This window comes from Sceloporus occidentalis, unplaced genomic scaffold, assembly GCF_023333645.1.
Source record: "Sceloporus occidentalis isolate IW3139 unplaced genomic scaffold, rSceOcc1.0.p SCAF_3, whole genome shotgun sequence".
Taxonomy (NCBI): Eukaryota; Metazoa; Chordata; class Lepidosauria; order Squamata; family Phrynosomatidae; genus Sceloporus; species Sceloporus occidentalis.
The window spans coordinates 104,377,047-104,519,683 of NW_028316983.1; the positions used below are offsets into that span (position 1 = coordinate 104,377,047).

At 42.4% G+C, this 142,637-nt stretch overlaps 5 protein-coding genes across 10 annotated transcripts; 1 reads left to right on the forward strand and 4 right to left on the reverse strand.

Annotated features, from left to right (window-relative positions):
• Positions 1-1,896: 1,896 nt before the first annotated feature.
• On the reverse strand, positions 1,897-13,240 carry LOC149316516 (protein Dr1-like). The gene is made up of 3 exons (XM_089515714.1): positions 12,551-13,240; positions 7,657-7,820; positions 1,897-3,944 (listed from the first exon to the last, which is right to left on the reverse strand). Exons 1-3 carry the CDS (start codon positions 12,768-12,770, stop codon positions 3,798-3,800), a joined length of 531 nt encoding a protein of 176 aa, XP_089371840.1. The 5' UTR covers positions 12,771-13,240; the 3' UTR covers positions 1,897-3,797.
• Positions 13,241-16,175: 2,935 nt separating this feature from the next.
• Positions 16,176-30,700, reverse strand: LOC149316517 (retinol dehydrogenase 8-like). Of its 2 annotated transcripts, none has more exons than XM_089515729.1 (7): positions 30,633-30,700; positions 24,181-24,334; positions 23,300-23,461; positions 21,339-21,518; positions 19,077-19,170; positions 17,941-18,124; positions 16,176-17,161 (listed from the first exon to the last, which is right to left on the reverse strand). In XM_089515729.1, the coding sequence occupies exons 1-7, from the start codon at positions 30,645-30,647 to the stop codon at positions 16,925-16,927; spliced, it is 1,026 nt and encodes a 341-aa protein (XP_089371855.1). In that variant the 5' UTR covers positions 30,648-30,700; the 3' UTR covers positions 16,176-16,924. The 2 variants fall into 2 exon arrangements, with proteins under 2 accessions (XP_089371855.1, XP_089371856.1); XM_089515730.1 differs by lacking the exon at positions 30,633-30,700 and adding an exon at positions 29,186-29,294.
• CCDC18 (coiled-coil domain containing 18) lies at positions 30,658-74,171 on the reverse strand. The gene is given in 28 exon segments (XM_089515716.1): positions 30,658-31,092; positions 33,111-33,299; positions 33,930-34,067; positions 35,973-36,176; positions 38,446-38,589; positions 39,340-39,456; positions 40,973-41,072; positions 42,790-43,003; positions 43,793-43,956; positions 44,570-44,712; positions 47,909-48,076; positions 51,690-51,806; positions 52,195-52,272; positions 53,966-54,100; positions 56,248-56,379; positions 59,445-59,555; positions 60,296-60,513; positions 61,963-62,114; positions 62,212-62,294; positions 66,516-66,825; positions 68,921-69,042; positions 70,368-70,464; positions 71,523-71,651; positions 72,667-72,776; positions 73,475-73,639; positions 73,753-73,909; positions 74,045-74,153; positions 74,156-74,171. Coding segments are annotated over 28 exon segments (4,257 nt in total).
• A 2,845-nt stretch (positions 74,172-77,016) lies between these two features.
• On the forward strand, positions 77,017-87,720 carry TMED5 (transmembrane p24 trafficking protein 5). The gene is made up of 4 exons (XM_089515731.1): positions 77,017-77,419; positions 82,451-82,548; positions 82,896-83,073; positions 83,735-87,720. Exons 1-4 carry the CDS (start codon positions 77,255-77,257, stop codon positions 83,951-83,953), a joined length of 660 nt encoding a protein of 219 aa, XP_089371857.1. The 5' UTR covers positions 77,017-77,254; the 3' UTR covers positions 83,954-87,720.
• Positions 87,721-87,997: 277 nt separating this feature from the next.
• Positions 87,998-113,405, reverse strand: MTF2 (metal response element binding transcription factor 2). 5 transcript variants are annotated; one of them, XM_089515734.1, is made up of 15 exons: positions 113,157-113,405; positions 104,547-104,745; positions 104,381-104,462; positions 103,287-103,382; positions 102,823-102,923; positions 102,573-102,721; positions 100,582-100,677; positions 99,951-100,019; positions 99,427-99,550; positions 97,226-97,293; positions 96,842-97,012; positions 95,823-95,931; positions 94,253-94,311; positions 94,034-94,135; positions 87,998-91,297 (listed from the first exon to the last, which is right to left on the reverse strand). In XM_089515734.1, exons 1-15 carry the CDS (start codon positions 113,159-113,161, stop codon positions 90,943-90,945), a joined length of 1,785 nt encoding a protein of 594 aa, XP_089371860.1. In that variant the 5' UTR covers positions 113,162-113,405; the 3' UTR covers positions 87,998-90,942. The 5 variants fall into 5 exon arrangements, with proteins under 5 accessions (XP_089371860.1, XP_089371861.1, XP_089371858.1 ...); XM_089515735.1 differs by lacking the exon at positions 99,427-99,550 and adding an exon at positions 97,452-97,524 and having other exon boundaries at positions 94,034-94,160; positions 94,257-94,311; positions 113,157-113,404; XM_089515732.1 differs by having other exon boundaries at positions 94,034-94,160; positions 94,257-94,311; positions 113,157-113,404.
• Between the last annotated feature and the right edge of the window lie 29,232 nt (positions 113,406-142,637).

Here is a 142,637-nt window from a genome sequence, read left to right on the forward strand (position 1 = left end):
CATGCTTGGGAACATTTAATTGCTGCTGCCACCACCTCAGGAAAGATATCATGCAGAACCAATAGGTGCTTGTTGACTTTAGACATTTAACTTTCAGCCCAAGATTTACATGCAATTCACACTCAGCAATACTAAAAATGATGTTACAAATGTCACCTCCAGTTAAAACTAGGGAACAAACTAGACTGGATATTTATATTTTGAAGCATTCCTTCAGGTGGTGAAATATGTCTCTCTGCCATAACATGTGATTTCCCATATCTACATATATTGCATTTAGTGTGTTTTACTTTATTAGTCATTGGAAGGAAAAGATAAACAATAAGGCAGAACAGTCTGCCCCTGACAAAGCCGGACTGGGGCTGTGGCAACCTCACCCTGAAGCTCTTTTTTGTGCCGGCACACTATAGGTGGAAGCTGGATATAAGGTGCTCCAGCTGCGTCTAAATGCCACGCCACTGGAGTGCCCCGAAGCCGGCCCACGTTGGGGCAGCCAGGCAGTGTGAAGCTGGCTTCCAGGCATCTGGGGCATGTGTCATGTGTATGCCACACCCCCAAACCAGCTAGAAGCTGACTTTTTATGCTGGTCTGTAACAGCCCATAGACTTAATTTTACAATCTGATTCTGACTGTTGATGTATTTTTCTGGAAATCCCACTGTGGGAGGGAAAACAATTAAGGGTTAATTATAGGGAACATGCATTAGTCTTAATTTCTAGACTGGCCCTATAAGTTGCCTTAAACTGGATCAAATCACAACTGAAGACTAACCCAGTTGATTACATCTCATAGAGTGGTTGGCCACTGTGGAGTTGAAGATATGAGACAAGAAAGAAGAAAATAAACTCATTCAAAATGTGGTGGTGGAGAAGAGTGCCAAGGACACCATGGGCAGCCAAAAAAACAAACAAATGAGTCCTTGAACAGATTAAGCATGAAATCTCCCTGGAAGCCAAGATGATCAAACTGAGGGCTGTTGTACTCTGACATTTACTTTGGCATGACTCATTAGAAAAGACAATAATGCTAAGAAAGTGGCGGGTAGTAGAAAGAAAGGAAGACCATATGCCAGATGGATGGACTCAATCAGGGAGGTCACTGGCCTGAATCTACAGGACCCAAGCAGAGAAGTGGAGGACAAGGGGTCTTGAAGATATCTCATCCACAAGGTTGTCAAGAATCAGGGTCGACTTGAGGGCAGTTAACAACAAAAAACCCAGCTGATGTTCCTTGTTTCCTGTACCTATCCCAGCTAATATATTTAATCAAAAGCTGCTTGAAATTAAGACATGCTTATATACATATATTTCTACTTCCAGACTGTTACCTAAATACTAAGTTTTATTTTAAAAATATATTCCATTGTGTAACATGAAACAAATATACTGAATTTGGCTAGTCTAGCTGAGAAAGAAAGGATGAACATCCTGAGGAGTAAATTTAACATATAACTAGTTCTCCGTAACAGGAGTTCCTTTTATTATACAAAAGAAGAGGTAGTTCTTGCACATGGAAACCACCATACTTTTAACTGGATTTATTGCATCATGCCCAGTAACGCCTAAACAGGGCTCAATCCTTATTTTGAAATGCTTGGTATAAAGTTTTCTCAATTACAAAATTAAAGCAAGAAATTAGCTCACACAACTTAGAAGTACTCACTTTGGCAGAGAAGTTAAACATCTTGACATGAAATTGGTGACTTAACACTTATGTACAAAAAGGCCAATGTTACATTCAGGCAAAACATAGTTGCAGAAAAAAATCTATGTAAACAGGCCCACATTGGCTAGGTCATCCTGACTGAAAGATGTTTGCATAGCTGGTCCAAAACAGAATAAAAGCAAGCCTCCTTGTGACATCTTAAACAATGAAGAAAAAGTTAAATTTTCGACGTTAAATATAAAAACACATTTGAATTTTATTGCTCAAGGAATACAGCATATGAAAAAGCACAAGGATGTCCAAAAAAATCACAGGGATTCAAACAAATTATGATACATACCAGATGCAGTAAAATATTAACCTGAACTCTGCATCAGAAGAAATAAAGTGTGAAAGTGTGTATTTTCTGCTTGCTTTAAAAGGAAAAAAATCATTTAAAACGGGAAGAATAAGGGTGTTACAGTACGAATTAGAAAAGCCAACACTGCTAACACGGTTTCACTAGGCTAGTGTTTCTACCTTTGGTACTTCAACCTTCATAATGACTAGATCTTTAATCAGATCTTGTCCCAATACTTTTCCTGCTGAACCCACCAAAGGGTTTCAGCTCAATATTCAAACGAACATATCTCTCAGACATCAGTGTATAGATTAGGATATAGGCTATTTCAGGTGGACTCCCATTAATGAAAATCAACTGGAATTCAAGATCTTAATTTGACTCCCAGTTGGGTTCTTTGCTCCAGGCAAAATTTTCACAAATCTCAGTTTTTGTACAATTTTCAATAATGACCAAGACCACTGGCCATTTAAAATCAATGGAGTCTGATAATGCTTCCTAATGTATTAATATGCCAGGTATGAGATTCCATCTCCTTTCCTCCCGCAAAAGTACCAGAAAATATGCTGATGAATCTTCAAGTATATTTTCATATTCAAAATGTTATTGATTTCAACACAAATAGCACAGCTATGGGGGGAAAATCCACTTCCATCACACCACAAAATAATTGTTCTTCATTCAGGTCCTGTTGTTTAGTCTAGGGCTCAGTCAACTGGAATTACATCAATTGCCCTACCTGAATGTAGAAACAGCCAGTTTTACAAGACAAAGCTTATCTACTGGTACACTACTCTAAAACTATTAGCATCGTGCTGACCAGAAGTAACTGGATATAACATTTCCTCTCACTGTAAGCATGCTCATTAGTTCCAATGTTTGGTCTCACAGGCCTGATGATTCAAGCTTTTCAAGTCAAAACGGAATTAAAATTAATCTCTCCCACCAAACCCCACCTTTCCATTTGAACACTATAACTATGAGCATGCTTAGACAATGCATGTAATTTCCATGTAGAATTAAAATGGAACTGCTGTGAAACAAGAATAGTTTGCATTCTCTAAGGCGGGTAACATATGAAATGAAACATTCATTTTGAACAGGACACTGAATTGATACTATAATAAAGCCTTGGGTTTTATTTTATTGTTTTATCCCTATACAAAACAAAACAAAAACAAACAAAAAACCACCCTTAAATCTGTACAATTCCTATTAAACATACATTTTCCTAGTTTGGCAAAAATGTATAATTTCTCAGATTGATGGTATTTGAGCAAATAGTATTTATTGCCATTCGTCTCTCTCCTAATTTTAAAAGACAAAGAATTCAGACCAAATGATCTTGAACCCCTTGTTTTTTCCACTTGGAGAAGGTTAAACACTTGTCCCATTCAAAAACAAAAACAAAAAAATTAAAACTTTTTACATTGGATTCTATGGTTAAAAGAGAAGAGAAATGCAAATGTGAATTTAGAGCCTCCATATAAATTCAGCAGTATTTTATAAACTTTACTGTAACACTGTTTGCTGATCAAATAATTGACACACGCCTATCTAAAATTTCCATAAACACCATTAAAAATCCAAAGTTGATATGATACTGAACCTTAAATTTTCAAGAGTTCAAAGAGACAGTTTTTACATGTACAGCACACAACAGCAGATATCCCTAAAATACCAACAGCCGGTCCAAGATGCAGACAATGTTACGGGCAAGCATTCATTTCACTGGTTTGGTTGTGCAGGACAACTATTTCCTTGCAGGGATCAGAAATCAGTTGGGGAGATTTCAGATGTCATCTTCATCATCTTCATCCTGAGAAGATCCTGCCTGGTTGGACGCACTGGCTGAGGCAGCAGCAAGCTGTGCTTGCTGGGCTGCTTGCTGCACTTGTAGCCATTCCTGGTGGGCCAACTCTGCCTGCTGCTGTTTAGCCTGGAAACACAAGACCAACAGCTCAGAGTCTACAGCTTCAACTGATGTATTATGGCAGTGATGGGAACCAGGCAGCCCTCTAGATGAAGTTGAACTGCAACTCCCAGCAGGCACAGTCACCACAGCCAATGGTGACAAATCCTGGGTGTTGCAGTTCAACTTCATCTAGAGGGCTGCATGATTCCCACTGCTCTATTTCAGGAATATCATGGGAATAGCTTGTGTCAAGAAAGCATCTCATTTTGCGAGTTAGATGTAAGTACAAAAGGTTTTAACTGTTTTTTAACTGAAAAATGATGGATTCGTTAAAAAAAAATTTTTAAGAACATTCCATCTTTCTTCTCTGAACATGCCTTATTATATACTGGTTTTGGAACTCTATGGTTCACTTGCTAGCACAAGAGCAGGGGCCTGTTAAAGAGACACACAGGTAAAGGCATGTCATATTCCAGTCTTTAAAGGCAGATGCAAGAACTAAAATACAGTGGTACCCCGGGTTACGAAATTAATTCGTTCCGCCGCCGCTTTCGTAACCCGGAAAACTTTCGCTAGCCGAAAAGCCCATAGGCTTTAATAGCGAAAGCCGCGATTTCGTGTGAAATCGCGCCGAAAAGCACCAAAATTTTTTTCGTAACCCGGAATAACCTTCGTAACCCGGAAACAATTAATTAACTGGATTTTTTTCGTAACCCGGAAATTTCGTAAGGCGGCGCATTCGTATCCCGGGGTACCACTGTATAGATTAATGATAGCTCCTAAGAGACTGCCATTCAGGAACAGGCGACTATGATGGAGGAAGGTGATGCCCATTTTTACAGATATATCCCTAGTAAAAAAATCGACATCACTGTAGTTTTGGTCAAAAACATGACCAGGAATTTAGTGCAAGACCCTTCTGGTTTTCACTTCTTCCATGTCCAGCTTTTTCCAGGAGTTGGTGGGCTGCATGCTTCATCCCTACTGTAAATAGATTTTCTAGGGACAGCAACACAGTCCTGGAGCATCAGCATAAACTTGTGTATTCAAGAGCGAGGAAAATGTTTGTGCTCTTTACATATTCATCAAATGCATAAAAGATTATTGTGAACTGGCAGGCGTAGGGGATGGGTGCAGGGAGGGTGTGAACGGAGAAATGTATGTAAGGTTTAATCAGTAAGGACAAATTTAATATCTAAGGCAAAAACTTAGCACACATTTATTTTTTTGGCTGGTGTGGCACTGCAACGGGAAATGACCCAGGTACTGTATATACTCGTATACAAGCCCAGAAATGTTATTTAAAAAAATCAAACCTCCCTGCCCAAAATCTGAGTCATGTTATCCATGGATCAGTGTAGGAATTGTACCTTTAACTTTTATGAAAAAAGGAACCATCCCATTCTGAAAGTAGAGTGGTGAAAGGCGAAAGCTTAGTCTACCCTGGGAGAACCTAAAAGAAGCAAGAACCCCCTCTACTCTCTAGGCACACCTCTGAGGGGAAGCTCCAAATAGCCTGCCCAGGCATTCAAAAAGGACAGAAGCGATGATGCAGTGGAAAGAGTAGAGGGGGCCAGTACTTCTTTTAGGTTCTCTCTGTACAGCCTAATCTCTTGCTTTTGCCACTCTACTCAAAGAAGGGGATGGTTATTTTTTTGATAAGAGTTAATACTGTACTTTAACCTTTATCAAAAAAAAAGGAATCATTCCCTTCACTGAGTAGAGTGGCAAAAGAACTTTTTTAATGCCTGGGTGGAAAAATGGCGGAGGTCTCTAAATTCTACCTTCAACTTATCCACAGGTCATATAAAAATCCATAATTTGCTTTCAAAACCTGTCCTTGACTTATACATGAGATCAAGTTATACAAGTTATATTCAGCAGCTATTTCAGCTATAAACAATTAGGTATTTGAAATATTTCTTATCTAAACATATTTTAGATTTGAAAATCACAGTACTTACCGTATTTTCTGGCGTATAAGGCGACTTTCTAACCCTGCAAAATCTTCTCAAATGTTGGGGGGGTCTTATACGCCAGGTGCAGAAACTTCCGAGCTAGACTGGTCACCACATATGGTGGAGGGAGCTGAAAAACGGCCGCGGAGCTCTGCTCTGGGCCCCACAACCAACTCCAATTCCCAGAATTCCATAGCAAAGAGCCAGACCTAGAGTTAACGCACTGCCAAACCTCGTTATTTCTCCTGTGTGGATGCAGCCACATTTCTCCTCCTCCTCCTCCTCCTCTTTCTCCCCCTGGATCCCATCCTCCATTTCATGCTCCTATGCTCCTCGGGTTCACAGCAGCAGCAGAGGAATGCAAAGCTTGCAGCTGCACCATTTTGCAAGCAAAGCAATGCAAGGCAATGGGGAAAGCGGAGCCAAAGCCTCTCCAAATGGGGCTGGGGCCGGAGGGGAGCCTCCTTTTTTCCCCTGCCAGGTCCTGAAAGGTGGGTAAAAACAAAGAGGCCTGGCTTTCTTTCTTTTTTTAAAGTATCCTCCTGTGGCCCTTCTCTCACTCACTCATATAGAAGGAAAGCCAAGAGATAGGGAAAGAGGGGAAAGGAGGGGGAAAGGGTGGATCTTTTATTTTTAAACCCAAGAGTGGGTTTTGTGGTTCTGCAAGGACCCTCCTCAATGGCGCGAAATGAGGATTTTGCACTAGAAAGGGAGGAAAGGGAGGCCGCATCCACACTGGAGAAACAACCCAGTTTGGTACTGCTTTAACCGCCCTGGCTCAAGGCTATGGAATTCTGGGAGTTGGAGTTTGTTGTGGGGACCACTCTGGGCCCACAACGAACTCCAACTCCCAGAATTCCATAGCCTTGAGCCAGAAAAGAGTTAAAGTGGTGCCAAACCAGGTTATTTCTCCAGTGTGGATGCAGCCCAAGTGTGCTGAGGGGAAAAAGACACCCCTCTCTGAGGCATCTCTTAGTTGGAATGCACACAAGCATGTGTTGGAAGAGGGGTAGTCTTATATGCCAAATATATGCCAAACTCTAATTGTTAAATGGAAAAGTTGGGGGTCGTCTTATACACCCAGTCGTCTTATACACCGGAAAATACAGTATCTTAAAAGGTAAGAATCACAGACAATCACAGTTGTGCCATTACACATTTTTCATTACGGTAACACAAGGCTGGGATCCTACATTATGGCTGCACAGTGAAATCTACATTCACATAACTGCACAACAGCTACGCTATACCATTGTGCTTCTGCCAATGTGTCTGCTTATTGTCCCATTGTGCAATAGGGAATGTAAGGTGACTGTTTCTGCAATCTCAGTGTATAAAGGCACTGATGAACTACACACCATTCAAGAATGCACATCTGTATGGCTGGAATCCAATTGTTCTTAACTGCACCATTAATCAGTGTTTGAATAATGAATCAACATGTAGGTAAATCCAAATGATTCTATAGTTCTATTCTAACTGGAACTAACAAAAGAAGTTAGGCCAATATGAACTGGTTACACCTGTGACGCTATTCCATTCATGCAGCCATGAACCGAATATGTTTATTGCATAACTGACCTAAATATTCTAACCAACACTTACACATGGATACAACAGCATCAGGATTCTAGCTAGTGTTTTTGATGCAACAAGCTAAAATAGCCATTCCTCTGATGTGCAGGATGTTTTAGCTCAACTATCTTCAATTATTGTTTTACACATTTAATTATGGATAACAGTACATACATAGTGTCTATGATGATTTCTGTACTTACTTGTGCAAATAACAGTTGTTGCTGCCTCAGCAGTTCTTCCTCAGGAATGCCAAGATTTTCCAAACGAGAATTAGCTTTTCTTCTTTTCAGTGCTACTGTTTTGCATTCTTGTAAGACTTCTTTTACTTCACTGATATATGAGCCAAACCCCAAACTTTCTAGTGCTGGAGATAAAAATGGGGGGAAAAATTCCAATCAGCTAAAATTAACTATCTTGGGCAACAAAGCCAATTCAACTAAGTTATCTATACATAAACTAATAGCGTGCACTGGCCTTTTCAGTCATAAAGTAGGCTAGAGAAATCCATACACAAGCCTTCTGCAACCTAGAGCTTTCTATTAATGGATAACACCTGGATATATCTAGCTTCATCAGACATTTTTGCCTATATTCATTAATATTCTGATGAGTTTGGCTCAAACTGCTGAATTAGCCATTATTATAACAACATTCAAATTATATTAAATATTTAGGATACATAATTCTGATGAAATTAAATTAGAAACAGCAGAAGTTCAATCTTGCTTTATCAGTTTTAGGTTTACCAGAGAACTAAGCATTACTGATGAAAAACAGTTAATTTTCCTAGATATAGACATGTTTTGCCAAAACTACCAACCAATTCTACAGCAGTAATCAGCATCTGAATGCGAAAAATGACAGGGGGCACCACTCCTGCAAAAATACGTGCTTCAGCCCTGCCTTGACACATTAAACTAGTTTGTTGTTGTTAGCTGCCATCAACCCTGAGTTATGGCGATCCTATAAATGAGACCTCCAAGTCATCTTATCATTAACTGTCTTGCTCAGGTCTTGCAGACTCAGGGCCATGGCTTCATTGATTGAGCCTATCCATCTATAACACACACTTGCTCTTTTCCTACTGCCTTCTACCTTCTCAAACATTATTGTCTTTTCTAGGGACTCATATATTCTCATGACACGGCAAAAGTGCGACAGTTTCATCATCTTGGCTTCTAAGGAGAGTTAAGGTTTGATTTTCTCTAGGACCCACTTATTTGTCTTTTTGGCAGCTCAGTACCCACAGAACCCTCCTCCAGCACCAGATTTCAAATGAGTTGATTCTCTTTGTATCAGCTTTTTTCACTGTCCAGCTTTCATAGCCATAGAAAGTGGAAATATAAAGGCATGGACAATGTTAACTTTATTATTCATTTTGTTGAATTCAATTATAGTGGACCCTCCACATTCTCTGGGCTTATGATCACAGGACCCCCATGAAAGTGGAAAAACCACAAATAAAAAAATACTATTATTTTTATCCAGGAGAGCATCTTTCTAGGAATCTCTAGATCCTCCAGGACAATTTTGTGGTCAAGATCTGCCAGAGGTTGACCGTGAAATTGCACTAGAGGACTGACAAATGCCAAGAGAAGTGCTCTCTGTAGGAATCTCTAGATCCTCCACCATGACTTTTGGCAGAGGCTAACAATAGAGTCACTTTGGAGGACTTGGAGATTCCTAGAGAGAACAGTATTAATCATCAAACGTGGAGGGCCAACTGCATGTATTATATAGGTATATCTTTACAGGATCTTGTCTTGTTCCTTCATAGCTGCCCCTCCAAGTCCTAGTTTTCTTCTGATTTCTTGACTGCAGACTCTATTCTGATTAAAGATTGAGCCATGCTGTGGAAATCTTTCACTATCTCAATATCTTCTTTGTCTGCTTTAAAGTTATGTAAATCAATTGTGGTCATTATTTTTGTTTTCTTAATGTTCAGCTGTAAACCTGCCTTTGCTCTTTCTTTATTTTCTTCAATAGTCATTCCAAAGCTTTGCTATCTTCTGCTAGCAGTATGGTATCATCTGCTTATCTTAAATTGTTGATGTTCCTTCCTCCAATTATTACATTTCCTGCACAGTCTAATCAAACTTTGCACATGATAATTTTATCATACAAGTTAAAGAGATAGGCTCATAAAATGCAGCCTTGCTCGACTCCATTGCCAGTTGGAAACCATTCTGTTTCTCCCTATCCTCTCCAAACAGTGGCCTCTTCTCCTGAGAACAAGTTATGCATTAGGATAATAAAATGTTGACCATTCAGATTTTGGTACTACTGTGGATATCAAAATCTGCAGATGCTCAAGTCCCACTGTTCCTAACAGCAACTGAATACTTCCTCCCATTCTCTCTCTCCTTCCTCCCATTTTCTCTCTCTCTCCTTTCTTCCATTCGCTCCCAACCCCTTCCTTCCTTCTTCTCTCTCTCCACTCTGAGGCTTCTGCCCCAGACTTGGCTTCAGGGGCAGTTCAGAGGCAGAGGCTGGAGCCCCATTGGCCAAAGAGAGCCAGAGCCCAAATGCTTCTTCCTTGAATGAATCTGTCATCCTATCATCTCTTCTATATAGTCTTCAGTGTATTGCTTCCATTGTCTTTTTATTTCTGCTTAGCCATGCAGTGTGTTCTCCTGCTGTTTACAGAACATTCCCATCTCGGTTTAAATTTCCCTTTGACACCAGTTAATGCATTAATAATTGAAAACTGAAAGTATAGAGTTATTTCCAAAATTAGCTAATGTCTAACAGCTTGTGGTTCACTAGGGACTATAACAGGAAAGTGTCAGCTAAATGTTTTGGTACACTAATGTAGAGAAAGCTGTGCAAAATTCTCTATCCATTCATGAACTATAAGTTCCAAGAAACTGCAAAACATGTCTAGCCATTTAACCAACTGGATTATATATAGGCAGGAGAGAAGCTGATATAGTACACACTAATCAGATCAGCAAGAAACAGCCATAGTCCACCTGCTCCATTTCCTTGCTGCCTCTATTTCCCTCCATCCTTCCGCTTCCTATCATTTTCCTTAAAGTAAGGAGGCGGACAGCCACCATCCTACTGTCTCAGACTATGTCCTGTTCTGGGCTCATCTTATCACAGCAGCAAGCCACTTTATCTCTGGAGTCACACAGTAAATGCCTCAATACTATTGCCCCATTACTAATACTAATACTCCAGCCTTTGGCTACAAGGCAAGAGATTCAAAGCTAAAACCAATTCATCAGTAACCTATACTAAAACATGAGGCCTAAGTTACATCCCACTTGGTACACTGACTATAGTTTCTAAGCTGCTCTGAGAGCCTTTGATGCAGAAAAACAGGGTATAAATACAATGAATGAACGAACACTTTGTGCTGGACTGGGCAGCAGGGAATATAATTTATTACCTTCTCAGCTCAGATCTGCACAATCACACAACACCTTACATTGATCTACTAAGCTAGCACAAGTTGTCCATTCATTTGTTGTATTTATACCCTGCTTTTCTGCCACAAAGCCCCTCAGAGCAGCTTAAAATTTTTCATTACATAGCTCCCTGCCTGCAGGCTTACAATCTAAAAAGGACATGATACAAAAGGAGAAAGGAAAGGCAATGGGGATAGGGATTAAGTCCAGTAGATGCTGCCAGTTCTCCTCTCCCTCCAAGGCCAGCACTGTGGCAGCTGGAAAGGAGGGAGAACCTTCCATCTGTCCCAGGGCTAGGCCTGGTGGAGCTGTGCCTGCCCCTTCTCTGCCTTTACATTAGCTGGTTCAACCTGAGAAATTCAAGTGTGGAATTATTACCAAAACAGTTGTAATTTTCTGCAAGTGTATGAACTTTGAAACCGTTTGCCGAAAGACAGAGCCTGTTACATGCCTGAAGACTGCCAGGATGTGGCCTATTACAGTATCCTCTGAAAACAGGAGGAAAGATGCAGCGTTTTATGAGGGGGACATTAACATCCTGACATTTTAAGCTGTCATTTCTCAGTGTGTGACTTTAAAGGTCCATTCTGTTCACAAAGATTGATAGTGGACATGTTCATATTACCACCCTGAACAGCGTTTAAAAAGCTGTTAAGACAGATCTCTTCCGGCAGGCCTTTCCTGAAGAGATACCCAGCCACCAGATAAAAACCCCAAGTTGTGACCCAACCTCACTTTAGCCACTTATTGCCTACCTTTTTAAGTATGTTTCAATTTAACTTGTTTGATTGCATTTTAAGGGGATTGAGGGTTTGGGAATGTATATTTTAACTTTGTAAACCACCCTGACTGCATTTCATAGAGAGGAGGGATAGAAATAACTATTATTATTATTATTATTATTATTATTGGCCCATGCTCTCTCTCAAGCCAGGAGACTAAGCAGCTTTTCTTGTGGTTGGTGCCCTGTTGTTCTTTTTGTTTCTTTCCATAAAAGCTCTAACTGAAGTTAATCATGCAAAAGGGTCTGTTTAAACAACGTCATTGAAGTGTCACAGACATGGCGTTTCTTGCCCCGAATGTACCATTGGTAAGCCACAGGCACACGAAACCGAATCTGGTGACTTTCCCTGTTTTGCTCTAAACGCTGACCGCAATAAAGGAACCGACACAAGCACTCAGCTGCGTCAGGCATATTGAGAGCAGCATGGCTTTAGAAAACGAAAGTGATAAGCTGATCAAATCTGCTTTGTCTCTGCAGGAAAGGAAAAATAAACAGAGACCTCTTGTTTTATAAAAAGGCAAGCATTTAAATAAAGAACTAGAAGAGGAAGAGGAAGCGGAAGAAGTAGAGGGTTGTTTCCAGCAAGTTGCAAGAGGCACTCAGTCAGGAACATTATGATTAACTCTCCTCCCATGAAGCCCATTAACTCTGAAAGAGTGCTCTGTCTGTTTCAACTCATCTGGTGCTTCTGGGCAATGTCAAGGGATGCTGATCCCTCTGTGTCAATACAAGTGAGACAGGGGTATTTGTATCACGGATGGCATTTCACTGCATGTTTCCTAACACATCATGAGAGATCCGCTCTGGATTCCATCCCCCAGAATCCCCCGGCATCCTTGAGCCAGGCCAGGAGTGAGAGAGAGTGGCGTTGTGTGTGTTGTGTATGGGCCTGCTTGCCTTGGATGACGTGTTCGGGGGAGATGGTCTTCTTCTCGGACTTGTTGCAGATCTCGTTGGCCTCGGAGGAGACCAGGTGGATGAACTCGGTGCAGCAGTTGACCACCAGCTCCCGGGCGTCGTTGGCCACGCGCACGTTGGGCAGCGTCTCCTTGATCATCTTGTTGATGGCCGCACGCGGGATGGTCAGGTCGTCGTCGTTCCCGGACGAGGAGGCCATGCTGGGCGGCAGCGGCGGCAAGGGAGCAGGGCCCACCAAGGGCCCAAAGCAGCCCAGGAGGAGGAGGAGGAGGAGGAGGAGAGGCGGAGGCGCCCCCGCGGCCGCCGGGATCCCCCCCGCGCCCTCCTGCCTCTCCTCGCCCTCGCCTTCGCGGCTTCTTCCACCGGCGCCACCTCAGCAGCGCCTCCCACGTCGAAGCCGAACGCCCAGGAACGCAGCTCTCCCCCGCTCTCTCTCTCTCTCTCTCTCTTTCCGCCGGGAACAAGGCAGAAGACACACGGCCCTCGCTGCCGCTTCTGTTGCTCTTGAAGCCGGCACTTCCGGCGGAAGCGTTCCCTCTCACGCCTTACACACTTTTCACATCCGGTTGGGACCGGAAGTGGATCCTCCTGCTGCTCCTCCTTGGAATGATACAAGGCCGAATCCCACGGTCCTCGCTGCTGCTGCTTCTGTTGCGGCTCAGGCCGGCACTTCCGGCGGAAGCATTCCCTCCTCAGGCCTTACACCGTTTCCGCTTCCGGTTTGGACCGGAAGTGGATCCTCCTTGGAATGATACAGGGCGCCGCCGGCGGGGATTCTTTGGCAGCGGGAACGCATCTATTATTATTATTATTATTATTATTATTATTATTATTATTATTATTAAGAAAATACCGCTGTTGTTCATTTATTAGCGCGCGCGTTTGATTTTGAAAAGGTCGCGCGCGGGGAGTAACGGTGAAGCGGCTTGCGTGGTTGCGTCACTTCCTGTCGCTTCCCTTCTTCCGGTTAGCTACCCGGAAAAACGTTGACCCTTCTGTCCCCCTCTCGTCTCTATGGTATTGGGTTCTGTTTACAAAGGGCTGCTGTCAAAAGGGAAGCCTATAAAGGTAGAGCGCTGTCGGGAAGGAGGGAATAATGGCTTTTGCTCCTGGCCAGGGGGACCAGAATGGCGGGGACGGAGAGCCAAGGGTCCCCAAATTGTGGCTTCCAAGATGCTTTGGACTTCAGCTCCCAGAAGCCCCAGCCACCTTGGCCAACAGTCAGGAATCCTGGGAGCTGGAGTCCAAAAGCCCAGAGGGCCAATGTTTGGGAGCCACTGGTAGACCATCCCAGCACCAATGCCTCCATCTCCCTCTGCCGCAACGTCACTTCTGGCCTTTCATAGACTCATAGAGTTGGAGGAGACCCCAAGAAGGGCCATCCAGTCCAACACCCTTCTGCCATGCAGGAACTCTCAGTCAAAGCATCCCCTGTGACAGATGGCCATCCAGCCTCTGTTTAAAGACCTCCAAGGAAGGAGACTCCATTATACTCCAAGGGAGTGTGTTCCACTGTCGAACAGCCCTTACTGTCAGGAAGTTCCTCCTAATGTTGAGCTGGAATCTCTTTTCCTGGAGCTTGCATCCTTTGCTCCATTGTCTTATTCTCTGGAGCAGCAGAAAACAAGCTTGCTTCCTTCTCAATATGACATCCCTTCAAGTATTTAAACAGGGCTATCGTATCACCTCTTAAACTTCTCTTCTTCAGGCTAAACATCCCCAGGTCCCTAACTCTTTCCTCATAGGGCATGGTTTCCAGACCCTTCACCATTTTAGTTGCCCTCCTTTCCCTCAAAGGAGAGGTCTGTCCTCCTTTCCTACATGGCAGATTGGGGCTGGACTGGTGGCCCTTCTTGAGGTCCTTTCCAACTCTGTGATTCTAGAGTAACAGTAAGTACATTTCTGCTTATCAGTGCACTTAAGCACTCCCTAAGTGGTTTTCCATATGTAAGCCAATTGACCCCAACAGTCTGGGTACTCATTTTAACCACCTCAGGAAGATGCCAGGCTGAGTTCCCACAGAGCCCCTGGCTGGGAATGAACTCACAACCTTGCGATTTGTGAGTGAATGGCTGCAATACAGGCATTTAACCGCTGCGCCACAAGGCAGGTTGTTGCTTCTTTTAGGTTCTTCTGAGGTAGACGTACCATATATACTCAACTATAAGTCGACCTCATGTATAAGTTGAGGACACTTTGGAGCTAAAATGATGGATTTTGATATGACTCATGGATAAGTCAAAGATAAAACTTAGGGGCATATAATAAAGGATGTAAAGGATGATATTTACAGTCTTCATACAGAAATGTCTTATTCAGATCCTTCTAAATTCAATTCCTCTTGGCACGCCACTGCCATTTTCCCACCCAAGCATTCAGAAAGGCCTTAGAAGCAGCATCATGGTGGAAAGAGCGGAGAGGCTGGTGCTTCTCTTGAGTGCTCCCAGGATGAACTAAGCCACTCAGAGAAGGAGAAGAGTTAAAATGCACTACTTACATTGACCCATGGATAAGCCAACCCAGTTTTTGGGGATCAATTTAGATCCTTTAAAGTTATACCTGCCAGAATTTTGTGAGTGTTTCAAGACTGTTTTCCTTTGCTTCCTCCTTTACATCCTTTGTTAGTTTACACCGTTTACATCCTTTGTATAGCTTTAAAGTATTTTTGATATTTTTATCTTTTTAACTGTATTCTTTTAACATGTGATCTGTTTTAATATTTTAATAATGTAATTGTATTTTAATGTATCATTTTTTGTATGCCTTTTACTGTACTCTTCTTTCAAGGTTGTGAGCTGCCCTGAGTCCCAGTTTTGGGGAAACAGTGGGATATAAATAACTTATTATTATTATTATTATTATGACAATTACTGTTATTATTATTAGTAGTACAGTAGTATGGATTTTGATATGACCCTGTGATATGTCGAGGGTAAAGCATGATGGGGTGAGTTCCCATCACCAGTCCCAGCTTCTGCCTACCTAGCAGTTTGAAAGCATGCAAATGCAAGTAGATAGATAGGTACCACTTTTCAGCTTATAAATTAGTATATATGGTATGTCAACAAGCTGGAGGTTTTCCAGAGGAGAGCAATAAAGATGGCAGAGTCTCTCAGAACCAAGCCCTGTGAGGAACCATTTTGGGAAGTGGGTATGCTTGGCCTTGAGAAGAGAAGACTATGAGGTGGTATGATAGACATCTTCAGGTATCTGAAAGGCTTTGACTCTTTCAGATGGAAAAAGAAGCAAGCTTTTCCCTACTTCTCTAGGGGTTAGGAATCAAAACAGTGGGTTCAAATGACAAGAAATGAGATAGTGGCTAACCATCAACAATTTCCTGGTGTATAAGAGCTGTTTTACAGTGAAAGAGATTATCTCAGACAAATCACTTTCATTTGATGGGCACCTGATAGGTATTTTAACTGCAGATTCCTGTAGATGGCCTTTGAAATACTTTCCAACACTTTGGTTCTGTAACCATCTGTGAGTCAAATGTCATTTTGCAGTCCACTCTACCTTACTGTATTGTTGCTAGAATTAAATGGATAAACGGGATGATGGAAACATGACACAACCCTGAGGTATAACACAGTGTTATGTCTTATGCTGGCATTGTGTGATTTATTATATTCCTTACTAACATGCACAAAACTTTAAAACATTTTTAAGATAGGCTCACAGCAGATAAAGTATACAAATGTTTTACAGAAGCAATGTTCATAAATATAACTATTAAAAATAGTGATGTTACTGGACAAATCCCCCCCCCCCCATAACTTAACAATGCAAATAGTTACCTGTCTTAAATTATGGGAAGATAGTTTATTCAGGCTCCACAAATAACAAGGAGGAGCCAATTTCTAGCAGCAAAAGAGGAAATGATAATACAGTTGGCCCTTCTTATACACTGATTTTTTATACATGGATTCAAGCATCCATGGCTTGAAAATATTCAAAAAAAGTATCAATTTTAAATATCAAACCTTGATTTTCCATTTTTTATAAGGGACACCATTTTGCTAGCTAGCGTGTACAAGCCTTCCTAGTTAAAAAATAACCTCCTAGTTTTGTCTCTTGTGTTTGTTTTTAAAGGGTGGACAAGTCAGAAACTCATATTTTTTGGTGGTGATGTGGAATTACTTTAACAGGAGTAGGCTATGCTGCTAGGACTGATGGGTGTTGCAATTAGTTTCATCTGGAGGGCTATATCTTTCCTACCTCTGTCATTTAAATACTGCATTTTGAAGAAAAGATTCATTCTGGGTGACTTTAAATGCTTTGGGGAGGGGGGCAATTTACATAGAGAATTTCTGTATAGGAAACCTACAGCATGTGAAATAATGCAGCGTTTCTTCACTCTGAAGCTCTTTCTCCTAAGTCAAAGCTTTTCCTGCTTTTCCATCTCAGCAATTTAATGAAGTTAAGACTTGCACTGAAAATCTTATCATGCTGAAAAACCATTTTGTAGAAGGTATCAATCGGCAGGTCTCCATTGGGGTCAGCATATTTCAGTGTTGTAATTGGAGTGTATAAGGTGTTGGTCTGGTGACGAAAAGGTGGATTTTCTGCCAGAATTATCTTTATTGTATGCTGTTAGAATGAGAAACATGAGAAATAGGCATGATAAATTGTATTGCTAATACAGATGAGCATTCTCAAATTTTTCCAAATAGAAATAAAATTATATAAATGTGAAGGTGGGGATAGGAGAGCATGAAAAGGGCAAATGTAACCATCACTTTGCCCAGTTATTGCTTTTATCATTGCTTAAGTTACATCAGCAAGAATATCTTCCACTTTGAATTTATTACAGAAGCAGGAATAGGAAACTTGCAGCAACTCAATTTTTAACTGCTGAAAAAAGGATGTGAAAAGGATGCTATCAAACTATTCATTAACTTTTGAGATGTTAGAGAAGGTTACAGTTCTAAATGTACTACAGTGAACTATGAGGAGGCAGCTGTTAGACTTAAGTCCAAAGTTTTGCTTTTTCACTTATGTTATTGTGACAGGATTTTGTTCACCTCACTCCCCCCCCCCCCCCCGCAGCCTTCTACACCCCCTTGAAACCTGCTTCAGGGGGTTTGCTAGCCCTCCAGAGCAGGTTTTGACAATGCCAAAGGATCCCCTGGTGAAAGAGGAAACCACTGGATGCACTTCTACCAAGAGAAACAACCTTGGTGGGATTTCACCCATATTCATAGTCCACTGGGCAGACACTGTACTCACCCACATTGATGGAAACACCCAGCTGTACAACAGTCAGAGACTCCACAGCTCCAGTGGCTCTGTATTGTTCCTGTTTAGCAGTAAGAATGCTGTGGCACCTCTTTGCCCTTAAATTCCACAACATAGTTTTTACACATTACCTCTGCTATGTCCTCAGCTGTTTGTCCCAGAGTCTGAAAAATTTGCTTGTAATTTTTCAGGTAAATATTCACAAACATATCAGCTGTTTCCTTATCTGCGGCCGAAAGATCCATTTTCATTCCGTCTTCAAAAACCTTCCTTTCAAACTCTGTAACCACTGGGCCTGGTTCTACTAAAGTAAGACTTTGGGGGGGGGGGGAGGGAAAGAAACCCACCATTAATATTATTTAGGTTGTCTGTTATATGCGAAGGAAATCAATGCATGAGCAATCTTGTATGCCATCTCTCAATCCTGAGTAACTGGTATATAAAGAAAGCCCTACCACATAATGCTTGATTGGATCATTAAATCCATATGGAGAGGTAACAGTTTGGAACAAAAAGTGGGTAAGGATGGCTGGTTGTAGTTTGGAAGAGCACTTGCCAATTTACATTTAACGTGGCCATTAACAGATGTTTGTTGTTGTTTTTATTACAGATTTTCAAACAATGCAAAACAATAAAACATGGGTGTGATTTTTGTTATGAAAACAGTACACATGTTGATGAATAAACGAGATGACTAAAATTATTGTGCCATTGTCATTATTGGGAAATCTGTCAAGACATCTTTCCAGACTAACATGTTTGTTATGCTAAACTTTTGTCCTGGACATGATGACCATATTTACATTGAGCTGAAGTAAGCAGAATTTCCTTCCATCCACTGTTGATAAATCCTGTTTTCTCGTCACATCCATCACAGCTCATTCTATTCAGCTATACTCCCTCATCCTCTGTACCATCTTCATGATAATGGAAATGCTGCTGAGGGAAAGTGAGGGTAGAGAAGTCTCCTGTCAACCCACTTTCACAGGACTACATTTGGAGATGATCCCCTTTATCTTATCACCTTCTTCAAATCCAGTGTAACAACCTGCTTTAGGGTTAGAATGGAGTGCTCCTTTGGCCATGTGGGCTAGTTTTCAATCCAATGTCAAAAATGAGATTTGCCAACTGAATGAATTACTGATGTGTGTAGCTTGTATCAGATAACATTTAACAATGCATTCTGTATTAGAGATCCAATGGCTGGTATCAAATCTATACAATGTTTTAAAAATGAATATTCTGAACAAACCAAGCTGAAACTTACTGAAGTTTAAACTTGAGTGCTTGTATGGCTAAACTTTCACAGAACCCTTCCACTGCAAATTTAGATGCAGCGTAAACATCGTTGAACAAAATGCCTGTAAGATTGAAAAGAAAAAAGGAAACATTAACATTCTGCTGTTTTTTTATATAGATGTCCTGAAATTTTTTGACCAGGCAGTAAAAAACCAATTTCTAGAAACAATCAGAGTAAAGTATCTAGCTATCTATCTTTGATCATGTCAACATTATTTCAAGTTGCCCTTATTACAAATTATTATTTCATATATACTTAATTACTGGATAACTGGCATGGCCAAGACGAAGAAACCTTGACAAATACATTCATTGGACTTAGTAGTTTTGCATTAAGTGAACGAGCTCACAATTCTCCCAGGTTTGTGCAATTGCTCCCTTCTGCTTCCACATCTCCTTAAGGACACAAGACATCTTAACAGGGACTCAGAGGATGATGTAATGAGAGTAAAGGAGAGATTCAATAAAAACACTGTCTTGAAGAAGATGGAGAGAAGGGGACTAAATTCTAAGGAGTACTGAGGAAATTTGTTGGAGGAGAGCAAGTCTATGAGGAAAGATGGCTAAGACTTAGATCTTTAGTACTGCATTGAGGAAAAGGAAGACTGTAGTTGTAAATGTTAATGGGCTGGGTCAAAATTAGTAAGGCATGAATACATATGTAACACTGCAAGCTGATATTCAGTAAAATTAGATTTGTTATTTATTATGTCCAAAGTTGCTGCTTTCTCACTATTTCCAGTGTTAGTAATGAACTAGAACCTAAATCCCAGAAGAACAGTCTTAGACACAGACAATAGTCGGAGTGGATCTAGTAAAAATTCTCATGCCAACATTACATTGAAAAGCATGTGGGAAAGTCTTTGTGTTTATTGTGTTGGCCAAGGGAACTTTAAAGTTTAGGGAGGTGATTTAAGAAGAGATTGTCAGAACTTCCCATCTCCATTTTACATACAGATGACTGAAGCAGAAGGTGATGAGATGGCATCTTTCACAATATCCCGAGGCTATTACCTAGTTACTCTTGACCCTTATTTTAGTGATCCTTGCCTAAAACAATCATGAAATTTTGAAAGATGCCCGAGAAAGACGTACTAGTCCAAGTCAAATCTGAAAGCCAAAACAGCCATTCCAAAAGGGCACAACAAGAGCAGTCATAGAAAAGCCAAGGTCTAAACCATAATCAAGAGCAACAAATTAGTGGAAAGGGCGAGAGAAGAGCTAAAGAACAAGCCGAAAGTGATACGATACCAACAAAGGTTCCTTGATACTGCTAGAATGATGGATGAAAAGAACCTGCGGTAAATGAGCAGAAACCCTCGATATATATATATAGAGAGAGAGAGAGAGTGGAGCTACTACCAAAAATCTTGCCTAGCTATTCTAGAAGGTTCTGAACTTGCTCTGCACAGGTGCAGTAAAACCCAACTGTGTGGTTTACAGAGACCATGAAGAAGAAATACAGGAACAAACCACAATAACTTAATCAAGAGCACAGGGAATTAGTGCTATATATTCCAGTCAGAGCTTGGAAAGTTATTTTTTAAAAGCAACTTTTGCTCATTACTAACATAGTAATTTTGTAACTGTATTTAGTATTCTATTGATATGGTCAGCTGACTAATCAATAAGCTCGTTGTTGTACTAAAATATTTGAGAAATAATCTGTCACCATTACATGTTGTGATGTTGAAAAAATAGCTTGTTACGTCGTGTCTTGTACTTTTTTGTTTTTCTATTACTTTCTCTTCTTTTTTGAAGAGAAACAAGTTTGATAAGAGAATGGCATAAACTATCAAAATGCCCTTTCAAAGAAATGAGAAACTATTAACTAGTTACACCATTTAAAAAAACATCACTCTTACTGTATTAATTTTCAAATTTAAGCTTTCCACATCAATAATAAATTGCACTCAACTATGAGACTTCTTACATATAACTTACAGGCTCTGGTTTCAGTGTTAGCACAGCTTCTTTATTAAGCTTTTAAAATCATTTATTGTTTACATTGATTTAACTTGCTCAAGTTTGTGCTGTGCTGAAATCTTCAGATAGAAGACCCTGTTTATGAAGTTTTTTTAATTAATAAGTAAACAAATAACACTTCAGTGGAAGCAGAATAACCTCTGGGAAATTTGAAAAAGTGCAGCTCCATAAGTACACCATTGATAATAAGGCAATGTCTCAAAAAAGCCCTTTGAATAAGCAACTGTAAGTAACATAATTTTACCTTGTATTCCCATGACACTGCTAATAATAACGATATGACCACTCTTTCTTTTCTTCATGTCAGGTAAAACTTCCTTTAGCAGCCGGACCAAACCAAAGAAGTTTGTATCCATCACATTTTGCATCTCATTGATGGTTTGGCACTCAATTGGCCCAATGAGCCCCACACCAGCATTGTTAACTGTATAAATGGAAGAAACGTCAGGATTTCCATTCAAGATTTATATTATACTCAAACCAATAAATAAATAAATAAATAAATAAATAAAGTTCTTCTGTACATTTATTATTCAGTTACCATTTGAGGATGTGGTGAGGAGATTTTAATACTTAGCTCTGCTTGTGCCAAGCAAGTAAGAACATACCATGGGCAGAGATCCTAAGTGCGGAGAAGTAGCATAAAGCTTCACCCCACTGAAATTAGGACCATCCTGCGGTGCCCTTTCATGGCCATTGCATGGCCTGTACAGAACAGGAATATTATCATGTAGGAATTAAAAGGGCATTTTCCCGGGAAAGTTGTGCAATGGCGGCAAAGATTTTCAGACGACGTTGCAATCTAAAAGGACTTATTCCGGGAAGAACCAGGGATGTTCCAGCAACAAACCATTCACGGGATTTCCCTGTGAATGGTTTGCTGCTGGAGCATTCCTGGTTCTTCCTGGGATGAGTCCTCTCAGATCGCGAGGTGTGTGAAAATCTTCGCCACGATTGCGTGACTTTTCTAGGAAAATGCCTTTTTAATCCCCTGATTTTCCTTCCTGGGATAGTCAACCAGGTTAGGGGTGGGATGGAGAAGCATCCAGCTATATGCATATGGCTGGATGCATAACAACATCATCATACACCCTTCAGTAATCCTGATTTGGCAAGGACAGTCCTGATTAATCCTTGGTTGTTTCATTTTTTTGACCTACTTTTAAAATTTCCCTGTTACTCTCTCCATCTCTCACATTCCCCATTTGCTCTCAGTTTACGTCAATTGCTGCAACTGACTTAGAAGTGTAAAAGTAGTTTTCACTCAACTAACTGAGGGGAAGAAGAGGAGAGGACAATATCTCACTCTTTCCTATGGATTTGGGCAACAGCTTCCCTAATTTATGTGCTCTTCCTCACTGATAATATTTGCCATCTTGACCACACACAATCTAATGTTGCTTAGTCGCACGTCCTGATTTTCAACTGTGAAATATTGGAGGGTATGATATCATCTTTTCAGGCCTCTGGGGGACCCCCAGGAGGTTGCCTCGGTCATTGTGAGTCCAGCTATAGGCAGATGAAGAATCTCCGCTCTCACTGAAGCAAAAAAAAATTTTTTGGGGGGAGGAGATAAAGTCTTTTTTGCTCAGATATCATCCATTTTGAACAATAGCTATAGGAATTAACCTGTACAGGAATTAACCCACACAAGGGGAGGGGGCATGCTGACAGTCATAAGGACATACAGCATGAACGGGGTACATGCCTGGCAAAACTTTCTTGAGATAAAGGGTACCTTCAAATTAGGCTTTTATAATACCACCACCCAACCTCAGTTATGAAATAGTGGCAGGAGGGTGCTTTTAACGTCACTTTCCACTTGTTTTTCTACCAGTTCTTCCATCTTTTTTTCTTTCCACACAAAGTCTAGTAAAGAGAAAAAGGTAGCTTTGCAATGTGTTTTGACTGGTAGAACCAGGAACTTTCTATTTAGAAGAACTCAGTATAACTAGGCTATGGTGTGTATAAATCCTTAGTGCAAATGAAGACATTTGTTTCAACAGCCTGAAATGAATTATATAATTTGCAAGCACGCACACAAAGCCAATGCTGTTGAATAAAACAAATAGATTTGCAAATGCGGCTCTGAGTTTTAGAGAATGTAGTTTTCTGGGATATCTCCTGGATACCACTAATTAAATGTAATATTTTCCTTTAAAACAAATGCATAGAGTTTTTCTTCCTCGTGTATTAATTACTTGCCTAGGATATCAATCCTCCTATCCGGGATGCTACTGATACACATTTTAATGGATTCTTCATTGCAAACATCCAGTTGTTTAATTTCCAAGGTGTTCCCAATAGTTCTGCCTGCAGCTTCTACAAGGTTGTCCTTTTTGTCCAAATTCCGCATTGTAGCATAGACTGGAAAAAGAAAACAAGGGTTTCACTGAGAATTAGATTTTAAAAATTAGAATGTACCAGTTACTATCTAAGCAGAGCAGTGGAAAATAGAGTGTCTTGGAGATGTCTCATCCACAGGGCCGCCATGAATTTGGATCAACCCGAAGGCGGTTAACAACAACAACCAGTTACTACATCTTGTAAGTCCCACCCCATAAGATTCTAGAAATCCAAACATATTTCCAATTTGAAAGAGACGTTTTTAAAATGGGAAAGAAAACCAACATAGCCATAGTCCAATGAAACCCTCTGAAAGTGTCTGATTGCCTCAGAATGAAGTAGCATGAAACAAAACCGCTACTGTAGGTCAGAGGATGTGCAGCAGGTTGTTGCTGGACAACAATTACCATGAACCCTTGCTAAAAATGGTGACTAGCAAGGGACATTTCATCATCATCTGAAGGGAAATGCTAGTTGACTGTAGGTAAGTAGTTGACTGTAACTGTAGGTAAGATTCAGCAACAGAAGAAACAATTTTATTGACCTGAGAGCAAAATTAGCAGATGATGGTGATGATGATATTTATTTCTTACCTGCCTCTTCCCAAGGCTCAAGGCAGGATACGACATAAATTAAAACACATAAAATCATTTAAACACTGTAAATACACTGTTGAAATACATAAAATGTAAGACATATTAAAATCATCCAACATAATAATACTTTTTTGCAGGTGTTACCTTTGAATCTTTTTTGTTCATCTGTGGCCATTTTTACAGCCAAAGCCATCCCGATTCCTGAGGAACAACCTGTGATGAGCACCGTTTTTTGAGCCATTGTGGGAATTGGGAGCAGAGACACTTCTTTTGGATAGTCTGTGGACAGCCTTGTAGCCTACAGAATAAGAGCTTGATCATACCATCACTGAAATGCTTTTATCCATGGGTTTGTTCAGAGTCAGCACATCTAAAGATACATACCTGTGCATTATAGAGCTAAGAGGATAACCTCCATATGAACAATGACAACCAAAAGCAGGGGCTTATGAATGATTACATGTTAAGGTTATATAACCATATATATTGTAAGCAGTTTTGACTCTAAAATTTTTATCAAAGTTTTAAAACAACAAAATAAAGTGGAGGAAATGTTCTGTTACAAATAAAGGATGTTTGCTGGAAGGAAAAGGAACTACATATAATATTGCCCTTGTGTGTACGTTTTAGATAATGTAGTTTGGACATATTTACTCAGGGTTTATCTTTAGTAGTGGTGTCACTAGGGCTGGTATCACCCGTTGCAGTAACTAATGATGTTACTCCCCGTCCATTAACATCTTCCCATTCCACACCACAGAGAACTCTTAGTAATGTTTTTTTTAAACAAATGCTACTAATAAATCCTAATTCCTGTATATCACTGAATGTAATGGTAAGTGATGTGACATAAACAACTGCAAAAATTAAAATTATACCTTTAAATTACAATATCACACACACAGCCTAAACATGCATACTGTCATGTGGTTAAAGTTAAAATTTGGTACGATGTGATATTTTAAAAAGAAAATTTTAAAACAACAGTAATTGTTCTTTTTGTAAAAAGAAAAAACTTGGACCTCTCCTTTCTTTTCCCACTGAGCCTCACCCCACTCAACACAATCTCTTCAACGCTTTAAAGGGCTGCAGGCAAACATCGTAGCCCAGTTTGGTCAAAAGACAGCTGTTTGGGGAGCAGTGGTGTAATCCAGCTCTGGCTGTCACCTAATACATCCTGCACTCCCGTAGTGATGCCCCTGAACCTTAGAGATGACTTTTTCAAAGGTTGCTAAAAGGACAGACATTATAGATACGTATATAACTAATAATATAGAATCATTGGCTGAAGATACGTTTTCACCATTCTCATAATTTCCAGTCACTCAATAAAACAGGGTTGGCTCAAGGTATTTCACTGCATGAGGGGGGCAAGATAATGCCCCCTCTCCTGTTCTATGTTGCCTGGACCGTAGCTGAATACATGAAACTGAATATCATTTTCCACTGTTCCCAAGAAAAAATTAGTAGGTGCAGGACAGTTTCTGTAGTATCTATAGTTCAGAGGAGAATGGTCAGGAGGCTCAGAAGGAATAGGCCCCATATTGCATCCAGCATCTGCTTCTTTGGACTGTTGCCTCCCACTCCCACTGGTGGGCCAGCACTACAGTAAGAAAGTACTTCTTCATGGATCCCACTTCTAGAATGCGGTACTAGAAGATGTGAAAGTTCTTCTTGTTCTATATAATTCTTTTCATTTAAGTAGATACATTTTGAGGAAGGATATGTTAATAGCCTAAATCAAATTGCTAATTCCCCATCTAGAACAGATCCACTGAATGGATGGAATTACATAAGTGTTGATTTAGCAAGTTCCAGTAGATTCATTTGGTGTATTTTAGTAGATAGTAATTGGATTGTCCATATCAGGTACTAACAGGTGGTCATAATTATTTTATTTAATTAATTCATTTGTTTATATTAAATACTGTATATAAATTGCTGCTCAGTTTTTGGGCTATCTGGATCGTCACTATTAGAAACCAAAATAATGGACTGTTAATGACTCCCAGCCTAGAATCTCCAGTCTTCACATCCAGCTTCACTACAGCTTCTGTCATTCCCAGCCAGAATGTCCAATGGTCAGTGATAATGGGCTTTGTTGTTCAGCAATGTCTGGGGACCCACTTTTGGGAACCTCTGGATTAGATGAACCTCCAGTTTAACCCAGGAAGGCAATTATTACAGTTGTATTTTAGGTTAGAGTTTGTCTAGGAATGCATTTAATAGAAAAAGAATAGAATATAGTAAACCTTCTGCAGAATATGTTTCACTCATTTAAGCCATCATAAATGAGGGATTCTAATTTTCTACTATCAGTCTGACCACAGAAATGTCACTGACTGTGGTATAAGATACCATAAAGGATATATGTGCTAAGGAAACAATCATGATCAGAAATGACAAACCTTAAAACAGACCTTTCTAAAAGCAGAAGAAAGTGACATCAAAAGAATAGGGAGTATAGAAATGTAAGGAATATATTCCAAGGCAAAAGAAGTGTAGAGTCCTGGAAACAGGTGCTATTTACAAGTCTGTTTAAATCAATCATATTATGAGTTTGGCAACTGAAATTCAGCCTTATTAGCACTGTCCTCTCTCTTTCTTATAAGACAGGGAATAAGATGGGTGTGTACACACACAAACAACTCTGCAAAGACTGTGGATGACTCTGGCCACACAGCATGAGCACTGAGTCAACCTTGCATAAGTGACCCTGATCCTCATGCCTGGGTTATCTGATGCCCACGTGGTAAAATTGCTTACAAGCAAAGTCCCCAGTGTTGAAGGAAGAAGTAATTTACACCCTAATCTTCCCACCACAGCCTGAATCTCTCAATGTTTTTGTTGTCATCAACATTTTGCACATTACCTGAGCAACTGAGGAAACATCATAGGAGCAGGCCCACAGTCTCATCAAAGTGAGTTCACACAGGCAGATTTTTATACAGCTGTACTTTCCATTGTATTACTTGTTAATTAATTGCTTTAATTTCTTTGTTACAGCTCTTAGAATAACTCATACTTGGTCTGGAGAGTACTTTTGGAAATTGATAAATAAATTAATAATAGGGATGTGATGGCTCAGGTGGTTAAGACTATGACTGTTGATTGCAAGACCAACAGGTTAGCAGTGTGAGGCTCAGATGCCGCATAATGGGGTGAGCTCCTGTCACTAGTCCCAGCTTCTGCCAACCTAGCAGTTAGAAAGCATGTAAATGTAAGTAGATAAATAGGTACCACTTTGTTGGGAAGGTAAACAGGGTTCTGTGAAATCATACTGGCCACATGAACACAGAATAGTCTCTGACAACGCTGGCTCTTGGACACGACTTGACAACCTTGTAACTGGGAATACCTTTATCTTTACCTAAATTAATAATAAACCACATTAATTCAGCCTAGCTGTTCCTTTGATCCTGGAATTCTGTTTAGCAAGTGTCACCTTCAGATGTGCCAGATAGCTGGGAGGGAGGGCAAGAGCCACTACAACGTCCAACCCATGAGGAGCCAGGAGAGGCACACCCCCCACAAGCAACCAACCCACGATGGGCCAAAGGAACAGCATTGAGGGAGGGCACCACATCACCTCCCCCCACCTGAGATAGGGAGAAGATGACAAGACAACTGAGAACTAAGGGAGGGAGGACATAAGGGCAGATGGACAAAGAGGCAGGCATGATGGGAAAGGAAGGGAAGCAGACAATCAAACAGCAGTGGGAGGGATGACAAACAACACCTGGGCAGCAGCAATAGTGTTGGGTGACACGGATACTGAATAACAGCAGTGACACCATAGCTAATATACATTAGCACAGCACACAGGGAGGCAGAGGTGACCCTCTCACCAAGATAACCCTAAGATGGGACAATCCAAATGAATCACTGACATGACCCAAGATACAGATAAACCCCAAACATGGGAAGATAAGTAGCAGAAGCCTCTGTGGGGGTGGTTGGTGTGCAAGTGGCAAGCAAAGGCATGAGTACATCTCTCCCAGCCCACTTTTATAGCTGTCTTGGTGTTCTGTTTCAGTACCTACTTAAGACTAATGGCTATGGATGGTGAGGGAGCTGCCCTGGTTAAAGTGAAAATATGGTAAGATGTGATGTTTTAAAGAACATTTAAAAATAATATTTAAAAAAATAAAAAAAAATAAAAAAATTAAATTGACAACTATACTTTTGGGTCATAATCACAGGGATGAATGTTGTGTGGAAGTCAATTGTGTTTCTTATCTCCAATAAGTCATTAGGTCCCCTGCATCTACATTTTTGTATTTTCCAGGAAGATAACATTGCAAAAATATGTCTAAATGACATTCCCCCAAGACGCCAGGAAGCCACCACAAAGGGGCAATCTGCTTCACCCCATGTTTAATAATTTCTTAACTTTTTAAAATTAATGGTTTTACTTCTGTCTTTTTAAATTATGCTGTCTTTTAAATTATTGTAACAAGCCTTGAATCCATTGTGGAAGAAAGGCAGGAGGATATAAATCCTTGAAATAAAACAAACAAACAAACAAACAAACAGGCATGAGTGCCCTTTGCCTCTTCAGCCTCACTCCCCACTTTCTTGGAGACTTGGCAAAAGATCTTTAGTACAGGTGGGGAGCTCTTGCTGTAGTCCATCCCAGGAGAACAGTGCGGGGGGGGGGGGGGGGGGGAAGCACCAAGTGATTGTTTCCAGTGTCTTTTGCAATGTCTGAGGGGAACAATGACAGCAACAGTGGGTCTTCGGTATTCCCCTGCGGCAGCACAGACGCACCCTCTGTTTGTTGTGGTGGGCAAATGCCAAAGAGCTGCCGTCAAACTGAGGAGGCCCATGCTGAGCACCAAAGTTGTGAACTTCACTTATCCATGGATCATATCAAAATCTGTATTTCTGACCCCAAAACCTGCCTTCCACTTATACATGAGGTCAACTTTAACACAAGCATACACAGCAAGACTAAAACCATAAAAGCATTCCTTTCCCTTCCCCAATGTACAGATGAACAGCTGCTATTCAACTTCTCTTGTGGGAAAGGTCTAATTCCACTAGTTTGTGATGTGCATTTTTTTATAACCAAGTCATGAAAAACATCATTTGCTTAAAATGTTTAAAACTTAGATTACTTTTTCATAGGTAATATAACAACCCCTACCTCTGTATTTCTGTACAACTGCCCTGCACTGATCACATGAGACAATGTGCATGCGTCCTCCTGTACACACACAGTCTGTTTAATCCATCCTTTAGAATCCTTGCTATATGGAAGCCTCTTTCCTCATTTAACTAAATTTAAACACACACATACACAGAAACAAACTACTTTGTGGTGTGCACTTTGTTATAACAAAGCCATCAACAACATAATTTGCACTGTTTGTTTATTAAGTCATTATTAAAAAATTTAGGTGAAGTAACAAAATATTAGGAAAAATAAATTAAAAAAACTAAAGATTTCTTTTTAAGAGGTAATGAACAACTCCTCCCCCAATATTCCTGTACAATTTACCTGAAGGCAGTCATTAAAAAAAATACAATTGGAAAAAATGTGAATGGGATTAGGGGTCAATATACTATTTACATAGTTTCTACAAAATATATTCTTGAACACCATGCCAACGCATCTATTTGCATATGACTTTTTGCTAGCATGCTGGCTTTTCATAATCTTCATTCCTGAAAGACATATATTTGAAATTAATGAAAATTAATAACAAGAATTACTCAGATCCTATATTGTAGTTCAAATGCATGATTCCTGAACATGCTATAATCTAATCCCTGTAGAGTTACTCAATAGCTTAGCATAGTAATTCGTACAGTAAATTATTTGTACCCCCACATCAGTAGGAAACATTATCTGAATCAAGGCTGTTATACTGGTTAATGTTTTAGATTTCATAAATAGACCAGGAACAATCCCTTTTCAGTAACGACTCTGCTTTTAGAGAATGCTCTTCTCCAGGAATGCTGGTTTCTAAGGTTTTCATTTCAGTCTGCTTTACATTCTTTGCTATTTCTGATGGATGAAATGTTAGTACTTATTTTTTGATTACATAAAATGATTTCTGACTCCTGTGGGACCACTAAAGCCTCTAAATGTGGTGGAAATGCCTTCTACACACCCAGAGGGCATTATGGAGCATTTCAGCTCTCTCCAAATTGTACTGAGTCCTGGGTGGCCCTGGGCCACATATTCCCCACCCTGCTTTAAATCAAGGATGTTCCCCCATACATTGTTGGATTAAACATCCCATTATTTCTCATCATTAGCCAAGCTGGCTGGGGCAAGTAAAAGATGGAATCCCAGAACATCTAGAGAACTCGAAGCTATTCTTAACTAAAAGAAGATAAAATTAGAATTAGACAAATTATTTAAGCAGTTATGTAGTAGAATGAGAAGCAAAGTTTGAAACATTAAAATGTGAATCCTTTTAGAAAGTTGCAAGTCTATGCAAACTTTACTGGAAGTAATCGCCAATGAATGCAGTGGCATCTATGTTTGAACGACCATATAAAATGTCGTTACTTTTATTTCTTTTTTAAAAAATCACTCTAAATACTTTTGAAATCTGTTCCAGGAATACTGAAGTAGTACATACTTGGTTTTTCCACATCAGTTGAAAATTAGAGGGATGAACTTCCAGAAGTCTTCATCTCTTTGTTGATATACTTTAGCATCCCACTAAGAGTTTGGAAGTCATTACTGTCACAAGACACATCTTCATTTACTATATGAGTCAAAGGGTCAAAAGAAGATTCATTCAGACCATTTGGTGAAGCATGAGCTATGTCATCTGGCTTCCCAGAAGTCACTACAGAGTCTAAGGTCAGTATCTGTTTCAAATTTTCACAGTTTCTGAAGCTTAGATTACTGGTTCTGGTAGAGTGATGCAAATTTCTATGAGTAGAGAAGGGAACCTGAGAATGCTTGGCAAAGTCCAGTTCTGGATCATCAAACCATTGATGAGTAGATACATTTTGTGGGACTGACACTTGCTTTATGGCTTCTCTTCTGCCAAGACCTGCAATTCTAGTCTTTAGCCTTGTTACTTCAGATTCCTATAGAGCAATCAGGAAAAAATGCTTTAAAAGAAATTATAGGGTTATACTCTGTTGGCAACATCCACTAAGTGAAGGAAGAAAGAAGAGAAAATCCTTAATTTATTCACACACACACACACACACACACACACACACACACACACACACACACGGGTTCAGTTTTACCCAGATGGGAAAAATGCAGATGGTCATGCCACATATTATTCAATGTGCTGTGATGTGTGCACTCCCACATCAGCACGTCTGCACCCTGCCAGTGAATTATATGGGTGTGGGGAGTCAAAAATGTTTCAATCGGCAGATTGCTAGCCCACTGATGCAGCAGGCACAGTGTGTGTATGTGATGAACAAAATGAAAACATGTCAAATGAAATGGGGAAGCATTGTCTTAGAAGAAATATTTTTCAAAGGCTCTGATGGGAACAAATGACATGGCTTTGAAATTAGGTGAACTAGAACATGTAAATGGAGCTTGTGGGACTCCATCGCCTACCAGCTCCAGACAGCATGGCAAAAGCTGAGGAACAATGGGAGCAGTAATCCAGGGTAATTTTTCTTTGATGTGTGAGGAGATACTACTCCCTGCAATTCTTGGGGTTGGGGGTGAAACTGATAAACTGAAAGAGACAAGTCACAGGGCACTTGCTTCACTTCACTATTACAGTCAGCTTTCATTTTCAAGGTGCTTTCCACTGTCAAAGGTTCTCTGGCACTATGAGGGCAATGTAAATGCAGTGCTGTCAGTACCTGTTGGCTTGGGAATGAACACAGGAATAATATCAACTTCAAGCATTTTTCTGCAGAAGTAGAGACTTACTCCTGCCTTGCCCTCTGCCCAGTTATAGGTCCCAAGATGTGCATATAACACACATTCACTTTTTAAAAAGAGAGCGAGTTTAAAGAAAATGAGACTCAATGCTCTCTTCCTCAGATTATTAGTCTGTCACACAAGCTTTCTAATTAATTATGTCATTTGATAATTTAACTGTGAAACAAAGTGTGTGGTTAGCCGCTAATCATTGTGGTCTGAATAGCTTTTGCCCAGCTATTGTGTTTCTTACAACAAAATCACACCAGCACCCAAACAACAATATCAATTTTATGCTTGGTACCATACAATTTACTTCAAGACTTGAAATTCTGAGAGCTTCATGATTACTCAATCTTTGTAGTATTGCTGAAACCACCATTAGTAAAACTAAAAAAGACCTGCAATAGCAAGGCCACCTTTTGCCCTCGTTCTCCCACAGCTCTACCATTATGTACATTTATTCTGAGTTTTCTCTTTTCCTAGCCTCCAGACATTTCTTCTACTATAGTTGTGAGCGAGTGCTATTTCAAGAGTAATGACCAGGAATCATAAATATACATACAGTAGCTCATTAAAAAAATGCACATAACCTACATATTTATTATGGCCAAGATATAAAATACAGTACTAATTAACTAGGGCAGTGACTTCTGCTTTTGAACAGTGGATCCCTGTGTCCATCACTATCAGGATCTTCCAAAATTCTATTTAGGATCCCTGTGGCCTGCACTAGAATCTATGGTTTGTTTCATGTTACCTAAATTCCCAGCAGAGCCTTTCCTCAAGGCACAATCTAGCTCCAGCACTTTCTCATCTGAAAACTTCATGTACCATATGATTACAGAGAACAGATACTGCAAACTAAGAAAATTTTGCATTATCAACAAAATGTTACTAAAGGGTAGTTAATCCTATTAAACTTAGTAATATGACTTACATAGCACATGACAGTGTTTTTAGCATTTCTTTGCCCTGTGTTACAAGGTGAAGCTGAGACAAAGAAACACTTAACACAATCAAGCTGCAAATTTCTTATTCTAGAATCTAGACATTACTTGGTAAATACAGCAGGAAAATAGATATCCAATAGCCATCCTTCAGCATCTAAATATAGCCTAACTTCCTTTGTTAATCAACAAAAATAAAGATGAATAATTTAGTAATGTCTCCTTTTAGAAGGGATTAAACACTTATGTTAACTAACTTTGAGAAGCAAAGCTTCATTTGCTGCTTGAATCATTTCATTTCTAGACTGAAGCTGTTGTTGTAGATTACAGACAGTCCCTTGAGCTTCATCCAGATCTATTTTCAGCTGCTGCAGTTGTCCATTGACATGATGAGATTTAGATATGGAGTGATTCAATTTTGTTTGCTGGGCTTCATTGGAGAGTTTCTGAAAGTAAAGAATATAATGAATCTAATTTATACATCTTAACTGATGTCAAACGTAATATAGACAGCACTGTAGTAACTTGGTCACCAATGTCCATATGTTTGCTAATGTCTCAGTTACTGAGACCCAAGTTATAACCAAGATATCCAATGCCGAGTCTTTAGCTGTCTCCCAATATTAATTTAGTAATTTCTTAAAACTAATCTATTATTCAGTTTAATTTAATAGTGAAATGTTAATGTCAGTGTTACAGTAACAACTTCTTTCACATGTTTTAAGAACTACAGTATAAGATAGGACTACCTTATACTAAAACCTTGGTTTACTAGGAAAATGATTTTCACAGTGCTGATATCTAGGGAACTGGCCCTTTCAGGAAATATACCAACAAGAATGAGAAATGGCATTTTCTTCAGAAGAGATTAGGCAGCTGTACTGAATGTTGAGAAGGGAGAATGAATGGTTTTAAAGCATCTATCCTATATTTGTGATGCTAAAGGCACATATTCTATTTTACATAAGCTATTGAGTAAAACTTATGAGTTAAACTAAATCACAGAAATACACAAATTTGCAACTTCTTATGCAGTAAACAGTGCAATATAAATGGATAAAGACATTTGCTTTCACCTCTGATGCATAAGACTGCTTTAGTGACTGTATTTCTGTAGAGAGCTTCTTAATTTCTGCTTTCATTCTTGCTTCTAACTGTGTTTCTCGTGCCTGAGCTGCCCCCAGTTGTTCTGCCAAACGATTTGCACGACTTTCCTGGAAGAAAATTATGCAACAAAGAATATCAGCATTTATCTTTTTGTGTAGATAGCATTTTTGTCAAGCTATCTTATCAAAAACAAAAGAAAGGGCATTTTGTAACAAACATTTATCCAATGGGTTAAAAAAAACAGAAAACCACCAATAATTTTCTATGATAAATCCAAGGGAAGTAAATATGTCTGAAAATTTCAAGACTTTCCAGACAAATGTTAAGGCGGTGGAAAAGAATGGCCCAACTGATTAAGGGGAAAACTTGAAGAGACTAAAGATAGTGGGCAGACAGGTCTTACACAGACAGACTTTCCAGCAGACCCTGTTCCAAGAAACCTAAAGGCAATGGGTCAAGAGTGGCCATCAAGACTTTGTTTTTTGGGTGGACTATGGCCACTATGTCTACCCCTGTTGTGGCATAAAACCAAGGCTTTGTTTTTGCCACTTTTGTAGCCCTTGGAGGAATACAGAGGCAGAAAATTGGACCCCAGTCCACCAAAGTTGTCCAGCTGTGCTTTAATGGGCACTGGCCTGGTGTTCTCAAAGCTCCTGGGCTATTCAGAGCCCCTGGCTTGCCTAAGGAGACACATGTAATTAATACTGTAGGGTGCCCAAAACTGAAAGCAACAGTTGGTTTATTGATTCATCATCAAAAGAAGAACACTTGTAAAAGGCAAAGTAGAATCATAGAGTTGGAAGAGACCGCAAGGGCCATCCACTCCAACCCCCTGGCATGCAGGAAATCTCAAAGCATCCCTGACAGATGACCATCCAGCCTCTGTTTAAAGACCTCTAAGGAAGGAGACTCCACTACACTCCAAGGGAGTTTGTTCCACTTTTGGACAGCCCTTACTGTCAGGAAGTTCCTCCCAATGTTGAGGTGGAATCTCTATTCCTGTAGCTTGCATCCATTGCTCCGGGTCCTAGTCTCTGGAGCAGCAGAAAACAAGCTAGCTCCCTCCTCAATGTGACATCCCTTCAAGTATTTAAACAGGGCTATCATATCACCCCTTAACCTTCTCTTCTCCAGGCTAAACATCCCCAGCTCCCGAAGTCGTTTCTCATAGGGCATGGTTTCCAGACCCTTCACCATTTTAGTCATCCTCCTTTGGACATGCTCCAGTTTCTCAACACCCTTTTGAAATTGTGGTGCCCAGAACTGGACACAGTATTCCAGGTGGGGCCTGACCAGAGCAGAATACAGTGGCACTATTAATTCCCTTGATCTAGACACTATACTTCTATTGATGCAGCCTAAAATTGCATTGGCCTTGTTAGCTGCTGCATCACACTGTTGCTAGGAGGAAAACAAAAATAAAAATCCAAAGTGTTCTTTGGAAGCGGGTTGTGATTGCTGCGGTCCCAGCACGATTGTGGCAAGAGCGGCTTCCAACTGCTCCTGACAGGCCGTCTGCTTCACCCTTTGAAGCACACTCATGGAAGGGAAAGTTTAAATGAGAACTCAAGGGTGTTAAAACCTCAGCTTCTTTTATATTCCTAGAGAGGACTGAAGAGAAGCAGTTTGCCCCTGGTTGGTCTAGGGAAACTGTCATCCTCAAGCTCAGTTAAAGTTGTGTGATAATGAGGAAAGGGCAGACCAATGGCATAAAATGCTCCACAGGCTGAAACACCAACCAGACTCAGGCGCTAAGAATATACTAAACTGATCCTGCAAATGGACCAATTTGAAGTCGAAGGCTTTCATGGCTGGCATCCATAGTTTTTTGTGGGTTTTTCAGGCTATGTGGCCATGTTCTAGAAGAGTTTCTTCCTGGCGTTTCACCAGCATCTGTGGATGGCATCTGAAGAAGAAACTCTTTTAGAACATGGCCACATAGCCCGAATAACCCACAAAAAACAATGGACCAATTATTTTCATGTGGAACTACTCTTTTAAAATGTGTTTACTTTTTCAAGACAGAGTTGGTTCACTTCTTCCAGTTCAACAGAGATCCTGTCCAAATCTCTCTGAGCTTGAACCTGCCGACGGCGACTCTCCAGTAGCTCCGCATGAGTGTGTTTCATTTGTTCACGTTCGAGCCTCAACTGCTGGCCCAAATCAAGTATTTCTTTGTACTGCTCAGCAATGTACTTGTCTTGCTCTTTCATCTTCTAAAAAGACCAAACATTCATATTAACAAAACTGAGAAGTGATTTCCTTTCCTTTCCTCTTTACTAATACTCATTTCCATTGTCATATAACACCAAATCTATTATTTGTAGAACAGGCTTATGGTACTTTAAATGGCATAAACTTTCATGAATCAGACTCCACTTCAGATGCTGCGTGTCCCAAACACAGTCCAGATAACTAGTCAGAGGGAGATTGCTACACAGCTGATAGCAGAAACCAGTGGGATCAGCTAATGAACAAGCAAAGTAACAAAGAAAAGCCTTTGGGCCAAACCAGAGTTGATTCTCAAGCTTCAACTGGCAAGAGAGGCGCGTTACAGAGTGCCCAAGAAGGGCGCTCTGCCGGCGCTGCCGTTTGCTACATCCGGGAACCGCAGCAGCCAAACTGCGTGGTTCCTGGGTGCAGCAAGAAAGAAGTGCTGAAATGGCACTTCTTTCTGCAACCCGGAAGTGGCGCCGCGAGGAGCTAGATGGCACTCGCGGCGTCACTTCCACCGTGCAGCGTCCAGATGCTATGCGTCCACGACGTCAAAATGGTGGCCCCGTGTGGACGAGTGCAGCCATTTTGTACGAACTCGGTCTGTATTAGGGTTGGGGGCGTCCATAAGGGACGCCCCTTCTCAACCCTAACATGCCCCTTCCTAACCCTAGCACACCCCTTTGGCGCGTCTGTAACGCACCAGAGTTAAGGAAAATAGTGCAGACTGAGCTACGTTGCATTTATACTGCAGAAATAATTCAGTTTGAAACCACCTTAACTGCCATGGCTCAGTGCTTTGGAATCCTGAAAACTGTAGTGAGTTGTGGCACCAAAGCTCTCTGACAGAGCAGGCTAAATGTCTTACAAAACTACGATTCCTAGAATTCCATAGCGCTGAGCCATGGGAGTCAAAGTGGTGTCAAACTGGATTATATGGGCAGTGCTGAAGCAGCCTTAGTTTTTGGAACAAAGTCCAAATTGAACAACATAATGTTTAGTGTTTCCAAAACATTGTTGATATTTAAAACAAAATTCCTGGCACTGATATTGTAATTAAAAAGTCATTATCTCTATTCAAGTCACAGGTAACAGAACTAAATTTCCAAACCATAAATTTAATTTGCATATCCATACATGCGCCTCAACAGATAGCATCCCTGTTTCTAGACGGAGAATGGGATTCGAAACACAATTTGGGACACCTAAAATGGTTCTTAAAAATTTTGTTTGAACTACTTCGAAGGTTGTAAAGCTATTGAAAGTACAAATCTCAGAACCGTATAATAATTGTGCTAAGATCTTAGTAACAAAGACTTGGAGAGCTGCTGGAATGTATTGGCCTCCCTTATTATAATAGAAAGAACATAAAGCTTTAATACTTCTTTGTGTATTCATTACAGCATTTTTCTGGTGTAGTTTGGTAGATCCCTTGTCATGAAATGTGATCCCCAGATATTTATAAGTGGACACCTGTTCTATGGAGTGATCATCTAGGATCCACTTGTATTGGAGGCGGCTCCTCGAGAAGACCATTACTTTGGTCTTATTATAATTAATTTTTAGAGCATCATTTCCAAACTGTAATTAAGCAGTTTTGAAGAGAAAATCTATCTCTGACATTTAATTCAATTACCAAGTGTCCCAGGCTGCTAAATTTTGATAATTACTTTTACATATGATCTTTAATATAATAATTACAGTGTGTGCTTCTTTTTCCCAGAGCTCCAGTTTAAAAGCAAGATCATTTTAAAATTTCAAAGATACAAGGCAAAATGAAAAGGGTCATGAGAGGACTTTCTCAGCTGCATTTTTGGTAATGAATATACCAATGCAGGGGAACATTTTGTATGCTAGAATAAATGCATTATGGTTCACAAAACTGAATAATACTAAAAAAAAATTTAGTGTTGAGTGTGCCATAGGACTTTGGGTGCAACAACTGAACTCTGTATTTTCTTTTTAAATCTGTGTGTCTTTCTAGTATCTGATGAATAACTAGTGTAATTATAATATGACAATGAAATGACTTGCATTGGGGAATGAAAACACACAGTTAGACTACAATTCTATGCACATGTACCTGGGTGGGAGCCCCGGTGAACTTAATTGCATTTATTTTTGTGTAGACACGCATAGGATTATGCTATTAAACACTTCATATGCAAAGGCAACATATGCCTTCTTTTGCTTATTGCTCAGTGATTAGAATGGAAAAAAAAATCTAGTGTAGCCATGAAGAATCAGATAAGAATACTTATAGAGACTTACTTTTTCAATATCTTTCATTCTTTCCTGCTTTCTTTCAGTTTCTTTTTTAAGACGGCTTATCTCTTGATCTTGCTGGAGTATGTTAAACTCTTTCTCATGAACTTCATCTTTTGAATGCTGTAGCTTGCCTTCTAAACTTTCAATCTGATTACAGTACATGATACAAACAACAAGGTAATTTATTAAGGAAATATATGTTTTTGGAGTTCAAACGACCTCTCTACAGTATTGTTTATATCATATGTCAAAATGTGCAGCTGGTAAACTACACTGGCTCACTGTTAGATCTACCGTATATACTCGTGTATAAGTTGATCTCATGTAAAAGTCAAGGGAAGGTTTTGGTAGCAAAATTTTGGATTTTGATATGACCCGTGGATAAACTGAGGGTACAATTTAGGGCATGTAACAAAGGCTGTAAAGAACAAAGCAAACGTAACAGTGAAGCACCAGTCACCACACACTCCCTCTTTGCAAATGCAGTGGGTCTTTTGAATCTCCCTGGCAAACCAGGGAGAAATATGCACACATAAAGAAAAATACAGCCTCTATCTTTGCAATGCAATCGGTTTTTTGAATCTCCCTAGCAAGCCAGGGAAAAGCACACATACACATACAAAAACACATCCTCTTTCCTTGTAAATGCAGCGGGTCTTCTGAATCTCCCTAGCAAACCAAACACGCACACAATCTGTCTTCTTATCTGGGCAGCAATTGCCGAAGTAGGGAAAATGGGGTGTTGCGTGGCACTTCTTTTAGGACCTTTCTGAGCAGTATTACCATATTTACCCGTATATAAGTCAACCCAGGATTTTGGGGTCAATATTTTGGCACAATTTTTTCACCTTATAGATGAGTATATATGGTATTTGTACAAATATTTTGAATAAATACCTGCTTATTGCATTCCTTGATCTGCAACTCTGTTTTTTCCAAAGCTCCTTCCAGTTTAATAATTTTCTGTTCCAGTTCTTCCCTGTGCCCCCGAATTGACATATCTAAATGTGTGACCTTAAAAAATTAATGAAAGAAAGAAAAGCCAAAACACAAAACAAAAACAAATATGAGAACGAGGTGGCATCAGTTATGGAAGTATGCACCAGTTATGTGTTTACTACTTGTACTTTAATAATACAGGTATAGTTCAGTTAACAAAATCAGTGTGTTCCTGGGAATGACTTACCAGAAAACTTGGTAACAAAGGCAGAAATAAACTTGGAAATAATAGGGATAGATTAAAAAAGAAAAGCAGTTCAATATGTTTCAGCAGTATATAATCAAAACTAATGATATCTGCATGTGAAATGAAACAACCAGGTCAGGTAAGCTTTGTATAAGTAAATCAAAACATTTTCAACTTTCTGGAGACCACTTGAAGGCTTCTTCCAAAATGCATCCAGGGATAATTTATTGGCACGATACAGACCGCCCTTTTGTGCTGTGGTGGTGCTGATGTTAGAGTTAGGGACTGTGCGGCAATCACGCGGTCCCTAACTCTAGCACGGTGGTGTAACAATGGTGGCATCCCATGTACACGGGCACCGCCATTGTGATGTAACACTGTGCGGCATCTGCACGGCGCCATGCGTCACTTATGTCACAAGTGCACCATTGGCGCACTCGTGATGTCCACCCTGCGGCGCTAAAAGAGCCTGTTTTTTCCAGGTTCTTTTTCCTCCGATGGGAAGCCACACAGTTTGGCGATTGCAGCCTCCCTCTGGAAGGAATTAGGCCACTGGCAGGCCGCCCTTTTTGGGCGGTCTGTTCCGCGCCATTCTTTCATTTTCTTTTCATTGACAATTTGGTGGACAAACCTACAGATCTGAGCTTTTCTAACATGCTGATGGGAACTGGTGAGGCAGGCTTATCTGCTCTTGTCTTTTCTCCTTATTTTGTTTGCTGTTCATGCAGCTCAGTAAGGGATTCTGGAGTCAGCTGCTCTTTACCTTACCAGGTTTAGTCAGGCATACCCAACTACAGTAGGGCTGGCTAGAGAAAAATCCTGTTCTTTTCCGGCTGAAGCTTTATCCTATTGTTTAGTACAAACATGCTCCTGGAACCTGATGCTGCAATTCTGTTTTCCCAGTCATCCTCTACCATCCTACCAGTGCTGATGTTGCAAAAAAATTTTTTTTCTATACAGACAAGATGAGAAAGAAAAGGGGAGGCTGGGCTGGAATGAAAAGTTTTGTAAAAAAGAGCTTCTTTGTCAGAGGCTTTGGCCCCATACAGACAGGCCGAAATAAAGCTGCTTCGGGTCATTTTGGAGGTATGCTGTTTAAATTATGCATGCGTCCTAAGAGTCCGGAAGCCGTGCCAAAGCCACGCTCCAGTCCTACTGGAGCGTGGCTTTGGTGTGGCTTCTGGACACTTAGGACGCATGCATCATTTAAATAGCACAGCTCCAAAGTGACCTGAAGCAGATTTATTTGGGTCTGTCTGTATGGGCCCTTTGTTAAATGATATATGCCTATATACATAAAATTCATTATATTTACTAAACAGAATATTCTGATAACATTCTAACCTGAGCTGCTCTTTGTTTCAAATCCCAGTTTCTTTCTTGCAGTATCTTGTCCATGTCAAGAAGCTCTTGTTTTTTATTCTCAAGTTCATCCTTGCATTCTCTGGAATTTTAAATTAAAAATAACGTTTTCCCCCTTTGTCAGTTCAAGGAGGGTTATTTTAAAGAAAATTAGGACACTTATTTCTAGAGAAACTCTCATTAAACCAAGTTGGACACTGCTCAGTAAACATGCTTGTTAATCAGGCTGTTGGTGCCTTACACTCAGGGGCGAAACAAATGGGCAAGAAGGAACAGACAGAAGCCGTTCCCAGGCCGATTGCCCCCAGGACCATGGTGAACACATGTCACAGCCCTGAGAGCACCTCCTGCCACGGTCCCAAGTGGACTGTGGAAAGTCCACTTGGGAAAAAGCTTCTTTTGAGCTGCTTTAGGCAGCCCTGGAGTGGCTTCCAGTTGCTCCTGGGGTGCACAGGATTTGAAAGGAAAGGAGGTGCATTTTCGTATGTGTGCATGTGTTCCTCGTTTGCTAGAAAGATTTCAAAGAGCCACTGCATTTGCAAGAAGAGAGTGTGTGTGTGGTGTCTGGTGTTTCGCTGATGCCCTTGCTTTATCATTTACATCCTTTGTTACATGCTCCTAAATTGTATCCTCAACTTTTCCATGGGTCATAACAAAATCCATAATTTTGGCCCCAAAACCTGTCCTCGACATACGTGAGGTCGACATATACACAAGTACATAAGGTACTAGGGTAAAGGGCAGTACAGGTCTTCTTCCTACCCAGCATTCTTTTTTAGCTCTCTTCTACTCTTACACAGAGAAAGGAGAAAAGGGAAAATAGTTCAGCAATGTTCATGTTAGGGCTCTGTCAAAATAAGGGCTCAGCATTCTCCACCACCTCTCTCTTCTTGAAAAGGGAAACAAGCTGGAGAACAGGATGAACTTCAAAATTTTGCAATGCAGTGTTTTGTGGGCAGAACAGCAGAGCAATGTAACAGGAAGTTGTAAACACTAACAATTTTTACGATTAGAAAAAAAAGGGAAAAGCTCAGTACCGTATATACTCGTGTACAGATCGACCTCGTGTATAAGTCAAGGGAAGGTTTCAGGGTCAAAATCCTGGATTTTGATATGACCCGTGGATAAGTCAAGGGAAAAACCTAGGGAGCTATAAGGAAGGATGGAAAGGGGGAAATACCACTTCTTCTCTCCTTCTTCTCTGGACCTCTCCCAACCGATTCCCAGGTGCTGGAGGAGAGGTTTTAACATCGGACTGAGAAAGGAAGAAAGTGGATTTAAATAGAGAGTTGTTTCCATAGGAAGCCAGGTCTTGCAAAACAGACCAGAGAGAGAAGTAAGTGCATTTAATGGAGAGGTTTTTTTCCATAGGAAGCCAGGGGTTACAAAACAGACTAGAGAAAGAAGCAAGTGGATTTAAAGGAGAGGTTTTTCCTAGAGGAAGCAAAGGCTTGCAAAACAGACCAAAGAGAGAAGTGAGTGGATTTAAATGGATAGGTTTTCCGATAGGAAGCAAAGGCTTGTAAAATGGACCGGAGGGGGAAGGAATTGATGTTCAGTGGAGATTGGGGCATCAGGCTTGCTTGCTTTAGGACCTTTCTAAGCACTACTGATGTATTGACCCTTAGGGTCAATTTTGGGGCATAAATTTCTTGACTTATAGTTGAATATCTACAGTATTTAAACTTCTGTTTAGATAGCTACTAAGCACAAAGCTTGAAAATAAAAATCTTTGGGAGAATTTCCAATGAATTAATTTGTAATGCTGATTTAGATTAATAACAGTAATCTTTACTTACCTCAGTTCCTCTGTTAAATCCTGGTTAGCTGCATATTTCTCCTCCAAAGACATCTGTGCATTGTGTAACATATCTCTAAGTTCTTGTAGTTGTCTCAAAGTAGTTTTTAATTCCCCAGTGGCATTTTCCATGTCATTCTCTAAAGTTTCTATTTTCTCAGCAGTTTCTTTTTGCTGTGTCTCACTTGTGAGTAGTTTGTCTTCTAATTCTCTCACTTTTGTGCATACAGAAAACAGAAAGCAAAAAACAAAAACACCCCCAAATGAAGATGTTTAACTTTTTAAAAATCTATGTTCTTATGCATGGTGTACTTTTAAACTTCTCTTGTTAGCTGCCTTAGAAATTGGTATTCAAAGACTGGATGAAATGCCTAAGCCATAAACTGAAAATTCACATAAAAACTATAAAATATTCAACACATACACACACAATCCTGTTGACACATAGCAACATGTTTCACACAACATGACTAGATTTCCATTTTGTTGTTTATGTTTTGTTTTTGGTAATGGTACTGTCAATTAAGTTGGAAGGTTTTGCCTCTCAATTCAAATAAATGATGAGAAAAATATCATTTGGCAGATGAAATTTTAAAAACTTGTTGCTACCAAGAATTATAGCCTTTAAGGAGTCACTTGTACCATTTGATTCATTTGAGCGTTAAGTGATTTTGACAACTGTAATTTACAAAAAGAGGTACATTTCATCTCGAACCAGTAAGTACAAAAAGATGAATTCATGATTTCAACAGAGTTGACAAGTACACATGCTCACTGAAGCAAGGCAATTTAGAAAAATTAATTTTTAATAGGAAAAATATAAAATACACTTTTTGAGTAGATATCAGGCAGGTACATCCTGTTTCTTATGTGACATGTTTTATTTCATTATATTGTTTCAAGTGGAAATGGCACAATCTATTAGAAATATCCTCCATACATTTCCACATTGTCAGTCAGGCTGTTCAAAATAGCATTACTAAGAAGCAACATAAAAGGCCTACCTTCTTGTTTCTTTTTATTTAGTTCGGAGACTTTCTGCTCCAAAGTCATTTCCAAATGGCCCAGCTGCATTGCTTTAGTCTGACCATCTCGTCTTAAGTGCACTAATTCTTTCTCCATGTCAATTAACTCATCTTTACACTGATCCATCTCAACTTTTATCTGTCTAAACAAACAGAAAAACTAAATCTCAAAAAAGTAGCTAAAAGGAGAATACAGTGGGCCCTTGCCTTACATGGAGGATCTGTTCTGGACACCACCACCCCCCGCGCGTAAGGCAAAAAGCAGCATCTGCTTGAGCCCCATTGCATATAATGGGGCTCGTGCTTGCGCCACGGGTGCATACACCATTCTTCCATTTGCCACGCAGCTTCAGCCCACATATGGCGCGGGCTCACTGTATTCTGAATATGAATTTGAGCATTTAACAGAGTATCCTACTGTAAATGTATGAGGCTAATTTCTAACAATGCAGTTCTAAGATTGCACTGTATATGTTCCACTCTAAAATCTCTTTCTACAAGTTACACTATATTCAAGAATCATCATAATAATAAATAATAAAATTTATTTATATTCCGCCTCTCTATAAAATGCAATCGAGGTGGCTTACAAGATTAAAAATATACAATCCGAACCCTCAACCCACCCATGATTTTTTTTAAATTACTTTGCTTGGATCACAATTTTTTTAATTTGAGGTATGGACCATATGAAACCTGCAGGCCTTGCACATGCACCATTAATAAAAATTTCTACAGAAAATGTTCTGAACATACCTGATTGTGCCACTAAGTTCTGTTACTTTTTGTCTTTTCATATCTGTTTCTTCATAGGCTAAATTTAATTTTTCATTTGCTTTTCTTAGCTCTTCTTCAAAATTTTCCTTCTGCTTTTGATATTCTTGTTCTAGTTTTGACAACTAAATTAAAAATGAAAAGATACAACCATGTTAGTAACATCTTTCTTTCAGTTAATCTTAAAGGTGCTAGAAGATCTCTATATATATTAAATTAAAAGTTAACAGTTTTAATATTTCAGTGCTGCCCAATTCTAGAGACTCTGGCGTAAGTATACTCAGTTGTGTAAAGTTGCAAAATATTTTACTGAAGCACAAAAGTCAAGTTTTAAAAAAAGATATTTGTTATCTGTATAAGCATTCACTTCCCAGGGTCAATATGTAATAGAAACACCTTTGGCTTCAATTACTCCTGCAAGTCTTCTTGGGTAAGTCATTATCAGCTGTATGCATCTGGGTCCCACAATTTTTTGCTAGTTTTTGGCAAAATTGCTGTAGCTGTGTCACATTGGATAGGGACCACTAGTGAACATCAACTATGAAGTCTTGCCACAGATTTTCTATTTGGGCTTTAACTTGGCCAACCAAAGATCTGCATTTTGTCTACTTATGTGTCTAGAAATCATATTTGACTTATGGCAACCCTAAGGTGAATCTATGAAAGTTTTCTCAGCAAGACTGGTTCATGGGTATTGCCACTGCCTTCCTCCGAGACCAAGACTGGAACTTGCCATTGGTCACCATGAGCAAGCAGGGATTCGAACCCTGGTATACCAGTGTTCTAGTTCAACACTCAAACTGCTACACTATGCTGGCTCTTGTGTGCATCCTAGGTCTTTCTTTTTAAATCACTTCAGTATTACTTTCACTGTGTGTTTAGTGCCATTGTCCCACTGAAGGGCAAACATCTAGTCCTAGGCTCTTTGCAAAGTGAAACATGGTTTTCCTCTAGAATTATTCTACATTTGTTTCCATCCATCTTGCCCTCTGTCCTGGCCATTTCCCCAGTCCATGATTCACTGTGGAGATGGTGTTGTCAAGACATTAAGCACTGTTAGCTTGCATCACACATAACATTTTGCACCAAGGCCAAAAGGTTTCATTTGGTCTCATTAGAACAGAGAACCTTTTCCCAAATTTGCTGTCTTCCTTTTTGCAAACCTGAAATAAGTTCTGATATGAGGTTGATTTAACAATGAGTTTTTCTTGCCACTCTTTCATAACGCCACATTTGTGAAGGCTCCAAGTGATAGCTGTCTAATAAATGGCAGCTCCCATTACAGCTGCAGATCTCATCACTTCCTTCTGTGTTACCACTTGCCTCCTTTCCTTTTATGACTAATGCCTTCCCTACCCAGTGGATGGCCTTCTATAAAAGAGAGTCAAAACTGAGCCACAAAATTTCCATTTTATTAAGAGTCCCTTAGAGGCCAGTAGATCATCTGGGTAGGTTTCTCTCTGTGTCCGACCATCTTCTTAGGCTCATTTGGTGGGAACAAGGGAGAGTGTCTTCTCAGTAGGTGCTCCCAGACTTTGGAATTCCCTCCTTAGAGAAGCCAGCATGGATTTATCCTTGCTCCCTTCCATCAGCACAGACCTGTTTCTAGACAGATATGTGTGACAAAGAGAGCCAGTGTGGCATAGTGGTTTGAGTGTTAGACTACAACTCTGGAGATCAGGGTTTGATTCCTTGCTTAGCTATAAAACCCACTGGGTGACCATGGGCAACTCACATGCTCTCATTCTCAAGGAAAGGCAACGGCAAACCTTCTCTGAACAAATCTTGCCAAGAAAACCCCATGATAAGTTCACCTTGGGATCACCATGAATTGGAAATGACTTGAAGGCATACAACAACAACAATGTGTGACCAAGTGGCTTTAAAAGCTGAGTGGTTTGGGGCGAAATGCAACTTGATGGCTGGTGGCCAGGCAACAGGCAGCACAAGAGGAGTGAAATCAAGCCCGGTTGTGTTTGATGGGAGGGGCCTCCTGTGGAGAGGTGAAATTTGAAAAACAGAGTACAGTTTTGACAGTTAGTCTGATTTGGTCTCGTTGGTGGGGTATTTGAGGAGCTGACACAGATATGTGTTTAGAGAAGGAGAGGTAGAGTGGTTAAAGCCTGCCAAGTGTTCCGTGCTATGGCCCCATGGTGGCTTCATGACGCAGTATAATGTTTAAAAGGTGAAAGTAAGGCAAGTGTTAGTAACAGGGTACCTCCTGGGACTGGAAGGTGGAATCAACCTAAGTTTTAAAAGAGGTCTTCTCAAAGATTTAAATCTTCACTTATTTCATTCCCAGATGCAAGACCAAGTGATTTCAGTCATTTTTTCCTCATTCAGCAATCAGACTTTCTGCACAACTTCCTGAGCATTAGTCATATTTTGTTACTTCACTGCGGAAAATCTGTGAAAAAAATAGTGGGCTTTCTGCACAATAAAAATGTTTCTGGGTAGAAAATTGATTTGGGTGGGGAAAAATTGTTTTTACTATAGAAACCACATGCTGGAAGAGTACATGGAGGGTGTATGTTAATAATACTAATAAAAATATTAATAATGATTAGTAACACTATTATTTTTACAATATGTTTAAAATTGTTTTTAATTTTATTGATTATATTATATATATATTAATTATATTTTAATGTTAACTTTTCAATGTTTTAAATATACTGTATTTATATTAATTTGTAAGACACCTTACAGGATATAAATAAAGTTAATTAAAACTAGTGAAACATGGAGGTGCTTAACTAGGTAATTCTAAAAACATATATTGGGAAGTAAACTGCCAGTGCACCTAGCAGGACTTACATCTAAAGTAATAATATACACAATTATGCTGTAGCTGTGGAACTATAATTGTATGCAAGTAGTCTTTACCAAACTTCAGAAAGCACAGAATGGTAATACTTTCACAATCATGTGCATGTGAGTTTTCCACATCTAATCACATGATATGTCACAGGCTTAACCTGGTCCTATACTCATGTTCCTTGAGGCCAGAGACAATAAGCAGTATCCCACACACCCCAAAGATTTGTGTACACCTAACGGGGGCTTTGGGACTACGATCCTCCAAAATTAACTCCTCAGTCATACCTCCCTCTAAAATAGTTGTGATTCTGCAAAAACTTTCAGCATTAATTTATATCATAGTATATTCATATTTTGCTCACAACTTTTTCACTTAACAAAATACAGATTTCACTGGACATGTCCAAATTCTAATCAGAATTTTAGAATTTCATTCAAGTAATTTTGTTTCACAAAATCTGAAAGCATAACCAAAAGTAACATGAACTATAAAGAATGCACCTGCTTTTGGAGCTTTGTTTGACTGTCTTCTAATTCACTGTTCCTAATAGTTTCCTGATGTAACATTTGTTGTTGCTGTTGGAGTGTTTGCTGTAGAATGAGGTTTTGTTCAGTGGTTGACTGAAGATTATCATTTTTAATCTTGATTTCTTTCTGCAATCGATGCACCTGGAAATATGATGTGATGAAGTATATCAATCTGATGTGAATTCACAACTACTCCTATTTTAATTTCTTTAGAAAAGTGGTTTGCCAACATCTATACATTATTACGTTGTTTATCCCTGGCCCGGTACACACCGCCAGAAAGCGGTGTCCTGGCGGCGTTAGAGCTCAGGACCACGCAGCAATTGCACGGTCCCCAGCCCTATGATGTACGGGCGGCGCCATTATCGAATGGCACCACCCACATGGGGGGTGTAGATGACGTGTGGGCATCTGAACGCCCACATGTCTCTTACAGGAAGCAGTGTCATAAGGGCTGCAACACATTCCCACGCTGTTTGGTTGCTGTGGCAACACTGCACAGCAAAGAGGTGCGGCGTTTCCTCACCTGTGTGTACCGTCCCACTGAAATCTGATATGGTAAATTCCAAGGCACACACTACATTGCTTGCAAACATAGTTTAGAGTGAACTGAGAAGTTGTACTTACCGAGAAAGTTCATTCTGTGATGGCAGGAGGAGTTATCCACGCAGTTGGGATTTACCCATGCCCTCTATTCTGGATAGGTGTTTATTATTATTGTTTTCATTATTATTTATTTATCCATCCATCCATCCATCCATTCATTCTAGCACAACAGCTTGAAGCACAGTTCTCCCAAAGGAAGCTTGTGCTGATTTGTATTTATCGAATTTATAATGTCTTATAAATGTGGTAGGTTTGCTCCAGCCTGCAGCATCACAAACATCTTGTAAAGAAGTGTACACCGAATATGCTTTGCTTGTTGCCATTGACCTTGTTGAATGAGCATAAACATTCCTTGGCCGTGGTATATTTTCCTGATCATAACATTGGTAAATGCACACCCAGTGTAAAACTATATTTCTGGAGACTTTTTGACCCATTGTTTGTGGACTGAAAGATACGAATAAGGCTTCTGTCTGTCTGAATTGACTTGTTCTTTTCCTGTACAGTATTATACATCTCTTTGAACATCTAAAGTGTGCACTTTTTCTCCAACGGATGGCATGGATCTGGACAAAATGTTTGTAAGTATACAGTGTTATTATGATGTTTAGCACAAATACACTTTGGTAAGAATGTTGGTTCAATAATTAATACTAATCTGTCCTGTTCAAATCTAAATAAATTCAGATTAATGGATAGTGCTGCTAATTCTGAAACATGTCTCATAGACATGATTGTCCACTAAGAATGAGACCTTGTAAGACAAGTGTCATAAACTTGCTTTCTGTAATGGTTCAAACAGATCCTTTCTTAGACTGTTTAGTACTAAATTTAGATTCCACAATGGAAATCTATGCATTGTGGGGGTAAATTGACAGTGTTGCTCTCAGTAAAATATAACGTATATCATATTGATTGGCCTGCTCCTGACATTTACTGTTTTAGCAGCAGGTTGTGCCTTTTTATTTAGTGCCAGTTTGCTAGCTACTTCCTGGAGGCTGGGACTGCTGATCTGCCTGATAGCTCCAATTCCCTCTGAGCATTCGCAAAGAGCATTCTCAGCAACGGCTTCTGCAAACTGTGAATTTGAGACTGGAGAACTACCACACCATCATTGCATCAGATCATTTCAAGAGCTGAGGAAGCCAATTCTTAAATCTTCCCTGAATTGAAGTAAAACCTCAAGAACACATCAAAGTTTGATGTTTATTGCAAGTCTATTCCAGCTGAGAGTTCAGTACATCATGAGCTTTATCATCAAGCTTCCAGCTATCTGAATTACAGAAACCAAAGATTTGGTACCCAGCACTGTTTTGAAATTTTTGTCTTCAAAGGAATAGAGGAAGATTCCCTTCCCCACAAAGATTATGTACTTAGGCTGGGCTCCAGGGCCTTGTATTTCCTTCCTTACCTCCCACCTGATCTGGACAATATGATTTTTCTACAGTATTTAATGTCTCCAGCCAGTTGTGCAAGTTCTCCCCAGACAGGAAATGTCTGGCTTTGGGTGTGCTGGGGCGGGGAGGCAGGCAGAGATAAGGAATGATTGTTTATAAGAATATTTCTTTTTGTCTCTTACCCCCCCCCCTCTTTTTTGTCCCTGCTCTGTCTTCTTACAGGTATGGCCTTCCAGTCCAAATGGTTCGGTGCATGACATTCAACAAGGCGACTGGGTAGTTATAAAAGTGGGACAGAGATGGTATCTTGAACCTTCCTGTACAAAGCCATCTTTGGTCCTACCTACACCAGACATTACTGTGAAAATGGAAGAAATAAAATCCTGGCTACACTGCCCTGAGTAAAGAAGGTCCCTGAGCCTAGAGAGTGAACTGTTCAACCTATCAAGGACGACATGAGAGACCCCTTAAGACTGTTATTCAAAAGAAATTCAACTGGACTATATTTGTGAGCATAAATTAGAACAAGGTGGCCTTTCCTGAAGAGATAACCAGCCACCAAAAACAGCTGAATTTGTTATTCTTTGACTTCTGCTATAGCCATTGTGTGATTTATCTGTTATTTTAAGGTATGTTTTAATTTATTAATTGGTTAATTGTATTTTAGGGGGTGGGTTGTTGGGATTTGATTGTATTTTTAAAATGTAAGCTGCCCCAGTTGTGCTGCACAGAGAAGTGGGGTACAAATTATTATTATTATTATTATTATTATTATTATTATTATTATTATGCCTGGAGCGGATGAATTACATTGTTGATCTCTCCAAGCATTTGTAAGAGGTCTTTATCAGTATAAGGTGACAACACATCCAAGGTGAAATGCTCTGTTCCTCTTCCCTGGGTAGCTGACAACCATGAAGAATAGATACATTGGGGAAGGGATGGAAATTCAGTTACCGGTACTTAGCTTAGTGGTAAAAGAAAATATTTTCATTTTATGATTTTAATGTCCACCTGTTATGAAAAAGTCATCCAATGTCACTGCTCTATATTCTGTTGGAAAAAGTAAAGGGATCACAAGTGCTCTTATTGCTTCGTTTATGCATTTTGGATGCCTAAATTAAATTATCGTGTTTCTCATCTCCAGAGACACACTGGACAGCGGTCATCTGGGAAGTTTTTGTCTTATTTTATCCTTGTCAATTTTTGTTTCTACTGTCTCTACCTCAGTAATTCCTTTCTCTGCTGGTTTAACTTTATTTTCAGAGGACCCCTCTTTAATGTCCTTCCTTTTCTTTTCCATGTCGTCTAATATCTCCTCTGTTATTTAACTGCCTTTTAATTGTTATATGGAGAAGGGCTAAGCACGTCTGTTAGCTAGGTAGGAAAATTAAAACTGACGGAGGAAGAGAGTCCAAACAGAAGCAACTGGAAAAGAACATGGACTCCTGCCAGCACAGGGTTAGCATGTGGGATAAACCCAACTGTCATGGATAACTCCACCTGCCATCCTGATAATGAGGAGGTCTGAGAAAGGTGTATTTATATCAATTTAGAGTAAGTTCTGGTTTTCAGAGATATTTGCACACCTTTGTGATATACTTTATCTTCAAGCAAATTTAAGCGTGCAGTGCAGCTGCGGTAAAACGCATATATAGGTTTTTGTTTCCTCACATTTCATTCTAGTAAAATACCACCATGCAGGAATATCAATACTGGATGAAAACTAAGGTAAGAAATAGCAAGTTTACCTCTTCAGACTTCTTATTCAATTGCTTTTCAAATAACACTTCATTTTCTTCCAGATGGCTTAAATATAATGCTAGATCTTCCTTACAAATATCTAATGCAGCCTGTAGTTGTTTTACCTAGTTAAACAGAAGAGATAATGTAAAAACTGAGAAAATCTAATTTTCCCAAACACCTACAAATTCTGACTATTAAAAATATCAAACATGCTGCTCTGCATTATGAATACTGATTATTTCTCACATGTGAAAATTGTATGCAACAGTACTTGTTTAGGAATAATATAGGCTGAGATCTTGCATGGGAAGAAAGAGCATGAAGTTCCATCTAGGCAGAACTCCTCTCCATTTCACCCCTTCCTACTACAGGACTCGGCTTCCCTCTGTGGGCTACACAGCAGCTGAGGGAGACTGTGAGGTGTTCATGTTATATAAATAATAATAATTCACTATTATATTCAAGTCTTCTTCCTCTTCCTCCAATGATATTGGACTAACATTATAGTACCTTTATTGTTTCCTCAGCAAGTTGCCCCTGCAATGTCCTTAAAATGTCATCCTTCTTGGCTTTCTGTTGTTCCATTTCCTATTTGTACAGAATCAATACAGAAAATATATGAAGTTATAACTCTGGGGTAAAACAGGCTGCCCCTGACAAAGTCGGACTGGGGCTGCAGCAACTGCATGCCATGGCCCCAATCCACCTTTTTACTGGCCAAAAAAGGAGTGGCAAACTCCTTTTTGCACCAGGAAAAAGCCAGATTTTCTGCCCCCCAGCTTGAAGCCAGCTTCTGAGCCTTTTGGGGGCATGTGTCATTTGTATGCCACACCCCCAAGGCGCCGAGAAGCCAGTTTTTTATGCCAGTCCGTTTCACCTCTTTCTTTTATAGCACACTTACTAAACAACTAATTCACAGACAAATGTCAACTCAAACTTCTCCAACACCTTTTTTCTACCCAAGATCAACTACTGTTTAGAAGATGACAAAAACTGCAGGCATACTGCAATAAAATACAGTGGTCCCTCCTGATTTGTGGCCTTGGCATTAGCGGTTTCTGTCATTCACAAGGCCAAGGCTCCCTCCCTCCCTTACTGTCATCTTCCTGCCAGCGCTGGGGATTTTAATCAGAGCCTGGGCTGCTAGGGCTTGTAATCAGCCCCAGCAGCCATCAGGACTCTCTTTCCCAGCAGTGTGCATGCCCTGCCCCCTCTGCCACAGCCAACTGACATTTCACGCACCCATTGTCTGTGATGGAGAAGGCAGGCTGTGCATGTGCTGGGCCCTGAGCGCTGCTGGAAAAGAGTCCTGATGGCTGCCGGAGCCGATTACAAGCTCCAGCAGCTGGGCTCTGATTAAAGTCCACAGCAGCAGGAGGAAGATGCTGGGAAGGGAGGGAGGGAATTTCAAAAATAGTAAAGTCTCATTGTCCCCCAATGACGCCATCGGGAACAATGGGACTTGAATATTTGCGAAATTTCGGATTCACAGGGCCCCCTGGAATGCATCCCCCGCAACTCCAGAGGGACCACTGTAGAGGCTTCTACCTCTCTCACTTCAATCAATCGTATTTTTGTTTCTTCCAAGCCCTGTTTTCAAATGTTCTTCCTCAGAGTCTTATTGGGTTCCCATTCCTTATATAGGGGTGTGCAGCTTTGGTGGATCAGTGGTCCAATTTTCTATGGTCTGTACTGCACAGACTGTCCAAAAATGAAAGAAGAAAAAAAGAAGCAAACAAAAAGCTCCAAAAGGGGTTTGCTTCCAGGACCCACTATGGATACCGTAATCCATAGGTGCTGAAGTCACATTATATAAAATGGCTTGATAAAATGGTGTTCCTTATATAAAATGGCAAAATCAAGGTTTGCTTTTTGGAATTTTGTTTAGAATATTTTCAAGCAGTGGATGGTTGAATCTGTGAATGGGGAATTTGTGGATACAGAGGGCCGACTGTAATTAATGTGTCAGGTCTGACTAGCACTGGTTCTCCCAAGATTCCAGGTACAGCCCCCCCCCCCCCCCACTACTTGGGAATTGTTTAACCGCATGTGCCAAAAATTGAACCTTGGACTATCTCAAGACAAAGTCCATGCTACTACAGAATGATTGAAGACCCTTTCACCAGCCTCTCCTTTTTACATGCTACCAAATTTTGAAAGGCAAGGGCAACGCCAGCTTGTAAGCAGCAGTTTGTCAAGCACCGAAACAAAATTCTGGAAACAATTATAATAGGATGAAAAATCATATACTTCGACATACTGTTTCAGATTAAAATGCTACCTCTTTGCTTTCTATTAGTAGCCGATCCAATGATTCAATCTGCCGTTGTTTACAAATAATATCTTGCTGCAAAATGGACAGTGTGTTCTCTTGCTCCTGGAACTGGTGATTTTTAGTTTCTAGTTGAGACTGAAGCTACATTAAAAACAAAACACTTTATTTGCCCTGTACAGCACCTGTCAAATATTAGTTCAAAACAAACAAAATTAGCAGCCATTATTCATCACCAACTATGTATATAAATAAAAATAAATAAAATTTTTATTTATACCCCGCCCTTCCGGACGATCAGGGCGGCTAACAAAGTGCACCGAAGCGCAAACAAATACAAAGTTAAAAGCATACAATTAGCAATACAATCCTTAAAAACAATAAAAACCCCTTAGCCCATCCTCACGGCCACGAGAGAGGAGGGAGGCCCACAGGATGTTTAGTCGGGGAATGCCTGATTGAATAGGAAGGTTTTTAAGCCCTTCCTGAATTGGGCCAGGGTGGGAGATGAGCGGAGCTCGATGGGCAGCGTATTCCAGAGGGCTGGGGCAGCTGTGGAAAAGGATCTTCTGGCAGTAACAGCCAACCTAGCCCCAGGCACCTTCAGGAGTTGCTGCCCAGATGTTCTGAGGGTGCGAGGCGGAATGTACGGGGAGAGGCGGTCCTTCAGGAATCCTGGGCCCAAGCCATTTAGGGCTTTATAGGTAATAACCAACGCCTTATATTGCGCTCGGAAGCGAATGGGCAGCCAATGGAGATCTTTAAGCACAGGTGTTATATGGCTGGTCCTGGGAGCACCAGTGACCAGTCGCGCTGCCATGTTCTGCACCAATTGCAGCTTCCGAGTTTGGTATAAGGGTTGCCCCATGTAGAGTACATTACAGAAATCCAGTCTCGAAGTTACCAGAGCATGTACAACAGTTTCAAGGTCCCTCCGAGCCAGGTATGGGCGCAGCTGGCGAATCAGCCGGAGCTGATAACAGGTGCTCTTGACCGTCGCATTCACCTGAGCCGTCAGGTGAAGGGAGGAGTCAAGAAGCACCCCCAGACTGCGCACGGAGTCCTTCACAGGGAGCGTGACCCCATTCAGGACAGGTGGAACCACCGCCATTCCTGGGCCAGGGGAACCTATCACTAGTACCTCCGTTTTCTCTGGATTAAGCTTGAGTCGGTTTTCCCTCATCCAGCCCATTACCGCCTCCAGACAAGCCACGAGAGGAGAGACGCCATCCCCGGCGTCTGCCGACAAAGCTTCTATTAACTGATGGCTCACTTTTTACACTGGCTAACTTTTAACAAAGTGTAGAGGAAGTTTAACAGACATAAGTTCTGTGTTGCTAAGGACTCTACAATACAATATGCTGAATTTAGAAACAAAGCCAAAGTCCTCCTTGGGATACAGCTTGAATTCTTTTTGGAAATGGGGGAAAGATTATGTGTTATCTCCTACTAAATGAGTATTGCAAACATTTTTGTCTCACTGTGTTGCACTGCTTTGTCCCTTTCACCTCATTCCTTTCACTGTTGTAATGAATGCTCTTTTCCCTGATAGAAATAACATGATGGTGATATAACTGGCTACCACTCTTGAAACAGTAAAAACTTGACTGGCAATAGTAATATATATGAGTAGTGTTTCTGGAATAAATAAGTAACTATAGTATTAAGCAGCATTTAAATGACCATGAAAGGTAGTACATATTTTTGTTTTGAGAACAAAGCATGTAACTGTTATCCTACATGTGTTTTCTAGCTTTGGAGGGCTGAGAAACATGTAACATACAACAGAAAGGGATGGAAGTAACTGCCTGGACAAAGTTGACATTCCATGCTACAACCTCATCCCATATGCAGCATAGGAAAAGTGCATTCCACAAGTGAAAATACTCTTTTATATCAAACAATAGTCCAAGTGTTTTAAATACCATAAACAAATTTATAATGCTCACTTGGTACACAAAAGTCAACAGGTACATATGAAGTGAAAATATAATGACTGCTCTATGTAGTAAGTGACCTATTGGAAGCATCCTCCAACAATATTTTATTAATTTGAATGCAAGCTTATTCATTTCTTGATATATGCATTACTATGGTACTCTGACTCCCATGAACAGTTTGGGAGAAGAAGCATCTGTATTTCATGTGGCTGTTTGCATGTATACATTGACTTCAAAAGGAAGATGGCAGAGGTATTGCACCATCTATAATTACTAATTTATTAACAAAAATATTAAGGCGTTGAAAAAAATGATAATAAGAAAATAATGTTATATAAGCTAAACACTTACTAATTCAATCTGATTTTCCATTTCATTGTGTTGCTCAAGATGAATTATCTTTGTTTTCTCTAGCATCAGAGAGAAGTGTTCAGTTTCCTTATTGATGTTTCTTTCCAAATTGTGAAGCTGAGAATTTGCTTCCTAGAAAAACAACCAGCATCTTAATATCTATGTTGATGTTTGGGAATAAAAAGCATATTGATCTTTCAGTGCCTTATTGTCCTACAATCAGAAAAAGAACACAATACATAACCAAGATAAAATAAAATAAAGTCTGAGACAATGCACAGAATAACTATGCAAAAAATGTGAAAGGTCAAAAGGCACATCAGAAGAAGAAACTAGGAAGATAAACCACAGCATTTTGAAAGCAAAGTGAAAACTGCACTAAAAGCAATTGTGAGGAATAAATCACTAGGAGCAGGCAGCATACCAATAGAACTGCTACAATCCAGAGATAAACTCAAATATAATTCTAACTAAAATCTGCCAATATATAAAACAAAACAATGGCCCAAAGACTGGAAGAAATCAATATACATTCCCATCAACAACAAAAAAGAGAAACAAGAGAGCAGTAATAACAGAACCATTGCATTAATCTCCCAGGCCAGCAAAGCCATGCTCAAGATTCTGTAGTGATTCTGCAGATTCTCCAACCATATATGGAATGAGAAATCCCAGAGGTGCAAACTGGTTTTAGCAAAGGAAGAAGCACTAGGGATCACAATGCAAACATTCACTGGATCAGGGGTAGGCAACCTGCCGCCCGCGGGCCGGATGCGACCCGGCGAGGCCTTGGGACCGGCCCCAGCCCGGTCCTGCCGCCGATTGCCGCCGGGGGCCTTTGGCGTCTCGCACGAGGGGCATGGTGGGGCAATTGTCTATAGAAGCCTCAGAAACATGCATTTATATTAACATTTTTTATAAATCAGCAAATTTTTTCACGTGTCCTCCATTTTTTATTTAAAAGTGCCCTCCATTTGAAAATTTTGTCCTACATTTGTCCCGGTTTATTTATTTATTTAATTTTTTAAAAAATTATTTAATTATTTATTTTTTGGCTTCGGCCCCCCAGTTGTCTGAGGGACAGCAACCCGGCCCCCAGCTCAAAAGGGTTGCCTACCCCTGCACTGGATAATGGACTGCACCAGAGCGTTCCAGAAGAAAATCTGCATGTACTTTTTTGACTACAGCAAAGCCTTTCAATGCATAGATCACAAAAATCTATGGCTTGTTCTTAGAGGAAGGAGGAGTTGTACTCACCGTGAATGGTCATTCTAGGATGGCAGAGGAATCAATCCACCTCCATTGGGTTTTTCCTACCCAGTGGAGATGGACTGATATAGCCTGCTATCCTAACAACAGAAGTGCCACAACATATGATTGTCTTAATGCATAACTGCTACTCAGGACAAAAGGCTGCTGTTAGAACAGAATATGAAGAAGAATGGTTCTCAACTGGTAAAGGGGTAAGGTAAGGTTTCATACTATCACCCTGTTTATTCAACCTGTATGCAGAAAATATTGTTTGCACAACAGGCTTAGAGTCAGAGGCAGGAAGACTGAAGATTGGAGGAAGGAACATTAACAATCTAATGTTAAAAAAACAAAAATAACGACCATGGAAGAGCTACAAAAATTCATCCTAGACAATGAAAAAATAGAAATAGACAAAAATTTCCCATAACCTGGATCAAATACAGACCTGAATGGAGACTGCAGTCAAGAAATAAGACTAGGAATGGGACAGGTAGCTATGAAAGAACTAGACAAGATCCTATAGTGCAAAGATATAACTCTGAACATTAAAAGTGAGGATAGCCCAAGCCATTGTACTCCCCATCACAATGTATGGAATGTGAGAGTTGAACAGTGAAAAAAGCCAACAGAAGGGAAACCAACTCATTTGAGATGTAGTGCTGGAGAAGAATGTAGAAGATACCATGGACGGCCAAGAGGACAAACAAATGGGTCCAAGATCAAGCCGGAATACTCACTGGAAGCCAGGATCACTACACTGAGACTGTTATACTTTGGTCACATCATGAGAAGGCATGAATCATTAGAAAAGACAATAATGCTAGGAAAGGTGGAGGGCAGCAGAAAGAGAGGAAGTCCACAAGCTAGAGGGTTAAGACTCGATCAGAGAAGTCACAGGCCTGAGTTTACAGGATCTAAGCAGGGAATTCGAAGACAGGTACTCTTGGAGATGATTCAGCCACAAGGTTTCCATGAGTCTAAGTCAACTCAAGGGCAGCTAACAATAAAATAAACCAAGTCAAGGCTACAATTCAAATACAATTTGTGTTATATGTAACTACTGTATATAATGTAAAAGTCTAGAAATTTTCTTCAAAAAACTGACCCCAAAAACCACCTATCCATGGGCCAATGGAAGTATTGTATTTTAACTCTCATAAAAAAGAACCTTCTACAAATGGTAAAAGACAAGAGCTTAATCTAGCGCACAAGCACATAAAAGAAACACCAACACCCACTCTTTCTGCTGCAACACTGCTTCTCACCTTTTTGAATGCCTAGGTGAGAACATGGATGTACTAGCAGTTCTTTGGCACTTCTCCTCAAAGGAATGGCCAGAGGAATCAGGCTTTGAAGGATATGAATAAAACATTTGTGTAGTTTGTTAGCCTGGTTAAAACCAGGCAAAGTTCGCACACTGAAGTTAAAAGCTGTAATCACTTTAATGTAGTTGCCATTTTCTTTGCTTTGCCTTATCCTCCTTTTTGACATGTGAACTTTCTTAGTCCCACCTGTGTCTGACCACTTCTCTCACACATCACATAGCCACAATTTATTGTAGTTCCCTCCTCAACCATCCAGCTATTATGGCGAGCACAAATATATGTATTTGCCAGAATTTTGTAAGTTCTTTGACATTTTTTCCTTTGCTTCATCCTTTACTTCTTTTGTTCAATACTGCTAACTTTTACCCTTGACTTATCCCTGGGTTATATCAAAATCATAATTTTGGCTGCAAAACCTGCCCTTGATTTATACATGAGGTTGACTTATAGTCAAGTATATATGGTATATGCACAAATTTTACAAAAAACAATTTACATTTTAGAAATTACATTATAGGTATGCTTTGAATATACCAATGTTTGTCAGTATTTTGTATATCATATATGTGAATATGTCTCCCTCTTGCACAAAATGGTGTGAATAGATAAGAGTTTTACCATTAATTCCTGTTCCAGCTCTGTATTTTTTGCAGCTGCTGTTGTATATGCAACTCTCTTTTCTTCCAACTGTTTTTCAAGGGTAGAAAGTTGAGAAGATTTCCTTGCTATCTATAAAGAACACATATGTGTTTCAAATATAGGAAACTATAATAACTATGCATTTTATATAAATAATAGTGCCTCTTCTCACATTGAAGGTAGTTGCATGAATGCCACATATGCCTGGTGGAGACAGCTCAGGACATTAGGGAGGTCAACAGTGTAATTCCAGCTTTCCTGTACTTTACAATTTTTTCTTCATAGTAAAGTGAAATTCACAAGCCCTGCCTTCCCTAGTAATGCACATTTCACATCTGTTTTTAATTAAAATAATCAGCAGGCAGCTCTCATACCTGAAACAAAATCATACATATACACCATTACACAAGGGACAGGACTCTTTGCTACTGTAGTAGATCTAGGTTTGCTGCAGGGTTCATAAACCACTTTGGCTATGCTGATAATTTGAAGAGCCTCCAAGTGAGTAACAGATGGTTGGGAAACACCTTAAGATAAGCAATTCCATGGGAACTATCACCAAAAGAAGCAATATCTCTACATGAATCATCTAGGAGGCAACTTTCAAGAATGATTACAAAGCAAATTAGGATGCTCTCCCACAGGTTAATCCACTATGCCCTAAGAAGGAGGCCCACCATCACGTCAGTCAGGACACATTGTTATCATTCAATAACTTTTGATCAGTTGGCTTCTAATTGTGATCTGAAAAGCATGTTCAATGTTGAAAGGGCAATAATTTCATAAATTCTAATTTTTGAAATTAGAATAGATCTCCTGTTTCCACTTACTTCTCTCTCCAACCTACTAGTTTTTGCAGCCTTCTCCAACAGTTCTTCCTGTATTGTTTGAAACTGACTAGTTCTTTGAGTCATGTTGTCTTTTAAAGCAGAGTTCTCCTCCTCAGACTTTTCCAATTTAGCATGTAGTTCATCTAACTGTCTCATTAATTTTTGCTTCTCATTTTCAAATTGTTTACTGATGAGTTCCAGTTGCAGGTATTTACTCTCTGCACAAAAGAAATAGCAAGTTTCAATTGTATCATGATTGTAACTGTTTAGAAATCACGGAGCACATATATTAATATAATTTAAACTTTAAGACTTACTTTAAGTTATGCTACATATTTAAACTAATTTATTAGGCACACTGGGAACTGTAGTGTTGTGAGCTTGGCAAAAAAAAAGGAATAGAAATTTTAGCACATTAATCAAACCTCACCATCATCCTGTTTAAGTACCATAAGTGGTTCTTCTGGTGCTATAGAGGAATTTCCTCATTTCTGACCGACTGCCTCCTGTTGTATGAAGGATTGTTGTATCTTTCCTCAGTCTAATGGCCAAGTACTTGACCATTCAAAATTCCCTTCCTTTGTATTAGAAACAGAGAACTGAGAAGTCCATGTTCTGATTCACTGTTACAAGCCTCAACTTTTATAGTTATTTATGGCATTTGTTCAGACCACCCAACAACATTCAGTATCAAATTAGATGCAAGACTTTAGCTATTCCTTCTTTCTTTCAGACTGTATCTGCCTATGAAAAGACTAGAATTAGGAAATACAAGTATATTTCACTTGAAACTGCATGTCATAGAATGAATTTCTTGTTTCTGGGAATTGTTCTTATTCTGAAATTGTAAGTAGCTGGCGAAATGGCAGTTAGCCATCTTCACCCATCCCACATTCATCTGAAACACCTTGCAAATAGAGAGCTCAGAACCACATAAGATTGGGTGTGTGTGGACAATTCAATCTTTTACTAGACAGGGTATTTTAATTTTAGAAATTTATCTCTCACCTTTTATACAACCCTTAAGTTGCTAATAAAAAAACCAGAATTAATAACAGCAAACAAATAAATAGATTAAGATCCGTTAACTGAAAAACCATAAAGCAGCGGTAAATTTTTTAAATGGTTCTCGTCCTATTTCATTAAATGCTCCCAAGCAGTGATTCTAGTGGACCATTGTTCGGTCTCATAGCTGTAGGTTAACATGGCTTCTCAGCAAATAAAGCTCACTATTGCCCCTTGTTTTTGACATCTGTAGCAAGATCTGGGGGAGCTAGTGCACTGGGAAACCTGACCCTGTTCCTCCCATTGCCTACAAATACATCTGTGGTTTAGATCATATTTAATATACTCTAAAGCATAGAGGACCAACATATTAGGCTTTGGGGGGGGGGGGGCTGTACACTTTTGGTACCTATGTGGCAACAGCAAAGAAATACAGATTACCATTGCTGGCACCAGGCATGGCCTCACCTTGTGGCCCAGGAACTGTTATGGAGCAAGAACCAGTCTCATTGTCTCTTAAATTATGACAATTTATGACTATCCAGCTTTAGCCAAGATAGGCATCCTCAATGCAAGACCCATCTAATTTCAATCCGCTCAGTGGATTGTTTTGCAGAAACAGATATTCATGACAGAAGTAACTGCATCATCACCCTGCATACCTGATTGAGTTCCAGCCAGCTTTATTGGTTCAGTTTCTAGACCGTGTACTTTTTGTCCATCATTTCTGTCAGAGATCTCTTGACCTAATTTAGCAGTCATGACTTCTCCTTGAAGTTTCTGAACCTCTGCTTCTTTCATTTTCAGTTTTAATCTAGGAAAAAATAAAAATTATAGAACTGTACATTTCTTTTTTTGTCACGCACAATGCATTTATCTAATCTAAAATAGCTTTTAAATAAATATAATACCTTAGCTCTTCTATCAGGAACCTATTTGATTCACAGCAATTGGCATACAATGCTTCACTAGAATTAGTCGTGAAATGAGAAACCTATGAGTTAAGGAAAAACAGACAAAAATGTAAAAATATTGGTTATTGTTCAATGTTAGACTTGCACTGGTAGAATGGTGGAATCCTACTGTGAGAAAATAAGTATATACTCCAGTGTTATGATGGAAAAAATGTATGGTAAGCTGTGTTGTTATGGAAAAGGCTTTTTTATCTGTTCAGATGATGTATTTTGGGTGTAAACCCTTTTTCACAAGGTAATTCTTCTGTTTTTCTCTTTCTGGTATCATAGTCAGAATTTCCAGTATTAAGTCCTCCAAATTGGTTCTGGAGAGCTAGCAAACTATGCAGAGTCTGTTAACAACAACAACAACAACAACAACAACAACAACAGTTTTATCAGGCAGCAGGGAATACTGCAGAAGGCAGGGATAGGAAATACATTTCTGAGTGCCAGCATGATGTTTGATTTATCTCACTAAATTCCTTTGAGTTATCATTTATTGAGAAAAGTTAATTGGCATGATTACATCAACATGAAATCCTATTTGTTTCAAGATTGTTAAGCACACGTTTTCCCACGGAAAATAGCATGAACTAAAGCTCTTAACTTTGGCTGCATTGTACTACTGTATGAATTCAGACAAATAGATAGCACATGTAGGGGTAAAAGTCAGGAAAGCTAAAGTACAGAATGAGCTCAGGCTTGCTAGAAAGGTTAAGAACAATTAAAAGGGGTTTTTTTGGTATGTCCATAGCAAAAGGAAGAAGAAGGAAATGGTAAGGACACTGTGTGGAGAAGGTGGCAAAATGCTAACATGGGACAGAGAAAAGGTAGAACTATTTAACACCTACTTTGCCTCAGTCTTCTCACAAAAGGAAAAAGGTGCTCAACCTGACGATAATCGAGCAGAGGACAAAATAGGGGAAATGCAGCACAGAATAAGTAAAGAGGTAGTACAGGAATACCTGGTTCTAAATGAATTTAAATCTCCAGGACCAGATGAACTACAACCAAGAGTATTAAAAGAACTGGCAAATGTAATCTCAGAAGCATTGGCAATCTTTGAGAACTCCTGGAGAAAAGGAGAAGTCCCAGCAGATATTGTCCCTATCTTCAAAAAGGGAAAGAGGATTCCAACAATTATCGCCCAGTTAGTCTGACATCAATACCAGGAAAAATTCTAGAGCAGACCATTAAACAGAATCTGTGAACATTTAGAAGGGAATGCCATAACCACAAAAAGTCAACATGGGTTTCTGAGAAACAAGTCATGTCAGAGTAATCTGATGTCTTTTTTTGATAAAAGTACCAGCTTGGTAAATGAAGGGAATGGTGTGGATATAGCGTATCTTGATTTCAGTAAGGCCTTTGACAAGGCCCCCCATGATATTTTTGCAAACAAGCTAGTAAAACGTGGGCTAGACAATGCAACTCTTAAATGAATTTGTAACTGGTTGACCACAGGAGAGAATCAAAATTCAAAATTCAAAATAACCAACCGTAATAGATTACAAAGCTGGGCCAAAACTAACAAAATGAATTTCAACACTGAGAAATGTAATCTACTGCACTTAGGGCAAAAAAAATAAAAATAAAATAAAATAAATGAAATGCATAGATATAGGATAGGGGACACTTAGCTTAACACGACTACAAGTGAAAAGGATCTAGGAGTCAGAGTAGACCACAAATTGAACATGAATCAACAGTGTGATGGGGCAGATAAAAAAACCAATGTAATTTTAGACTACATCAAAGAAGTACAGTGCGCCCTTGGCTTATGCAGGGGATCCGTTCCGGACCCCCCTACATAAGTCAAATTCTGCGCACGGACCCCGCGTGCTCCCTCCCGGCTTTGAGCGTATGCTCAAAGCTGCGTATGACGCCGGCGCACTGTATAGCGTCTAAATTGAGGAAAGTGATAGTGCCACTCTATTCTGCTTTGGTCAGGCCTCACCAGGAATACTGTGTCCAATTCTGGGCACCACAATTCAAAAAGGATGTTGACAAGCTGGAGCACATCCAAAGGAGGGTGACTAAAATGGTGAAGAGTCTGGAAAGCATACCTTATGAGGAGAGACTTAGGGAGCTAGGTATGTTTAGTCTGGAGAAGAGAAGGTTAAGGGGTGATATGATAGTCCTGTTTACATATTTGGAGGGATGTCATATTGAGGATGAGGCAAGTTTGTTTTCTGCTGCTCCAGAGAATAGGACATGGAACAATATATAGTACACAGAGTCTAAGAAAAAGCAGAAACAAGTGGTTATTTTCTTTTGAGGTAAACCTTTTGGCAGTCAAAGGGAAGCCTTCCTTAGCAGGAGTGTACAAAATACAACAAAATCCAAAATGCACAAAACAGCAATAGTTTCATTGGACCAACCAAAGTGCACAAAATGCATCATGCAAGCTTTTGAAGTTCCACTGGCTTCTCCATCAGGCAAAGATATTTAAAATCATACAGGTAGGGCCAGCTCTAGGTATTTGGCCACCCTAGACGAGAAATATTTTGACACCCCCTGTCACCCCTCATAATTATTGTCATCCCTTGATTTCCACTGTTTTGTTTGTTAATGCTAAACATGACATAAAACTTAGGTTCCAATCTCTCATCATAGTACTGACAATTTGTCAAAAAGCCACATAGGTTTCTACAGTTTAAAGACTTTTTTTTATTGCTGTGACATTTGGAATGGAGTTTCAATAAAAAACAAAGAAACACGGGAAAATAGTGTTTTTAATGCTGCCCCTAAATTTTGCCGCCCTAGGCTGCTGCCTAGTTCGCCTATATGGATGAGCCGGCCCTGCATACAGGAGAAAAAAGCTGACCATGTCAGAATCACAGGCCTATATTTTGTCTCAGATGTTACTTCTGTTGTTAGTTAAAGTGGTCTGGAGGATCTCAATGCAGGCAGAGGGTACTCTTCTTCTTGGTTATGGATCTCAAGGGAAGTTACTCTTCTGCTGCTAATGAAGCAGAAATTTTAATCTATGCCTTTTGTTTCCTTGTGTCCCTAGTCCCCTGACATTCAAAAAGGGGAGTGGCTTCTGCCTGCCTTGAGATCCCTGCAGAACATCTTGACTGACAACAGAAGTAACATCTGAGACAAAATGTAGTTCTAACATTGTCACTTTTCTTCTCCTGTATGATTTTTAACATCTTTGGTGGATGAAGAACTCGGTGGAGCGTCAAAAGCTTGCCAAATGTATTTTGTACATTTTGGTTGGCCAATAAAGGTATTTGTAGATTTTGTTGTATACTCATCCCTCCGTATTTGTGGCTTTGATATTTGCGGATCTGATTAGTGACAGACTTGATTAATATGTTCTCTCTAGGAATATCTAGGTCCTCCGGTGCAACTCTATGGTCAACTAACTAAAAGTCGCACTGAAAGACCTGTAGCTCCTCCAGTGCAATTCTATGGTCAGTGTCTGTCAGACATTGACCACAGTGTTGCCCTGGAGGACCAAGAGATTCCTAGAGAGGTGTCCTCTCAGGTAAAAGCATGGTGTTTTTGTTATTTGCAGTTTTTCCATATTCACAGGGGTCTTGTGCCCCCAACCCTAGCGAATATTAAGGGACAGGTGTATTGTGCTCCATGGCCCAACCAGCTACCCTGAATACGTTTCCTAAAATGTCAAAAGTAACCCCCATTGCTGCTACCTGGAGCAGTTTGTTCTAGACAACAGTGAATGATTAGTTTCTTAGAATGTATAACCGACAAAATGAAAGGGGCATCACAATTCCCAACTGAAAGCATTTTCTTCATAGAAATGCTGCAATGCTTGAAATGAAGTCTTGGTACTCATGTAGCTATTCTTGGATATGCAAGATTGTGGATTGCTCCTTTGTACCATCCCTCCTCTGCACCACCCAGAGAATAACCCTTAAGTGAACAATTTATTGAGCGCTGTTTTAGTACAAGTCGCAATGAAACAGACAAGATACCCTAGACTGGAGTGTATTTCAAAATAGTACACTCTACTCAGCATTAATAGTAGAGGTGGAAACAACTGTACTGCTCTTCTGAAGAGAAATTTTTTAAAGCATCTTTGTTTAAGCAACTCCAACAATCGCCTTCCAAGGCCTCTTCAAACTGGCAATGCATACCATATAAAGGGGCTGCCATTCAAAGCCCTTTTTGACATTCCATTGTGCATGAAAAAAACAAACACTTCCCTTGTGTGCAGAGAGTTTGAATAGTATCCACTGTACATTTAATCTGCCGTCCGTGCAAAAATTTAAAAAAGGTTACTGTACCTCTTTTGATGAGCCCTGGGACAACTGGGAAATAATATTTTCTAAGGTCTTAAGTTCAATTTTTGAATTCTCAATTTCTTGACTGTATGACTTAAGATGATCCTGTTGCTCTGCAATAAGTGCTTTTAATTCAGCATTTTCATTTATAAGGGCACTTTTCTCTTCAAGTATTCTCTCTTGGTCCTGAAGTCTACTTTCAAGCATCTGGATCTTCTGCTGGGAATGCTTCAGTAGCAATTCTATCTCAGAACTTTTGGTTTCTACACACATTAGGTTTTCCTTTCCAATACAATTCTCTTCCATTAATTGTCTAAACCAATACAAAACAAAACGAGAAAGATTCTGCTAAAATATTTGAAGTATGAAAGATTTCATTTGTAACAGTCCCTCTTCTGTGATCGAAAGAACCTTATGCACTGATGGTTTCACTCTTGAATTTACTCAGAGTGGTCTGAAAATTGGACTGTATAACTAGAGACAACCTCAAACAACATAAAACAGCCTCTCCTCCTAAATCCTGATTTTCTTCAGAATCAGTAAATATAAAATAAACATTGGTTCTACATGTGAAAACTGGTACAACTTTTAAAAAAAGACTCCAAACTATGAAACAAGTTAAAACCTAGGATTCCTATGAATCTACCTATGCTGCTTTTCATCAAGAAAAAAAGGTGACAACAGAAATCTTGAGTGAATAATTTAAAAAAATGAGAGAGAAAAACAATTTATTTTTTGTTTTATTTATATTTCACTTTCTTCCAGCATGTGATTCAAAGTTGCTTACAGCCATTTAAAAAAAAACAACAACAGTACAACTGAAAAACTATTTACTGTATATACTCAAGTATAAGTCTAGAAATTTTAGTTAAAAAATTGACCCCAAAAACCTGAGTTGGCTTATCCATAGGTCAATATAAGTACTGTACTTTAACTCTTATAAAACAAAGGCACCATCACCTGGTGAAAGGCAAAAGCATAATTTGTCCTTGAAGCATTGACCTTCCTCTGCTCTCTCATCCATCCAGCCTTTAGTCTGAGCACAAACAGTTATGCCTACTAGAATTTTGTAAGTTCTTTGGCATTGTTTTCCTTCCTTCATCATTTAGATCCTTTCTTACATGCACCTAAGTTTTATTCTTGACCTAACCACAGGTCATATCAAAATCCATAATTTTGGACCCAAAACCTACCCCCCACTTATACATGAGGTCAACCTATAGTTGAGTATATGGTAATACAAAGTTAAACAACAATTAAACCCAAGCTCTGTTTAAAAAACACAAGTTCAATCACATTTAAAATATAGTAAAATAGAAACACAACTTCCCTTGAAAAGCTCTATCTGTGAAGTCAAAGGCTTTCATGGCCGGCATCCATAGTTTTTGTAGATTTTTTGGGGTATGAGGCTAGAAGAGTTTCTAAAAAAGTTTGTGCCTGACATTTTGCCAGCAGCTGTTGCTGGCATCTTCAAAGTAAACTTGCCCCTTTACTTCTCTGAAGATGCCAGCCACAGCTGCTTGCAAAACATCAGAAATAAACTCTTTTAGAACTCAGCCTCATAGCCTGAAAAAACCCACAGAAAACTATAAAAGCTCCATCTATTGCAACATATTAAAAACCAAATACTTCCCTAAATAAACTGGTCATTATCTGCGGGCAGAAGGACAGCAAGGAGGGGGCCAACTGGACCTCTCAGGGAAGAGAGTTCTATAACTTGGGAGCAGCCATGGAGAAGGCTCTTTCCTGTGTCTTCACCAAATGTGTATGTATTGAAACCTCTTAATTCCAGAAGTTAATACTTCCCCCAGCAATTTTAAACTAGAAAAATGGTATTAATCAGAGAATCCTACTTTAAATATTGAAACCCATGGCACATTTTAAAATTTATTCTTTCCTTCCTTCCTTTTCACAACTGGTCATTAAAAAGTTGTTTTGTTTTCTTTAAGGAGACAGGTTACTTTTGTTTGCTTCTGTACTTTATTCAGTCACATAATTTGTTATTTAAATTCCTAAATCTGGATTTTTTATACAACAAGACAATTAAAACAGATTCGAATGGTACACTAGTAAAAGAAGAAAACTGGGAATTGATTCAGCTAGGAAACACATACTAACTCTGACTATTAGACAACACAGCCAGAGGGTTATGCCATCCTGCAGCAAAATAGATTCCCTCCCACCATTTGTGATTAGGCAAGGAAATCTTTTATTCCTCAAATCAATCACATTACAGTTTAGCTGCTGGGTCAGCTCTAACATAAATTGAACTAGCTATACAGTCATGTTCATTAACCACTAACCTAACGTCAGAGGGTTATACTTTTATAATTATACTGTTTTAGAACAACTTGTAAAAATGATTGAATAGTAATGTTTTCCACTAGGAAATGTAAATATGCAAATACCTCATTTGTTCCTTCAGATTTTCAAGCTCACTTCTATAGCTATCACATTTTGCTTGTAGTTTTTCCTTTTCTTTCACACAGTTCATTAAATTTCTTTCTAAAAATTGTTCTTCCATTTGAACCTAAATTTTAAAAGAAAATTTACAACAATAACTCATCTGCTGTTACCTAGACAAATAAGTTAAGGTTAATCCTGCTTTGAGCAAGCCATTACCATGTTCTCGCATGCGGCAGCAGTGGGGGTGGGGGATCTCCACTCTTATGGGAGGGGTGTAACCGTTTAGTCCCCAATGTTCCAATACTTGCCCCTTTACTTGTCCATTCCTATAACTAGAACTGGCACGTTGGTGTACAAAATTCTAGAGACCTGTGTGTGCACGCGTGCATGTGCATGCATGCACATGCCTACACCAAGATAAATAAACCAGTAAGTTCACCTCTTCACAGTATCCTCCAGGACTGACTGCATCCAAATAGAAGATAAGCAGCATACCTGCATTAGCCCAAACTGTAGGCTATCAAAAAGGGCTCAGGTACTGCCTTGAATATGTCTGAGGAATACATCTGAGCTTTTTTTAATAGCTCTTAAACCTCACTGTATTCCTGAAGCTTAAGTACTAGCAACAAAGCTGCTGAGGAAGTAAGGGGACCCTGCAAGCTCCGGGAAACCATTCAGTGTTAGAAAGCATTTGGCCTCTTTTACTCATTTTTGTGAGATAACTTTTTAGGCCTCAAGGTGGTGTACAATAGGGTTTTTTTTACATAAAATTACAAATTCACAATTTGGATTTGAAGCCTGTTCCACCAAAACAAGCAGTCCTGAAAGGCCTGCTGAAATAAAAAAGGTTTTCAGCTGTTTACAGAAACAGCATGGAGGGGGACAATCTAACTTCTTTTGGGTGGGAGTTCCAGAGCCTGAGGTTTTTCTTCTTAGCCATGTTAACATACAGTTTTAAAACATTTAATCCCAGTTAACTAGCTGTGTAATTCTCTGTATGTAACAGATTCAAATAAGCACGTACTGTACAGATGTGCACTCTTTCATTCTGGTACAACTGAAGGGATACATTTTGCCAGTATTGCTATCTGCAATACAGCTCATGCTATGTTAACATAAGCAGTTTATGTTCCCCCTTGGTACGAAGTGGGCAAAGTCTCCACTCAGTACCGCCAGGTGTTGTTGGATTGCAACTGAGTCCCAGTCCTGGGAAAAGAGTGGGATACAAATAAATATAATAATAATAAACTGTCTTCAGTCCCATACAGCCATCTGTGCTGTATGGCAGGAACTGCACACCAAGAAAATCTAGAGAGCTGTATTTTGCCCACACTGTACTAGAAGAACATTCCTGCTAGTACTCTCACTTTCAGCAGCAATACATGACTCCACAGATCCAGTTATTTAACATTCTGTTAAAATGATCAACTTTCTGAAGCCATAACTTACCTTTTCCAGCTTATCAGTTACTTTCTCTTTGTATTTTTTAAAAGTTCTTGTGAGCTCCTCAGCATTATACAGAGCTTCGTTTCTTTGCTGTTCAGTTCTTTAAGTGAAAGAAGTAACTCACTTTTAAATTAGCCAAGTAAAGTAACCATGTCATTATTCACACAAAGCAAAGTGCTAAACAATTTGGAATTGAACAACAAATGATAACAGAGGTTGGTTTTTTAGCATTCCGGTTCTTTCAGTCATATATCAATAAAAAAATTGTAATGACATTTACAAAAGCAAACTTCTGAATGTACATACTATTCCATGGGATTATTAAAGGTGAAAATTAGCCTGGAGTGAGTATTTCCTGTATAGCAGAGGTATTATGAATATGGTATGAACCACAACAGCATTCTCTCATCTAGTGCTTAGATTACAAATAAGTGTGACTAACTAAAACACCATTATACAATCAACAGACCAACTGCATTTTAATTTTTTATTCATTTATTTTTCAAAGCAGTTAATGATTCAATGTTGTTTTTATTGTTGTAATCCCACCTCTATCCGCAGGAAGAGGTGGGAAATATAAATAAAAATTATTATTATTATTATTATTATTATTATTATTATTATTATTATTATCATCCATAAACACTGAATCATTAACTGCCTTGAAAACAGATCAAATACCTATACATCTGAAATATCTGGAATTACTATTCCCCCTCCAAAACCTGCAAAGGGCCCAGAAGCTGCTCTGAGACTCCCTAAGGCCTGAAGCCCTGGCAAAAGGAGAAGATTTAATCCACTCCTGCCAGCGGCTTGTTTGGGACTGCCGCCGAGGCCTGCTTTGGGAGTGGGCCATCTGGTTGCCGCAGTTCCAGAGCGATCGCAGCCATCTGCTTTGGCCCTATCAATGTATCAGAGAAATCATGGCTGTGATTGTCAATATGTCTTCATGTAGTTTTTATCTGTTCTAAAAGCAACATAATCTGGTTATTTAAATATATATCTATTATGGTATGGAACCAATAATGCCAGTCACTTTTCATTTTGATTTTCAAAAATCTGGGTAAGCTCTGAAAGAAAATGGCAGGTTTTGTTAAAAAAATGATACACTTTAAAAACAGATATACTGTCAAGCATTCAGAGCAAAATCAAAATCACCTCTTTCCTTGTTTGATTCGTTCAATAAAATCCAGTTTCATTTGTATATATTGCTCTTTTAGTTTCTTCAAAGAACATTCTTTTTCCATTACCATTTTCTGACTTTGCTGTAATTTATCTTCTGTATCTCTAAGATCAAATCAGAGAAACACATCACATACAGTTTCATTGCAAAAATACCTAATTAAGGTCATTAAATAGTAGAAAGCAGTTTTTCCTGCATTTACTATACAGTATGGTCAGCCTGAAAGAAAATGCAGTACAGATGTGCAGTGACTTTCTTCAACAGTAATGGTAGAGTAGCACTAATGTACAGCCTGTCCCTTTGAAAGTACAGCCTCTTCCTTTGCACCAGCCAATAACAATCTACAAGTTATGCTCTACAGTGTTGATCTGATCAGGCTTCTGGACTTTTGAACCAGTTGTTAAGAATAATTAAATGAAAGATTCTGTGTAATGGTTCCTTTGATCAAATGGCATATTATTTATTATTTATTTAAAGCAGTTCTCTATTTCCTCCCAGCCCAAGAGGGCCCCTGACATGATAAAAAACAACAATTAAATAATAGAAAGATTAAAACATTTCTAAGGATCTTATCACATTAGAGGAATCCTGCTAAGAAACAGGATTTAAAGTAAATTTAAAGGAGAAAAAACCCACAAATGAGGGAGGTTTATTACACGACGTTTCTGCAAACCTGAAATAATGTGAAAATGAAGCAAATGTAAAGGGGACAAAAACAACAGCTTTTTACTTTTGGGAAGTTCCTAAAGTAAAAAGTTGTCGTTTTTGTTCCCTTTACATTCACTTTATTTTCGCATTATTTGACCATATCTGCAACAGCATAAGCACTATAGGACTTTTCACTTATTGCTACAGGGAAAGCAATTTTGGCCAGATTCAACTTTCACACTTTCTGTCCTATCCTCATTATGGAGGGTAATGAATGAGACAAGTGAGCAAGAGTGTTCAGTCTTTTCACAGACATATTGAGATATTACATTCAAATAAAAGTTGCTTTGGAACTGGCTTATTGCTTTGCCATGGTAAGCGTAAGTACTGTGTGTGCATGTGAGATCAAACTGAGATTTCCCCCAATAATGGAAGTCAAAAAGAAACTTAAAAAGCCAAAGGGTTCACTACTTCAGGATGTTGTCCTTGGCTTGAACCTGTGCTTCCAAACTTGCCATCTGTTCTTCCCACGCTGGAAAGCTGACTGAGCATGTACTCAAACCAGATTCAAGGAAAGACACCTGGGAAAATGAATAAAATAGGAAGAGTATATTTTTAAAGCTTTGATTGTCTTCTACTAAAATGGCCATACAGATTCACACATAGTTGTTTGATCAGGAACTCCTATTTCCTTTCTTAGTTCCTAATGAGCATTTGTTTTTTAATTGACACACGAGCCAATTATTAAAGTTAAGACTGTTGAATTATATTTAACGGATCATAATGGCATGTATTCTGTTCTGAATATTCCTTCTGTGTTTTCTTCTCACTTCATATAAGGTGATCAAATTATTATAATAATTATTCACGCAGTTCCAAAATTGTACTTTTGCTGCGATGTCTGACACTGCTGGATTTGGTCCCCTTCCCCATCACCATTCCCTTCTCCTTTTGTGCCGTGTCTTTTTAGATTGTAAACCTGAGGGCAGGGAACCATCTAATTAAAAAGATTGTATGTACAGTGCTGTGTAAATTTACAGCGCTATATAAATAAAGCTTAATAATAATAATAATAACAGTTCAAGATGTCTTTGGGGTGAGTGTGTGTGTGTGAGAGAGAGAGAGAGAGACAGAAAGAAAGAAAAAATGTCAAACAAGATAAAACTAGACGTTTTTACAATTCTTTTCCAAAACAGAGACTTGTTGCAGTAAATAGTGTAGTATTAAAATTAGTAAAACAGTATGCCTTGAAACATATGCATGTTATTAAGATACCTACTCGTGCTTTAGTCTGGTTCAGTTCAAAGTTTACAGTTTCAACTAAAGTCATTAAATCATGATTCTGTGAAGTCAACAGCGCATTCTTTTCCCGGACTACAACCAGTTTTTCCCTTAGTAGTTCATTTTCTTCTTCCATGCTTTTGTCAAAAGGGAGTGAATAACACTAGAAGACAATATACAGCATTAAGCAAGTTGTTCCTCTTACTTTTTAAATGATCAATAATGCCATAAGTCCATTGTGTGAGAAACAGATAAGTGTAGATCAAAGTGCCTTACTTGGTTCCTTGGAGAAGCCATGTCATGAAAAGAGACTTTATTCCCAGTTTTATGAGCTGAACAATTATTTAATTCACTAGGATCAGTGAGATCTTCCATTGTCAACATCTCAAGCTCTCCATCATAAGTGCTGATGTCTGAATTATGTAAATTTGTACTAGAAGAAAAATATATAAGCATTTTCCCTTCGTTTGCAACCATTATATGAAATTTTTTGACACAAATAATACAATTTACAGCAACCATGTTACCAAATAAGCCCAGTTAGTTCTATCTTTGTATATCCACTTACCTATCAAGCTCTTCTCCCAGGTTTTGTAAATTCCTTTCCGTCTTTCTTAGTTGCTTCCTTAATGAAACGACGTCTGCAAGTAAATACTCTTCATCATCCATATGATGATCCATATGTTAGGTTCCATTGATATTATACATTTGTCTCAAATAAATTGTAACTAAGGGAGCAATAACAAAAAACAACATTCAATTGAAGATAAGAGCTCTTTAAAAACAGTGATTGTTTTAACCTCCACTTTTACGACCTCCACGAAGTTTAAAAACATGAGTTCGAGTTCCCTTTGCTATTTTCCTCCTTGGATTAATAGTCAACATGAACTAGATTCACTTATAACTACTGTTTCAAACAAACTTCAAACAGTTGTTACAGATGTTAGGTTTACCAAGGAACTGTGTTTTTTGCCAATGTGTCCATAATGCAAAACCATGGTCAACATCAATAAGGCAATAGGTGGGGAAACTGCTCTGCAAAAAGACATTGGGTAAATATTTACTGGGCTAATTCATAAAGTATGATGTATAGGAATTCAGCAAAGGGCTGCTGTGCATTTAAGTGTTGACACCAATGCCACTGCAATGTAAAATGGTTCTAACTGGGCCAGCTCCAGATTTTAATGCTGCTTTTTGCTCTTTGGAAAAGGGCTCCCCATTTAAAATACAAATGGCCATGCCAGCTGTATTCTGGAAGCCGTAGTGCAGAATGTTCTCCTATGGCCTAGAAAACCGTGACCTAAAAAACCAAACTTGGTGTCGTATTTTACAAACAATAACCAAATTTATAGCTTTTTGTGGGTTTTTCGGACCATGCGGCTATGATCTAGAAGTTTATTCCTGACGTTTTGCCAGCATCTGTGGCTGGCATCTTCAGAGGACGCCATCTTCAGAGAACAACCAAATTCTTCCTACTGGGACCCCTCTTATTTATTATTATTATTATTATTAAGCTTCATTTATAACGCACTGTAAGTTCACACAGCTCTGTACACACAATCAATTAAACATAAAATAAAATGAAATAAACCTGCCAATGGCATAAATCCTACAAAATGAAAACCCTAAACTTAATGCATATAATACGTATTGACATTCAAACAATAAAATACAGGAAACGACAAGTTAAAATTACAGTATTTTTGAAACTGTTGCCCCCCCACCATTTACAGCTTAAAAAGGTGAAGCAGAAATGGCATGCTATATATTACCAGAGGCAAGAGGAGGCAGAAGCCCTGTTGACGCAGAGCAGCAAAACTGACAAGAAGTCTTATATATTATAAGTTATTATATATTATATTATATAAATTATATATTTATATATCATTTATATATTAAATCTATATATTAAAATAATATATATATTATTTTATTATATATATTATATATATATTATATATTATATATTATAACATAATATATTTATATATCATTTACATATTATATATTAAAATAATATATATATATTATTTTATTATATATATTATATATTATAACATAATATATTTATATATCATTTATATATTAAATATATATATTAAAATAATATATATATATTATTTTATTATATATATATATATATATATTATATATTATAAAATAATATATATTAAAATAATATATACATATATCAAAATAATATATATATATATATATAATATAATATAAATTATATTATGTAAATTATAATATATACAATATTATAAGTCATATATATATAATATATATATAATATAAGACTTAGGGCTATATCTTATGTAGCTAAGTCAAAGACTTATGTCTAATATAACATAGTATAATATCTTGTATATCTAAGTCAAAGACTTAGGTATGTAAGACCTAAATTAAAGACTTATGTCTAATATAATGTAATATATGTTATATATCTAAGTTAAGGATTTAGGGCTGATGTAGTCATATAATGTAACACAGTATATCTTATATGTCTAAGTCAAAGACTTAAGGGCCGGAGGCTGGAATGTAGGACGCGTCCGGGAAAAGGAGGGCATGGAGAACGCGCCTTTGGGCGGCGCGGGCGGCTCCCGTTGCTTAGCAACGCCACGGCCCCCTCCCTCCCTCCCTCCCTCCCTCCCTCCCTCTCTCCAACCCACCGCCATTTTACAAACCTTCTTAGTGTGTTTGGGGGGGTGTATTATTACTATCATCATCATCATCATCGTCATCATTAACCCTGGAAGTTTGTACTGCAATGGTGGCGTCGTGCTTTGAGCCCTGGAGAAGGGAGTTGGAGTCCCACAGCAGCAGGGCCACTGAAGCCCACTGGGAGGGGCCCTTGGGCGGTGAGCCTCCTCAGGGGAAGCCAATGGCACCCCCCCCCCCGAGCAAATCATGTTGAGGAAACCCCACGCCTTAGGAAAGAGCTGAAGGCGGCATAGACAAGAACAAGGAGGAGGAGGAGCCTGGGAACTGGGGCTCCAGTCGTTGAGTGAACTGGGGCAAGGAGTCACACTCTCTCAGCCTCCTCAGGGGAAGGCAAACCTTGCCAAGAAAACCCCATAACAGGGTCGCCATAAGTCGGGAACGACTCGAAGGCGCACACAACAACAACAACAAGAAGCCTTGAAACCGGGGTCCGTATCGCACTCTCTCAGCCTCGCAGGGCCACTTCTTACCCGGCCTCAGGGGCCATGTCTACGCCCCTCCTCCTGGACCCTTCTCTTTCACCAATCTTGGCCTCCAAGCGACCCGTCCTTGCAGCGTTCGAACTGCGCGGGCCGCTAGGAATCGCCGTTGCTGAGTGGCGGCGGAGGCGGCGGTTAAAGAGAAGCGAACGCCCAACCGCCCTCCTCTCCGCTGGCCACTTGGGAGTCGTAGTTTCCTTCGCCACATTCCCCTTTAGGGAGGACGCACGAGGGACTACGTTTCCCACAGTGCTTTGCGAAAACCCTATGCGGAAGTGAGCGCCCAACCGCCCTACTCTCTACTGGCCGCTTGGGAGTCGTAGTTTCCTCCGCCACATTCCCCTTGACGGAGGGCGCGCAGAGGACTACGTTTCCCACAATGCTTTGCGAAAACCCTGTGCTCTAAGGCAGGCAGCCATGTTACGACAAAGACACAGCCAGTCACTCAGCCTCCCCGCGCGCGGTGCATTGTGGGGGCCCAGCCTTGAATAACCCAGCTCTGGCCCGAGGAAGGAAAGGGCCCCGAGGGGCTGCTCTTCGCCTTCTCCTCCTCCTCCGCCATTTTCTGGGCGAGGATGACCCCGCTCCTCCTGGCTTCCCTCTCGCTGTCCCTGGCGCTGGTTCCCGGGACTTGGGGCTTCTCCCCGGACAGCGACTTCACCTTCACGCTCCCCGCCGGCCGCAAGGAGTGCTTCTTCCAGCCCATGCAGAGGGAGGCCTCGCTGGAGATCGAGTACCAGGTGAGTGGCACCAGATAATTGGGCATCTTGGTTGGCCCCATAAAGGTATCAGTCTTGGGATCCAGAAGCCGAAGGGCAGCTTCTGGGGCAGCACTTTCCCTGGCCTCCGAGGTGTAGGTCAAAAGGGGGGCAGCACGAGCCACGAAAGAGCGACAGGCCTCGCTCAGTAACGGCTTGCTTCTCCTTGTCTGCCTATGGCAACCCTGTCATGGCACGCTTCTTCAGAGGAGGCTTGCCATTGCCTTCCCCTGAGGCTGAGAGAGTGTGACTTACCCAAGGTCACTCAGTGGGTTTCCATGGCTGAGCAGGGATTGGAACCCCGGTTTCCAAGCTTCTTCTTCTTCTTCTTCCTTGCCTTCAAGGCATGTCTAAGGCAACCCTATCATGGCAGGATTTCTTCAGAGGGGGTTTGCCATTGGCTTCCCCTGAAGCTGAGAGAGTGTGACTTGCCCAAGTAACCCCTTGCTCCTTGTTATGTGTCTTCAAGTCATTTCCAGCTTCCAGCGATCCTGTCATTGGGGTTTTCTTAGCATGGTTTGTCCGGAGGGGGTTTGCCATTGCCTTCCTCAGGGGCTGAGAGAGTGTGACTTGCCCAAGGTCACCCATTGGGTTTCCATGGCTGAGGGAGCATTCAAACCCCGGTCTCCAGAGTCACACTCCAACACTCAAACCACTACTCCATGCTGGCTCTGACAGCTCACTGGCAAACTACAGTAACACCTGAAATCCAGAAAACAGTGATGTCTTCATTGGGCCGACCAAAACGAGTCCCAGTCCTGGGAAAAGAGCACAGTGCAAATAAATATAACAAATACATAAATAAAATGCATGTTGCAAGCTTTCGAAGCTGCACTGACTTCATCAGGCAAATCGTACTGGAGACAGAGGGGAGAGGGAATCATTAGCAGTTGAACTATTAACTACTAACTTCCCCATTTTGTCCTGTATTATTAGTTCAGGTTCTTAATGAGGATACTGTCACACAAGGGCTGGGTGCATGTGTGTAAAACCCACTGCCCATCTTAAACGACAGATGGGGAGAAGTTAGACTGGCAAAGGTTTTGGAAGACTGTTGCGAAGTAGTCTGGCAAGAATTCGTAGATAAAGCTGTGCTAATCTGGAATATCAGTATGCAAAGGGATCTTGTAGCACCTTAGAGACTAACAATATGAAAGAAGTTGTAAACTTTCGTCGGCTTGGTCTGCATCCTCAGAATGAACACTAGGAAAGCTTAGTCTGGCAGAGGTTTCCCTCACTTCCAGGCGTTTAACCAGAGCAACGCAAAATGACTCACGTATTCGGCCACCTTACATTACATTGTTAAAGTGAAGGAGTTGGGATAGAGTGACTAGGAGTGGGTTTGTGTAATTTCAGTACTCAGATGCTTGGGTTCAAATTGAATTTGAAAAGTATGACTTGCTCCTGGCTCCGGGTGTTAATCCTACAAACCCACCTCTTTTCTGACATGTGGCTTTCCTAGAGGCATGTATGCATGCGTCTCTTCAAATATTATATCTGCATCATACCCATCTTTGGGACATTGGAGAACAAGCCTGTATATGTGAAAATAAACCCCACGGTTTTCAGTGGGGTTTGCTTCCAAGTAAATCTATGTGCAATTGAAGGCCATGTGTTGTTGTTTTTCTGTATCTGTAAAAGAGGTATTCAAAGACAGTCATGTTAGTCTGGATTAGGAGTCAAGGGGATTTTATAGCATCTTTGAGATCAGCCATGAGACAGAGGTTTGTAGCACAAGCTACAACGCATCTGATGAAGTAGACCCACTGGTCTTCCATAGTGCAGGAATAAAGCAGTTTGATGCCATTTCAACTGTCATGGCTCCATCCTGTGGGATCCTGGGATTTGTAGATTGGTGAGGTATTTAGCCTTGTCTGTCAGAGAGCTCTGGTGCCTCACCAGACTACAAATCCCAGGATACTGTAGGATAGAGAGATGGCAGTTAAAGTGGTGTTAAACTGCTTTATTTCTGCAGTGTGGATACACCCCTTCCATCTACAAAAGCTTGTGCTGCAAAGTTCTTTCTTTCAGTTGGTCTCAAGAGCGCTACAAAATCCCTTTAGTAAAGGTAGCAATCTTGGCACAAGAAGATAATGTTTTCTGCCACCATGAATATATATATATATATATATATATATATATATATATATATATATGATGTTAGGAAGACTGTTTAGTGTGCCAAGGACTGCCACATTTGTATGGCAGGTAGCAGTGCGCCTGGAGCCATCCTAAGACAAATGTTCAGAATTTTGCATTGATTAATCCCATTTTGGGAGAATATAAAGTGAAATATAAATCCAGTAAGCAAACAAATGATAGTGCAGAGAAAGGTATTTCACAACTGTCCATTATGCAATCTTTCCTTTGTCATGTTTGAGTTCTGCATTCAAACATATTGATAATCTGTAAAGATCCAAAATTTCATCTTAATACAGGCAACCTTGTTCGATTTTGGAAGCTAAGCAGCATCTGGCTTGCTTAATATCTGAATGTTAGATCACCAGGGACCTCCAGGCAGGGACAGGAAGGGATCCTGCCTGAAACTAGACTGCTGCTCTCAGCTTGAGTTGACAATACAGGCCCAGATGGATCAGCATGGCTTGACTCAGTGTAGGTCATGGTCCTGTGGGTTCACCTTCATCTGCAAGCTAAGAACATTGGGGGGACAGGTCTGATGAGCTAGACTTAAAGCCACATAAGTAATGCTTCTATCATGGATGATAGTGACAGTTCCTGTTTGTTTTATGGAGCAAACAGCCTAGCCAGATGGCAAGTGAAGTCTGGGTCAAACTGGTTTGAGGAGCTTGGTTGGACTGATCTAACTAAAAGATAAATTCTGGAGGTTGTTTGGATTAGATAAAGCCACGTAAGCCAAAGATGTTGAAATAGTGATGAACAGGAAAGTATAGATGAGGATATGGCGGAAGGGAGCACTGTTTCAGTTCTTGTTTCAGAGAACCAACAGGCAAATGCCAACTTGTTTGTGCATGTTTCACTTGCTGTTTATAGTGTAGGGCAGCTTCCTCACTTTACAGAACCTCGGTCAAAGAAGCTTCTTTTTTACAAAGTCTTTTTACAGCTGCCCAGGTCTCTTTTTTTTGTCCTTGTCCTCCATATAACCTGAGATTTTTGAGCAGCCTTGATATTGATAAAATGGTGAAGGATTGCTGGAGTAACATACTTTTGATGTGCATTATGTCTGCTGTAAACAATTCATTAAAGCTTGAGCTGGGAAACAGCAAGATTCTGCTCTAGCTAATGTTAGTGGATGACATTTACTTTCACCAGCCTCAATTTTTCTTACCATTTTCAATTTGGTGGCTAGAATTACAGATCTATGCTTTTTTATTGGGGATAGCCAAAGGACTCTTATCTGGTCTCTTTTCAGGAAGGGTTCTTATTCTTTCCATATCATTTCTGCCTCTGGTACCAAATTTTTTGTATCATAAGTAATGCCCAGGTACACATCTATTTTGTATGGTATATAGAGGTATACCTGTATTATTTTGAACACATAGGCCTGTTACAGACTGCCAAAATAAAGCTGCTTCGGGTCTCTTTGGAGGTATGCTATTTAAATGATGCATGCATCCTAAGAATCCGGAAGCTGCACCAAAGCTGCACTCCAGTGCTTAGGAATGGAGTGTGGCTTTGGTGCGACCTCCAGACTTTTAGGACTCATGCATCATTTAAATAGCATACCTCCAAAGAGACCTGGAGCAGCTTTATTTTGGCAGTATGTAACAGGCCATGCTCTTTTAAAAGGTAAAGGTAGTCCCTTGACATGAATGTCTAGTCGTAACTGATTATAGGGCGCAGTGCTCATCTGTTTCAAAGCCGAAGAGCCAGTGTGTTTTGAGGGATACTCTGGTGGTCATGTGGCCAATATGACTGCACCGAGCGCTGTTACTTTCCCACTGAGAAGTAGTACCTATCTACTTGCATTTGCATGTTTTTGAAGTGATAGGTTCACAGAAGCTGGGACTATGAAGGGAGCTCACCCCATCATGTGGCATCCGGGTCTCAAACTGCCAATCTTGCAATCAAGAGAGTCAGCGTCTTAACCACTTGAGCCACTGCACAGGGGAAAAAATGAATTGCATCCCAATCCTGTATAAACATATTAGGAACTAATGCCTAAAACAAGCTTGTATGTAACAGGATTGTTTATTTTGATCCTTTAGCTTTGACATACAGTGCGCCCTTTTTTTACACGGGGAATCTATTCCGCCCCCTGCGTAAAAATACCGTGTATGCTCGAGCCCCATTGAAAGTAATGGGGCTCGTGCATGGCGCGGCGGTGCGGACGCGGGTGCACTGTATCTTCCAAAATTGCCCCCCCCCCCCAGATTGAAAAGTGAAAAAAGTAATACCTAGGGACTGTGTTGAATGGGGACCACAGTTGCAATGAATAGGAATAAAGTCTTTTGTGCACTAGTCTTTTATCTTGTACAGTCGGCCCTCCACATTCACAGGGGTTAGGGGTGGAAAAACTGCAATTAACCCCCCCACGCAGCAGCCATTTCCAGGGTGGGAGGGACTCAGGGAATGGAGTGCTTCCTTCTCCTTCTGCCCTAGAAAGGCCTGGAAGAAGCATCACTTAAGCCTTTCCAGCGTGGGAGGGGTTTGGGGTTTAACATTCATGAATAACCAAAACCGTAGATGTCAAACCCATGAATGTGGAGGGCCAACTGTAATATCTTGCCAGTGACTATAACTACTGTTCTTCAGTAGTGAAGCTTGTACACCAAGCTCTGTTGTTTTAGCATCTCCTTTAGATCTAGTTTCATCTAGATAACAACTTTATTTAAATTTTAAAATTGTTATAATGCCTTGAAACATTATCAGCAACTACAGCTTTTAAGCAATTAAGTTTCCATAAAATACAAATCTTAGATAATTGCAACAACTGGACATTTAGTAATTGGAATAATTATGTGACTTGACTCTTTGTTTGTAATATAGTATGAGCAAAAGTGTAATCTCTATCTGCTGTTTATGTCTCCCCAGGTTCTAGATGGAGCAGGTTTAGATGTTGATTTTCAGCTGGTATCACCAAATCATGAAACCTTAGTTTTTGAACAGAGAAAATCAGATGGAGTCCACACGTAAGTTAAGAAATAATCATATTCAGGTATTACACGATAATTTATAAGATGACTTAAAAAACACTTAAGCTAAAAGGGGCAAAGAGCTTGTGTTTGGAGACTAGTGAAAAGAAGTAAATTTACTTTTCAATCGTCTTTTTCCCTACACAATTGAAAAGCCCCCACATGACTGGAGGACCCTCCTGAATGGAATGAAATGGGAAGTGGGAGGTGGGAGGTGCAGCAGAAGGGAGTAAATCACCCAAAGTCTATCTTTAAATATGCAATATAAAGCATATAGTTTTAAACCTAACATTATTAAGGTACTGGAAAACAGTTTACAGTCTGTATGTACCTTGTGTTCACAGAGTGGAAACAGAAGATGGCGATTATATGTTCTGCTTTGACAACACATTCAGCACCTTGTCAGAGAAGGTGATTTTCTTTGAGTTGATCTTAGATAACATGGGAGATGAAGAGCAAGAAGACTGGAAGAACTATATTACTGGCACTGATCTTTTGGATATGAAGTTAGAAGATATTCTGGTATGTACATAACCAGTCTTTAAACAAATTTTGGAATGTGTAGCTATTTATACATTACATTTACTTGCCCTTGTCTGCCAGCCAAGATCACACCTGCAAGCTATGCAGTACTATTTTGGTATTGTTGGTTCAGCTGGTGAGGAATACTAAAGAGAATTGGAATACTAAAAGAATACCTGGAGAATTGTTTCACCACAAATGTAATGGGATTGTAATTTAGTATTAGAGCACATTTTTGCATGCTAAAGTTTCCAGAGTCGATACCTGGTGTCCCTCCTGGCAGGGCTGGCGTACACCTGCCTCAAATCTTGGAGATTTATTGCTAGGCAGTGTTGACAGTACTGGGATAGATGAACCAGTGACCTGACTGGGTACAAGGCAACTTCCTATGAACTGGCACAGTTCTAGAACTACACAAAAGGCCTATTTTTAAATTTAGCAAATGATGTGATTTGCAGCATATGAAGAGCAGAGGAGGAAAATTAATCTTATCTTGGGGACTAAGCAAAATGGAGACACATCTCACTAGGAAGCTAGGCACAGTGGCTTGTAGCAGGGTGTCACCATGTCAGTGTCATTAATATTTTGCAATTAATATTTGTTGAATATATACTCTCTCAATGGCATACCATTTTAAAACTACTATTTTGTTCTTTAATAGGAATCTGTCAACAGTGTGAAGTCCAGGCTGAGCAAAAGCATCCATATTCAGACTTTGCTCAAAGCCTTTGAAGCTCGTGACAGAAACATACAAGAAAGCAATTTTGACAGGGTAAACTTCTGGTCCATGGTTAACCTGGCAGTAATGGTTGTAGTGTCAGCTGTTCAGGTGTACATGCTGAAGAGCCTTTTTGAAGACAAAAGGAAAATTAGAACTTAACACCATAATGTCAGAGCAACGAACAAGGGAAAATGCAATACACTGCTAAAGGAAAGGAGATGGCTGGTACTTCATCGCTTGTTTTGAATGGACAAATGTGAGCAGAGTGCCTTTCTTTGCTCCAAAAATTACAAATTTTAACCATTACATGTAAATGAAGACTCGTCTGAATTGCCTTGACCATCTTATCTTGCAAAAATTACTTGAGGATGTTTAGATTTTTTACTATTTGCCATATTTCTATATACACGTTGTCTTAACTACTGTCAGCCTAAAGATTTTTAAAAATACAAAATATTTGGTTCATAGTTATGAACAGAAGATGTCTATTCAGTATTTCAACTTTTTGATTTGAGAAACTCAAAAAAAAAATTATGATGTTGGTAAGCTATGCTGTTATTTAGTCCACTTGCTTGATTGGCTATAAGTAAAGACATGGGATTTGTACTACAGTCACCCCTCCGTTTTCGCGGACTTGGAGTCCGCATCCCTTGCTCATTTGTGGGTGGCAAACAGAGGAGGACAAAATGGGATGTGTGCTGCCATTCAAGCCAATGGGGCTTGAATATTGGTGATTTCCCATTTTCGAGGGGGAGAGGGGTCCAGAATGGATCCCCACAAAAACGGAGGCCTGACTGTAATTAAGAAAAATGCCCAACAAATTACATAACACCTATAATATATTGCTTCTAAACTGTACAGCCTAAATCCAGTTGCTAGTCATAACTAGAGTAGGCCTATTGAAACAATGGAATTTACAGAAATGACTTACCATTTACCATTAAGCAGTTAAGTGAATCTCCTGCGCTTGGGACTAACAGCTGGATTTAGGCATAGACCTTATTTTTTCTGAGACTGTGAATGACATCCCTCAACATCATGCTGAACTTGTGTTCAGTAAGTATAAGAAGTCCAATCTAAGTCCTATAAAGCATAATTGCTGCTTCAGTATTACTATTATCCAGTAACAGCCTCGAGTTGTGTAGTAAAAGTTGTACATTGAGGAGGCACCATTTTCATTTATATACAGTAAAAAAAAACCTTATCTGCAGGGATCCGTATCAACATCCTTGTGGATGCCTAAAACTGCAGATAGTACAGAACCCTTTATTTTGGCTGTATTTGTGGACAACTGGAAATGCTTCCCGTGGCTGGAAGGATTCCACCTCTCATCACCTCATCTGCTACCCCAAGGAGGGTGGGAAACCAATCCACTCAGAACTTTGCTCTTGTTGCTTCCTCACAATAAGCAGAAGGCTGGAATTCAATTTCTGGCCAAAGCATACCACAGAATTACACTGAAGGACAGATAGCATACTAGCAATCTGATGTTGAGATCACACAGACAATTATTTGTAGACCTTACTTACTAGCCATTTAGTTTGTTAGCTTATGGGACTCCTTGAATCTTCCATTTATTTTGTCATACAAAGTAGCAGAACATGGAGAAACTATATTTCTGTCTTCAAACTATCTTTACTGTTATATAGTGTTCCACTGCCTACTTATATTGCTCTCCAGGGATTATAGTTGTCAGAGCAAGGTAAGAACTGAATAGTTACAGGGCTGGTGATGAGGAAGAGGGTCAAGCAGCATTTGGTCCCATTTCCAATATAAATTTCCTTGTAAAAGAATGATTATGTTTGATCTTGGCAACAAATAATTTCAGATGAACTTACTGTACTTTTTAACAAACACAGTTTGCAGTATTAATTTCTTACTGCTTTCCTTAGCATAGAAGGGAATATTGATCTAAGACAAGGTGTCTTGCTTGTAAACCATAAATGTTTGTGAACACTGCCTTAAATATCATACAGGTAAACAGTGTGATCCAAAGAGCACTTATTCAGAAGATCCTATGTGTTGCATGACAGTTGCACTCTAAGAATGGTGCTAAGATGTGCAGCCTTACCTTTCTGACTTTGAGTAAAATGAAATATTGCCCCCCAAAATGTTCCTTTTGAGAAGAAATAGTATAGATCCACTCTGTTGTTTCCGTGCTGGGTATAAATTCCATGACTGCAAGCCAGTCAACTTGCGCATTGTGTAAACAGAATCTTGTGACACCTTGAACAAATTTAAACAGCAGATTCCTATGCTCTTCCTGTAATATTTTTTTAAAAAATTTATGAGGTCTTTTTTTTCTAACAAGCACATGATCAGGATTCACTTCTGGCTTTTAGGAGAGGGGCTAAAAACCTGGTAAAATAGCCCTCAGCAGCCCCTAGAAGGTGCAAGATGGACTTTTAAATGGAAAAAAAATGCAGAAACACTGGAGCCTGCATTTTACCTACTCCGTCTTAAAGACATCACAGGACTTTCTAGATAAACTGTGTTTAGTGCTAGCATTATACCATGCCACTCTCCTCTCATAAAAATAATCCGAAGAACTTGTTAACATTTTTTAATAGGAGGTGCTAAAACTTACAGCCCCTCATGAAGGTGGGCTGAATATTCTATACTATTATACACTGCAAAACCCTTATGCAGTTTGAGCTAAATTATGCTTACGGTGAGTCAACATGCAAGTTAGGCAAATATGAACAGTTTTTAAAAATTGTCAAGACAGCCATGAACTAATCAAGAATCAAAAATGTTAGAATGCCACAAGCAGTGTTATGGCTTGATGGAAGCACTGGCTTCCTGTTTCACAAGCATTCAAATACATACCAACGTACAAGTACAGTATATACTCAACTATAAGTCGACCTCATGTATAAATTGAGGGAAGGCTTTGGGCCCAAAATTATGGATTTTGATATGACCTGTGGATACGTTAAGGGTAAAACTTAGCAGCATGTAACAAAGGAAAATGATACTAAAGATCTTTACAAATTTTGCCAGGTATTTGTGCTCACCCTAAAGGCTGGATGGATGAGATAGATGGGTTGATCCTTCTTTTAGGTGCTCCGAGAAGAGATTAATCTCTCACTTTTCACCAAGGCCTTTTTGATAAAGAGTTAAAAGCACAGTACTTAGACCTGTGGATAAGTCGGCCCAGGTTTTTTTGGGTCAATTTTTTTACTAAAATTGCTTGACTTGTACACAAGTATATACATTATATTTATGAGTAGCAGATTAACTGCTATTTCACTGAAGCTACACTGGCTGACCCCTTTTGTCTGCTGACTCAAATCCTGTAGATATTTTCACATCAACTGGCAGAACTACGCTGATTTAAATGAGCCAAACATTGATCCATAAATCTGTTTCAAGGCTATAGCAGTAGGAGTCCTGGTCAAGATCCCTGCAAACTATACTATATGCAGCTGTGTACTGAATGAGAACACAAAAAAGAAAATTTAACACTTTTTCCAATTCAGGTGGCAAAAATACAATGAACAAAAGATTGGTTTCTTGTTGTTATAAAGGAGACCAACAACTGAAATTAATAGGTTACTTCAAAGTGGATACCAAAATTTAGAATGTGAATGGCCTATGGGCTGTAGCACTGTTAATAAACATTCATACCAGAAAACTGACTACTGGTAATCCTTCTACCTCTATGTTAGGCTATTGTTTATTGATTTCAGCATGATACAATTTTGATTTCCAATAAAAAGCCATATAAAGGTAGTTTAATGGACTTCTCAAATATTTCCTGATTTTCACCCTCAGGTGCATTGTATAATTTAACAAGTGACAAAGCTTGTATAACGTTTGCAAGTGAAAATGAAGAAACTGGTTTTTGTCAGTGGAACTAAATAGTAAATGATTAAATTTGTATCTGTGAAATGGAGAAAAATAATAAAATATTAAGTCTTGTACTATGTGTTACTAAGTGTGTGTCTTGTGACATAGCACAGTGAAAACTATCATTTACTTTTGGAGCCTGGATAAGCATTGCCACTGTCCCACTGGCTAGAATACTGAAGCAAGCAGCATGCTCATATTAGCACATATTTCTTCATTACACAAGTTGCTGTAAGGATCTGGAAACATGAGAATAATTTTTAATACAAAGATTTATGCACAGCTATACAATCTGGGTAGTCAAAACTATTAATGTTTTTTTTAAATTTATTAATAAATAATGTTCAGAATGTACTACAGAAATCAGTAATTAGGAATTTTTAAGGAGAAAGTGTCTCTTAGTACAGTAGATCCCTAACCTGTCACACATCACAGAAAAAATTATCAAACATAGGTGGGCATAGCTATCGGTTTGAAACTCCAAGTTGTACAAACCAAATGAGGCTACTAAATATATAAAGCTGGATGGTGCTTGCATCTTAAGTATATTTAGGGCTTTATAATGTTTTGTTTACTCAGATATATAACCAGTTTGTAATCACACTGGAAGTGCTATATGTACTACAGGGTTCAAAAGCTGAAAATCACAGGCTAGCACTTAAACAAGAGTATGCGCCAATTATCATATGAAGAACAAAGCTCATTTGTTTTATTCAGAAGAAAACCCCACCTGAACAGCCCTAGGATTCAGCTACTACTTTACTATTTCCTTGACAGAAAAATTCAATTTTAGTTAATTAGAAATTTGGGTCAGATGAACTTCCTATTATGTAAACAGGTTTTAGTTAGTCTTCAATTCAGTGCTTTAAAAACCCTCAGTTATGCTCTATTTGATTTTCATGTTCCATCACATTTACCTTAGAAATAAACATGGTAAAATAAGGCTGTTATTGCCATCACTGAGTAAAAATGAAAACAGAACAGGTTTTCTTAAAAATACACACATTTAATGTTGATTTTGAATTCTAGAAAACAGTTTCAGAAATACAAACATATCAGCCACCATGACAAAATGAAAACTCACACACATTCACAATTAAATTGGTTGATAATTTGTTACGTTCCTTTCCCATCTAGATTTCGATCGCTATCTTTGTATGGAAGCCCTACTGCAAATACTGCTGGTGTTCAATGTCAATTTAAAATTGTAGAAAAGGAAAATTATTTTTAAAAAAACTGTAACATTACAGACATCTACATTTTGCATTATTTCAAGAGACCCAACATTCACAAAGTAACCTGTGTCTTATCAAAATATTGCAGCTATAGGCAAGGCATCTTTAATGTAATAGTTGAGACTGCATGAGAGGGGAAAACACCCATGTTTTTTTTAATGAAGGCAATCAAATATCTTTTAATAATTACTTTTGTAAAGCTTGTCAGCTAAGCACAAGCACAGGGCAACCAATTTTGTCTGTCCTTCCTTTGGCTATATATAATGCTGAGATTCTTTTATCTTGACAATTGTAACAGACTTTTAAAAAAATCATCAAATAATTATGGTCTAACCATGCAAGTCATTTTTAAAAGCTATGAAATTATGTGTGACAACAAAATATTAGACAGTAAAATGCAAACTATCCAAATTAAAATAGCTATGTTGATTCTTTGGCAAAAAAAAGTATGAACCCCACCCACCTCCAACAGCTAACAAAAGTACATCTAACCCTTGCAAAAAAATTGTTATTTTACAAGTAAAATAAAGTTACTTAAAACTGGATTCATATTTGTAAGAACAGAGGAGGTAATATTGTAATAAAAGCAGTACTGTTACTTCAAGTGGCAACATACTGTTTGTTGACCCTGTGCAATTAAACACTTTATTCCAACTACGTTTATGGAACATGACTAAAAACCATCACGTACAAAAAAGGAATCTTACACGATTCCTGCTGACATTTTTTTTAAAACTGGGAGACAAAATTTACAATCAGTGTGTCACCAATCCTTATATTTTTTCCCCTAAGCAAAATTCATGTTCAAATTAAAAATTCCTGATTTGTGTTTCAAACAGCTAATTTTTCTCCATCTTCAACTGAGGCTGCAATATCGCGCAAAATAAGGATGCTTAAGTCAAGAACTAAAGCACAATCCTACAGACGTCTAATTAGAAGATAGGTTCTTTCAAAAGGATTTGCTCCCAGGTACACAGGTATAGGATTGAAACCCTCAAGCAACCTGGCCCAGTATAGATGCAATATTTCTAGATATCTTATTCATGGCTAAGAAAACAGGAGCATATACTCCCTCCAAATTGCCCCTCTCTTTTCTAAAGCTCACCAAGAGGTAGCCATGAACTTCAGTGAACATGTAGCACTTCAACACACTTAATGCTGAAAGGAGAAGGACATCTGCAAAGCAGAGAAGAGGAGGGAGCATGTGAACCTGAGAGGCACTCTAAATCTCTTAATTGCTGGACCATATGAGCAGAATAAGTTATTTTCTAAAGGCATATGACATTGACTGCACTCGCTGGAACACACAGCATTCATTTGACACATATTCTGTAGTACATGGTAAGCAACAGCACTCAATAAAGCCTGAGAAGAAATGCTGCTGTGTAAATACTGCAACTATTCCTGATAAAAAGAATTATGGGATACAAAGTCAGAAGCTGCCCAATCCCATAATTTATATTGCATAGGTCACAATCACACAAATATACACACATGCAAAGAATATATTAAAAAGACAACAAAGTCTAGTCACAGAGCAATTTACAAGCTCCATATATATATTTTACACTTTGCTTGAAAGAAGATTTCAATATTTTACAGTCCTCAGTAGGAATTATATACAGTGCACCTTATGAAAATCTAGGGTTGTCAGAGTAGAAATACACTTTTGCAAACATTTCAGTAAGAAAAGATTTAAGAATTTTACTAAAAATTTGTTCTAGTTATAGAAAAGAGCCCCTACCAACAACAAAAATGTTTCCATGGAATGTATCCTAAACAAGTCTCTTTTGAATTTGTGCATATTTTAAAGCAACCAAAATTCCAGATTCCCAATTCTCAAACAACCAAAGTTGTCATTCTACGGTGTTGTTGTTTTTAAATAAAGGAATCCAGCTTTATTTTAAACAGGTAGATCCTTTATCACAATGTCTATAATGTTAAGTAGCAAGAGAGTTAAGGCTAACTTGGTTTCCATTTTTAAAAATATTTTTAAAAAGCTTCCTTCTGCACTCCTGATTTATGAACTATGCCTATAAATAGATCTGGGCAGTACAAGAGTCAGGAAGCAGTTGCACCTTCCCACTCCACAAGATACTGCACTTTTCCGTCAAGTGTCACCCGACGTGCTAAAACGCGGTATTTTTCACCACAAGCTATCCTACCTGCTGCACCAAAGTAACTGGTAATAGAGTTCTTGAGATGATTAAGTTGTAACTCTTGATCAGCCAAATTATTCAGAATCTCTGTATTGAGTTCATCATATTGATAATCATCTTTGCTTTCATCATCTTTTACTATTTCTGCATTCTGAATCTGGAGTGCTTTTCTTGGAAGGCGTCCTCTTCTCCTTAAGTGTGGTATTGCAGCTGGCCACGTTCTTCCTGTACGTGTCCTTTTTCTGGAGTCAGACAAACTACAGAACATACGAAACACTAATTTAAACTTAAAATATAATTTAGTAGTATGGCTCCAAAGCTGCACATCAAATCAGGATATTATGCTGCAACAGAATCTGCAGGTGCTGTTGCAGCTGTAACAGGAAGCAGTTTGGTAGCGTAGAGCCAGAGGATTAATGAAGCATAGCAGGGGACGATCGAGCTACATAATGAGCAAAATATATTTAACAAACTGTAAATAAACTGTAACCAACATTTGCTCTTCAATTTGTTAAATATTTTGGGAACAGAAAATCTTCTGTTAAAGTAACTGATCACATACTGTGTGTACATATATATGAAATATATATGTATGAGATCTTTAGTGTGGATCATGCACCTAAATCAGTGATGGTGAACCTTTTAGAGGCCGAGTGCCCAAACTGCAACCCAAGACTTACTTATTTATTGCAAAGTGCTGTGTCCCTCTGGCTTTCAATAACAAACTCTGGCAAACTCTGTGCTGGGGTGACGGCACATGTGCCCACAGAGAGGGCTCTGAGTGCCACCTCTGGCACGCATGCCATAGGTTCGCCATCACTGACCTAAACCATTAGTTAATACAATAACTAGAGAAATTCTCATCATTTCTTTTGCCTGTATGCTGCCAAGATCCCCAACACTTTGCAACATAGCTCACATATTACCTACCAAAACCTTCATCAGAAAGGATTGATCATCTAACCTTAAGAGAAGGGGGAAATTATCTGCTACCACAAAAGTAACCCCCACGTATAGTAATTCCCAGTAGGTCCAACTCCATCAGGACTAGCCTGAAGGAAGGAGACTCCTCTCTCCATAACTGCCACCCGCCAGCCTGAGAGGGAATTCGCCAGGCAGGTCCAACTCCATCAGGACTAGCCTGAAGGAAGGAGACTCTGCCCTCCATAACTGCCATCCGCTGGCCTGAGAGGAAGGAGACTCCACCCTCCATAACTGCCATCCGCTGGCCTGAGAGGAAGGAGACTCCACCCTCCATAACTGCCATCCGCCAGCCTGAGAGGGAATTCACCAGGCAGGTCCAACTCCATCAGGACTAGCCTGAAGGAAGGAGACTCTGCCCTCCATAACTGCCATCCGCCGGCCTGAGAGGAAGGAGACTCTGCCCTCCATAACTGCCATCCGCCGGCCTGAGAGGAAGGAGACTCCACCCTCCATAACTGCCATCCGCCGGCCTGAGAGGAAGGACACTCCGCCCTCCATAACTGCCATCTGCCGGCCTGAGAGGAAGGACACTCCGCCCTCCATAACTGCCATCTGCCGGCCTGAGAGGAAGGACACTCCGCCCTCCATAACTGCCATCCGCTGGCCTGAGAGGGAATTCGCCAGGCAGGTCCAGCTCTATCAGGACTAGCCTGAAGGAAGGAGACTCCTCCCTCCATAACTGCCATCTGCCGGCCTGAGAGGGAGTTCACCAGGTAGGTCCAGCTCCATCAGGACTAGCCTGGAAGAAGGAAGAGCCCTCCCTCCAATCCATCTGCCTTGGTCCAGGCCTCAGAGGGAGAGAAGAACCACTGGACCTCATCCCCTTTCCCTCCACTATTCTCTTCTCCTTTTGTTTCATGTCTTTTAGATTGTAAGCCTGAGGGCAGGGAACCATCTGATTAAAAATAATAATTGTAAGCCGCCCTGAGAGCCATTAGGGCTGAAGGGCAGGACATAAATACCTAAATAAATAAATAAATAAATCCCCCTTTCTATTTGCTCTTATTTGCTTTGTCCTGCACATAACTTTATTTTGATGATATGCTAGTGACAAAATGCTGAAAATAATGTGAGCAAACTTCCTGGTGTTCTTTCTCCCTCCTAGGTCTTTTTGGAGAGTTCTGCCCTGCTGGCAAAAGGAAGAGTGGTGCGATTTGGAGAGCATGGGAGGGGAAATACAGTAGCCATTCCAACAGTAATGGGTAGAGGGAAATATGGATTGGGAAATTATGATCAGCATGTGAGAAAGAAGAATCTCATGGTGTTGGTTGCCCCCAACTGTCACCTACTTCAAGTACCCTTGGCAACAGATCCTATGGGCTGAAAATACTGCTTAATGCCAGCTCAGTGAGTGGAAAAACACCTATGATTCAGGATTTGATACTGGATGAGCATGCCAACCTGACTTGCACATCAGAAACCTAGCTGGATGAAGTGGGGGGCAGGATAGGGGGGTTAAACCTCTCCCAGCTTTGCCCACCAGTGTTCTCAATGCAGCAACAGGTGAGGTCTGGGGGTGAGTGGGTGGAGTTGCAGTGGTCTATCATGATTCCATCTCCCTCACCAAGTTCCCCATTCCACAGTCTACTAGGTTTGAGTGTTTAAAGTTGTGGGGCTGGGACAGAATAGGGATTCTATTGGCGTACCACGCATCTCGCTGCACAACAATCTCCCTTCCTGAGCTGACTGAGTTGGTGGTGCTTCTTGTACTCTGGCTTCTTGTACTGGGGATCTTCAACATCCATTGGAGACTGCTCTGTTTGAACAGCTCAGGACCTCATGTCTTCCAAGCTGATCATGGACCTATCCCAAATATCTGGGACCACCCAAAATGCAGATGACACACTGGACCTGTTTTTCTGTGCTGGCTGGGATGATAGCTGTCTAGGTGTGGAGGAATTCTCTGTGTTCCCACTGTCATGGACAGATCACTAACTAGTAGAGTTTAGTAACTGGGACTCAAACCTCTGCACTTTATAGGTGTGGAAGACATGAAAACTGTAGTGTACCTGTAATGTTTGGCAGTATTGTTTGAGGTAGTTTCCTTTGTACTGGCAGCACCTGTGGATTCCACATCTGAGGTATTGGATGAGTGTGCAGTTCCATCAGATCTTCTGAGCCAGTTCACGTTGCCATGTGATCAAAGTAATCGAAATATTAAAATCTGATCTAAGCTAACATTACCCAACTAGTAATAAAATTGTTTATAGCACATTTCCCCTACTTACCCAGTAGTGCTAGGTAAATCCAAAGGAGGGGATTCTTGCACTACAACAGGTTCCTTTTCCTAAAAAGAAAAAAACAAAACATATTATTATTATTATTATTATTATTATTATTATTATAGTGTGACGAGCTGACTACAATCCAGCCAATCAGAAGCCAGAGGCCCTAAGCCAATCAGGAGCTGGCTTAGGAATTTGAAGATTCCGTTTGGCAGTTGGGTTGAGTCTGTTGGGGTTAGAATGCTGAGAGATGAAGTTGGGTTTTTAGAATTTTAGAATTTAGAAGAGGGAGTTGAGTTAAGGAGACAGTTAGAGGATGAGTCTGTTCCAGAGGGGAACTTGGTTATAGTCTAGAGAGAGAGGGACTTTTAACTAATTAGAGACTCTAATTGAAAGAAGGATTATAGTAAGCCTGAGAGGCAATACTGTGGGGTTTAAGCTTAGGAGAGTAGGCAATAAGGACGGTGTCAGTGTCCTTAACAGCCAGTCAAAGAAACACTCTGTAGAAAGTTTTAACTGGAGTAATAAAGTAACCATTAAGAAGTAACACGTGCCTGAACTAACAGTTGTTTAATATCATCTAGTTCAAGGAATATCTGTTCAAACCTTTTGTTAAGTAAAGTTCTTATTTGGTTTTATCCAAAGGCTGGTCTGGCTTATATATTTTATCCATGCTACTATAGTATATAATACGGTGAACCTGCCACATAAGAAAGGGGGTTCGTTACATAAATTGGTAGGCAGCGGGGTGGGATTAGAAAGCCCCGTAGCACTGCCATAAGGTGAAGGAGTGTGAGTCGTTACATATAGCGCTGTAGATTTGCACAGTGCTATACATAAAAACAATAAATATAAATGAGTAAACCTGCCTATGGAGTACAATGCGACAATCCTGCAATGCCTGGGAACGCTTCTCTGAACAGGATGGTCTTCAACTCTATTTTGAAGCTGGTTAAAGAAGTGATGGTTCTTGCTCATGGGGGAAGAAGGTTCCAGGAGTGAGGGACAGCAAGTGAAAAGGGGCGAATCAGGGATGGGACAGAGGCAATCCAGGGCCGGGACAGCCGACTCTGACTACCAGAACGGAGGGGCCGAGTGAGAAGGTGAAGAAAAAGAAGGTCTGATAAGTAAGGAGGGACCAGTCCATGGAGGGCTTTAAATGTCGACAGCAGGAGCTTATATTGAATGCAGAAAGGGAGAGGGAGCCAGTGAAGGGATGCCAACACAGGAGAGATGTGGTCAGAGTGGTGGGTGGAAGTGATAATGCGTGCAGCTGAATGCTGGACAGAGATTAAAGGACGGAGGTGAGAAAGAGGAGGCCCAGCCAGGAGGACGTTACAGTAATCAAGTCGTGAGATCACTAGGGCATGGACCAGGATCTTGGCAGTAGAGGCGGAGAGAAATGGTCAGATTTTGGCAATATTGTATAAAAAGAATCTACAAGCCTTGGTTGTGGTCTGGATCTGAGGAATACACGACAGAGAAGAATCAAAGATAAAACCAAGACTGGGTTTTAAAATACAGAGTGGCTATTTTTAGTCAAGAAATGCATGTAAGTGTACATTTTACTTACCAAAGGAGGTGGCTCAGACATTTTCTGAATCATTTTTCTGGTGTATGGGCCAGGTGGGCGACCCACAGATTTTTTCTTTCCCTTTCTTTCAACACCATTAGTAATTTCCCTAAAGGAAAGGTCAGAATTCAGTTTTTTTAATGACACACTAATGACCTATATTTGGTTTTTATAACTTCTTTTTTTAATGCTTCATCAGTTGTGCTGAATTTATTTACCCTCCTAAATTTATATTTATTCAACCTTCTTTCCTATTAGAAGCTGACTCTAAAAGCCATTGTAATTTCTTCATATTTTAGCATAGGCATGGGAATCGTGTGGCCTGTCAGATATTGAACTGCAGTTTCCAGCATTCCTCGCCACGGGTTATGCTGAACAGAACTGCTTAGAGTTGAAATCCAATAGCATCTGGAATGCTGCATGATTTCCAAGCCAACCTTGCTCTGGAAAGACCCATAAAAGGAAGCCACTACATAAAATGTGTATCAGCCCAAGAGAAACACACAGGCCACACATGTTCAAGAAACAGCAGAAAAGGCTTTCCCCACTACCCCACCCTATGCAAGCAGTAGAAAAGCTGAGGATGTTGAATGTAGTAGTTTCTTGTCCTATTGTGAGGACAAGATCTTTCTATGAGGTTACTGAACAGCACCATACATAATGGAAAGCAACCATACTGACGTGCGGGATCAACCAATTATGTGGGCTGTATAGTGTGGGGTAGTAGCTGGAAAGAGGTGTTACTCCAACTTGCAATCTTGCAATGAATGCATAAAGTTCCCTATTTCAGCAATTGCCCAACTCCCACTGGAGCCCAGTATGACACAGCAGTCACTGCTTGGCATATCTAACAATCACATGGAGAAATTTCTCAGATGACAGATGGAGAAAGGAAAGGTGTGCTGCTTAAGCTCACCTTCTATGAACACAATGACAAATATCAAGCAATAGCTGTATGTTTTCTGAGAAGAATATTCAAACATAAAACAAATCCTTTTCAGATGCTAGATTATTCTTACTTCTGATCAAGCGCAGGTTTAGAAGATTTTCTGCCCTTAATTTTGAACTCATGTGAAGTTCCTTCAGGCTCTTTCTCGGTCTTAAAAGCAGCATTGGGTGGGCAAGGTGGAACACGAATTCTCAAGCCAAACAAATGTTTTTTCTTCTTTATTTCTTTCCCAGACATAAACCTAAAGTGATAATTAAAGAACATAAGGACATGCTGAAAGATATACATAGAGACCTACTACTAAGAGTTCTCATCACTAATTTAATCATATTTAAATGCAAAGTTTTTTTTTAATAGCCTAGATTCAACTGCTAGTTTCAACTGAAGTAAGCCCACAGCATCAGACAAAACAAAAGCAAAAAGAAAAATATGTTTAAGAAGCCCATCAACTTACATGGTCTTGTAATCATTTAATGCCTCCAAAACATGCTGATATCTTTCAGATTTTGGTGTGTCTGCCAACTGTAAAGTATTAAGAAGTGGTTTAACCTACTAAGACTTTGAGTATATCTCCTAAGTACTAAGAACACACTCAGCAGTTCAAAGATACATAGAACACAGTTGTATTCTAGAATTTCCACATATATTAGACAGGATAATGTTCTGTCTAGAATACCTACTGACTGATAAAACAGAATGGCAATGTGACTCTTGAAGGAGAGAAGAACTTGACATTTTTGGTTCTTTGATGTCCTAACAATACAGAATGAAATATAGAATAAAATTATATTAAATATCTGTTTGAAATGCTGAGTATATCATTTGTCTTTTACTAATAGTAAAACATTTTGGTGCTTTGGTAAAATGTATCTGACAGAACAATCAGGTTCAAAAGAAATTCTGACTTTTTTGGCTAGAGAATGAAATTTTCAGCAGGATTCTGTGGGCTATAATTAAACACGACAAGGCTGTAAGAATAACTCCTACCATGTAGTAACTTCATTAAATTAGCTGCCAATATTTGTTGACTTCTAAAACACAGCAGAGATGACAAGGTAGTTAAATAATATACACTAGAAGCTTGTAACTACAGATTTATTAGTTTTCCCTCTTCCAAATATGCCCTTTAGGAATATTTAAAATAATTTTATCTGCAATCTTACATAGTTTTAATAACTAAAAGGTTCCTTTTTAAAAAAACAATTTATAATGCAATTAATAATCTAGTCAAACATAAGCTATAAAATACTTGGTTTGTGATACTGAGTAAAATACTGTCTCTTTTTGCCTCAGTCATTATTTTAAGTGGTCCATTTGTATGTATTTTACAAGTATTTTCAGTAACTTCCAAATTCTACCTCTTTCCTAAGGTAACAGCAGTTTTGGACAAATAATAAGAACAATAATCTCTGAAGTATTGACTGTCAGACCATTTTTTGCACCAGATTTAGATCCAAAACACACTGCGGAAATAATCCTGTTTGAGACTGCTTTAACTGCCCTGGCTCAATGCTAGGGAATTCTAGGAACTGCAGTTTTGTGAGACATTTCGCCTTCTCTCTCAGAGAGTGCTCATGCCACCACAAACTACAATTCCCAGGATTCCTTAGCATTGAGCCAGGGAAGTTAAAGTGGTCTCAAACTGGATTATTTCTGCAATTTGTTTTGGACCTCACTTAAACTATTATAATATGGAGAGATTAGAAAGCTAAAAGGATTTCATGTCCAGATCCTAACTACTCTTTAGAGATAAATACTACTGAAATCATCTGGAGTTACCTTCCAAAGAACTGAATGTACGAAATACTTGTTTCTCAGTTTTCATTAAGTTCATGAATAAAGGAAACCAGGGGTGCATGTAGAAATAATTGAGTTTGATGCCACTTAACTGCCATGGCTCCATACTATAGCATCCTGGGATTCGTAGGTTTGTGAGGCACCAACACTCTTTGGCAGAGAAGGCTAAATACCCTGTAAAACTACTAATCCCAGAGTTCCACAGGATGGAGCTGCAGCACATAAAGTGATTTCAAACAGTGTAGAGGCACCCAGCATCTCATAAATTGGCATGTACTTTAAGAAAAAAACATACTATGCTTGAAGTTATATACTACAAATTTTTAAGAAATATGGGACTGCTACCAAGTCATATGATGAATTCACAGAATTTTCTGCATCTCTTTCCATAATGCATTATATACCTTATCCTATGTCCTCACACTGCTCATCTTCTAACTTTCACAAAAAGCAGCAGTACTATAACACACTCTTTGGTTATCGGGTAAATTTTATTTCATATTAAAGATAGAGAGAGCACTCAACACAAATTAAATTATAGAGTATCAGACCTGTTTTTTCTAACATGCAGTTCAACAGATTAAGATGCAACAAAAATGCACTAATGTAGCATAAATTTCAAATATGAATATGAACATTAGGCCATGACACATGCTATAGGGCACACCCACAATTTGTCACTGTTGACTATAGAACTCAAACTTGTTTGCCTTCTATAGCCAACAGTGTGCATGTACAAGTCTTTGGATTTCAATACTAATGTTGCTGATTAAACTTTTTTTTAAACTCATTTATGAATAGTTTGACTTTCTAGATGAGAGAATACACATGACCAATATGAACATATCAACCACTTACTTCACCAGGGTGGAGTCGGTCCCAGTTTTCATTAATATAGGTCATGAGTTCAAGCTCTGAATCAAAATATTTCTTTTTGTGAATAACACTTAGGTTGTAAAGGCATAGATGTGCTATATCTACCCTAAAATTCAAAAGTTTCAATGAAAAAAATTAGCATCTTTTAACATTTTAGAAGTATGAACACAATCTGTCTAGAAGACAAACAGAGCTAGGACTCTTTAGAAACCAGATAGCACAATGTACTGAATTAAGAAATTGCTAAGAATTTCATAGCCTTGTTAGTCTATTATTTTGGCCACTTTGAGAAAATGAGAAATACTGTAAAATATCTACAATCTGAGACTGGCAAGGAAGGGGAAAATAACTGAAATAATACTGTTCAGACTTACACATGGGCCACTTGTGCTTTGTTTACAAAAAACAATTGAACGGCAAAACTTTATTGTGCAGACAATAGACAGCCATGGAAATATATAGTGCCATATTCAACTTTTTTCAATGCACTCATAAGTTGTACTTACCATTGCAAGGGTAAACGTTTGAGGTATTCTGGTCCAGAACTACAAACTGAACAAACAAATGTATAAAACCTTTAAAAAAAGAGAACATATTTAATATTGTGACTATGTTCATCATCACCAAAGGACTAATTTTGCAAGATACCTAGGACCTCAAAAACCACAGAAATCAGCATAAGCTTACATATTAAGTATATCAATGAATATACTTCTCGGCCTTTTGGCTAAGATCAAATGTAGTGAATAAGGACTAATGTTAATTGCCAGCTTGGACATAAATGTCAGCCAAACCTCGACCTTTTGCTATACAGCTTTGTGAACCAATTTTTTAAAAGAATAACATGCTGTTTATTCTTTATGCTTTTCGTATACTTTCAGGAGCAAGATGCAATTGCTAAATTAACTGTAATAACAAAGTAAATTTGTTTGGAAACTTATAACCTATTTTCTGTGAAACACTGACATTCAAAGTAAATTACAAATAAAAAAATAAATAACATGATGTAACAGCAGTAAAAAACCTCAAAATATCAGAACTATACACAGCATAAAGATAGAATTTCACTAAAGCCAGAAATAGTTTGCCTTCTCCCCAAAGGAAAAAGCCCTCACACATACACAGAATACATCTTACCTGTCACCGTAAAGCATTGGCTTTTGGAGGCACTGCACACAAGCCTCATGAAACCACTGTTTACATTTGCAGCACTGTAACATCTTTAAATACCAACTTCATTAAGAGAAAGAAAAAAGAAAGAATTGAATTGGAATGTAACAAGTTGTTCCCTACAGTATAATGTTTAGTATAAAAATGTCATTTTGATTGTTGTTTTACAAGACAGCTAAAAAACTTTTTCACCATGCATTCTCTACAGATTACAGGCTACACTTTGCTCAATGTAAGTTTTCTTTCTCCTCCACCCGCTGCAGACTCCATTGTGGTGCCAAATTTGCTCCAAAGGTTTCCCCCAGTTCTCCAGAACTGATTATGGAGAAAGGAGAAGCACATTGGGGCTGCAGAAGGAAAGGAGATTGTCAGTTTCTGTTTAACAGCCAAAAAGGCACCATTTAGTTCAACACGTTGTCACATAGAAACATTTCTTTCAAATACAGAGACAGGGAAGCCATCACATAACATGGCATCCTGATCTGTTAACTGTTGGAGTATTAGCATCAATGCTTGTTTTGTAGATCTATGTTTGGTTTCCATGAGAAGGGGGGGGTGTCTTCTAGCAGGAACACTGATGTATATCTCTATGGTCATTCAATGTCGCTTGTGAAGAAGTCACTTCCTATACCTCTCCCTTTTCTAGGGGTCAATAAAGTTTATTACCCTTTGTTTTCTGTCCTCTTCCTCTTTCTGCTCTCACCAAAGATGGAAGCAAAAGCCAGGTTGCGCTGCTAAAGATGTTTTTCTTCTTATTTGCACACGTGAGCTCTAGGGACTCTTCTACCAAGTATAGTTTTCTCTACTAGTTAGTTATTTTATAGAACCTAGATGTAGCAATAAAGTAAGTTTCTTTTTACCTACCAATATATCCTGCTTATTTACCAGAAGCTCAGATCTAGTTTTTTTTAATCAAATACCTGTGGAGTGCACGCTTGTTGCTGTTGATGCTGTTAAACTGATTTAACCACAAATAACCAAAAACCATAATCAATTTTCTAACATTAACTTACAAAGGAAAACAAGTTGTGTACATAACTAGGCTTAGGAAAATGATGACCACATGCAGGGTTCAAATATGTTTCTTTCATTAATCTAAATAAATGGTCTTCATGTTTATCCCACACTCATCCTTTTAGTTATTGCTGCATCAGCATACAGAATTTATCTATGATTTTTTTACTGTTTGTAGCTTCCTTCAGAATGTTGTCTAATAATTGTTTAATGGTTTAAGCAAAGGATTATACTTTCCCAGAATTCTTTGCAACAAGACAAATAATATACTGCACCCCTGACAACTATCTAGGTTCAAGATTTGAGATCCACTCCTAGAAACGTACCCTGATTTCTAGCTGCGTTTTTGCCATCTGTGTTTTTGGGATTTTGTTATGTTTATTGTTATTGAGAGAACAGGATTTGGTGTGTAAAATTTAACTCACTCTAGATTTTTGAGTTATATGGTCCTCCATTTTCCCCATGTGTGAGAATCTTTTGAAATGTCTATTCTAATTGGACTGTATATGGTTTTATTATACTGCAAAGAACTTGGGGCAGTATTACTGTGCCAGGTGGTTAACAGAAGTCATGGCAGCATGTACTGCCCAAGACCCTGCATAAAATTTTATATTTCCAGTGCAACTGAACATGTGGTCCAATCCAAACATGCTTACTTGAAATTAAGTTTCACTGTACTCAATGAAGCTTGCTCCCAGGTAACTGTCTACAGGAAAAAATATCATATTTTCTTGAAGGTTTACGGACATCAAAAACTGAAGAACAGAAAATGTAATGAATGCCTGATCTTGCAGTTGTGATGTTGTTGTTCTGCAGTGGCACAATATGGTTGGAAAACATGTCTCATAAATATACATATTTCAGAAATATAATATTCATATGCATTACACAATATATGGGGGAAAACTGAAATTATCTTTCCACAAGAGTCTCTATATGCTTACTCTCCAGGACCTCCACAGTAGCAGTAACACTGTTGGGCATTGGTTTTATGGCCTGCATCCCATTCAAGGTCGGCTACATTGTAAGGCAATGTTTGCTTCATGACTTGCAGTGCTTTGGCATTTGGTCCTTTCTTAAGTGCGCCCCCTCTCTGGAATAAAACAGATTGAAGCAGCAAATACTACTATCTAATGCCAGATAAAAGTAAAGTCTTACTTTCAGCTGTATTAACTTTATCATGTTTTTCCCTACCTTTGTTGTTGTTGCAAAGACACACTGCCGGCACAGCCATTTATCGTCTGAATCTATCACACTAGAATCAATATTTGGTGTGTGACACAGCTGATGATAACCTGAGTTCAGGAGAAAAATATCTTTTTAATTTTGTGAAGGGATGCCAACACAATAACTCTTAAACCAAGTCCTACCACTATGTGTCAATATTGAACCACCAACTTATCTTTCAGTTGATCTTATAAATAAAAATTTAAATTAAGTTATTAATACCACAAAGTAGACTCACTGAATCAATGGAATTTACATAAGTGTTGATTTAAATCCACTCACTTGAGTATATTAGATACATTACACATCTTGTGATGGTTCAGTTTAAATTATATTTAAATATATTGTTACAAATATCTCTAAACCAAGGGTTAATCATGAAATGTTGGTCCAACTTTTAAAAGTTCTGCACTCTGCAAGATTTACATTACCTTGGCCACACTTATCACAAATAACTATTTCATTGGGTGCTTCTGAATATTCTTCCTGGCATATTGTACAGACCATTTCCCCACTTTCAGTAGCTCCTAAAAAAAGAGTGCATTGCTTTACTTTAAAAAAGATACAAAACCTGTTTTTCCTTCCAAAGTGACAGCAGAACACATACATATGACTATTAAACTTGCTGTGATCAGGAAACATCTTTCATTGCAAAGGCATCTCTCACTACAAAGGCATTTGTGGATATGTAGGAGAAACAAGGTGACACACTGGGGCATTAGGATCCAGCAGATATATCACATAGCACAGTGCTTCTTAAGCTATGAGATGTGGGAAGATGGCATTTTTCAGCAGTGTACCTGGGACTAGTGCCATATTTTGGTCCAATGGGTATACTTGTTGCTTTCTTGCCAAGAAGCTCTCCAAGGACTGGTAGATGGTTAAGGGACCAGGACCAGCCCAAAGACCACCACTGAGAAGCACTGTTCTAGTAGAAGGGCAAGGTGTAGAAACAGTTTCTCAGAGCTTGAAATAAGCAGAGTATAAAAATGTGGGCAGAAGAAAGACTTTAGAGTCAAAACTGATTGCTGTCCATGTCATGAAAAAGGAGTTTTAAGTGTTTTCAACCCAGCACACCTGCAATTATCAAAGTCCTGACTTTCTTCGCAATCTGTACATCAGTGGCCTGCTCTTCCCCATCTCTTTTTCTTGCAGTTGAGTTTAGCTGTTTTCCTAAACCTCATGGTGAGGAACTGGATAATTTTCAAGGGGTAGAAGGAACTGGGTTTACAGGAAAATTTCCCTTTGTCACATTAAAAAAGAGCTTTAAAAAAACCAATAGCCATATAACATGCCTAAAAAAAAAGGGGGGGGGGATATGACTGCATAGGGGAGGAGATATGTGACTCCGTATTTCCCCATCATTCAAGGCATTCAAGACTGGAAGGCTTCTTGTGTGGCTATATAGCCCACAAGGCTGGAAAAAAATCCTCACTCTTTTCAATGTAGTATTTCTTCAGAAGGTGCTGAAAATAGTAGTGAATGGGTTCTGAAGCTTCATACCAATCAATTAAAAAAATCTTGCCTGTTTGTATGTCCTTCCAGAGAACCCAGGATTTGGAACTGTCTTCAAATACAACAAAGCAGGTCTGCTTGAGTTTGTTTATCTGAAATGAGAACAGATTTGAGACAGTGATATCTGAACACTAGGAATGCTTACAATTTGAATAGCTCTGTCAAAAAGATATTACCTTTTTGATAGTTCCAAGATAAAACAAGCCATCTGACCATCTAGCTAGGACATCTTGACCTTCTTCAAATTTGCACACTGGTTTTTTGGCTTTCTGTCCATCCCGTGAGGACAGTTTGGTCAAGGATATCGGTGGTTTTTGGTTTCGACGTAAAGGAGACCGCTTGTGGACCACTGAATTACCCACCCCCGTAGAGTCTCTGGGGACAAAAAAATATGAAATTAGGATTAATAATCTGTTACTTGCTCTTTTTTATCAGTACGTACTAATATATTAACTTTACTACTTGGAATATACTTACTACCCAAATAAAATCTAACAAGGTAGGTAATGGTGGTGAAGCCAGACTAAAATGCCATATTTTTCCCTTGAAATTGTTGATGGTAGGCTAATACAGGGCTAGAGAAAGATGTCATATTTCTAAGCATCAGCAATGAGTTGTAAGCATATGGCTGCCTCTGAAAATTGTATCTTTAACCCAGTCCTCTGAAGTTTCATTTATTGCTTAGTTTCATGTCTAGTATTTTCAGAATATACATCAAATGAAGATTTACCACTTTTGGAAGACAACTGAAGCTTGTTCTATTTGTACAAATGAATAATGCAAAACTAATTTGGCAGCATTCTTAAGGACAATAAAACTGAAGCCGTTCTAATCTTCCACATATACTATACTGAATATAGGAACCAACAAAACTGTCATAGTTCAAGCACAGTGCTTAGTTCAATGCTTATGCAAGCAGTGGTGCAATGCATTACAACTTTGGCACTTAAGAGGAATAAGCAAACAGATCATTTTGCTCTTTTTTCAATCTGGTAATGAATATTGTGTCAAAGAAATCATGTGTTTAAACATTTGTATCATCTCCCCGCTCACGTGTGAAATTCTCTACCGAGTAACTGAAGGAAAAAAGGAATGGAAAGGTGCTCGCATACAGTGGAGAATGTCTCCATAGAATTTAAGAAGTAAACAGGACCAGCATTATCTTCCACAAAAGCAGAGGGGAATACCAGGATGGAACAATGGGACTCATCAGTAGGCAAAAATGTCCCCCATGCCTCAAATACACCACTTTATCATATAACTGAGTTGAACCACATACTTGTAGTATGAACCTATACAAGTTTACTCAGAAGCAAGTCTCTGAATTTTCAACTGGATGTTTTCTCTAGTAGGCACATCAAGGGCTAAAGCTAGATTTCACATACAATTCCCAGAAGTAAATCCAGCCAGGTTTATTAAGATTTATTCCAAAGCACATTAAAAACACCCTTAAAATCTGCTGCAAAGGAGGCAAAACAGAAGGTGATAAATATTTCATTCTTTTTGGCTAGAGTCACCTAATCTGAACAAAATTTTTGTTCATCACACAGCACAGAGAAAGAGAAGTACATTCTATGCCGTGTCTGTGCACTTCAAGAACCCTGAAGTTTGGGTTCCATAGTTTAATCTTACAGGGCAGTGGTTTTCAAACTGTGGGGTGTGACCCTTGGGGGACCTGCAAGAAACTGCTCAGCCCTGCCACAGCTACTACAGAAATCCCCTCCAGCATCATCCTCTTTCTCACAAGAAAGAAGATAACACTACAGGGTATTTGTTCAGCAGCCACAGCAAAATTGGGCTGGTGGCAGCAGCATCTTGTCCTCATCCTCTTTCTGCTTTCTCATCAACACCCCCGGCCTGTACTTCCCTATCTAATCTTGGCACCACTATACCTTCACCTCACTCCCAGGCCACTGAGCTTCCTAGGATGATACTCCTGCAGAAATCTCCTTGTGTCATAGTCCTAGGAAGCAGCAGACGGAAAGCTTGTAGACTGGTGGTGGCAGCCTGTGAGCAAGGCAGAGGCGCCATGGTGAAAGAGAGCAAGAGCCTTCTTGGTGGCTGCTCCCACCCTCTGGAACTCCCTTCGCAGGAGGCTAGGCTGGGCCCTCCTTGCTTGCTTGCTTTTAGTCAGCACACCAAAATGTTTTTATTTAAGCAAGTGTTTGATACATAATTAAAGTACTGTATATCAGGGTAGTTTTAACTTTTGTATATTTCAATTGTTTCAAATTTTATTGTAATTTTTAAAATGTTTTTATTTGTGAGCCGCCTTGGGTCCCTTCTGGAAGAAAGGAGCAATACAAGTGAAATAAATAATACGTAAATAAATGGTACCGAGGCGAGACAGGAGGTACAAGCAGCTCTTCTCTGCATCGTTTGCTCCTAGTCAGTCAATGTAGATGCGTTATCATAAAACAATTCTCAAAATGAAATGGTTTTAATCTGAGTAAAAGGAGAAGGCAAAAATTATTCTTTCAACATCTATAGCAGCAGCAAGGAGGAGCCTATGGGCTTTGACAATAATCGGGGGGGGGGGGGGGGACAACAAAAATTATTTGTTTCTGGGTTTCACAAAACTATTATTAATGTTGAAGAATGTCCATAGTATGTAATTATAAAATGTTAAAATATGAATCTGCACAAATGTGTGAATGAAAATATACACATTAAACAAATTATTTTTATTCATATATTATGTTGAGGGGGCACAAAGACCTCATATTAATATAAAGGAAGAACCACACAGAGCTCCAAATGTTGTGGGGCTGCACCTCCCAGTATTCTTTCTTACTGGCAAGGCTGGCTAGGATTCCTAGAACTGGCAGTCCCACATCTGGAGGACACCATAATTCCCAACCCTGATGCTTGTTTTCCTGTGCGTGTGTGTCATGAGCTGCTGCATTACATTTACCACTACAGCACAACTCAGCTTAACCTTCATTCCTTGAAACCCCAGACCTGGTCTCAGCAAGACATGCCTTAGTTACATCCTGTTTGGACTACTGTAACTCTGAGCATTGCAAGATCGGCAGTTCGAGACCCAAGCGCTGTGTGATGATGTGAGCCCCGTCACTGGTCCCAGTTTCTGCCAACCTAGCAGTTTGAAAGCATGTAAAAGTGCAAGTAGAAAAATAGGCACCACTTTGGTGGGAAAGCAACAGTGTTCTGTGCAGTCATGCTGGCCACATGACCACCCAAGTCATCTTTGACAATGCTGGCTCTTCGGCTTAATAACAGAGGTGAGCATAGCTCCGTACGGTTGGACACGACTTGACAACCTTGTCAAAAGGGAAACTTTTACCTTTACCTTTTAACATGCTGTACTTGGGGCTCCCTTTGAAGAGTGCTCAAAAAGTTCAGCTGGGCTGCAGCCAGACTGTTAACTGGGGCAGGTTACAGAGACCACACAAGACTCCTGTTGAAACAGCTCCATTGGCTACCAGTTTGTTTCTGGGCCCAATTCAAAATGCTGGTTATGACCTATAAAGCCCTATATGGATCAGGTCCAGGCTATTTGGCAAGACCATATCCCCCTGTATGAACCAGCCCAGGCTCTGAGATCTTCAGAAGAGACCTTTCTCTGTCTCACCACCATCACAAGCACGGCTGGTTGGAACGTGAGAGAGGGCCTTCCCGGTGGCTGCCCCAAAAGACTCTGCAACTCCCTTCCCAGGGAGACCAGAATGGCCCCCTCCTTGTTGTTCTTCTGCTGGCAGGTTAAGACTTTTTTTGTTCAGACAGGCTTTTAAAGAACTTCATGGGGGTGTTGTACTGTGCTAATGTGTATGCTTTTTAAGAAATTTTACGTTTTCTAATTGTATTCTATTTTTAAATAAATGATTTGTTTTAATATTGTAATTGTTTAATTATATTTTAAATGCCACTTTTGTATGTTTTTAACTGTACTGGGTTTTTAAACTGTAAGCCTGAGTCCCGATTTTTTGGGGAAAGCGGGATACAAATAAATAATAACAACAACAACTTTCCTCGCTGTTGTTACAAGAACAAAAACAGAGGGAAGGGAGATTCACATATGCCACCTTAAGCTCCCCGAAGAAATGGTGGGAAAATAAACAGAATCTCTGCCTTAAACTTCTGCCGATCAGGAAGGTCAAGATCTGTTCCAGCCACAGAAGGATCAGCTGTGGGGATCTTGCTTTCACCCTCCTCACCAGAAACAACACTTACTAGTATTTTAACTTGCATTTGAGGGAGCAGCCCTAAATATGGAATTCTGCCATTTCATACTGTGCATGCTGTGAAGGGGATAGTGCTTCTTTGACACACACACACACTCTGTCCATGCTGTTTTGTGTTTTTCTTTCCTTCACCAAAAAAAGGAATACATTTATTAATGTATTTAATACATAATAAAGTCATTAATACAATGACTTTAATGAAAGCTTAATTGTAATGAAAAGGGCTCAAGTATATATGTGCTAAGTCCAGTTATTTTGTAATAATTGCCCAGAATGCTGGAACAGTAACGTAAGAGAGAGAAATCTTATGAGCCTCCTATGTGGGCTGGCAGTTTACAGTAGTCTGACATCAACACAAATAGCATTGTTTGGTGCAGTCATGCTGGCCACATGGCCACCAGAGCAGTCATTGAACAATACTGGCTCTTTTTGCTTAGTAACGGAGATGAGCATTGCCTCCTACAGTCAATTATGACTGGACATTCATGTCAAGAGACTACCTTTACCTTACAATGACATCAACATAGCTCAACTGCAGTCCTGGACAGTTCTACCTCTAGTGGTTAACATGAGAAACAAAGAGCACCCCAAAATACACAAAAGGTATCAACTCTAACCATTTCTTCAGTATTCATTACAACAGCACCCAGCTCACCGGAAAGAGAAGAATAATTCTAATTAGGAACTTTATTGATAGATCTCAGCACACTGCTCTAGAATTCTTTTCAGCTAAAGAGCTGGGTAAGAACAACAAACCTTTAAGGCTGCTGCCACACTGCAAGCACAATCTGACACTGGTTTAACTGCCACGGCTCTGTGCTATAGAATTCTGGGATTTGTAGTCTGTTGTGGCACCAGAGCTCTAACAAAGAAAGCTAAATAGCTCACAAAACTACCAGTTCCAGAATTCCATAGCACTGAGTCATTTCAGTTAAAGTGGTGTCAAACTACATTAATTCTGCAATATAGACACAGCCCAAATAATAATCTGAACAACACATTTAATTGTTGTCCCAGTTCATTCCACTGCCACTGAAAGCACTTGAAGCTGGGGGATTCTCAGGACTAGATGAAGTCACATTAGAGAATTCAGAATTCAAGAAATATATCCAATGCTTAAGAAACCAAATTCCTAAAGCAATGGAACACACACCTTCAATTCACTTCATGAGCAGAAGCTGTTGTTAATATAAGGAACATATGAATACAGTCACCCCTCCATTTTTAGGGGGGATCTGTTCCGGACCCTCCTCTCCGCGAAAATGGAAAATCGGCAATGTTCACCTATGGCTTGAATGGCAGCGCGCACTCCATTCTGCCCCCCTCTGTTTGCCGCCTGTGAATGGGCAAGGGATGCAGACTCCAAGTCTGCGAAAATGGTGGGGCGACTGTACATGTATACTGGTAAGTGAGCGAATACATGCATACCAATAAGTGAGGAGTGAAAATAGGAGGAAGGAATACCAACAATCTGAGATATGCTGATGACACCATAATACCAGCAGAGAACCTTAAAGACCTAGACAACTACTAAGGAAGATCAAAGAAGGTTCAAAGGCAGGCTTACTGTTGAACATAAAAAAACCATAAAACAATGATCATGGAGAACTTGCAGAAATTAAAACTAAACAATGAGGAAACAGAAATAGTAAAAGAATTTTCATATCTGGGATCAAACATTGATCGGAACGGGGACTGCAGCCAGGAAATCAGAAAAAGCTTAAGAATGGGGAAGGCAGCTATGGAAGAACTAGAAAAGATCCTAAAATGCAAAGATATGCAACTGAACACAAAAGTTAGAATCATAGAAGCCGTTATATTCCCTATTACCATGTATGGATGTGAGAGCTGGACAGTCAAGAAAGAAGATAGGAGGAAAATACACTTGAGATGTGGGGCAGGTCAAATCCACATTGCAGAAATAATCCAGTTTGAGGCCGCTTTTACTGCCCTTGCTCAGTGCTAGGGAATCCTGGGAATTGTAGTTTATTGTGGCACCAGAGCACAAAACTACAGTTCCCAGAATTCCCTAGCAGTGAGCCAAGGCAGTTAAAGCAGTCTCAAGCTGGATTATTTCTGCAGTGTGGATTTGAGCTGTGATTATCTGCTAACTTGGATATTTTAAACTAGTTTGCCTACTGTGGCGTTGGTTTCTTTCAGATGCTGTTTGCATCACGTGTTAGTTTGGGGAATGTATTTAAACTCTGGATTATTTCTGCAGTTCTGGATTGGACCACAGACTCTATTTACCAAATCTGCTAACCTTTCAGTGGTCCCCAAACTGCGTTCCTTAAGAGCTTTTGGACCTCAGCTCCCAGAATCCCAGACTACTGGCCAACATGGCTGACGCTTCTGGGAGCTGATGGTCAAAATCTCTTAAAGAGCACAGTCTGGGGGGCCAATGCAACATAAGAACAACGCAGCTGTTACAAAGAACAGAATGCAAAGATATAGCCATGTTAGTCTGTAGAATCAGTATGTAGAGATCTTGTGGCACCTTTGAGACTCACTGGAAGAAGTTGGCAGCATGAGCTTCCCTAGACTTAGAACCATAGAATCATAAAATCATACAGTTGGAAAAGACCGCAAAGGCCATCCAGTCCAATTCTCTGCTATGCAGGAACTCAAAAGCATACCTGATAGATGGCCATCCAGCCTCTGTTTAAAGCCCTCCAAGGAGGGAGATTCCACTACACTCTGAGGGAGCGTGTTCCACTGTCGAACAGCCCTGACTGTCAGGAAGTTCCTCCTAATGTTGAGATGGAATCTCTTTTCCTGTAGCTTGCATCCATTGTCCCGGGTCCTGTTCTCTGGAGCAGCAGAAAACAAGCTTGCTCCATGCTCAATATGACACCCCTTCAAATAACTAAACAGGGTTATCATGTCACCTCTTAACCTTCTCTTCTCCAGGCTAAACATACCCAACTCCCTAAGTCTTTCCAAACAGAGCACGGTTTCCAGACCCTTCACCAATTTTGTCACCCTCCTTTGGACATGCTCCAGTTTCTCAACATCCTTTTTGAATTGTGGTGCCCAGCCTGCTTCCTCAGATACATTTGGAATATAACAACAACAACAACTGTAGAGAGATCTTGTAGCACCCTTGAGACTCACTGAAAGAAAGAAGCTGGAAGCATGAGCTTTCCTAGACTTCAGTCTACTTCCTCAGGACGGTTAAGGGAATGAGGAAAGGCTGCCAGCTGAAGAAGGTGAAGCAATGCAAAATTCATCTTGGGGGGTGGAGAAAAACCATTAAGTCGAGAGTCTAAAATTACCTAACTTCTGTACACCGTTACAGCTGATCATTATTTTCAAAGAACATTGTGGCGTTGTTGGCATCCCCTTCCTCTTGAATCCCACTGTCTCTTATTCTCCTTTGTGAGAAAACCCCCAACAACAAGGGGACTTCAGGGCTTATCTGTAGCCTTGGAGTGTAGTGGAGTCTCCTTCCTTGGAGGTCTTTAAGCAGAGGCTGGATGGCCATCTGTTGGGGATGCTTTGATTGAGAGTTCCTGCATGGCAGAATGGGGTTGGACTGGATGGCCCTTGAGGTCTCTTCCAATTCTATGATACTATGATTGTAGCAAGGCAGGGAAGCCTCGCCCATTTACCTGAGCTGGATATCTATTCAGTGACAAGACCCCCCCTCTTCCCTACACCTTCCTCTCCTAGCAAGTTTTCTGCCTTTGTTTGGGGCTGCATCCAGACTGGAGAAATAACCTGGTTTGGCAGCACTTTAACTCTCTGTCTGGCTCCATGCTATGGAATTATGGGAGTTGGAGTATGTTGTAGGGCCCTCCATTTCCCAGAATCCCATAGCCTTCACCCAGACAAAGAGTTAAAGCAGTGCCAAACCAGGTTATTTCCCCAATGTGGATGCAGCCTCGGTTTATTATTTGGGGGGAGGCTTCATTATTTGGTTTTTTCTTACTTCCTTCACCCCCAAGGTGTCTTCCTCCTTCTCATCCCAAAGGAGGACCAGGAATGGAGAGACCAGGCGCCTCAAAATGGAGACACATCATCGCATAAATACACTCACAATATATATATATATATATATATATATATATCCGTCCTTCTCAAAATGGAGGGAATTTGAGGGATCCCTCCTCAGGACAGAAGGATAAAATGGAGGATGCCTCCTGGAAAAGGAGGACGCGACTGGCTTAGGAGGAGGAGGAGGAGGAGGAAGCCGAGGAAGGACGTCCAAGAACAAAAACAGAGGGCATGGCAAAAGAAAAGCAAACAATGTACAGTAAACCCATGCTCTGGTTCCTGTTCAAAATGGAGGACGTGTCTGGGAATCCCTGCTGGACACTGGGATGGAGGACGCGTCCTGGGAAAGGAGGACGTGCTTGGTCACTGGATCTTGAGGAGGAGGAGGAGGAGGAGGAGGAGGAAGGGCGTTCAAAGGGAAAATGGAGGGCATGGCCAAACAAAAGCGAGCAACCTCCACACAGATAGATATACAGCGAGTTCATGCTTCTGAGTCCTGCTCAAAATGGAGGGCGTTTTGGGGACGCAGGAGGAGGCCCCGTGTCCCCCTTTCTTCTTCCCCTCCTCCTCCTCCTCGCCCAGACCCACCTCATTCGGTCTCTCCAAAGGGGCCGCCCGCTTCATACAGGGAAATCAGTGCGCTCGATGCGCCTCTCCTCTTCCTCCGCCGCCGCCCGGGCTCCTCGAGAAGCACGCCGAGGGAGCAAGAGGGGACGGCAAGGACAAGGGAAGGCTCAGCGCGGCTGCCTTAAGGCCAGCCCGGCTCCACAACAGCCCTCCGCCATTTTGTTTTCCCGCGGAGGAGGAGAAGCTGGTGCATTGTGGGAAAGACAAAGGAAGGGGAGGAAGAGGGAGGCGCCATTAGCAGCAGCAGCCGCTAGCCCCGCCCACTCCCACTCGCTGGCGCCAGCAGCAGCCGCTAGCCCCGCCCACTCTGAGCACGCGACGACGCTGCAACCGTCACTCCTCCTCCCTCCTCCTTTCTCCAAGCACTGGTACCAATGCGCGCGGAGGGGTACCTCCTTCCCAGAAGAATAGGCGTCGGTGAACAAAGAGGGACTATTTTATCTCGCCGTCGAATCGCTCCTCCTCAGTTTTTGAGGCTGCAGTTCCTTCCAGCCCTTGTCAGTGAAAGGGCTGGAGGCGCCTGAAGGGAGGGGGATCGTTTGTGTTTCTCTTTTGCAAAGGGGGTGATGATGACTACGACGACGAACAAAGGGTCTCTCTCTCTCTCTCTCTCTCTCTCTCTCTCTCTCTCTCTCTCTCTCTCTCTCTCTCTCTCTCTCTCTCTGAGGCTGCTTGCGGGGATAATTCATAATAAAATAATAATAATAAATAAAACTTACTTTTTTATCCCGCTTTTCTGTAATGAAACAATCAAAGCAACTGGCAACCCTAATTGAACAGACACTAATCCTGAAGTCGGAGGCTTCCCTGGCTGGCATCCATAGGGTTTTTGTGGGTGATTCGGGATATGTGGCCACGTTCTAGAAGAGTTTGTTCCTGGCGTTTCACTGGCATTCGGTGAAGATGCCAGCCATGGATGCAGGTGAAACGTCACGGATAATCTCTTCTAGAACATGGCCACCTAGCCCCAAAAACCCACAAAAAAACTATTGACACTAATACTCTTTGCATACCCTCCTGCCCTGAGGCTTTGCCATTCAACAACAGAACAACACACAGATTAACCCAGAGTCACATAGAGTGTGTGTGTGTGTGTATATATATATATATATATTATATATACACTGTTTTATACAAATACACACATACACACTTGTTCCTCCATATTCGCTAGGTTTAGGGGCACAAGACCCCATGAATATGGAAAACCCACAAATAACACCATGTTTTTACCTGAGAGGACACCTGTCTAGGAATCTCTAGATCCTCCAGCGCAACTCTGTGGTCAACGTCTGACAGACACTGGACATAGAACTGCTCTGGAGGAGCTACCAATGCCTACCAGGGTATTCTCTCTAGAGATCTCTAGGTCTTTCAGTGCAACTTTTAGTTAAAGTTGAGCATAGAGTTGCACTGGAGGACCTACGTATTCCTAGAGAGAATACATTAATCAAATCCAAGAATAATCAAATCTGCAAATATGGAGAGATGTGTGTGTGTGTGTGTGTGTGTGTGTGTGTGTATACACATACACACACAACTCTCTTCCATGCCAGCATTCTCTGAAGATGCCAGCCACAGATGCTGGCAAAACATCAAGAATAAACTCTTCTAGAACACTGCCACATAGCCTGAAAAGCTAACACAAAACTATGGATGCCAGCCATGAAAGCCTTCGACTTCACACAGGGCACAGAAGTTGGCACAGGGCTGTTTCCCCACATCCTGGACTGTTCCAGACCATAGCTGTCTCTGAGGAGACAGCAATGCATCTTGAAGGGCTGGTGAGAAGGAGGGAGCAGTCAGCACAGTGCTGTTTCCCTGCATCCCTGGCCGTTCCAGACCCATTTCTGTCTCTGAGGACACAGATATGAGTCTTGAAGAAGCGCCAGGGGGCGGATAAAACGGTTTAGGGTTAGGGTTAGGTTTTGGTTAGGGTAAGGTCTAGGATTAGGGTTAGGGTCTGAGGAGACATCTATTTATATTATTCATAATCAGCCCTAGAGGCCCTCAGAGTGCCTTACAAATATTATTTTAATTAGATGGTTACCTGCCTTCAGGATTACAATCTAAAAAGACACAAAAGGAGAAGAGAAGGGTGATGGGGAAGGGGTTAAGGTTAGGGTTAGGCTTTGGTTAGAGTTATCTTTTTGGTTTTGGGTTTGGTTAGGGGTAGGGATAGGGGTGATATTATGGTTAGGGTTAGAACTATGGTTAGGGTTAGGGTCAGGTTGTGGGTTAGGGTTATGGTTAGGACTACGGTTAATAATAATAATAATAATAATAATAATATGATTTATTTATATGCTGCCCAATCACTGGGAATCTGGGCAGGTTAAAACAGAGGGGATAATAGATGGTTCCCTACCCTCAGGCTTGCAATCTAAAAAGACACGACACAAAAGGAGAAGGGAATGGTGAGGGAGGAAGGGAAAAGCTCCAGCACTGTTCTCTCCCACTGAGGCCTAGACCAAGTCAGAGGGAACGGACGGAGGGCTCTTCTTCTTGAGCCTAGCCCTGATGGAGATGGGCCAGACTAATTTTCTCCCTCACACGCGGAAAGGCAATTTGCATGTGGGTGCTGATTGGCAGAGGGGCAAAGGGAAGGGAGGGGCCTTCCTGGTGAGGTTCTGGAGGTCTATACAGAGTGACCATTGGACTGTGAGGTAAGAGAGGGAATTTGCATGTGGGTGCTGATTGGCAGAGGGGCAAAGGGAAGGGAGGGGCCTTCCTTGTGAGGTTCCGGAGGTCTATACAGAGTGACCATTGGACTGTGAGGTAAGAGAGGGAATTTGCATGTGGGTGCTGATTGGCTGAGGGGCAAAGGGAAGGGAGGGGCCTTCCTTGTGAGGCTCTGGAGGTCTATACAGAGTGACCATTGGACTGTGAGGTAAGAGAGGGAATTTGCATGTGGGTGCTGATTGGCAGAGGGGCAAAGGAAAGGGAGGGGCCTTCCTTGTGAGGTTCTGGAGGTCTATACAGAGTGACCATTGGACTGTGAGGTAGGAGAGGGAATTTGCATGTGGGTGCTGATTGGCAGAGGGGCAAAGGGAAGGGAGGGGCCTTCCTTGTGAGGCTCTGGAGGTCTATACAGAGTGACCATTGGACTGTGAGGTAAGAGAGGGAATTTGCATGTAGGTGCTGATTGGCAGAGGGGCAAAGGGAAGGGAGGGGCCTTCCTTGTGAGGCTCTGGAGGTCTATACAGAGTGACCATCGGACTGTGAGGTAAGAGAGGGAATTTGCATGTGGGTGCTGATTGGCAGAGGGTCAAATGGAAGGGAGGGGCCTTCCTTGTGAGGCTCTGGAGGTCTATACAGAGTGACCATTGGACTGTGAGGTAGGCGAGGGAATTTGCATGTATGTGCTGATTGGCTGAGGGGCAAAGGGAAGGGAGGGGCCTTGCTTGTGAGGTTCTGGAGGTCTATACAGAGTGACCATTGGACTGTGAGGTAGGCGAGGGAATTTGCATGTATGTGCTGATTGGCTGAGGGGCAAAGGGAAGGGATGGGCCTTCCTTGTGAGGTTCTGGAGGTCTATACAGAGTGACCATTGGACTGTGAGGTAAGAGAGGGAATTTGCATGTAGGTGCTGATTGGCAGAGGGGCAAAGGGAAAGGAGGGGCCTTCCTTGTGAGGCTCTGGAGGTCTATACAGAGTGACCATTGGACTGTGAGGTAGGAGAGGGAATTTGCATGTAGGTGCTGATTGGCAGAGGGGCAAAGGGAAGGGATGGGCCTTCCTTGTGAGGTTCTGGAGGTCTATACAGAGTGACCATTGGACTGTGAGGTAAGAGAGGGAATTTGCATGTGGGTGCTGATTGGCAGAGGGGCAAAGGGAAGGGAGGGGCCTTCCTTGTGAGGCTCTGGAGGTCTATACAGAGTGACCATTGGACTGTGAGGTAAGAGAGGGAATTTGCATGTGGGTGCTGATTGGCAGAGGGGCAAAGGGAAAGGAGGGGCCTTCCTTGTGAGGCTCTGGAGGTCTATACAGAGTGACCATTGGACTGTGAGGTAAGAGAGGGAATTTGCATGTAGGTGCTGATTGGCAGAGGGGGAAAGGGAAGGGAGGGGCCTTCCTTGTGAGGTTCTGGAGGTCTATACAGAGTGACCATTGGACTGTGAGGTAAGAGAAGGAATTTGCATGTGGGTGCTGATTGGCAGAGGGGGAAAGGGAAGGGAGGGGCCTTCCTTGTGAGGTTCTGGTGGTCTATACAGAGTGACCATTGGACTGTGAGGTAAGAGAGGGAATTTGCATGTGGGTGCTGATTGGCAGAGGGGGAAAGGGAAGGGAGGGGCCTTCCTTGTGAGGTTCTGGAGGTCTATACAGAGTGACCATTGGACTGTGAGGTAAGAGAGGGAATTTGCATGTGGGTGCTGATTGGCAGAGGGGCAAAGGGAAGGGAGGGGCCTTCCTTGTGAGGTTCTGGAGGTCTATACAGAGTGACCATTGGACTGTGAGGTTGGAGAGGGAATTTGCATGTATGTGCCGATTGGCTGAGGGGCAAAGGGAAGGGAGGGGCCTTCCTTGTGAGGTTCTGGAGGTCTATACAGAGTGACCATTGGACTGTGAGGTTGGAGAGGGAATTTGCATGTATGTGCTGATTGGCTGAGGGGCAAAGGGAAGGGAGGGGCCTTGCTTGTGAGGTTCTGGAGGTCTATACAGAGTGACCATTGGACTGTGAGGTAAGAGAGGGAATTTGCATGTGGGTGCTGATTGGCAGAGGGGCAAAGGGAAGGGAGGGGCCTTCCTTGTGAGGTTCTGGAGGTCTATACAGAGTGACCATTGGACTGTGAGGTAAGAGAGGGAATTTGCATGTGGGTGCTGATTGGCAGAGGGGCAAAGGGAAGGGATGGGCCTTCCTTGTGAGGTTCTGGAGGTCTATACAGAGTGACCATTGGACTGTGAGGTAAGAGAGGGAATTTGCATGTAGGTGCTGATTGGCAGAGGGGCAAAGGGAAAGGAGGGGCCTTCCTTGTGAGGCTCTGGAGGTCTATACAGAGTGACCATTGGACTGTGAGGTAGGAGAGGGAATTTGCATGTAGGTGCTGATTGGCAGAGGGGCAAAGGGAAGGGATGGGCCTTCCTTGTGAGGTTCTGGAGGTCTATACAGAGTGACCATTGGACTGTGAGGTAAGAGAGGGAATTTGCATGTAGGTGCTGATTGGCAGAGGGGCAAAGGGAAAGGAGGGGCCTTCCTTGTGAGGCTCTGGAGGTCTATACAGAGTGACCATTGGACTGTGAGGTAAGAGAGGGAATTTGCATGTAGGTGCTGATTGGCAGAGGGGCAAAGGGAAGGGAGGGGCCTTCCTTGTGAGGTTCCGGAGGTCTATACAGAGTGACCATTGGACTGTGAGGTAAGAGAAGGAATTTGCATGTGGGTGCTGATTGGCAGAGGGGGAAAGGGAAGGGAGGGGCCTTCCTTGTGAGGTTCTGGAGGTCTATACAGAGTGACCATTGGACTGTGAGGTAAGAGAGGGAATTTGCATGTGGGTGCTGATTGGCAGAGGGGCAAAGGGAAGGTAGGGGCCTTCCTTGTGAGGTTCTGGAGGTCTATACAGAGTGACCATTGGACTGTGAGGTAGGAGAGGGAATTTGCATGTTGGTGCTGATTGGCAGAGGGGCAAAGGGAAGGGAGGGGCCTTCCTTGTGAGGTTCTTGAGGTCTATACAGAGTGACCATTGGACTGTGAGGTAAGAGAGGGAATTTGCATGTGGGTGCTGATTGGCAGAGGGGCAAAGGGAATGGAGGGGCCTTCCTTTTGAGGCTCTGGAGGTCTATACAGAGTGACCATTGGACTGTGAGGTAAGAGAGGGAATTTGCATGTGGGTGCTGATTGGCAGAGGGGGAAAGGGAAGGGAGGGGCCTTCCTTGTGAGGTTCTGGAGGTCTATACAGAGTGACCATTGGACTGTGAGGTAAGAGAGGGAATTTGCATGGGGGGGCTGATTGGCTGAGGGGCAAAGGGAAGGAAGGGGCCTTCCTTGTAAGGTTCTGGAGGTCTATACAGAGTGACCATTGGACTGTGAGGTAAGAGAGGGAATTTGCATGTGGCTGCTGATTGGCAGAGGGGCAAAGGGAAGGAAGGGGCCTTCCTTGTGAGGCTCTGGAGGTCTATACAGAGTGACTATTGGATTGTGAGGTTGGAGAGGGAATTTGCATGTGGGTGCTGATTGGCTGAGGGTCAAAGGGAAGGGAGGGGCCTTCCTTGTGAGGTTCTGGAGGTCTATACAGAGTGACTATTGGATTGTGAGGTTGGAGAGGGAATTTGCATGTGGGTGCTGATTGGCTGAGGGTCAAAGGGAAGGGAGGGGCCTTCCTTGTGAGGTTCTGGAGGTCTATACAGAGTGACCATTGGACTGTGAGGTAAGAGAGGGAATTTGCATGTGGCTGCTGATTGGCAGAGGGGCAAAGGGAAGGAAGGGACCTTCCTTGTAAGGTTCTGGAGGTCTATACAGAGTGACCATTGGACTGTGAGGTAAGAGAGGGAATTTGCATGTGGGTGCTGATTGGCAGAGGGGCAAAGGGAAGGGAGGGGCCTTCCTTGTGAGGTTCTGGTGGTCTATACAGAGTGACCATTGGACTGTGAGGTAAGAGAGGGAATTTGCATGTGGGTGCTGATTGGCAGAGGGGCAAAGGGAAGGGATGGGCCTTCCTTGTGAGGTTCTGGAGGTCTATACAGAGTGACCATTGGACTGTGAGGTAGGAAAGGGAATTTGCATGTGGGTGCTGATTGGCAGAGGGGCAAAGGGAAGGGAGGGGCCTTCCTTGTGAGGTTCCGGAGGTCTATACAGAGTGACCATTGGACTGTGAGGTAAGAGAGGGAATTTGCATGTGGGTGCTGATTGGTAGAGGGGCAAAGGGAAGGGAGGGGCCTTCCTTGTGAGGTTCCGGAGGTCTATACAGAGTGACCATTGGACTGTGAGGTAAGAGAGGGAATTTGCATGTGGGTGCTGATTGGCAGAGGGGCAAAGGGAAGGAAGAGGCCTTCCTTGTGAGGTTCTGGAGGTCTATACAGAGTGACCATTGGACTGTGAGGTAAGAGAGGGAATTTGCATGTGGGTGCTGATTGGCAGAGGGGCAAAGGGAAGGGAGGGGCCTTCCTTCTGAGGATCTGGAGGTCTATACAGAGTGACCATTGGACTGTGAGGTAGGAGAGGGAATTTGCATGTGGGTGCTGATTGGCAGAGGGGCAAAGGGAAGGGAGGGGCCTTCCTTGTGAGGTTCTGGAGGTCTATACAGAATGACCATTGGACTGTGAGGTAAGAGAGGGAATTTGCATGTGGGTGCTGATTGGCAGAGGGGCATAGGGAAGGGAGGGGCCTTCCTTGTGAGGTTCCGGAGGTCTATACAGAGTGACCATTGGACTGTGAGGTAAGAGAGGGAATTTGCATGTGGGTGCTGATTGGCAGAGGGGCAAAGGGAAGGGAGGGGCCTTCCTTGTGAGGTTCTGGAGGTCTATACAGAATGACCATTGGACTGTGAGGTAAGAGAGGGAATTTGCATGTGGGTGCTGATTGGCATAGGGGCATAGGGAAGGGAGGGGCCTTCCTTGTGAGGTTCCGGAGGTCTATACAGAGTGACCATTGGACTGTGAGGTTGGAGAGGGAATTTGCATGTGGGTGCTGATTGGCTGAGGGGCAAAGGGAAGGGAGGGGCCTTCCTTGTGAGGTTCTGGAGGTCTATACAGAGTGACCATTGGACTGTGAGGTAAGAGAGGGAATTTGCATGTGGGTGCTGATTGGCAGAGGGGCATAGGGAAGGGAGGGGCCTTCCTTGTGAGGTTCCAGAGGTCTATACAGAGTGACCATTGGACTGTGAGGTAAGAGAGGGAATTTGCATGTGGGTGCTGATTGGCAGAGGGGCAAAGGGAAAGGAGGGGCCTTCCTTGTGAGGCTCTGGAGGTCTATACAGAGTGACGATTGGACTGTGAGGTAAGAGAGGGAATTTGCATGTGGGTGCTGAGTGGCAGAGGGGGAAAGGGTAGGGAGGGGCCTTCCTTGTGAGGTTCTGGAGGTCTATACAGAGTGACCATTGGACTGTGAGGTAAGAGAGGGAATTTGCATGGGGATGCTGATTGGAAGAGCGGCAAAGGGAAGGAAGGGGCCTTCCTTGTAAGGTTCTGGAGGTCTATACAGAGTGACCATTGGATTGTGAGGTTGGAGAGGGAATTTGCATGTGGGTGCTGATTGGCTGAGGGGCAAAGGGAAGGGAGGGGCCTTCCTTGTGAGGTTCTGGAGGTCTATACAGAGTGACCATCGGACTGTGAGGTAAGAGAGGGAATTTGCATGTGGGTGCTGATTGGCAGAGGGTCAAATGGAAGGGAGGGGCCTTCCTTGTGAGGCTCTGGAGGTCTATACAGAGTGACCATTGGACTGTGAGGTAGGCGAGGGAATTTGCATGTATGTGCTGATTGGCTGAGGGGCAAAGGGAAGGGAGGGGCCTTGCTTGTGAGGTTCTGGAGGTCTATACAGAGTGACCATTGGACTGTGAGGTAAGAGAGGGAATTTGCATGTGGGTGCTGATTGGCAGAGGGGCAAAGGGAAGGGATGGGCCTTCCTTGTGAGGTTCTGGAGGTCTATACAGAGTGACCATTGGACTGTGAGGTAAGAGAGGGAATTTGCATGTAGGTGCTGATTGGCAGAGGGGCAAAGGGAAAGGAGGGGCCTTCCTTGTGAGGCTCTGGAGGTCTATACAGAGTGACCATTGGACTGTGAGGTAGGAGAGGGAATTTGCATGTAGGTGCTGATTGGCAGAGGGGCAAAGGGAAGGGATGGGCCTTCCTTGTGAGGTTCTGGAGGTCTATACAGAGTGACCATTGGACTGTGAGGTAAGAGAGGGAATTTACATGTAGGTGCTGATTGGCAGAGGGGCAAAGGGAAAGGAGGGGCCTTCCTTGTGAGGCTCTGGAGGTCTATACAGAGTGACCATTGGACTGTGAGGTAAGAGAGGGAATTTGCATGTAGGTGCTGATTGGCAGAGGGGCAAAGGGAAGGGAGGGGCCTTCCTTGTGAGGTTCCGGAGGTCTATACAGAGTGACCATTGGACTGTGAGGTAAGAGAAGGAATTTGCATGTGGGTGCTGATTGGCAGAGGGGGAAAGGGAAGGGAGGGGCCTTCCTTGTGAGGTTCTGGAGGTCTATACAGAGTGACCATTGGACTGTGAGGTAAGAGAGGGAATTTGCATGTGGGTGCTGATTGGCAGAGGGGCAAAGGGAAGGTAGGGGCCTTCCTTGTGAGGTTCTGGAGGTCTATACAGAGTGACCATTGGACTGTGAGGTTGGAGAGGGAATTTGCATGTATGTGCCGATTGGCTGAGGGGCAAAGGGAAGGGAGGGGCCTTCCTTGTGAGGTTCTGGAGGTCTATACAGAGTGACCATTGGACTGTGAGGTAGGCGAGGGAATTTGCATGTATGTGCTGATTGGCTGAGGGGCAAAGGGAAGGGAGGGGCCTTGCTTGTGAGGTTCTGGAGGTCTATACAGAGTGACCATTGGACTGTGAGGTAAGAGAGGGAATTTGCATGTGGGTGCTGATTGGCAGAGGGGCAAAGGGAAGGGAGGGGCCTTCCTTGTGAGGTTCTGGAGGTCTATACAGAGTGACCATTGGACTGTGAGGTAAGAGAGGGAATTTGCATGTGGGTGCTGATTGGCAGAGGGGCAAAGGGAAGGGATGGGCCTTCCTTGTGAGGTTCTGGAGGTCTATACAGAGTGACCATTGGACTGTGAGGTAAGAGAGGGAATTTGCATGTAGGTGCTGATTGGCAGAGGGGCAAAGGGAAAGGAGGGGCCTTCCTTGTGAGGCTCTGGAGGTCTATACAGAGTGACCATTGGACTGTGAGGTAGGAGAGGGAATTTGCATGTAGGTGCTGATTGGCAGAGGGGCAAAGGGAAGGGATGGGCCTTCCTTGTGAGGTTCTGGAGGTCTATACAGAGTGACCATTGGACTGTGAGGTAAGAGAGGGAATTTGCATGTAGGTGCTGATTGGCAGAGGGGCAAAGGGAAAGGAGGGGCCTTCCTTGTGAGGCTCTGGAGGTCTATACAGAGTGACCATTGGACTGTGAGGTAAGAGAGGGAATTTGCATGTAGGTGCTGATTGGCAGAGGGGCAAAGGGAAGGGAGGGGCCTTCCTTGTGAGGTTCCGGAGGTCTATACAGAGTGACCATTGGACTGTGAGGTAAGAGAAGGAATTTGCATGTGGGTGCTGATTGGCAGAGGGGGAAAGGGAAGGGAGGGGCCTTCCTTGTGAGGTTCTGGAGGTCTATACAGAGTGACCATTGGACTGTGAGGTAAGAGAGGGAATTTGCATGTGGGTGCTGATTGGCAGAGGGGCAAAGGGAAGGTAGGGGCCTTCCTTGTGAGGTTCTGGAGGTCTATACAGAGTGACCATTGGACTGTGAGGTAGGAGAGGGAATTTGCATGTTGGTGCTGATTGGCAGAGGGGCAAAGGGAAGGGAGGGGCCTTCCTTGTGAGGTTCTTGAGGTCTATACAGAGTGACCATTGGACTGTGAGGTAAGAGAGGGAATTTGCATGTGGGTGCTGATTGGCAGAGGGGCAAAGGGAATGGAGGGGCCTTCCTTTTGAGGCTCTGGAGGTCTATACAGAGTGACCATTGGACTGTGAGGTAAGAGAGGGAATTTGCATGTGGGTGCTGATTGGCAGAGGGGGAAAGGGAAGGGAGGGGCCTTCCTTGTGAGGTTCTGGAGGTCTATACAGAGTGACCATTGGACTGTGAGGTAAGAGAGGGAATTTGCATGTGGCTGCTGATTGGCAGAGGGGCAAAGGGAAGGAAGGGGCCTTCCTTGTGAGGCTCTGGAGGTCTATACAGAGTGACTATTGGATTGTGAGGTTGGAGAGGGAATTTGCATGTGGGTGCTGATTGGCTGAGGGTCAAAGGGAAGGGAGGGGCCTTCCTTGTGAGGTTCTGGAGGTCTATACAGAGTGACTATTGGATTGTGAGGTTGGAGAGGGAATTTGCATGTGGGTGCTGATTGGCTGAGGGTCAAAGGGAAGGGAGGGGCCTTCCTTGTGAGGTTCTGGAGGTCTATACAGAGTGACCATTGGACTGTGAGGTAAGAGAGGGAATTTGCATGTGGCTGCTGATTGGCAGAGGGGCAAAGGGAAGGAAGGGGCCTTCCTTGTAAGGTTCTGGAGGTCTATACAGAGTGACCATTGGACTGTGAGGTAAGAGAGGGAATTTGCATGTGGGTGCTGATTGGCAGAGGGGCAAAGGGAAGGGAGGGGCCTTCCTTGTGAGGTTCTGGTGGTCTATACAGAGTGACCATTGGACTGTGAGGTAAGAGAGGGAATTTGCATGTGGGTGCTGATTGGCAGAGGGGCAAAGGGAAGGGATGGGCCTTCCTTGTGAGGTTCTGGAGGTCTATACAGAGTGACCATTGGACTGTGAGGTAGGAAAGGGAATTTGCATGTGGGTGCTGATTGGCAGAGGGGCAAAGGGAAGGGAGGGGCCTTCCTTGTGAGGTTCCGGAGGTCTATACAGAGTGACCATTGGACTGTGAGGTAAGAGAGGGAATTTGCATGTGGGTGCTGATTGGCAGAGGGGCAAAGGGAAGGGAGGGGCCTTCCTTGTGAGGTTCCGGAGGTCTATACAGAGTGACCATTGGACTGTGAGGTAAGAGAGGGAATTTGCATGTGGGTGCTGATTGGCAGAGGGGCAAAGGGAAGGAAGGGGCCTTCCTTGTGAGGTTCTGGAGGTCTATACAGAGTGACCATTGGACTGTGAGGTAAGAGAGGGAATTTGCATGTGGGTGCTGATTGGCAGAGGGGCAAAGGGAAGGGAGGGGCCTTCCTTCTGAGGATCTGGAGGTCTATACAGAGTGACCATTGGACTGTGAGGTAGGAGAGGGAATTTGCATGTGGGTGCTGATTGGCAGAGGGGCAAAGGGAAGGGAGGGGCCTTCCTTGTGAGGTTCTGGAGGTCTATACAGAATGACCATTGGACTGTGAGGTAAGAGAGGGAATTTGCATGTGGGTGCTGATTGGCAGAGGGGCATAGGGAAGGGAGGGGCCTTCCTTGTGAGGTTCCGGAGGTCTATACAGAGTGACCATTGGACTGTGAGGTAAGAGAGGGAATTTGCATGTGGGTGCTGATTGGCAGAGGGGCAAAGGGAAGGGAGGGGCCTTCCTTGTGAGGTTCTGGAGGTCTATACAGAATGACCATTGGACTGTGAGGTAAGAGAGGGAATTTGCATGTGGGTGCTGATTGGCATAGGGGCATAGGGAAGGGAGGGGCCTTCCTTGTGAGGTTCCGGAGGTCTATACAGAGTGACCATTGGACTGTGAGGTTGGAGAGGGAATTTGCATGTGGGTGCTGATTGGCTGAGGGGCAAAGGGAAGGGAGCTGCCTTCCTTGTGAGGTTCTGGAGGTCTATACAGAGTGACCATTGGACTGTGAGGTAAGAGAGGGAATTTGCATGTGGGTGCTGATTGGCAGAGGGGCATAGGGAAGGGAGGGGCCTTCCTTGTGAGGTTCCAGAGGTCTATACAGAGTGACCATTGGACTGTGAGGTAAGAGAGGGAATTTGCATGTGGGTGCTGATTGGCAGAGGGGCAAAGGGAAAGGAGGGGCCTTCCTTGTGAGGCTCTGGAGGTCTATACAGAGTGACGATTGGACTGTGAGGTAAGAGAGGGAATTTGCATGTGGGTGCTGAGTGGCAGAGGGGGAAAGGGTAGGGAGGGGCCTTCCTTGTGAGGTTCTGGAGGTCTATACAGAGTGACCATTGGACTGTGAGGTAAGAGAGGGAATTTGCATGGGGATGCTGATTGGAAGAGCGGCAAAGGGAAGGAAGGGGCCTTCCTTGTAAGGTTCTGGAGGTCTATACAGAGTGACCATTGGACTGTGAGGTAAGAGAGGGAATTTGCATGTGGGTGCTGATTGGCAGAGGGGCAAAGGGAAGGGAGGGGCCTTCCTTGTGAGGCTCTGGAGGTCTATACAGAGTGACCATTGGATTGTGAGGTTGGAGAGGGAATTTGCATGTGGGTGCTGATTGGCTGAGGGGCAAAGGGAAGGGAGGGGCCTTCCTTGTGAGGTTCTGGAGGTCTAGACAGAGTGACCATTGGACTGTGAGGTAAGAGAGGGAATTTGCATGTGGGTGCTGATTGGCAGAGGGGCATAGGAAAGGGAGGGGCCTTCCTTGTGAGGTTCCGGAGGTCTATACAGAGTGACCATTGGACTGTGAGGTAAGAGAGGGAATTTGCATGTGGGTGCTGATTGGCAGAGGGGCAAAGGGAAAGGTGGGGCCTTCCTTGTGAGGCTCTGGAGGTCTATACAGAGTGACCATTGGACTGTGAGGTAAGAGAGGGAATTTGCATGTGGGTGCTGATTGGCAGAGGGGGAAAGGGAAGGGAGGGGCCTTCCTTGTGAGGTTCTGGAGGTCTATACAAAGTGACCATTGGACTGTGAGGTAAGAGAGGGAATTTGCATGGGGGGGGCTGATTGGAAGAGGGGCAAAGGGAAGGGAGGGGCCTTCCTTGTGAGGCTCTGGAGGTCTATACAGAGTGACCATTGGATTGTGAGGTTGGAGAGGGAATTTGCATGTGGGTGGTGATTGGCTGAGGGTCAAAGGGAAGGGAGGGGCCTTCCTTGTGAGGTTCTGGAGGTCTATACAGAGTGACCATTGGACTGTGAGGTAAGAGAGGGAATTTGCATGTGGGTGCTGATTGGCAGAGGGGCAAAGGGAAGGAAGGGGCCTTCCTTGTGAGGTTCTGGAGGTCTATACAGAATGACCATTGGACTGTGAGGTAAGAGAGGGAATTTGCATGTGGGTGCTGATTGGCAGAGGGGCATAGGGAAGGGAGGGGCCTTCCTTGTGAGGTTCCGGAGGTCTATACAGAGTGACCATTGGACTGTGAGGTAAGAGAGGGAATTTGCATGTGGGTGCTGATTGGCAGAGGGGCAAAGGGAAGGGAGGGGCCTTCCTTGTGAGGTTCTGGAGGTCTATACAGAATGACCATTGGACTGTGAGGTAAGAGAGGGAATTTGCATGTGGGTGCTGATTGGCATAGGGGCATAGGGAAGGGAGGGGCCTTCCTTGTGAGGTTCCGGAGGTCTATACAGAGTGACCATTGGACTGTGAGGTTGGAGAGGGAATTTGCATGTGGGTGCTGATTGGCTGAGGGGCAAAGGGAAGGGAGCTGCCTTCCTTGTGAGGTTCTGGAGGTCTATACAGAGTGACCATTGGACTGTGAGGTAAGAGAGGGAATTTGCATGTGGGTGCTGATTGGCAGAGGGGCATAGGGAAGGGAGGGGCCTTCCTTGTGAGGTTCCAGAGGTCTATACAGAGTGACCATTGGACTGTGAGGTAAGAGAGGGAATTTGCATGTGGGTGCTGATTGGCAGAGGGGCAAAGGGAAAGGAGGGGCCTTCCTTGTGAGGCTCTGGAGGTCTATACAGAGTGACGATTGGACTGTGAGGTAAGAGAGGGAATTTGCATGTGGGTGCTGAGTGGCAGAGGGGGAAAGGGTAGGGAGGGGCCTTCCTTGTGAGGTTCTGGAGGTCTATACAGAGTGACCATTGGACTGTGAGGTAAGAGAGGGAATTTGCATGGGGATGCTGATTGGAAGAGCGGCAAAGGGAAGGAAGGGGCCTTCCTTGTAAGGTTCTGGAGGTCTATACAGAGTGACCATTGGACTGTGAGGTAAGAGAGGGAATTTGCATGTGGGTGCTGATTGGCAGAGGGGCAAAGGGAAGGGAGGGGCCTTCCTTGTGAGGCTCTGGAGGTCTATACAGAGTGACCATTGGATTGTGAGGTTGGAGAGGGAATTTGCATGTGGGTGCTGATTGGCTGAGGGGCAAAGGGAAGGGAGGGGCCTTCCTTGTGAGGTTCTGGAGGTCTAGACAGAGTGACCATTGGACTGTGAGGTAAGAGAGGGAATTTGCATGTGGGTGCTGATTGGCAGAGGGGCATAGGAAAGGGAGGGGCCTTCCTTGTGAGGTTCCGGAGGTCTATACAGAGTGACCATTGGACTGTGAGGTAAGAGAGGGAATTTGCATGTGGGTGCTGATTGGCAGAGGGGCAAAGGGAAAGGTGGGGCCTTCCTTGTGAGGCTCTGGAGGTCTATACAGAGTGACCATTGGACTGTGAGGTAAGAGAGGGAATTTGCATGTGGGTGCTGATTGGCAGAGGGGGAAAGGGAAGGGAGGGGCCTTCCTTGTGAGGTTCTGGAGGTCTATACAAAGTGACCATTGGACTGTGAGGTAAGAGAGGGAATTTGCATGGGGGGGGCTGATTGGAAGAGGGGCAAAGGGAAGGGAGGGGCCTTCCTTGTGAGGCTCTGGAGGTCTATACAGAGTGACCATTGGATTGTGAGGTTGGAGAGGGAATTTGCATGTGGGTGGTGATTGGCTGAGGGTCAAAGGGAAGGGAGGGGCCTTCCTTGTGAGGTTCTGGAGGTCTATACAGAGTGACCATTGGACTGTGAGGTAAGAGAGGGAATTTGCATGTGGGTGCTGATTGGCAGAGGGGCAAAGGGAAGGAAGGGGCCTTCCTTGTGAGGTTCTGGAGGTCTATACAGTGACCATTGGACTGTGAGGTAAGAGAGGGAATTTGCATGTGGATGCTGATTGGCAGAGGGGCAAAGGGAAGGGAGGGGCCTTCCTTGTGAGGTTCTGGAGGTCTATACAGAGTGACCATTGTACTGTGAGGTAGGCGAGGGAATTTGCATGTGGGTGCTGATTGGCTGAGGGGCAAAGGGAAGGGAGGGGCCTTCCTTGTGAGGTTCTTGAGGTCTATACAGAGTGACCATTGGACTGTGAGGTAAGAGAGGGAATTTGCATGTGGGTGCTGATTGGCTGAGGGTCAAAGGAAAGGGAGGGGCCTTCCTTGTGAGGTTCTGGAGGTCTATACAGAGTGACCATTGGACTGTGAGGTAAGAGAGGGAATTTGCATGTGGGTGCTGATTGGCTGAGGGTCAAAGTGAAGGGAGGGGCCTTCCTTGTGAGGTTCCGGAGGTCTATACAGAGTGACCATTAGACTGTGAGGTAAGAGAGGGAATTTGCATGTGGGTGCTGATTGGCAGAGGGGCAAAGGGAAGGGAGGGGCCTTCCTTGTGAGGTTCTGGTCTTCTATACAGAGTGACCATTGGACTGTGAGGTAAGAGAGGGAATTTGCATGTGGGTGCTGATTGGCAGAGGGGCAAAGGGAAGGGAGGGGCCTTCCTTGTGAGGTTCTGGTCTTCTATACAGAGTGACCATTGGACTGTGAGGTAAGAGAGGGAATTTGCATGTGGGTGCTGATTGGCAGAGGGACAAAGGGAAGAGAGGGGCCTTCCTTGTGAGGTTCTGGTGGTCTATACAGAGTGACCAGTGGACTGTGAGATAAGAGAGGGAATTTGCATGTGGGTGCTGATTGGCAGAGGGGCAAAGGGAAGGGAGGGGCCTTCCTTGTGAGGTTCTGGAGGTCTATACAGAGTGAACATTGGACTGTGAGGTAGGAGAGGGAATTTGCATGTGGTTGCTGATTGGCAGAGGGGCAAAGGGAAGGGAGGGGCCTTCCTTGCGAGGTTCTGGAGGTCTATACAGAGTGACCATTGGACTGTGACTTAAGAGAGGGAATTTGCATGTGGGTGCTGATTGGCAGAGGGGCAAAGGGAAGGGAGGGGCCTTCCTTGTGAGGCTCTGGAGGTCTATACAGAGTGACCATTGGACTGTGATGTAAGAGAGGGAATTTGCATGTGGGTGCTGATTGGCAGAGGGGCAAAGGGAAGGGAGGGGCCTTCCTTGTGAGGCTCTGGAGGTCTATACAGAGTGACCATTGGACTGTGACGTAAGAGAGGGAATTTGCATGTGGGTGCTGATTGGCAGAGGGGCATAGGGAAGGGAGGGGCCTTCCTTGTGAGGTTCCGGAGGTCTATACAGAGTGACCATTGGACTGTGAGGTAAGAGAGGGAATTTGCATGTGGGTGCTGTTTGGCTGAGGGGCAAAGGGAAGGGAGGGGCCTTCCTTGTGAGGTTCTGGAGGTCTATACAGAGTGACCATTGGACTGTGAGGTAAGAGAGGGAATTTGCATGTGGGTGCTGATTGGCAGAGGGTCAAAGGGAAGGGAGGGGCCTTCCTTGTGAGGTTCTGGAGGTCTATACAGAGTGACCATTGGACTGTGAGGTAGGAGAGGGAATTTGCATGTGGGTGCTGATTGGCAGAGGGGCAAAGGGAAGTGAGGGACCTTCCTTGCGAGGTTCTGGAGGTCTATACAAGGTGACCATTGGACTGTGAGGTAAGAGAGGGAATTTGCATGTGGGTGCTGATTGGCAGAGGGGCAAAGGGAAGGGAGGGGCCTTCCTTGCGAGGTTCTGGAGGTCTATACAGAGTGACCATTGGACTGTGACTTAAGAGAGGGAATTTGCATGTGGGTGCTGATTGGCAGAGGGGCAAAGGGAAGGGAGGGGCCTTCCTTGTGAGGCTCTGGAGGTCTATACAGAGTGACCATTGGACTGTGATGTAAGAGAGGGAATTTGCATGTGGGTGCTGATTGGCAGAGGGGCAAAGGGAAGGGAGGGGCCTTCCTTGTGAGGCTCTGGAGGTCTATACAGAGTGACCATTGGACTGTGAGGTAACAGAGGGAATTTGCATGTGGGTGCTGATTGGCAGAGGGGCAAAGGGAAGGGAGGGGCCTTCCTTGTAAGGTTCTGGATGTCAATAAAGAGTGACCATTGGACTGTGAGGTAAGAGAGGGAATTTGCATGTGGGTGCTGATTGGCAGAGGGGCAAAGGGAAGGGAGGGGCCTTCCTTGTGAGGTTCTGGATGTCTATAAAGAGTGACCATTGGACTGTGAGGTAAGAGAGGGAATTTGCATGTGGTTGCTGATTGGCAGAGGGGCAAAGGGAAGGGAGGGGCCTTCCTTGCGAGGTTCTGGAGGTCTATACAGAGTCAACATTGGACTGTGAGGTAGGAGAGGGAATTTGCATGTGGGTGCTGATTGGCAGAGGGGCAAAGGGAAGGGAGGGAACTTCCTTGCGAGGTTCTGGAGGTCTATACAGAGTGACCATTGGACTGTGAGGTAAGAGAGGGAATTTGCATGTGGGTGCTGATTGGCAGAGGGGCATAGGGAAGGGAGGGGCCTTCCTTGTGAGGTTCCGGAGGTCTATACAGAGTGACCATTGGACTGTGAGGTAAGAGAGGGAATTTGCATGTGGGTGCTGATTGGCAGAGGGGCAAAGGGAAGGGAGGGGCATTCCTTGTGAGGTTCTGGAGGTCTATACAGAGTGAACATTGGACTGTGAGGTAGGAGAGGGAATTTGCATGTGGGTGCTGATTGGCAGAGGGGCAAAGGGAAGGAAGGGGCCTTCCTTGTGAGGCTCTGGAGGTCTATACAGAGTGACTATTGGATTGTGAGGTTGGAGAGGGAATTTGCATGTGGGTGCTGATTGGCTGAGGGTCAAAGGGAAGGGAGGGGCCTTCCTTGTGAGGTTCTGGAGGTCTATACAGAGTGACTATTGGATTGTGAGGTTGGAGAGGGAATTTGCATGTGGGTGCTGATTGGCTGAGGGTCAAAGGGAAGGGAGGGGCCTTCCTTGTGAGGCTCTGGAGGTCTATACAGAGTGACCATTGGACTGTGATGTAAGAGAGGGAATTTGCATGTGGGTGCTGATTGGCAGAGGGGCAAAGGGAAGGGAGGGGCCTTCCTTGTGAGGCTCTGGAGGTCTATACAGAGTGACCATTGGACTGTGAGGTAAGAGAGGGAATTTGCATGTGGGTGCTGATTGGCAGAGGGGCAAAGGGAAGGGAGGGGCCTTCCTTGTGAGGTTCTGGATGTCTATAAAGAGTGACCATTGGACTGTGAGGTAAGAGAGGGAATTTGCATGTGGGTGCTGATTGGCAGAGGGGCAAAGGGAAGGGAGGGGCCTTCCTTGTGAGGTTCTGGAGGTCTATACAGAGTGACCATTGGACTGTGAGGTAGGAGAGGGAATTTGCATGTGGGTGCTGATTGGCAGAGGGTCAAAGGGAAGTGAGGGAACTTCCTTGCGAGGTTCTGGAAGTCTATACAGAGTGACCATTGGACTGTGAGGTTAGAGAGGGAATTTGCATGTGGGTGCTGATTGGCAGAGGGGCAAAGGGAAGGGAGGGGCCTTCCTTGTGAGGCTCTAGAGGTCTATACAGAGTGACCATTGGACTGTGAGGTAAGAGAGGGAATTTGCATGTGGGTGCTGATTGGCAGAGGGGCAAAGGGAAGGGAGGGGCCTTCCTTGTGAGGTTCTGGAGGTCTATACAGAGTGAACATTGGACTGTGAGGTAGGAGAGGGAATTTGCATGTGGGTGCTGATTGGCAGAGGGGCAAAGGGAAGGGAGGGGCCTTCCTTGTGAGGTTCTGGAGGTCTATACAGAGTGACCATTGGACTGTGAGGTAAGAGAGGGAATTTGCATGTGGGTGCTGATTGGCAGAGGGGCAAAGGGAAGGGAGGGGCCTTCCTTGTGAGGTTCTGGATGTCTATAAAGAGTAACCATTGGACTGTGAGGTAAGAGAGGGAATTTGCATGTGGGTGCTGATTGGCAGAGGGGCAAAGGGAAGGGAGGGGCCTTCCTTGTGAGGTTCTGGTCTTCTATACAGAGTGACCATTGGACTGTGAGGTAAGAGAGGGAATTTGCATGTGGGTGCTGATTGGCAGAGGGGCAAAGGGAAGGGAGGGGCCTTCCTTGCGAGGTTCTGGAGGTCTATACAGAGTGACCATTGGACTGTGACTTAAGAGAGGGAATTTGCATGTGGGTGCTGATTGGCAGAGGGGCAAAGGGAAGGGAGGGGCCTTCCTTGTGAGGCTCTGGAGGTCTATACAGAGTGACCATTGGACTGTGATGTAAGAGAGGGAATTTGCATGTGGGTGCTGATTGGCAGAGGGGCAAAGGGAAGGGAGGGGCCTTCCTTGTGAGGCTCTGGAGGTCTATACAGAGTGACCATTGGACTGTGAGGTAAGAGAGGGAATTTGCATGTGGGTGCTGATTGGCAGAGGGGCAAAGGGAAGGGAGGGGCCTTCCTTGTGAGGTTCTGGATGTCTATAAAGAGTGACCATTGGACTGTGAGGTAAGAGAGGGAATTTGCATGTGGGTGCTGATTGGCAGAGGGGCAAAGGGAAGGGAGGGGCCTTCCTTGCGAGGTTCTGGAGGTCTATACAGAGTGAACATTGGACTGTGAGGTAGGAGAGGGAATTTGCATGTGGGTGCTGATTGGCAGAGGGGCAAAGGGAAGGCAGGGAACTTCCTTGCGAGGTTCTGGAGGTCTATACAGAGTGACCATTGGACTGTGAGGTAAGAGAGGGAATTTGCATGTGGGTGCTGATTGGCAGAGGGGCAAAGGGAAGGGAGGGGCCTTCCTTGTGAGGTTCTGGAGGTCTATACAGAGTGAACATTGGACTGTGAGGTAGGAGAGGGAATTTGCATGTGGGTGCTGATTGGCAGAGGGGCAAAGAGAAGGGAGGGGCCTTCCTTGTGAGGTTCTGGAGGTCTATACAGAGTGACCATTGGACTGTGAGGTAAGAGAGGGAATTTGCATGTGGGTGCTGATTGGCAGAGGGGCATAGGGAAGGGAGGGGCCTTCCTTGTGAGGTTCCGGAGGTCTATACAGAGTGACCATTGGACTGTGAGGTTAGAGAGGGAATTTGCATGTGGGTGCTGATTGGCAGAGGGGCAAAGGGAAGGGAGGGGCATTCCTTGTGAGGTTCTGGAGGTCTATACAGAGTGAACATTGGACTGTGAGGTAGGAGAGGGAATTTGCATGTGGGTGCTGATTGGCAGAGGGGCAAAGGGAAGGGAGGGGCCTTCCTTGCGAGGTTCTGGAGGTCTATACAGAGTGACCATTGGACTGTGACTTAAGAGAGGGAATTTGCATGTGGGTGCTGATTGGCAGAGGGGCAAAGGAAAGGGAGGGGCCTTCCTTGTGAGGCTCTGGAGGTCTATACAGAGTGACCATTGGACTGTGAGGTAAGAGAGGGAATTTGCATGTGGGTGCTGATTGGCAGAGGGGCAAAGGGAAGGGAGGGGCCTTCCTTGCGAGGTTCTGGAGGTCTATACAGAGTGACCATTGGACTGTGACTTAAGAGAGGGAATTTGCATGTGGGTGCTGATTGGCAGAGGGGCAAAGGAAAGGGAGGGGCCTTCCTTGTGAGGCTCTGGAGGTCTATACAGAGTGACCATTGGACTGTGATGTAAGAGAGGGAATTTGCATGTGGGTGCTGATTGGCAGAGGGGCAAAGGGAAGGGAGGGGCCTTCCTTGTGAGGCTCTGGAGGTATATACAGAGTGACCATTGGACTGTGAGGTAGGCGAGGGAATTTGCATGTGGGTGCTGATTGGCAGAGGGGCAAAGGGAAGGGAGGGGTCTTCCTTGTGAGGTTCTGGAGGTCTATACAGAGTGACCATTGGACTGTGAGGTAAGAGAGGGAATTTGCATGTGGGTGCTGATTGGCTGAGGGGCAAAGGGAAGGGAGGGGCCTTCCTTGTGAGGTTCTGGAGGTCTATACAGAGTGACCATTGGACTGTGAGGTAAGAGAGGGAGTTTGCATGTGGGTGCTGATTGGCAGAGGGGCAAAGGGAGGGGAGGGGCCTTCCTTGTGAGGTTCTGGATGTCTATACAGAGTGACCATTGTACTGTGAGGTAGGCGAGGGAATTTGCATGTGGGTGCTGATTGGCTGAGGGGCAAAGGGAAAGGAGGGGCCTTCCGTGTGAGTTTCTTGAGGTCTATACAGAGTGACCATTGGACTGTGAGGTAAGAGAGGGAATTTGCATGTGGGTGCTGATTGGCAGAGGGGCAAAGGGAAGGGAGGGGCCTTCCTTGTGAGGCTCTGGAGGTCTATACAGAGTGACCATTGGATTGTGAGGTTGGAGAGGGAATTTGCATGTGGGTGCTGATTGGCTGAGGGGCAAAGGGAAGGGAGGGGCCTTCCTTGTGAGGTTCTGGAGGTCTATACAGAGTGACCATTGGACTGTGAGGTAAGAGAGGGAATTTGCATGTAGGTGCTGATTGGCAGAGGGGCATAGGGAAGGGAGGGGCCTTCCTTGTGAGGTTCCGGAGGTCTATACAGAGTGACCATTGGACTGTGAGGTAAGAGAGGGAATTTGCATGTGGGTGCTGATTGGCAGAGGGGCAAAGGGAAAGGAGGGGCCTTCCTTGTGAGGCTCTGGAGGTCTATACAGAGTGACCATTGGACTGTGAGGTAAGAGAGGGAATTTGCATGTGGGTGCTGATTGGCAGAGGGTCAAAGGGAAGTGAGGGAACTTCCTTGTGAGGTTCTGGAGGTCTATACAGAGTGACCATTGGACTGTGAGGTAGGAGAGGGAATTTGCATGTGGGTGCTGATTGGCAGAGGGGCAAAGGGAAGGGAGGGGCCTTCCTTGTGAGGTTCTGGAGGTCTATACAGAGTGACCATTGGACTGTGAGGTAAGAGAGGGAATTTGCATGTGGGTGCTGATTGGCAGAGGGGCAAAGGGAAGGGAGGGGCCTTCCTTGTGAGGTTCTGGATTTCTATAAAGAGTGACCATTGGACTGTGAGGTAAAAGAGGGAATTTGCATGTGGGTGCTGATTGGCAGAGGGGCAACGGGAAGGGAGGGGCCTTCCTTGTGAGGTTCCGGAGGTCTATACAGAGTGACCATTGGACTGTGAGGTAAGAGAGGGAATTTGCATGTGGGTGCTGATTGGCAGAGGGGCAAAGGGAAGGGAGGGGCCTTCCTTGTGAGGTTCTGGAGGTCTATACAGAGTGACCATTGGACTGTGAGGTAGGAGAGGGAATTTGCATGTGGGTGCTGATTGGCAGAGGGTCAAACGGAAGTGAGGGAACTTCCTTGCGAGGTTCTGGAGGTCTATACAGAGTGACCATTGTACTGTGAGGTAAGAGAGGGAATTTGCATGTGGGTGCTGATTGGCAGAGGGTCAAAGGGAAGGGAGGGGCCTTCCTTGTGAGGTTCTGGAGGTCTATACAGAGTGAACATTGGACTGTGAGGTAGGAGAGGGAATTTGCATGTGGGTGCTGATTGTCAGAGGGGCATAGGGAAGGGAGGGGCCTTCCTTGTGAGGTTCCGGAGGTCTATACAGAGTGACCATTGGGCTGTGAGGTAAGAGAGGGAATTTGCATGTGTGTGCTGATTGGCAGAGGGGCAAAGGGAAGGGAGGGGCCTTCCTTGTGAGCTTCCGGAGGTCTATACAGAGTGACCATTGGACTGTGAGGTAAGAGAGGGAGTTTGCATGTGGGTGCTGATTGGCAGAGGGGCAAAGGGAAGGGAGGGGCCTTCCTTGTGAGGTTCTTGAGGTCTATACAGAGTGACCATTGGACTGTGAGGTAAGAGAGGGAATTTGCATGTGGGTGCTGATTGGCAGAGGGGCAAAGGGAAGGGAGGGGCCTTCCTTGTGAGGCTCTGGAGGTCTATACAGAGTTACCATTGGACTGTGATGTAAGAGAGGGAATTTGCATGTGGGTGCTGATTGGCAGAGGGGCAAAGGGAAGGGAGGGGCCTTCCTTGTGAGGCTCTGGAGGTCTATACAGAGTGACCATTGGACTGTGAGGTTGGAGAGGGAATTTGCATGTGGGTGCTGATTGGCAGAGGGGCAAAGGGAAGGGAGGGGCCTTCCTTGTGAGGCTCTGGAGGTCTATACAGAGTGACCATTGGACTGTGACGTAAGAGAGGGAATTTGCATGTGGGTGCTGATTGGCAGAGGGGCAAAGGGAAGGGAGGGGCCTTCCTTGTGAGGTTCCGGAGGTCTATACAGAGTGACCATTGGACTGTGAGGTAAGAGAGGGAATTTGCATGTGGGTGCTGATTGGCAGAGGGGCAAAGGGAAGGGAGGGGCCTTCCTTGTGAGGTTCTGGAGGTCTATACAGAGTGACCATTGGACTGTGAGGTTGGAGAGGGAATTTGCATGTGGGTGCTGATTGGCTGAGGGGCAAAGGGAAGGGAGGGGCCTTCCTTGTGAGGTTCTGGAGGTCTATACAGAGTGACCATTGGACTGTGAGGTAAGAGAGGGAATTTGCATGTGGGTGCTGATTAGCAGTGGGGCAAAGGGAAGGGAGGGGCCTTCCTTGTGAGGCTCTGGAGGTCTATACAGAGTGACCATTGGACTGTGAGGTAAGAGAGGGAATTTGCATGTGGGTGCTGATTGGCAGAGGGGCAAAGGGAAGGGAGGGGCCTTCCTTGTGAGGCTCTGGAGGTCTATACAGAGTGACCATTGGACTGTGAGGTAAGAGAGGGAATTTGCATGTGGGTGCTGATTGGCAGAGGGTCAAATGGAAGAGAGGGGCCTTCCTTGTGAGGCTCTGTAGGTCTATACAGAGTGACCATTGTACTGTGAGGTAGGCGAGGGAATTTGCATGTGGGTGCTGATTGGCTGAGGGGCAAAGGGAAGGGAGGGACCTTCCTTGTGAGGTTCTTGAGGTCTATACAGAGTGACCATTGGACTGTGAGGTAAGAGAGGGAATTTGCATGTGGGTGCTGATTGGCAGAGGGGCAAAGGGAAGGGAGGGGCCTTCCTTGTGAGGCTCTGGAGGTCTATACAGAGTGACCATTGGACTGTGATGTAAGAGAGGGAATTTGCATGTGGGTGCTGATTGGCAGAGGGGCAAAGGGAAGGGAGGGGCCTTCCTTGTGAGGCTCTGGAGGTCTATACAGAGTGACCATTGGGCTGTGAGGTAAGAGAGGGAATTTGCATGTGGGTGCTGATTGGCAGAGGGGCAAAGGGAAGGGAGGGGCCTTCCTTGTGAGGTTCTGGAGGTCTATACAGAGTGACCATTGGACTGTGATGTAAGAGAGGGAATTTGCATGTGGGTGCTGATTGGCAGAGGGGCAAAGGGAAGGGAGGGGCCTTCCTTGTGAGGCTCTGGAGGTCTATACAGAGTGACCATTGGACTGTGATGTAAGAGAGGGAATTTGCATGTGGGTGCTGATTGGCAGAGGGGCAAAGGGAAGGGAGGGGCCTTCCTTGTGAGACTCTGGAGGTCTATACAGAGTGACCATTGGACTGTGACGTAAGAGAGGGAATTTGCATGTGGGTGCTGATTGGCAGAGGGGCAAAGGGAAGGGAGGGGCCTTCCTTGTGAGGTTCCGGAGGTCTATACAGAGTGACCATTGGACTGTGAGGTAAGAGAGGGAATTTGCATGTGGGTGCTGATTGGCAGAGGGGCAAAGGGAAGGGAGGGGCCTTCCTTGTGAGGTTCTGGAGGTCTATACAGAGTGACCATTGGACTGTGAGGTAAGAGAGGGAATTTGCATGTGGGTGCTGATTGGCAGAGGGGCATAGGGAAGGGAGGGGCCTTCCTTGTGAGGTTCTGGAGGTCTATACAGAGTGACCATTGGACTGTGAGGTAGGAGAGGGAATTTGCATGTGGGTGCTGATTGGCAGAGGGGCAAAGGGAAGTGAGGGACCTTCCTTGCGAGGTTCTGGAGGTCTATACAGAGTGACCATTGGGCTGTGAGGTAAGAGAGGGAATTTGCATGTGGGTGCTGATTGGCAGAGGGGCAAAGGGAAGGGAGGGGCCTTCCTTGTGAGGTTCTGTAGGTCTATACAGAGTGACCATTGGACTGTGAGGTTGGAGAGGGAATTTGCATGTGGGTGCTGATTGGCAGAGGGGCAAAGGGAAGGGAGGGGCCTTCCTTGTGAGGCTCTGGAGGTCTATACAGAGTTACCATTGGACTGTGATGTAAGAGAGGGAATTTGCATGTGGGTGCTGATTGGCAGAGGGGCAAAGGGAAGGGAGGGGCCTTCCTTGTGAGGCTCTGGAGGTCTATACAGAGTGACCATTGGACTGTGAGGTTGGAGAGGGAATTTGCATGTGGGTGCTGATTGGCAGAGGGGCAAAGGGAAGGGAGGGGCCTTCCTTGTGAGGCTCTGGAGGTCTATACAGAGTGACCATTGGACTGTGACGTAAGAGAGGGAATTTGCATGTGGGTGCTGATTGGCAGAGGGGCAAAGGGAAGGGAGGGGCCTTCCTTGTGAGGTTCCGGAGGTCTATACAGAGTGACCATTGGACTGTGAGGTAAGAGAGGGAATTTGCATGTGGGTGCTGATTGGCAGAGGGGCAAAGGGAAGGGAGGGGCCTTCCTTGTGAGGTTCTGGAGGTCTATACAGAGTGACCATTGGACTGTGAGGTTGGAGAGGGAATTTGCATGTGGGTGCTGATTGGCTGAGGGGCAAAGGGAAGGGAGGGGCCTTCCTTGTGAGGTTCTGGAGGTCTATACAGAGTGACCATTGGACTGTGAGGTAAGAGAGGGAATTTGCATGTGGGTGCTGATTAGCAGTGGGGCAAAGGGAAGGGAGGGGCCTTCCTTGTGAGGCTCTGGAGGTCTATACAGAGTGACCATTGGACTGTGAGGTAAGAGAGGGAATTTGCATGTGGGTGCTGATTGGCAGAGGGGCAAAGGGAAGGGAGGGGCCTTCCTTGTGAGGCTCTGGAGGTCTATACAGAGTGACCATTGGACTGTGAGGTAAGAGAGGGAATTTGCATGTGGGTGCTGATTGGCAGAGGGTCAAATGGAAGAGAGGGGCCTTCCTTGTGAGGCTCTGTAGGTCTATACAGAGTGACCATTGTACTGTGAGGTAGGCGAGGGAATTTGCATGTGGGTGCTGATTGGCTGAGGGGCAAAGGGAAGGGAGGGACCTTCCTTGTGAGGTTCTTGAGGTCTATACAGAGTGACCATTGGACTGTGAGGTAAGAGAGGGAATTTGCATGTGGGTGCTGATTGGCAGAGGGGCAAAGGGAAGGGAGGGGCCTTCCTTGTGAGGCTCTGGAGGTCTATACAGAGTGACCATTGGACTGTGATGTAAGAGAGGGAATTTGCATGTGGGTGCTGATTGGCAGAGGGGCAAAGGGAAGGGAGGGGCCTTCCTTGTGAGGCTCTGGAGGTCTATACAGAGTGACCATTGGGCTGTGAGGTAAGAGAGGGAATTTGCATGTGGGTGCTGATTGGCAGAGGGGCAAAGGGAAGGGAGGGGCCTTCCTTGTGAGGTTCTGGAGGTCTATACAGAGTGACCATTGGACTGTGATGTAAGAGAGGGAATTTGCATGTGGGTGCTGATTGGCAGAGGGGCAAAGGGAAGGGAGGGGCTTTCCTTGTGAGGCTCTGGAGGTCTATACAGAGTGACCATTGGACTGTGATGTAAGAGAGGGAATTTGCATGTGGGTGCTGATTGGCAGAGGGGCAAAGGGAAGGGAGGGGCCTTCCTTGTGAGGCTCTGGAGGTCTATACAGAGTGACCATTGGACTGTGACGTAAGAGAGGGAATTTGCATGTGGGTGCTGATTGGCAGAGGGGCAAAGGGAAGGGAGGGGCCTTCCTTGTGAGGTTCCGGAGGTCTATACAGAGTGACCATTGGACTGTGAGGTAAGAGAGGGAATTTGCATGTGGGTGCTGATTGGCAGAGGGGCAAAGGGAAGGGAGGGGCCTTCCTTGTGAGGTTCTGGAGGTCTATACAGAGTGACCATTGGACTGTGAGGTAAGAGAGGGAATTTGCATGTGGGTGCTGATTGGCAGAGGGGCATAGGGAAGGGAGGGGCCTTCCTTGTGAGGTTCTGGAGGTCTATACAGAGTGACCATTGGACTGTGAGGTAGGAGAGGGAATTTGCATGTGGGTGCTGATTGGCAGAGGGGCAAAGGGAAGTGAGGGACCTTCCTTGCGAGGTTCTGGAGGTCTATACAGAGTGACCATTGGGCTGTGAGGTAAGAGAGGGAATTTGCATGTGGGTGCTGATTGGCAGAGGGGCAAAAGGAAGGGAGGGGCCTTCCTTGTGAGGTTCTGTAGGTCTATACAGAGTGACCATTGGACTGTGAGGTTGGAGAGGGAATTTGCATGTGGGTGCTGATTGGCAGAGGGGCAAAGCTAAGGGAGGGGCCTTCCTTGTGAGGTTCTTGAGGTCTATAGAGAGTGACCATTGGACTGTGAGGTAAGAGAGGGAATTTGCATGTGGGTGCTGATTGGCTGAGGGGCAAAGGGAAGGGAGGGGCCTTCCTTGTGAGGTTCTGGAGGTCTATACAGAGTGACCATTGGACTGTGAGGTAAGAGAGGGAGTTTGCATGTGGGTGCTGATTGGCAGAGGGGCAAAGCTAAGGGAGGGGCCTTCCTTGTGAGTCTCTGGAGGTCTATACAGAGTGACCATTGGACTGTGAGGTAAGAGAGGGAATTTGCATGTGGGTGCTGATTGGCAGAGGGGCAAAGGGAAGGGAGGGGCCTTCCTTGTGAGGCTCTGGAGGTCTATACAGAGTGACCATTGGACTGTGAGGTAAGAGAGGGAATTTGCATGTGGGTGCTGATTGGCAGAGGGGCAAAGGGAAGGGAGGGGCCTTCCTTGTGAGGTTCTGGAGGTCTATACAGAGTGACCATTGGACTGTGAGGTAGGAGAGGGAATTTGCATGTGGGTGCTGATTGGCAGAGGGTCAAACGGAAGTGAGGGAACTTCCTTGCGAGGTTCTGGAGGTCTATACAGAGTGACCATTGGACTGTGAGGTAAGAGAGGGAATTTGCATGTGGGTGCTGATTGGCAGAGGGTCAAAGGGAAGGGAGGGGCCTTCCTTGTGAGGTTCTGGAGGTCTATACAGAGTGACCATTGGACTGTGAGGTAAGAGAGGGAATTTGCATGTGGGTGCTGATTGGCAGAGGGTCAAAGGGAAGTGAGGGAACTTCCTTGCGAGGTTCTGGAAGTCTATACAGAGTGACCATTGGACTGTGAGGTAAGAGAGGGAATTTGCATGTGGGTGCTGATTGGCAGAGGGGCAAAGGGAAGGGAGGGGCCTTCCTTGTGAGGTTCTGGAGGTCTATACAGAGTGAACATTGGACTGTGAGGTAGGAGAGGGAATTTGCATGTGGGTGCTGATTGGCAGAGGGGCAAAGGGAAGGGAGGGGCCTTCCTTGTGAGGTTCTGGAGGTCTATACAGAGTGACCATTGGACTGTGAGGTAAGAGAGGGAATTTGCATGTGGGTGCTGATTGGCAGAGGGGCAAAGGGAAGGGAGGGGCCTTCCTTGTGAGGTTCTTGAGGTCTATAAAGAGTGACCATTGGACTGTGAGGTAAGAGAGGGAATTTGCATGTGGGTGCTGATTGGCAGAGGGGCAAAGGGAAGGGAGGGGCCTTCCTTGTGAGGTTCTGGTCTTCTATACAGAGTGACCATTGGACTGTGAGGTAAGAGAGGGAATTTGCATGTGGGTGCTGATTGGCAGAGGGGCAAAGGGAAGGGAGGGGCCTTCCTTGCGAGGTTCTGGAGGTCTATACAGAGTGACCATTGGACTGTGACTTAAGAGAGGGAATTTGCATGTGGGTGCTGATTGGCAGAGGGGCAAAGGGAAGGGAGGGGCCTTCCTTGTGAGGCTCTGGAGGTCTATACAGAGTGACCATTTGACTGTGATGTAAGAGAGGGAATTTGCATGTGGGTGCTGATTGGCAGAGGGGCAAAGGGAAGGGAGGGGCCTTCCTTGTGAGGCTCTGGAGGTCTATACAGAGTGACCATTGGACTGTGAGGTAAGAGA

What these genes read in the sequence shown, in the direction of transcription:
- LOC149316516 (XM_089515714.1), bottom strand. Translation starts at nt 12,770, where the DNA reads ATGGCCTCCTCGTCCGGGAACGACGACGACCTGACCATCCCGCGTGCG. An exon ending in CCCCGAACACGTCATCCAAG is followed by an intron (nt 7,821 to 12,550) that starts GCAAGCAGGCCC and finishes TTTTATCTCCAG; the next exon opens with CACTAGAAAGTTTGGGGTTT. An exon ending in AACAACTGTTATTTGCACAA is followed by an intron (nt 3,945 to 7,656) that starts GTAAGTACAGAA and finishes TTGTGTTTCCAG; the next exon opens with GCTAAACAGCAGCAGGCAGA.
- LOC149316517 (XM_089515729.1), bottom strand. An exon ending in TGAACAAAAAAGATTCAAAG is followed by an intron (nt 23,462 to 24,180) that starts GTAACACCTGCA and finishes TTCTTTTTCCAG; the next exon opens with TCTATGCTACAATGCGGAAT. An exon ending in CAGCTGAGGACATAGCAGAG is followed by an intron (nt 17,162 to 17,940) that starts GTAATGTGTAAA and finishes TCATTCTAACAG; the next exon opens with CATACAATAAAGATAATTCT.
- TMED5 (XM_089515731.1), top strand. Translation starts at nt 77,255, where the DNA reads ATGACCCCGCTCCTCCTGGCTTCCCTCTCGCTGTCCCTGGCGCTGGTT. An exon ending in AAATCAGATGGAGTCCACAC is followed by an intron (nt 82,549 to 82,895) that starts GTAAGTTAAGAA and finishes TTGTGTTCACAG; the next exon opens with AGTGGAAACAGAAGATGGCG. An exon ending in TGAAGTTAGAAGATATTCTG is followed by an intron (nt 83,074 to 83,734) that starts GTATGTACATAA and finishes GTTCTTTAATAG; the next exon opens with GAATCTGTCAACAGTGTGAA.
- MTF2 (XM_089515732.1), bottom strand. An exon ending in TACTGTGGAGGTCCTGGAGA is followed by an intron (nt 100,678 to 102,572) that starts GTAAGCATATAG and finishes CTCTTAATGAAG; the next exon opens with TTGGTATTTAAAGATGTTAC. An exon ending in AATACTGCCAAACATTACAG is followed by an intron (nt 91,298 to 94,033) that starts GTACACTACAGT and finishes TATGTTCTGTAG; the next exon opens with TTTGTCTGACTCCAGAAAAA.